This window comes from Pistacia vera, unplaced genomic scaffold, assembly GCF_008641045.1.
Source record: "Pistacia vera cultivar Batoury unplaced genomic scaffold, PisVer_v2 Contig196, whole genome shotgun sequence".
Taxonomy (NCBI): Eukaryota; Viridiplantae; Streptophyta; class Magnoliopsida; order Sapindales; family Anacardiaceae; genus Pistacia; species Pistacia vera.
In genome coordinates, this window is record NW_022195997.1 from 1,211,438 (window position 1) to 1,348,058 (window position 136,621).

The 136,621-nt window shown below is 36.5% G+C and overlaps 15 protein-coding genes and 1 pseudogene across 17 annotated transcripts; 5 read left to right on the plus strand and 11 right to left on the minus strand.

Moving 5' to 3' along the window:
* Nucleotides 1-7,155: 7,155 nt before the first annotated feature.
* On the minus strand, nt 7,156-9,361 carry LOC116127963 (60S ribosomal protein L24-like). The gene is made up of 5 exons (XM_031413624.1): nt 9,245-9,361; nt 8,157-8,232; nt 7,929-8,030; nt 7,631-7,779; nt 7,156-7,544 (listed from the first exon to the last, which is right to left on the minus strand). The coding sequence occupies exons 1-5, from the start codon at nt 9,253-9,255 to the stop codon at nt 7,388-7,390; spliced, it is 495 nt and encodes a 164-aa protein (XP_031269484.1). The 5' UTR covers nt 9,256-9,361; the 3' UTR covers nt 7,156-7,387.
* Nucleotides 9,362-18,976: 9,615 nt separating this feature from the next.
* LOC116127955 (homeobox-leucine zipper protein ANTHOCYANINLESS 2-like) lies at nt 18,977-41,471 on the plus strand. The gene is made up of 7 exons (XM_031413612.1): nt 18,977-19,753; nt 19,852-20,072; nt 20,186-20,303; nt 20,403-21,074; nt 21,232-21,333; nt 21,412-21,624; nt 41,307-41,471. The coding sequence occupies exons 1-7, from the start codon at nt 19,616-19,618 to the stop codon at nt 41,331-41,333; spliced, it is 1,491 nt and encodes a 496-aa protein (XP_031269472.1). The 5' UTR covers nt 18,977-19,615; the 3' UTR covers nt 41,334-41,471.
* A 2,259-nt stretch (nt 41,472-43,730) lies between these two features.
* Nucleotides 43,731-45,864, plus strand: LOC116127839 (protein ROOT PRIMORDIUM DEFECTIVE 1). Its single transcript, XM_031413496.1, has one exon. It carries the CDS (start codon nt 43,849-43,851, stop codon nt 45,277-45,279), a length of 1,431 nt encoding a protein of 476 aa, XP_031269356.1. The 5' UTR covers nt 43,731-43,848; the 3' UTR covers nt 45,280-45,864.
* A 5,454-nt stretch (nt 45,865-51,318) lies between these two features.
* LOC116127984 (E3 ubiquitin-protein ligase XBAT33) lies at nt 51,319-56,828 on the plus strand. Its single transcript, XM_031413646.1, has 10 exons — nt 51,319-51,674; nt 51,764-51,823; nt 52,250-52,321; nt 52,482-52,666; nt 53,045-53,205; nt 53,293-53,351; nt 53,440-53,486; nt 53,600-53,743; nt 54,337-54,428; nt 56,181-56,828. Exons 1-10 carry the CDS (start codon nt 51,498-51,500, stop codon nt 56,720-56,722), a joined length of 1,539 nt encoding a protein of 512 aa, XP_031269506.1. The 5' UTR covers nt 51,319-51,497; the 3' UTR covers nt 56,723-56,828.
* Nucleotides 56,829-58,846: 2,018 nt separating this feature from the next.
* LOC116127961 (CEN-like protein 1) lies at nt 58,847-60,176 on the minus strand. The gene is made up of 4 exons (XM_031413621.1): nt 59,941-60,176; nt 59,771-59,832; nt 59,629-59,669; nt 58,847-59,525 (listed from the first exon to the last, which is right to left on the minus strand). The coding sequence occupies exons 1-4, from the start codon at nt 60,139-60,141 to the stop codon at nt 59,308-59,310; spliced, it is 522 nt and encodes a 173-aa protein (XP_031269481.1). The 5' UTR covers nt 60,142-60,176; the 3' UTR covers nt 58,847-59,307.
* An 8,407-nt stretch (nt 60,177-68,583) lies between these two features.
* Nucleotides 68,584-68,962, plus strand: LOC116127833 (annotated as a pseudogene).
* Nucleotides 68,963-82,022: 13,060 nt separating this feature from the next.
* LOC116127979 (heat stress transcription factor B-2a-like) lies at nt 82,023-83,521 on the minus strand. Its single transcript, XM_031413642.1, has 2 exons — nt 83,098-83,521; nt 82,023-83,016 (listed from the first exon to the last, which is right to left on the minus strand). The coding sequence occupies exons 1-2, from the start codon at nt 83,359-83,361 to the stop codon at nt 82,348-82,350; spliced, it is 933 nt and encodes a 310-aa protein (XP_031269502.1). The 5' UTR covers nt 83,362-83,521; the 3' UTR covers nt 82,023-82,347.
* Nucleotides 83,522-83,736: 215 nt separating this feature from the next.
* Nucleotides 83,737-85,720, minus strand: LOC116127980 (heat stress transcription factor B-2a-like). The gene is made up of 2 exons (XM_031413643.1): nt 85,422-85,720; nt 83,737-85,340 (listed from the first exon to the last, which is right to left on the minus strand). The coding sequence occupies exons 1-2, from the start codon at nt 85,683-85,685 to the stop codon at nt 84,672-84,674; spliced, it is 933 nt and encodes a 310-aa protein (XP_031269503.1). The 5' UTR covers nt 85,686-85,720; the 3' UTR covers nt 83,737-84,671.
* A 3,301-nt stretch (nt 85,721-89,021) lies between these two features.
* Nucleotides 89,022-90,687, minus strand: LOC116127978. The gene has a single exon (XM_031413641.1). The coding sequence runs from the start codon at nt 90,554-90,556 to the stop codon at nt 89,141-89,143; it is 1,416 nt and encodes a 471-aa protein (XP_031269501.1). The 5' UTR covers nt 90,557-90,687; the 3' UTR covers nt 89,022-89,140.
* Nucleotides 90,688-99,233: 8,546 nt separating this feature from the next.
* On the minus strand, nt 99,234-100,609 carry LOC116128014 (3-hexulose-6-phosphate isomerase-like). Its single transcript, XM_031413685.1, has one exon. It carries the CDS (start codon nt 100,124-100,126, stop codon nt 99,515-99,517), a length of 612 nt encoding a protein of 203 aa, XP_031269545.1. The 5' UTR covers nt 100,127-100,609; the 3' UTR covers nt 99,234-99,514.
* Nucleotides 100,610-100,629: 20 nt separating this feature from the next.
* Nucleotides 100,630-102,987, minus strand: LOC116128016 (protein phosphatase inhibitor 2-like). Its single transcript, XM_031413686.1, has 3 exons — nt 102,106-102,987; nt 101,560-101,742; nt 100,630-100,970 (listed from the first exon to the last, which is right to left on the minus strand). The coding sequence occupies exons 2-3, from the start codon at nt 101,681-101,683 to the stop codon at nt 100,717-100,719; spliced, it is 378 nt and encodes a 125-aa protein (XP_031269546.1). The 5' UTR covers nt 101,684-101,742; nt 102,106-102,987; the 3' UTR covers nt 100,630-100,716.
* An 11,445-nt stretch (nt 102,988-114,432) lies between these two features.
* LOC116128020 (3-hexulose-6-phosphate isomerase-like) lies at nt 114,433-115,662 on the minus strand. Its single transcript, XM_031413691.1, has one exon. It carries the CDS (start codon nt 115,177-115,179, stop codon nt 114,568-114,570), a length of 612 nt encoding a protein of 203 aa, XP_031269551.1. The 5' UTR covers nt 115,180-115,662; the 3' UTR covers nt 114,433-114,567.
* Nucleotides 115,663-115,682: 20 nt separating this feature from the next.
* On the minus strand, nt 115,683-119,735 carry LOC116128021 (protein phosphatase inhibitor 2-like). 2 transcript variants are annotated; one of them, XM_031413693.1, is made up of 6 exons: nt 119,595-119,667; nt 119,267-119,320; nt 118,319-118,383; nt 117,159-117,274; nt 116,613-116,795; nt 115,683-116,023 (listed from the first exon to the last, which is right to left on the minus strand). In XM_031413693.1, the coding sequence occupies exons 3-6, from the start codon at nt 118,321-118,323 to the stop codon at nt 115,770-115,772; spliced, it is 558 nt and encodes a 185-aa protein (XP_031269553.1). In that variant the 5' UTR covers nt 118,324-118,383; nt 119,267-119,320; nt 119,595-119,667; the 3' UTR covers nt 115,683-115,769. The 2 variants fall into 2 exon arrangements, with proteins under 2 accessions (XP_031269553.1, XP_031269552.1); XM_031413692.1 differs by lacking the exon at nt 119,267-119,320 and having other exon boundaries at nt 119,595-119,735.
* A 574-nt stretch (nt 119,736-120,309) lies between these two features.
* Nucleotides 120,310-123,526, plus strand: LOC116127846 (ADP-ribosylation factor-related protein 1). The gene is made up of 7 exons (XM_031413505.1): nt 120,310-120,461; nt 121,147-121,345; nt 121,519-121,659; nt 122,473-122,581; nt 122,695-122,756; nt 122,870-122,973; nt 123,175-123,526. Exons 2-7 carry the CDS (start codon nt 121,253-121,255, stop codon nt 123,278-123,280), a joined length of 615 nt encoding a protein of 204 aa, XP_031269365.1. The 5' UTR covers nt 120,310-120,461; nt 121,147-121,252; the 3' UTR covers nt 123,281-123,526.
* Nucleotides 123,527-123,541: 15 nt separating this feature from the next.
* Nucleotides 123,542-125,658, minus strand: LOC116127847 (chromosome transmission fidelity protein 8 homolog). The gene is made up of 4 exons (XM_031413506.1): nt 125,585-125,658; nt 125,282-125,434; nt 124,973-125,177; nt 123,542-123,777 (listed from the first exon to the last, which is right to left on the minus strand). Exons 2-4 carry the CDS (start codon nt 125,429-125,431, stop codon nt 123,713-123,715), a joined length of 420 nt encoding a protein of 139 aa, XP_031269366.1. The 5' UTR covers nt 125,432-125,434; nt 125,585-125,658; the 3' UTR covers nt 123,542-123,712.
* A 1,042-nt stretch (nt 125,659-126,700) lies between these two features.
* Nucleotides 126,701-134,280, minus strand: LOC116127845 (methyl-CpG-binding domain-containing protein 13). 2 transcript variants are annotated; one of them, XM_031413504.1, is made up of 5 exons: nt 134,007-134,280; nt 132,679-132,774; nt 132,303-132,461; nt 128,997-129,279; nt 126,701-128,214 (listed from the first exon to the last, which is right to left on the minus strand). In XM_031413504.1, exons 1-5 carry the CDS (start codon nt 134,085-134,087, stop codon nt 127,055-127,057), a joined length of 1,779 nt encoding a protein of 592 aa, XP_031269364.1. In that variant the 5' UTR covers nt 134,088-134,280; the 3' UTR covers nt 126,701-127,054. The 2 variants fall into 2 exon arrangements, with proteins under 2 accessions (XP_031269364.1, XP_031269363.1); XM_031413503.1 differs by having other exon boundaries at nt 126,701-128,325.
* Nucleotides 134,281-136,621: the final 2,341 nt, after the last annotated feature.

Genomic DNA, 136,621 nt, shown 5'->3' on the forward strand with positions numbered 1-136,621 from the left:
GTTCCTTACACGTCAGAAAGATCGCTAAGGGTTTACGATCGTTCAGAGCACTTGTTCCGTTATTACATTTATATCAAAAAATAGTTCATTTACAGTCAGAAAGATCGCTTAAGGGTTTACGATCGTTCAGAGCACTGTTCCGTTATACATTTATATCAAACATATAGTTCCTTTACACGTCAGAAAGATCGCTTAAGGGTTTCGATTCGTTCAGAGCACTTGTTCCGTTATTACATTTATATCAAACATATAGTTCCTTTACACGTCAGTTCTAGTATTTTATATTTGTTTGCTTAATTATTTAGGAAATATCAGTATATTTTATAATTTTCGACCCATTAAGTGATTAATTTCATTAATACCAAGAAAAAGTTCAAAAATTAACAAAAAACACCCCCCACCCACCAACTTCCAGATTTGGCTACCGTCGACAGCAAACGAACGACCGGAAATGGCCGGTAATGGCAGTTGTGACCTTTTCCGGCCATATCCACCGTCGATGTGGCCGAAAAGGCCACCTCTTCGTCATGGACTTTCAATGAAATGTCGACTTGACAGTCAACGACGGCCAACATTTGGCCGTCGTTGACCGACAACGACGGCCTATATTTTGCCGTCACAGACAGCAACCTCTGGATTTTTCCGTTCGTACGGCCAGTTCTGGAGGATCGTGGGCCCTTTTCCGGCCAATCCGTGTCGATCTGGCGGAAAAGGCCATATAGAGGCCCTATCGGCCAGATCCGACCACTGTGCATCGAAACGCCCTTTCCCGGTCAGATTCCGGCTCCGGTGGCCGTGGGGTAGGTGGGGGTGTATCGTTAAATTTAAAACCATTTGCAGAAGAAATGCTAAGCGATACAATGGATCGCTTAAGCGATCATGTGATTGGTAGAAGCAAATCTGCCCAAGTCCATGATCGCTTAAGCGATCAGTGATATCGCTTAAGCGAATATTACCTTTTTCCCTGGTCGATTAAGCGATCGGGGATCGCTTAAGCGATCATGCACCTGGGCAGAATCAATCAGTCCAGGTGCAGGATCGCTTAAGCGACCTTCTGCGAAAACACTTTGTCGCTTAAGCGAACACTTGTCGCTTAAGCGATCGTGGGCAAATATACATTTGCATCTTTTCTCCTGAATTTTGACAACTAAAATTACCAACACGTATTAATTCCATACTTTTTCCTCAATTTGACAGCCTAATTCCAAACTAAAATCACCAACAAATATTTAGACCATGTAATAAGAATACACAATATAAAGGATATTTTATTAAAGGTAACAATAAAATTTAAAACATCAATAATTTCATCCTTCTTCGAATCGACCCTAATTACTTGGCAACTGCTTCTCTTGTGACCAGGTTGCTTGCAAATTGAGCACTTATTCATCTTCCGAGGAACCTCAAAGGCTGATGGAATACGCTTAACCCTTTTTCTCCCTTTGGTGTCTTCTTCAATGGCGGGGGAGGATAATGTCAGCCACCTCTAGCGGCACTACCCACTGTCTTCTGGAGGCACGGATATATCATTTCTGAATATTGCTAGCATGTAGTGATCTGTCATATAGAAAGGGGAGCAAAGTTCCATGTAAATTCTTGAACCAAAATCCGGCTTCTGTTGGTGTTTCAGTGCTGCTAGTGCATGAGGAAAGGTAAATGTTGAATGTCAAGCACTTTACAGCTACAAGTTTTTGTAACAAGGTTAACTAGGGCATCCGGACCATAGCCGCCACAGTAAACTCTTGAGCATTAAGAGGATAGGCAAACAGTGTTCCATATGTTCTCGCAATATTTTTTAGCTGACGGAACAAGGGTTGTAGTAAAATTATCTGACTCCATACGACGCTCATGGAACCACCGCAGTGTCCTTTGGATTGCATCAAAAGTGCAACTATTGGAAACTCTCTTTCTATTACACACTTCGATTATGGACTCAGCTATGTCGTGGTCATGACATCAAACCTTCTTCCAGGAAAGTAAGCTCTACTTCATCTCTCGAAACAACATCATGCTCAGATACTTAGCAACTCTAACATCCTTGATTCGGATTTGCTGGAAGTGTTTCTCGAACTCATCAACCCGATAAGCTTTTGCTGCCATGTAGTATGTCTGAAGGAGGCCAGCACACTTAAACTTTTGTTTATGTTCTCACCAAGGTGCCTCCTACAGAATCCGTGATGTGCTTGATGGAAATAGTGGCAATCCCCTTTTTATAGAGTTGTGCCTATCGGATATTATGCACAAATCGTCACTGTCAGGCACTATCGTACGTAACTGCTGAAAAAACCAAGTCCACGACTCGTCATCAGAGTCAACCACACACCATACAACAGGATATGTGTGATTCTCGCTGTCCTGTGCAGTGGCCACCAACAATGTACCTCCATACTTTCCCGTTAGAAAGCAACCATCACAGCAAACACCTTCTCATGTTTACAAACCCCTTATAGCAGCACCATAAGCAACAAAAAAATATTTAAACATCATATTCATGTCCCACTTCAAAGCCGCTTGCTACCTTGGTTGTCACTCAAGCATATAACGGTACGCTTCTAATACTGCGTACCCGCGCTCCAGCGTGCCCTCACAAAATCTTGGGCATGTTGTCTACCTTTCCAGCATTTCAGTACTAACAGACACTCCCAACTCTATGCGCACAAGTCTCTGAATGTCTTTAGGAGATGGACCTTCCCTTCGACGAATCGACTTTTGACAAATTGTCCAAAACATCAGCGGACGCTTGTCGATGCTCACCTGAAATATGTCCCAAACCACAGTGTGCTCACGGTAATGTGCTAAGAATAAACTTTTCCGACTGCGCACACTTCTACAATAAACCCGCCACTTGCAGTTTCGGTCACGACATGCAACCGTCACAGCAATGAATTTGACTTTTTGGTGATGAACTCAAAATTACCTTTACAGCAACAAGTTTTAGCTTCCTCACCACTTCCTCTTTGTGTCAAATAAATACCCTATGCGCAAGTCCGATCCATCCGTAAAGACATGAGCTGATCACTACCTCCAATTGCCCCTTTGAACCTGCATAAACGACCATAGTGTTCTCCCTCACAATCTACGCCTTCTGCATAATCTGTATTTAAAGGAATCTCTACATATGTGGGAACATCTAGGGGTCCTCCTCCTCAACATTTTCATTCTGCCCCCCATCACCAACCTCTTCTATAGTGTCCTCCCACCACCCAATTCACCGTCTACTCTTGATTTTTCAGCTAACAAATCAATGGCCTCGTAGTTCAAATTACAACAGACAAATCTCCGCTACATCCTCGTTATCCCTTCCTTGGAACCAACTTCCAACGGTTTTTCTACATAAGAAACCCTAAAATCGGCCTCGAACCACATCGGCCTATCAATCATAAATAAGTTCACATTTCATCCGACTTTAATACAGCAGGAGGTACCTTATAATTTTCAGGAGCTCTGCTAAAACATAACTTCACAACTATATCACTACGCGAGCAACTCAAATTACCTCTTCTAATTATTTATCAATCAACTATCAAAAAACAACTCTGTGCTCACAGCAATTGGTGTAACTTCTTGCTCTTCCCAACCACTTCCACCTACTTTCTTCCTCCACCCACTCACCAAATATCAACACAAAACAACTTTCCCATGTATAATAATAGCAACTACCTGTAATGCAAGAAAACAATATTCTTAAATGCTGTACTAAGGGTTCAAATGTTTAAAAAGAATCTACACATTCGTATATTTGGTCTGATGTATCGCTTGAACGATCAGGTTATTATACTGGATCACTTAAGCGATAAACTTGATCGCTTAAGTGATTCAGTATAAATAACCGTGATCGCTTAAGCGATCTTATCATTTACTGATCGCTTAAGCGATCTGCTCCCATACAACAGACTTTAACGGATGCTTAAGCGATCTTATGCCACATACCTGAGCGTAAGCGATCTATCTGCTGCATTACCAGACCTACGGATCGCTTAAGCGATACACCAGATCGCTTAAGCGATCCATCATGCCCAGAAAACATTTTTAGTCATCTCCACCTACAATCGATCCATCATACCCAGAATAAATACCCAGAACAAATTTTCAACAAATTTCACTCCTTTCAACCTACATTACATCAAACACAGCCAACAACCTAAACAACTAAATCAAAATCATAACCCAACACCCATCCATTATTAAATCTTTGTAAATCTAAATATAAAATGTAAAAGAGAGATACACATACTAGGCGAAGTCAGGAGGAGGAGGAGGGAGATCTTTGCGGAGAAGATGTTAATGGTGGAGGAAGAAGAAAGGGTTAATGGCGGGGAACAGAAGATGTAGAGGAATGAGGAAGAAGAAGATGTACAGGAAGGAGGAAGAAGAAGAAGATGCAGAGGAAGAAGAAGATGTTGACGACGCCAAGAAGAAGAGAAGAAGATGCAAGTAGAGATGCGTTAATGGCGGGAGGAAGAAGAAGGTTTTTGGGTTTATTTGCAACAATTTCGGGTTTGTGGAAATATAGATAATTTTGAAAAGATTACATTAATCATAATTAAGCACTAATTACCCTTAATCAATAATATGGCTATTTAGTTAACATTTCAAAACTTGATAGCCTTTTAATTAAATGTAAACTTCAAATGTCTTTTTAATAACCCCCCCCCCCCCCCTTTTTTAAGTTAATGGTAGCTACTGTATCAAAAATATCTTAATGGTAGCTACTGTATCAAAAATATCTTATGGCCATTCTCCAAGAGATCATCATGACTGATGGTGAATAATATAAATAGCACTTTATCTTTTTATTATCTATATTTTATTGATCTAACTTGTTAGTTATGTCTTGTATCCCATTTTATACCCAGTTTTAAAAACTGAATAATATGTTGGGTGATACATGCGATTTTAAAAAGGGTAAACGAACAACTTTTTTCTACTCAAATAATGGTTTAGCGGCACTTTTTTACTTAAAGATTTTTAAAATACTAATTTGCTATCCAAATTTATATTCCGTTTTTTATTCTGGTATCGTTACAACCATGCATTACTACCATTCTCTTCCCTGACTATTTCTTATCAAAACCCCTCAAATTCTTTTCTTACCGACCTTGTTAATAGTCAGTAATCAAGCGATTAAGGTTTGTGCAGCCGTCTTTCTCAAATCAAATTACGATCAATCCCAACCAGTAAAATTCAACCTTCTACCACTAAAAGACTCACCAGTCTCCTCTCTTCAAAAGCTTTAACAGTCTAGACCGAATTTACTCTCTGTTCACCATTAGAATATAAATTTATATAGTAAAATGGTATTTTAAAAATCTATGGATGAGAAAGTATTATTAAGCCATTATTTGAGTGGGAAAAAGTTCGTTAACTCTTTCAAAAATTGCATAAACAAATAGGCTTCGCTTGGTTCACATATTGGGAAAAATTTTCTAGTTTTCCCAAAAAAGTTAAGGCTGCGTTTGGTTCAGTATTTTTATTCATATTCTAGACCGGATTTAACAAATAACGTCTGGTGGTTTATTTTCACAATGCAATCTTCAAAATATTTTTCTGACTTTTTTTTTTACCGTTGAAGGTTTGCAGTCTACTTTTATTTTTCTCAGTTTTCTTCACTGCTTCTTCGCTAACATTTCCCACTTTCTCACTTCACCGTTTCACTTTCTCAGTTCACCATTACCAACGTGCTTCACCATTTATTAATATTATATTAATAAATCATTTATAAAAAAAATATATCAATCAAATATTCAATACAAATATCAAGGCCAAAATACTCTACGAAACACATATTCTTCAAATCATATTCTCGTAATTATAACCTTACTCAACTATCCAATATTATTCCCAAAATCCTATCCAAAATAATAAACCAAACGCACACTAAGTTTGTTTCACCTATTTTCCAAAATATAATTCTAAAATTTTCAATTTTCTTTAAACCCCCTAAATTTGTTAATTTAACTAAACAAACCCTTAAAAAAATTCAAAAAATTGACAAAAACACCCTAGCAACCCAAATTTACCAGATTCCGGCCACCACTGTCGGAAGCTGACCGGAATCTGGTGTAATGGCACATTACTGGCTGAATCTGGCCGGTAGTGCGCTGAACTGGCCGGAAAAGGTCAGATCTACGGCCAAAGATCTAGCCATCAATGGCTAAATCTTTGGCCGTAGACAGTTGTCAACAACGGCCAAGATATGGTTGTCGTTGACCATCAATGACATTGACGGTCATATCTTTGGCCGTCGTTGAAGATCAAATGCGGTCAGATCTGCTGCCGTCAATGGTCAGATCTAGTCGCAGATCTGGTCGAAAAAGGCATATTGGTGCACAATCGGCAAGATCGAGTCGATCATAAGCCCGATATGGCAACTCCGACCACCCTCCGGCGGTGGTAGTCGGCTGTCCGTATTTATGAGTGGATTGGGGGTGTTTTTGTTAATTTTGAATATTTTATTATAGGGGTGTTTAGTAAATAAATAAACATAGAGGGTATTTATGTTAATTTTCAAAATTCTACATCGTATTACCTACTTAATTTAACTTTTTTCAAAAGATTATTCTAAAAACTATCCAATAATGAACCAAACGGAGCATCTTCCCTGTCTTCCTTACAACTACTTTACTTTTGAGTTTGGAATGATCTAGTGATTCAAATCCTCATTTCACAATCATAAAATCCCTGAGGAAAGTAATAAGCGAAATGGGGTGCAAAAGGAAAGCTTGTAGATGTGTGAAGAGGCATTGACAGTAACACGCCATGGTGGGCTAAAGTAGCCTGATAAATGGGGGAAAAAACAAAATATTGCGTAAACGTGTGTATCTCCGCTTCTTCTTTATTGCTGTGTGTAGTAGTTGGTTGAAACAGTTGAAGTGGTGTTGTTACTTCCAATCCACGGTACTCTCACATCTTTCCCCTTCTTGTTGGTTGTTTGCTTCACAACCACAACTTCTTGTCATTATCTTTTGGCCTAAAATTTCTCTATGGCCACCGCTACATCATTTCTCATTTTTAAAAGCCACATTAAAGTTTTGATCATTCAACAGATTTTAATATGAAAACCTCATTGATGTGATGTTAAGAAATTTGATTAGGATGTTCCCTTCATTTTACTTCACCTACACCCACTTGTACCCAAACGTTATGTGTTAAAAGTAATGAAAATCAATAATGTTCGACCACAAATACTTCTAAAAAATACCCATTTTCCTTAGTACATGGATGTAGTGATAAATTACACTTCATCTTTTTCACCATTGCAGCCATAGTTTAAGAAACAATATCAAAATCGTAACTCAAAACAAAAGGAAAATCAAATGCAAACCAAGATTTATAATGATCACCGAAGTGTAAGTGAAGAAAATCTCTGCCGTCAGGAATAATGTTTTCAGCGCTTTCCTCCTCCACCCCCAAGCTTTGGGCCCTTCGATGTGCCACCCTTAGGCAAGTTACCCTTGCTCTGAGTCTTTTGTGACTTGGCCATTACCTCTGACTTTTTGGCCTTCTTCTCATCCTTGGTTTTCTTAATTCTCTCCTTAATTTCACTGCATAAAAGTTCATGAATATCAGGGAAAGATTTGTCTTCATGCCAATAACATAGTTTTCATTTTAAAACAGGATGAAGATATACCGCAGGGCAGCCTCCCTTGCAGCATCTCGAACTTCAGCTTTTTCACTTCTTTTCTTCTGTATAACCTCTATAGTAGCACCAACTATTGACCTTGAGTAAGGTTTTTTTGTGGTGCGACGCCTCTTCTTGACAGTTTCAGCAGCTATGTCCTTTTAAGAGTATAGGGAAAGAGAAAAAAGTTATAAACAGTAAATATGCGGAGCTGTCCAGATGAGTTGCCTCCTATTCCCTTCAATTGAGAAAGGCTTCATTGCCAAAAAAAAAAAAAAAAAAAAATATTGGAATAGGGCATAATCACCTTCTTATGTTGCTTTCTGTACATGGCTGTCCAGGTAAGCTTAGATGGCTTTAATCGGTTGTGGAAGTACCTCTTGCATTTAGAATTGGCAAAGAGGAAAACCTTAATGGATCAACAAAATTTTATTTAGTCAATAAATTGGTCAAGCAAGTACCACAGGCAGCCCAAAAAAAGAAAATGAAACATGCACTTCAAACAAAACAGAGTGACAGTATTGTTACACATTACCTGGGAATCAGAGCGAACAAATCTGATACCCTTACCCGGGTATATCTTCGCCCCACTAAAGCGACATAGCTCAGTTCTGCAATTACCAAAATACAAACAACAATTACAGGGGTCTCCCCGGAATGATAGCAAATTTGCATTGGATTTAAAACCATTCAAACTGGAATATTGCATAGTATAATCAATACATGTAGATGATTCATTTCCCCAAAATTTCAGGCAATGATTATGTGACATGATTCATTCATCATACTAAAGTAATCTCATATAACAATTAAAATGTCATGACAGTGGCAGATTGTCATGACAGTGGCAGATTTCCAATTTCCATCAAACCATGATATCTCTCCCCATGACATCAACTGCGCTCTCACACGTAATTTCAGAAATCAAAGCTATTTTAATTGTATATCAAATCTTCAACTACAAGTACAAGTTTGAAGTTATCGCCATTGAGACATCTCATTTTTTTTTTTTTTTTCCCAATTGATTAGGTTTAGGGGGAAAAAAGTTGTCCTAGCACAATATGCTTAAAGTTTTATAGCTGCACTACAAAAGTTCTCTCAGAGATTGTTAATAACACTAGACTCAATCAACCAGAAGCTTAACCACTAAAGTTCTGTAAATTGAATTCACTAAAGTGGAGAAAATACTAAAAATTAAAATTACCACAAATCAAAATCAAGTTCCCCACCCGACCAAAAGTAAAATGACATCACAATAACACATACACCCATCTAATTCCGCAAATGTAAATAACTTGCAATACTAAACCCAAAAAAATAAAAATAAAGGAAACAACAGACAAACAGATCGCATACTCTTCAAATAAGCAACATTATAAATTATAAAAGCCGGGAATTTACAAAAGAAAAAAAAGAAAAAAACCAAATGCACCAAACCCATATGTCTATTTGATTGATGGCCGCTAAACGCGTGATGAAAAGAACGAAATCATGAGTTCAAAACATACATATCTAATATCTTTACAACTAAACCATGAACCAAATGCCTCAACCCCGGCATAAGAATATAAAATGGGCATAAAAATAGAAAATAATGTAAAAAAGAACTGGAGAGGAGCATACTTGAGAACCATTGGGGCAGCAGCTTCTCTTCCTGTGGCTCCTTCAAAGTTTCAAGCAAAACAGAAAACCCTAACTTGTTCATTTTGGATTCTTATATAATGTTATACGGGCCGTCTTCTTAAAAGGGTATATGGCCATTACGGCCCAGTTTTGACATGGTCAAAAATATGTCTTAAACAAACTTTCGATATTTATTAAAATGGTAACAGCCTAAATTGAGGTTATGCTTCAGTAATCGGTATAGACTAGAGAAATATTCTTAGTGGATGTAAAATCAATATCATTCAATAAGTTACTTTAGTGATTTAATAGTTATTATTATCCTATAGTTGGTGGATTTAATTGAAGAACATTATGTAATTAATTAACTCATATGATTATCTTACTTAATGAATTGTTAAAAAAGAAAATTACATACTTGTATTTATAATTTTGAAATATAAATGGGACAGGTTTACTGTTTAGTTGCAGAAATTTTAAAAAATACTATTGTTCCGTTTGGTTCACTTTTTTGCATTTTTTAGAAAGGTTTTTTGAAAAAAGATAAAAAAAGTTGAATTGAATGGGTATTACGATGGAGGATTTAGAAATTAATAAAAATACCCCTTATGTTTATTTATTTACTAAACACCCCTATAATAAAACTTTGAAAGTTAACAAAAACACCTCCAACCCACCCATTGAATAATCACAGCTGCCCACCACCATCAGAGGGTGGCCGAAGTCGCCGTATCGGCGCATGACCGGCTGGATCTTGCCGGTCGTGCGCCGATATGGCCTTTGTCGGCCAGATCCACAGTGGATCTGGCCGGCAAAGGCTAGATCTGGCCGCATTTGCTCGTCAACGACGGTTAAAGATACGACCGTCGTTGATGGTCAACGACGACCATATGTTGGCCGTTGTTGACGTCTGATTACGGCCAAAGATCTGGCCTTTTTCAGCCAGATCCACTGTGGATCTGGCCGGAAAAGGCTAGATCGGCGCACTACCGGCCAAATTTAGCCAGGAGTGCGCCATTATATCAGATTCCAGCCAACTTTCGACAGTGGTGGCCGGAATCTGATATAATATGGGTTTTAGGAGTGTTTTTGCAATTTTGAAAAAAAAATATTTAGGGGTATTTAATTAAATTAACAAATTTAGGGGGTTTAAAAAAAGTTGAATAATATTGGATAATATTGTGAGTTTTTGTAATTTTACTATTTAACTTTTTTGGGAACACTAATAATAGTATTCCCAGAGACGAAACAAACAGAGCCTAGTTTGATCAAGATTCCATGTGACTTTAAAAATAAATTCATATTAATAATTACATGTTAGCTTTAATTTTAATTTAAAATCTAATAAATTGTATTAAAATATGTGTAAATATATCGGGTTCTTGACCCTTTTCACACTTGTTTATAAAAAGATTAGACACTTCAATAATAGTTTTGAGTCTTTTGACACAAGTTTTAATCACTAAATCTATGAATTTCAAGTTTTCATAATTGAGATTAGTGTCATTTTCAAAGTTAAATTAATTTACTTTTAACCTAATTTGTTTTTTTATTATTAAAAAAAGTGCTTGAATATTCTACCCACTTTATAAAAACAATTTAAGAGCCTCTCTTTTTCATTGAAGTTTTGAAACAAATTTTAAACTAATATGATTAATATATTTAAATTGTTAAAATTTGTTGATGTGAAAATCTGCACCGACCAAGATATCAATGCAAGGATCCACATCAGCTAGAGATACTCGGTTGACTGCGATGGAACCGCACAAGATGGGTGTGTGACTTCGGGGGGTCAGTGAAGTATGTCCATGCATGACGAAGGATGAGATAGAGACAAGTATCCTAGAAAAATGAGGCAAGAATAGGACCTTTTGAAGTGGTTCGGCCGGAAAACAAACAAAGCCTACATCCACTGGTCTTCCATTCATATATGAACACAAATTGAACAACAATGGATTGAATTTTCTCACTCGGTCTAGAGGATCTTTCAAAGCATTTCCATGACTTATTTCTTCGTCACTCTCCTTTCCTTGTTATCTATCTCTATTTATTTGGCCAGCCTTTCTATTTATACGACGCTTTGAGGGTGTGGTGATGACAATTACGTCAATTAGGTCGATACGATCTAAACGGCAGCCAAAGGCTCGCATGCACCATAACGGCAAAATGATGGTGATGATGGGTATTCCCCCCTAACATTAGGGGCTTGACAAGCTTTATGTTGACTTCGCTACATAAAAGGCACGTAAAGCTTGCTTGGTTGTTTGCCACCGATCAAGGTAGGCATCATACACATGGTAAAGTGGTCTTGCTGAGCGAAAGGATGATTCATATAATGGGCCTCCTTGCCTAGTTCGCCAGATATTATGTCCACGGACATTCGTCGATTGCTCATGCTTTCTTGGCCTATTTCCATTCCCGGGCTCAATATCATCCATATGTGGAGACGTTCTCTAAGCTCTTTAACCAATTTCTGGTTGGCGATCTTTTCCGCACAACAAAATCATATTTAAATTGTGTTATTTTTTTTATGTATATAAATTATATGAGATACATTGATCTTGAAAAATAAAATTATGTTAATCAAATCTCTAAAATAGTATTTAAAATTTTGTATAAGAAAAAAAGATAAAAATAATAACTTCATTGAATGAACAGTATGTTCGCATGTGTGGAGTAAAAGAAAACCCATTTAATTAAAACTTATGGGGAAAAAATGTAATGACATGCAAGCTCTTTTTAACGATATCACTCCTACAATGTGGAAAATATATTCATGATGCATAGGAAATAATAAAAGAAAAGGCCAATAACTTGGACCTCCCCAATATTTTACAAAAAGACATCTACACCCATAGACTAGAACAATAACAATGAACATTAAATGGTTTAGAATAATTTAAAAATAATATGTAAATTGATATACGAGATTCCATAATTGCCCTATAAATAAATTAAGGAAAAAAAAAAGGAAATTGAAGAACCTTGGGAGGAGATGCTTGTAGTTGACATTAAAAAGAAAAATAAGTGCATGGTTAATGATAAAGCGTGCTTCATTGAATCAATTTTTCGCGAGTCCAGAAATGGTGATGGTGTTGATAACGTACTAATGTTAAGCAAAAATGGGTATAGTGATATTGATCAATGTTTTAATAACTAACCCATGGTGAAACCCGACAAAGTGGTCAAGTTATGGGTTGATCGATTGAACCGGTTTGACAGATGGGTCAAATCTATGTCCAAAGATTTGAAATTCAACAAAAATACCTCGAAAAATTATTATAAGTCCTTACAAGTTTGAAATCTTGCAAAAACACCCTAAACACCACCGTCAGTGTCGACAAACCATGCCAAATAGGGCCTATATCTAACAACGACAATACTCTCCATCACCATGAAAACATGCCCCTCAACCTCCAGACCAAAACCCGTCCACCCCTCTCCTGTTTGTTCTGCCAATTGTTGGCAACAGGCCACTATTTTGGCCGATTGATTTTTGCGTTTTTTAGTCAATTCACTCACCAGAAATCACTCCCTTCACCACCTTTGGACTCACCGAAACTCCCTCTCCAAAAGCTCCTACAAAATTGTCATCATATGTTCGCTGATCGTCGTCCATAATTCTAGGATTAGGGTGAATAGTTGAAAGTGATAACCCCACCCGACGAAGGGCCCAAGTAGAGTCTCGGCTCAACCGGTTTAACAGGCCAGGCTGGGTAGGGTATCAAAACACTGATATTGATATTCGACAAGTTAAATAGTTGTATCAATGTTATGTTAATCTCATCGTGAATGCCATAAAGTCTTGGGTATTGTAATTTTATTTTTTTTTAAATTCCAAATGACATGACTTTATGTAAAATTTTGTAGGTTGGTCACAAATTATTATAATGAAATGAAAATATGTGACAAAAACTTCCTTATATTCTAGTTCCCCTTGAATGATCATAATGACAAATATTTAATGAATTTAAATTATCTGTAATTTATTGTAGATTTAAATCATAAATGTTGTGTGTGATTTTTCCACCAAACTTGGAGAATCGCGAGGATATAATTCGATCCAAAACTAGCTCAACTCTACTGATTGTTCGACCCAACATAACTCGTCGAGATATAGCTCGACCTAGCACAAGCTAGCCGCGAATAATCCGAATGATCATTCAACCAATTCCCAGATAACTTCAGATCCTAGATATATCAGGGATGATCATATTGACAACAATCTTTGCACAATCACAACGCCCAATCGCGAGAATATCGGAGTTGCATTTTAATTTAATTGTAATCTCTTTAATTTCGCTTTTTTCCTTTGTACAAACTTTGTATATAAACCCCCCCAAATGATGAGGAAAATATTCCTAGAATTACTACTGTAACCTCTCAGAGCAAATACAAATAACAATGGACATAGACTCAAGTTCTAACTTATCGAACCACTTTAAAAATTATCTTGTGTTCTTATTTATGACTCTTTCCTTTTTGTTCATTGCTGATTTTCATTAAATCACGTGCACATCATTTCGGTTCCAGCAGGGTCAATCGGAATTATCTAGTTGGTGCAGATTTCTATATCAATAATGACGTAAGTGTTTTGTTGTGAAATTTTGTAGTTAAAAATATAATCATGTGATGTTCTGTTCCAAATCTCTAATTTAAATTCATGAATATACTATGACATCAGAGTACATATACAGTGACGTTAGAGTGTACGTCACAGTATATACAATAATGTTAATGTTAGAGTCTCTATACTTGTTATTTCAATTACTATCATGCCAAAACAAAGTTGATATGTTCAAGACTTTAAGAATCTTCCATCTTTTATTATGAATAATTGTATATACAAATTTTGAGGTCCCAAAAATTTCAACCAACATAGAGACAATTTTATGAAAATGAGTTAAACCATATATATATATATATATATTCACCAACAATAATTACAAGGTTTTCTTAATATTAATCGTTAACACAGATATTTACCCTTTTACACTTCATTAGTAATCACAATGCTTAATGGTATGTTGATTCAATTGTTGGGGGTAAAAAGGGAAAAAACCAAAACAAGTATACTCCAAATGAATTTTTTATAAGTTACAGAGAGGACCTCGTTGTTTCATTACATACCAAAAAATCAGACAAAATAAAATTAGCAGGAGTAATATATATTTAAAATCTAAAAAAATTACATAAAAGTAAATTCATATTAATAAGTAAATTCTAGATTTAATTTTAATTTAAAATCTAAAAAATTGTATCAAACTATTTGTAAACTATGTTGGGTTCTTGATCCTTTTTACAGTTCTTTATAAAAAGATCAGATATTTTAATAATAATTTTGACAGAAGTTTTAACCACTAAATCTATGAATTTTATGTTTTGACACTGCTTATAAGTTGTGCCATTTTCAAAGTTAAATTAATTTTACTTTTAGCCTAATTTTTTTTTTTAAATAAAAAAAGTGCTTGAATCTACCCTCTTTATAGAAACAATTTAAGGGCCTATCTTTTTTCATAGAAGTTTTGAAACAAATTTTAAACTAGTATATGATTAATATATTTAAATAGTTAAAATTTGTTGATGCGAAAATCTACATCGACCAAGATATCGATGCAAGGATCCGCATCAATCAGAGATATTCGGTTGACTGCGATAGAACCTAGAAAGATGGGTGCGTAACTCCGGGGGGTCAATGAAGAAAAATATGTCTATGCATGACGGTGGATGAGATAGAGACAGATGTCCCAGAAAATGAGGTAAGAACAAGACCTTTTAAAGTGGTTTGGCCGGAAAACAAACAAAGCCTACATCCATTAGTATTCCATTCATATATGAACACAGATTGAACAAAAATGGATTGAATTTTCTCACTAGGTCTAAAGGGTTCTCCTAAGCGTTTCCATGCCTTCTTTCCTCTTCACTCTCCCTTCCTTCTTGTCTAACTTTTTTTAATTCGGCCAGCCTTTCTATTTATATGACACTCTGAGGGTGTGATGATGATAGGTAAACCAATCGGGTCGTCATGGTCTAAATGGCGGCCACAGGCTCACATGCACCTCAACGGCAAAATGATGGTGATGATAGGCTTTTCCCTTGACATTAGGTGCTTGACAGGGTTTTTGTTGACTTCACTACATGAAAGGCAAGTGGAGCTTGCTTGGTTGTTTACCACCGATCGGCGTAGGCAGCATACACATGGTAAAATGGTCTTGCTGAGCGAAGGGATGATTCATATAATGGGCTTCCTTGCCCAGCTCACCAAACGTTGTGTCCAGAGACATTCGTTGATTGTTCGTGCTTTCTTGGTCTATTTCCGTTCCTGAGCTCAATACATCCATATGTGGAGACATACTCTAAGCTCTTTAACCAATTTCTGGCTAGCGATCTTTTTCGCACAACAAAATTATATTTAAATTGTGCTTTTTTTTAATGTATATAAATTATATGAGTTACATTGATCTCGACCAATAAAATATGTTAATCAATTCACTAAAATATTATTTTAAATATTTATATAAGAAAAAAAGAGAAAAATAATTACTTCATTGAATGAACATTATGTTTGCATGTGTGGAGTAAAAGAATTTAATTAAAACAATACAAACTTATGGGGAAAAAAATGTAATGACATGCAAGCTCTTTTTAACCATATTACCTCTACATTGTGGAAAATGTGTTCATGATGCATAGGAAATAATAAAAGAAATGGCCAATTACTTGTACCTCCTCTATATTTTACAAAAAGACATCTACACCCATAGACTAGAACAATAACAATGAACATTAAATGGTTTAGAATAATTTAAAAATAATATGTAAATTGATATACGAGATTCCATAATTGCCCTATAAATAAATTAAGGGGGAAAAAAGGAAATTGAAGAACCTTGGGAGGAGGAGATGTATTTGACATTAAAAAGAAAAATAACTTGTGCATGGTTAATGGTAAAGCATTCTTCATTGAATCATATATCAATTTTTCGTGAATCCATAAATGGTGGTAGTGTTGATAACGTATTAATATTAAGCGGAAATTGATATAGAGATATTGATCAATGTTTTAATAATTGACTCGAGATGAAACCCAACAAAGTGGACGGGTCCCGGGTTAACGGTGGGTCAAACTAGTGTTCAAAGGTTTGAAATTCTAAAAATTACTATAAGTCTTTATAAGTTTTAAATCTTGCAAAAACACCCCAAACACCACTGCTAACGTCAACAACTCAGGCAAAATATGGCATATTTCTGACGACGACAACACTCCCCATCACCTCGAAAACATTCCCCTCAGCTTCTTGATCAAAACCCATCACAACCCTATCTTGTTCGTCCTGCCAATTGCCTACAACATGTCGTTGTTTTGACCGATTGATTTTTGTCTTTCTGGTTCATTCACTCACCAGAAATCACTCCCTTCACTACCTTTGGACTCACTGGCAATCCCTCTTCAAAAGCCCCAACATAAATTTTGTCGTATGCTCGCTGATCGCAATCCATAATTCTAAGGTTTAAGGTGAATAGTTAAAAGTGATAACCTGACCGACAAAGGCCTCGAGTCCTGATTCAACCTTCTGGGTCAGCTTGGGTATCAAAACATTGTCATTGATATTTGACAAGTTAAATAGTTGTTTCAGTGTTATGTTAATCTCATCGTGAATGCCATGAAGCCTTGGGTACCGTAATTTTATTTTATTTTATTTTTCAAATTCCAAATGATATGACTTTATGTAAAGTTTTGTAGTTCAGTATGATTATAATGAAATGAAAATATTTGAAAGAGACTTCCTTATATTCTAGTTCCCTTTGAATGATCATAATGACAAATATTGAATGAATTTAAATTATTTGTAATTTATTGTAGATTTAAATTCATAAATACTTGATGACGTAAGTGTTTTGTTATGAAATTTTGTAGTTAAAAGTATAATCATATGATGTTTTGTTTCAAATCTCTAATTTAAATTCATGAATATATTATGACCTCAGAATACATATGCAATGACGTTAGAGTGTACGTCACAGTATATACAATAATGTTAATGTTAGAGTCTCTATACTTGTTATTTAAATTACTATCATGCCAAAACAAAGTTGATATGTTCAAGATTTTAAGAATCTTCCATCTTTTATTACGAATAACTAACTGTATATACAAATTTTGAGATCCGAAAAATTTGGACCAAAATAGAGACAATTTTATGAAAGTGAGTTAAACCATATATATATATATAATTTTTTTTTTCACCAACAATAATTACAAGGTTTTCTTAGTATTAACATCGATATTTTTTTATAAATTAGTAATCACAATGCTTAATGGTTTGTTAATTCCATTTTGGGGGTAAAAAGAGGAAAAACCAAAACAAGTATACTTCAAAAGTTTTTTAAAAATTACAAAGAGGACCCTCGTTGTTTCATTACGTGCTACAAAATCAGACAAAATAAAATTAGCAGGAGTAATATATTTATATTTAAAAAAAAAAAAATGAAATGTAACTGCAGCATAATAGTTGAACATCTGTGGGGAATCCATATCAAATAAAATGATGAAAATTTAATGGAAGTTCAGAGAAACTTTAAATAAATATTAAAAAGACTAAATAACAATTAATTTTAAATTTAGATAAGTGATAGGGACACGAGGGCGTGACAGAATCAAGATTCAAGAGTCAACCCACTTTTGTAAGGAAAAAAACAAGAGTGATGTCCCTTTTTACTTTCTACGGGAGATTACAACAAACTTTAAATTACCTTTTTAACCCTGGCTGGCTTCCTAAGTCCTAACTGTGGTTTCCTTACAAGAAATTAGTTGTGTTTGTATTGTAAGAATAAAATTATTTTTTAAAATTAATTATTCATATTATATAATTACCTATTAAATATAATATTGGTAGTTTCATTTATGAAATTGTTTCCTAAAAAGAAAATTATAAAATTTTACCAAAAACAAGCGTGTACCATAATTGGATGAGTTGAGTGTACTTATTGGTAATAACAACATGGCGCAACCAACTAAAGTAATGAGAAGAACAGGCACGCGCCAGTACTCGCGTGGGCGGACATCACGAAACCTTATTTTAGAAGAGAAAGTGGACCCCACATATATTTTCTCTCTCTATATAACTCTTCTTATACCATAATTGATATTTCATTCAGATTTCAAAGGAAAAAAAAAATATTATTACATAGTTTTGATGGTACATGCAATGGAGAATTTAGAAGAAGGAAGCCATTGAAGAAGACAGTGATAGAGAAAAGAGATCATTTTCATTACAGTAGGTTTAATTTTTTTTAATAAAGTTTAAGTAACAAGAACCCATTTGACTGATAGATTTTTTATTTTATTTTTGAGTTTCCCATTTATTTGAAGTCAGCTCCAGTCTAAACCATATTTTATTTGTTTATATATTTCATCACACACATTTATGCCTAATAATAATAATATAATTTCTGTCCTTTACTCTTCTACAGATCCCAACAGTAAGAGTGAAGATCTTATCTGTATCTATTTCTCCGTGTACTGAATATACAGAAAGACCCCTGCCTTCTGTCAAATTATAAAGGTACACCTTTTTCTCCGTACTGGGTTTGGTTTTGTTTTGATTATTACCATCCAACTTTCTTTCTTACTTCTCCTTCTTTCTCTCTGATATTTCAAGGGAGAGTGAAAGTGAGAGAAAGACTGAGAGAGGTCAACTGGGTCTTTTTGGCGATTTGGTTGGTGTTACATTTTAAAAGTCTTTAAGTGCACAGTGTGAATGGGGAGAGAGAGAGAGATATAAAGTTTCAGCTTTTTGTTTGTTTGGTTTGCTTTTTCCATGCATCCTTTTAAGCCCTTTCCGTTTTCTCCTTTTTGGACCCTTTTTTCTCAAAACTGACAAACGATTGGTCAAGCTTGTTGTCTGTCTAGATAATAGGTTGATGGAAGATTAGGGTTTCTTTCTTATTCGGTGTTTTAAGAGGTTTTATCTCGTTCTGGGTTGAGAAAGAGATGTGTAAGCTGTGAATTGAAAAGGCTATTTCTTGGCATGTTTCCTCGTATCGTTCTCTGTATCTGAAACTGATTTTTCAAGAGTCCGATAGAGTTTTCTAGGGTGAGAGAGTGTGTTCGGTTGTGCATGGGCGTTGACAATGAGACAGCTTTTTCATTTTGGCGCTATTGAAAAAAATATATATAAAACTTTGTATTCTTTGCGCAATCTGGGAAGAACTTAAAGGTCAAAACTTGATAGACCAGAAAGAGCAACAAAATCTAATCGTTTTTTTAATTTATTTATTTGAAAGTGATAGTGGCCAACTTCAAAGAACCTAGACAAAGCACTCTGTCAGGGAGAGATAAAAAAGTTGTAATCTATCTTTTCCATTTTCATGAGTTTTGGGGGTTTAATCAACAGTCCTAGAGGTAGTAGTGATGATATGGGTGCAAAGACTGGGGCTGAATTTCTTCCACACGGTCACAACATGCCAACTGATGCCATTGCTCAATTTCCCCTTTCTCTCTCCGTTGTATGCTTTTTTTTTTTTTTTTAATTGGTGTTGTTACTTTTTGATCTTGTTTTTTTTTTCTTCTAACATCCGTGTTGTTTTTTATGGGTTTGGTGCAGAAAAATAGAATGGGTGGTGTTGCTGAGATGGATCTGATGGGGGAACATTTTGATCCTAGTATAGTGGGAAGGATTAGGGAGGATGAGTACGAGAGCAGGTCTGGAAGTGATAATATTGAAGGTGGTGCATCTGGTGATGATCAAGAAGCCAATGAAGAGGGACCGCCAAGGAAGAAAAAGTATCACAGGCACACTCCATATCAAATACAAGAGCTTGAAGCGTACGCCTTTTTGTCATCTTCTTTTATATTTTTTGTATATATTCCGTTCTCTAATTGACGGGTTAATTTGTTGATTGGAGTTATTCGTTTTCTCCTTTTTGGTTGTGTTTCAGTTTCTTTAAGGAGTGTCCTCACCCCGATGAGAAACAAAGGTTGGAACTCAGTAGAAGGCTTAACTTAGAGACCAAGCAAATCAAGTTCTGGTTTCAGAATAGGAGAACCCAGATGAAGGTAAAATGGATGAAGATGTTTCACTCTTTGATCTTTTATTTGAACTTTTTCATCATAAATTGATTACAATCATTATTGATTTTTATTTTATTTTATCAGACCCAAATGGAAAGGCATGAGAATGTAATGCTTCGGCAAGAACATGATAAGCTTAGAGCTGAGAATGATATGTTGAAGGAAGCAGTGAAAAATCCAGTATGCAACAATTGTGGTGGTCCGGCTGTGCCTGGTAATGTGTCCAATTATGAGCTGCAGCAACTTAGGATTGAGAATGCTCGATTACGGGACGAATTGGGTCGGATTTGCATCTTGGCTAACAAGTTCCTGGGCAGGCCTCTTACATCCTCGGCCAATCCTGTCCCTCAATTCTTAAACTCCAGTTTGGAACTTGCCGTGGGAAGAAATGGTTTAGGTGGCTTGCCAAGTATTCCAGGTTCCCCGATGTTAACAGGACATGAGTTTTTTGAAGGGCCTTTTATGAAACCACCAATAGCAGGCATGATGGGAAATGAAATGCCATATGAGAGAAATATGCTTGTTGATCTTGCATTGGCAGCTATGGATGAATTGATTAAGATGGCTCAGGCAGATAGTCCTATTTGGGTCAAAAGTGTGGATGGGGGAAGGGATGTCCTGAACCAGGAGGAGTATATGAGAACATTTCCATCTAGTATGGGCCTGAAACCAAATGGCTTTGTGACTGAGGCTTCAAGGGAAACTGGTATTGTAATTGTCAATAGCTTGGCTCTTGTAGAGACTTTAATGGACGCGGTATGCTATCTGAACCCCTTGTACCATTGTAAATAATATTTGTTTTTTCTTTAGACACTGCTTTTAGTCACAGCAAATTGTTTCTATTTGTTGATTTGTTGTGTTTAGCTTGAAGTTCAGTATATAGATGATTGATTGATCACTTTTCTTTGTGTAGAATCGATGGGTAGATACGTTCCCATGTATGATTTCTGGAGCTGTCACCACTGATATGATTTCCAGCGGTGTGGCTGGAACCAAAAATGGTGCTCTGCAAGTGGTTTGTTCCTAAGCAATCTTTTCCGTTTCTTTAGCTACTAATTTTGATGAACCTAAGGATGAATTTCATACTTTGTAGATGCTTGCTGAGTTCCAAGTACTTTCACCTCTAGTTCCTGTCCGCCAAGTGAAGTTTCTCCGGTTCTGCAAGCAGCATGCTGAGGGTGTTTGGGCTGTGGTTGATGTGTCTATCAACACAAACCAAGACGGTCCAAACGGGGATCCATATTTGACCTGCCGAAGGCTTCCTTCTGGCTGTGTTGTGCAAGATATGCCGAATAATTATTCCAAGGTAATGGCTATTTTGAATGCTTTAGTTGTTTGCGTAATTTATTGAGCTTTCATTTCTATTGTTGATATATCTGTAATTATTGAGTTTGGTTGAGATTATATCAATGTGAAGTTACATTCTTGTGGACTCCTAGTCCAAACCTGCATTGACTTGTGCTTCATATAATTTAATTTGCTTACACTACTCGACAGACACTTTCTTTAAAATGATTTCTCTTGTTAAAAAATAGTAAGACTTTACCTAAGAATCTGAAGCTTTATTATTATTTTACTGAAGAAGATGCTTCCTTGATTTAAATATTAGATAGTCTTCAGTTTCAACACTAAGGTTGCTTCTTGTCTGTATCTATTTACACATTTTATTGAGAAAATCAAGGGTAATCAGATTTTGAAATTTGCATAAAGCTACACATGTATTCTTGCATTGTGAATGTACTATTTTCGTAACCTTTATATGAAGTTTTAACTTTGGAATTCTCAAATCTTTTCTGAATATTTTATATATTTGATCTTTCTATTCCTATCTCGTCTTCTCACATAAGCTTTCTTTATTGCCCCCGAGACTTAATGACCTGGATCCAGTCATTATGTTGTAACTCTTCAACCCATGTCGTATGGTACTTTGTTTATTTTGATGTGTCACCCTTTTATATATCTTAAAACTGTTAAAAATATTCTTTTCAAATCTTAAGAATGACCCTACTTTATATCTTGCTCACCTGAACTCCCTGATTTTTTACTTCACTTTGGTTCCCTTCCATAGAATAATAATAATATTTAGAATGCTTCTATTTCACTATTGTGTATATCAAGAGTTCTCTTCTATCTTGTGAGCATGGCTTGCCGATACTTTGACTTCGCATTTTGTCCTTTCCTTATACCTCTATATAGCACTACTAATCTACAAGGGCTTTGAGTTTTATGTGATTGTTAAGTTAAAACTCTTTAATAAGTAGTACAAATTTGATTCAAGTTTTGTAGTTAGATATATATCCTTCCATTCCTGTCTCTTGTGGCAGTTTTTGTGCCTTCAGTTGGACATAACTTTTTCCACATGATACTGGATAATGTTTTGATGATGAAGAAATTTCCTAACCACTGTCTGATTATTATCTATATTATAGTAGCTTAGCAATGCTCCGAGCAATAAGCTGGGCTACTTTTGGCTGGCAGATAATGGGGTATAATTGTGGATTTAATTATCCTTGCCTAGGTTTAAGCTCTTTAATGAACTTGAGTACTATCTTTGCCTTCCTACCTTCTCTCTTGATTACCAATCAAAAATATTTTATGTAGCCTTTTCAAAGATAATTGAGGAGGCAATAGATATTTCTTGACTTATCATATAACCCTTTTTTTTTTTTATTAAATCACGCGCACATCATTTCGGTTCCGACAGGGTCAATCGGATTATCTGTTGTGCAGATTTATATATCAATAATGACGTAAGTGTTTGTTGTGAAATTTTGTAGTTAAAATAATCAGTTGATGTTCTGTTCTTCCAAATCTCTAATTTAAATCAGAATATACTATGACATCAGAGTACATATGCAGTGACGTTAGAGTGTACGTCACAGTATATACAATAATGTTAGAGTCTCTAACTTGTTATTTCAATTACTATCATGCCAAAACAAGTTGATATGTTCAAGATTTTAAGAATCTTCCATCTTTTATTATGAATAATTGTATATACAAATTTTGAGGTCCAAAAATTTAACCAAATAGAGACAATTTTATGAAAATGATTTAACCATATATATATATATATATATATTCACCAACAATAATTACAAGGTTTTCTTATATACTCGTTAACACAGATATTTACCCTTTTACACTTCATTAGTAATCACAATGCTTAATGGTATGTTGATTCAATTGTTGGGGGTAAAAAGGGAAAAAACCAAAACAAGTATACTCCAAATGATTTTTTATAATATACAGAGGACCTCGTTGTTTCATTACATACAAAAAATCAGACAAAATAAATTAGCAGGAGAATATATATTTAAAATCTAAAAAAATTACATAAAAGTAAATTCTATTATAAGTAAATTCTAGATTTATTTATTTAAAATCTAAAAAATTGTATCAAACTATTTGTAAATATGTTGGGTTCTTGATCCTTTTACATTCTTTATAAAAAGATCAGATATTTTAATAATAATTTTGACAGAATTTTAACCCACTAAATCTATGAATTTTATGTTTTGACACTCTTTAATTTGTGCCATTTTCAAAGTTAATTAATTTTACTTTTAGCCAATTTTTTTAAAATAAAAAAATGGTTGAATCTACCCTTTTATAGAAACAATTTAAGGGCCATCTTTTTTATAGAAGTTTTGAAACAAATTTTAAACTAGTATATGATTAATATATTTAAATAGTTAAAATTTGTTGATGCAAAATCTACACCGACCAGAATATCGATGACGATCCCATCAATCGAAGATATTCGGTTGACTCGATAGAACCTAGAAGATGGGTGCGTAACTCCGGGGTCAATGAAGAAAAATATGTCTATGCATGAGTGGGTGAGATAGAGACAGATGTCCCGAAAATAGGAAGAACAAACCTTTTAAAGTGGTTTGGCCGGAAAACAAACAAGCTACATCCATTAATTCCATTCATATATGAACACAGATTGAACAAAAATGGATTGAATTTTCTCACTAGGTCTAAAGGTTCTCCTAAGCGTTTCCATGCTTCTTTCCTCTTCACTCTCCCTTCTTCTTGTCTAACTTTTTTTAATTCGGCAGCCTTCTATTTTATATGACACTCTGGGGGTGTGTTGATGATAGGTAAACCAATCGGTCGTCATGGTCTAAATGGCGCCAAGGCTCACATGCACCTCAACGGCAAAATGATGGGGATGATAGGCTTTTCCCTTGACATTAGTGCTTGACAGGGTTTTTGTTGACTTCACTGCATGAAAGGCAAGTGGAGCTTGCTTGGTGGTTTACCACCGTCGGGTAGGCACGTACACTGGTAAAATGGTCTTGCTACGAAGGGATGATTCATATAATGGGCTTCCTTCCCAGTTCACAAACGTTGTGTCCAAGGACATTCGTTGATTGTTCGTGCTTTCTGGCCTATTTCCGTTCCAGAGCTCAATACATAATATGTGGAGACATACTCTAAGCTCTTTAACCAATTTGGCTAGCGATCTTTTCCGCACAACAAAATTATATTTAAATTGTGCTTTTTTTATGTATTAAATTATATGAGTTACATTGATCTCGACAAATAAATATTTAATCAATTCATAAAATATATTTTAAATTTATATAAGAAAAAGAGAAAAATAATTACTTCATTGAATGAACATTATGTTTGCATGTGTGGAGTAAAAGAATTTAATTAACAATACAAACATGGGGAAAAAAATGTAATGACATGCAAGCTCTTTTTAACCATATTACCCTACATCGTGGAAAATGTGTCCATGATGCATAGGAAATAATAAAAGAAAGGTCAATTACTTTTACCTCCCATATTTTACAAAAAGACATCTACACCCATAGACAGAACAATAACAATGAACATTAAATGGTTTAGAAATTTAAAAATAATATGTAAATTGATATACGAGATTCCATAATTGCCCTATAAATAATTAAGGGGGAAAAAAGGAAATTGAAGAACCTTGGGAGGAGATGTTGTATTTGACATTAAAAGAAAAACTTGTGCATGGTTAATGGTAAAGCATTCTTCATTGAATCTATATCAATTTCTTGAATCTAAATGGTGGGTGTGTTGATAACGTATTAATAAGGGAAATTGTATAGAGATATTGATCAATGTTTTAATAATGACTCGAGATAAACCCACAAGGACGGGTCCGGGTTACGGTCAGTCAAACTAGTGTCAAAGGTTTGAAATTCTAAAAATTACTATAAGTCTATAAGTTTTAAATCTTGCAAAAACACCCCAAACACCACTGCTAACGTCACAACTCAGGCAAAAATGGCTATTTCTGACGACGACAACACTCCCATCACTCGAAACATTCCCTCAGCTCTTGACCAAACCCATCACAACCCTATCTGTTCGCTCTGCCAATTGCCAACAACATGTCGTTGTTTTGACCGAATTTTTTTGTCTTTCGTTGATTCACTCTCCAGAAATCACTCCCTTCACTACTTTTGGACTCACTGGCACTTCCTCTTCAAAAGCCCCAACATATTTGTCTATGCTCGCTGATCGCATCCATAATTCTAAGGTTTAAGGTAATAGTTAAAGTGATAATGCCCGACGAAGGCCCCGAGTCCTGTTCAACCTTCTGTAGCCTGGGTATCAAAACATTGTCATTGATATTGAAAGTTAAATAGTTGTTTCAGTGTATGTTAATCTCGTCGTGAATGCCATGAGCCTGGGTCCCGTAATTTGATTTTTGTTTTTTCAAATTCCAAATGATATGACTTTATGTAAAGTTTTGTAGTCATATGATTATAATGAAATGAAATATTTGAAAGACTTCTATATCTAGTTCCTTTGAATGATCATATTGAAAGAGACTTCCTTATATTCTAGTTCCTTTGAATGATCATAATGACATGAATGATTTAAATTATTTGTAATTTATTGTAATTTTAAATTCATAATACTTGATGACGTAAGTGTTTTTTTATGATTTTGTAGTTAAAAGATATCATATGATGTTTTTGTTCAAATCTCTAATTTAAATTCAGAATATATTATGATTCAAAATACTATACAATGACGTTAGAGTGTACGTCAAGTATATACAATAATGTAGAGTCTCTATACTTGTTATTTAAATTACTATCATCCAAAACAAAGTTGATATGTTTAAGATTTTAAGAATCTTCCATCTTTTATTACGAACTAACTGATATACAAATTTTGAGATCCGAAAATTTGGACCAAAATAGAGACAATTTTATAAAGTGAGTTAAACCATATATATATATATTTTCACCAACAATAATTACAAGGTTTTCTTAGTATTACATCGATATTTTTTTATAAATTAGTAACACAATGCTTAGGTTTGTTAATTCATTTTGGGGTAAAAAAGAAAAACCAAAACAATTATACTCAAAAGTTTTTAAAATTACAAAGAGGACCCTCGTTGTTCATTACGTGCTCAAACAGACAAATAAAATTAGCAGGAGTAATATATTTATATTTAAAAAAAAAAAAATGAAATGTACTGCAGCATATAGTTGTAACATCTGTGGGGAATCCATATCAAATAAATGATGAAAATTTAATGGAAGTTCAGAGAAACTTTAAATAAATATTAAAAAGACTAAATACAATTATTTTAAATTTAGATAAGTGATAGGGACACGAGGCGTGACAGAATCAAGATTCAAGAGTCAACCCACTTTTGTAAGGAAAAAAACAAGAGTGATGTCCCTTTTCTTTCTACGGGATTACAACAAACTTTAATTACCTTTTTAACCCTGGCTGGCTTCTGTCAACTGGGTTTCCTTACAAGAAATTAGTTGTTTTTTGTATTGTAAGAATAAAATTATTTTTAAAATTAATTATTCATATTATATAATTACCTATTAAATAAATAGTGTAGTTTTATTATGAATTGTTTCCTAAAAAGAAAATTATAAAATTTTACCAAAAACAAGCGTGTACCATAATTGGATGAGTTGAGTGTACTTATTGGTAATAACAACATGCCACAACCAACTAAAGTATGAGAAAAGGCACGCGCCAGTACTCGCGTGGGCGGACATCACGAAACCTTATTTTAGAAGAGAAAGTGGACCCCATATATTTTCTCTCTCTATATAACTCTTCTTATACCATAATTGATATTTCATTCAGATTTCAAAGGAAAAAAAATATTATTACATTTTTTGATGGTACATGCATGGAGAATTAGAAGAAGGAAGCCATTGAAGAAGACAGTGATAGAGAAAAGAGATCATTTTCATTACAGTAGGTTTATTTTTTTTAATAAAGTTTAAGTAACAAGAACCCATTTGACGATAGATTTTTTATTTTATTTTGAGTTTCCCATTATTTGAAGTCAGCTCCAGTCTAAACCATATTTTATTTGTTTATAATTTCATCACACACATTTATGCATAATAATATATATATTCTGTCCTTTACTCTTCTACAGATCCCAACAGTAGAGTGAAGATCTTATCTGTATCTATTTCTCCGTGTACTGAATATACGAAAGACCCCTGCCTTCGGTCAAATTATAAAGGTACACCTTTTTCTCCGTACTGGTTTGGTTTTGTTTTGATTATACCATCCAACTTTCTTTCTTACTTCTCCTTCTTTCTCTCTGAATTTCAAGGGAGAGTGAAAGTGAGAGAAAGACTAGAGAGAGTCAACTGGGTCTTTTTGGCGATTTGGTTGGTGTTACTTTTAAAAGTCTTTAAGTGCACAGTGTGAATGGGAGAGAGAGAGATAAGTTTCAGCTTTTGTTTGTTGGTTGCTTTTTCCATGCATCCTTTTAAGCCCTTTCCGTTTTCTCCTTTTTGGACCCTTTTTTCTCAAAACTGACAAACGATTGGTCAAGCTTGTTGTCTTCTAGATAATAGGTTGATGGAAGATTAGGGTTTCTTTCTTATTCGTTGTTTTAAGAGGTTTTATCTCGTTCTGGGTTGAGAAAGAGATGTGTAAGCTGTGAATTGAAAAGGCTATTTCTTGGCATGTTTCCTCTATCGTTCTCTGTATCTGAAACTGATTTTTCAAGAGTCGATAGAGTTTTTAGTGAGAGATGTGTTCGGTTGTGCATGGGCGTTGACAATGAGACAGCTTTTTCATTTTGGCGCTATTGAAAAAAATATATATAAAACTTTTGTTCTTTCGCAATCTGGGAAGAACTTAAGTCAAACTTGATAGACCAGAAAGAGCAACAAAATCTAACGTTTTTTTATTTATTTATTTGAAAGTGATAGTGGCCAACTTCAAAGAACCTAGACAAAGCACCTGTCAGGAGAGATAAAAAAGTTGTATCTATCTTTCTTTCATTTTCATGAGTTTTGGGGTTTAATCAACAGTCCTAGAGGTAGTAGTGATGATATGGGTAAAAGACTGGGCTGAATTTCTTCCACACGGTCACAACATGCCAACTGATGCCATTGCTCAATTTCCCCTTTCTCTCTCCTTGTATGCTTTTTTTTTTTTTTTCAATTGTGTTGTTACTTTTGATCTGTTTTTTTTTCTTCTAACATCCGTGTTGTTTTTTATGGGTTTGGTGCAGAAAAATAGAATGGGTGGTGTTGCTGAGATGGATCTGATGGGGGAACATTTTGATCCTAGTATAGTGGGAAGGATTAGGGAGGATGAGTACGAGAGCAGGTCTGGAAGTGATAATATTGAAGGTGGTGCATCTGGTGATGATCAAGAAGCCAATGAAGAGGACCGCCAAGGAAGAAAATTATCACAGGCACACTCCAATCAAATACAGAGCTTGAAGCGTACGCCTTTTTTCATCTCTTCTTTATATTTTTTATATATTCCGTTCCTAATTGACGGGTTATTTGTTGATTGGAGTTTCGTTTTCTCCTTTTTGGTTGTGTTTCAGTTTCTTTAAGGAGTGTCCCCACCCCGATGAGAAACAAAGGTTGGAACTCAGTAGAAGGCTAACTTAGAGACCAAGCAAATCAAGTTCTGTTTTCAGATAGAGAAACCCAGATGAAGGTAAAATGGATGAAGATGTTTCACTCTTTGTCTTTTATTTGAACTTTTTCATCATAAATTGATTACAATCATATTATTTTTATTTTATTTTATCAGACCCAAATGGAAAGGCATGGAATGTAATGCTTCGGCAAGAACATGATAAGCTTAGAGCTGAAATGATATGTTGAAGGAAGCAGTGACAAATTGAACAACAATGGATTGAATTTTCTCACTCGGTCTAGAGGATCTTTCAAAGCATTTCCATGACTTATTTCTTCGTCACTCTCCTTTCCTTGTTATCTATCTCTATTTATTTGGCCAGCCTTTCTATTTATACGACGCTTTGAGGGTGTGGTGATGACAATTACGTCAATTAGGTCGATACGATCTAAACGGCAGCCAAAGGCTCGCATGCACCATAACGGCAAAATGATGGTGATGATGGGTATTCCCCCCTAACATTAGGGGCTTGACAAGCTTTATGTTGACTTCGCTACATAAAAGGCACGTAAAGCTTGCTTGGTTGTTTGCCACCGATCGGGGTAGGCATCATACACATGGTAAAGTGGTCTTGCTGAGCGAAAGGATGATTCATATAATGGGCCTCCTTGCCCAGTTCGCCAAATATTATGTCCACAGACATTCGTCGATTGCTCGTGCTTTCTTGGCCTATTTCCATTCCCGGGATCAATACCATCCATATGTGGAGACGTACTCTGAGCTCTTTAACCAGTTTCTGGTTGGTGATCTTTTCCGCACAACAAAATCATATTTAAATTGTGTTATTTTTTTATGTATATAAATTATATGAGTTACATTGATCTTGACAAATAAAATTATGTTAATCAAATCACGAAAATATTATTTAAAAATTTGTATAAGAGAAAAAGAGAAAAATAATAACTTCATTGAATGAACATTATGTTCGCATGTGTGGAGTAAAAGAAAACCCATTTAATTAAAACAATACAAACTTATGGGGAAAAAATGTAATGACATGCAATCTCTTTTTAACGATATTACTCCTACAATGTGGAAAATATATTCATGATGCACATGAAATAATAAAAGAAAAGGTCAATTACTTTTACCTCCCCAATATTTTACAAAAAGACATCTACACCCTTAGACTATAAAAATAACAACAAACATTAAATGGTTTAGATAATTTAAAAATAACATGTAAATTGATATACGAGACTCCATAATTGCCCTATAAATAAATTAAGATAAAAAAAAAGGAAATTGAAGAACCTTGGGAGGACATGCTTGTATTTGACATTAAAAAGAAAAATAAGTGCATGGTTAATGATAAAGCGTGCTTCATTGAATCATATATCAATTTTTTGCGAGTCCAGAAATGGTGGTGGCGTTGATAACGTACTAATGTTAAGCAAAAATGGGTATAGTGATATTGATCAATGTTTTAATAACCAATCCATGGTGAAACCCGGCAAAGTGGTCGAGTTCTGGGTTGATCGATTGAATCGGTTTGACAGACGGGTCAAACCTATATCCAAAGGTTTGAAATTCAACAAAAATATCTCTAACAATCATATAAGTCCCTACAAGTTTGAAATCTTGCAAAAATACCCCAAACACCACTGTTGGCATCTACAAACCATGCTAAATAGGGCCTATATCCGGCAATGACAACACTATCCATCGCCATGAAAACACGCCCCTTAACCTCTAGACCAATCACCCCTCTCCCGTTCATTCTACCAATTGTCGGCAGCAAGCCACTGTTTTGGCCAATTGATTTTTGCGTTTTTTGGTCAATTCACTCACTGGAAATCACTCCCTTCACCACCTTTGGACTCACCAAAACTCCCTCTCCAAAAGCTCCTACATAATTGTCGTCATATGTTCGCAAATCGCCGTCCATAATTCTAGGATTAGGGTGAATAGATGAAAGTGATAACCCACCCGACGAAGGTCCCAGGTCGAGTCTCGACTCAACTGGTTTAATCGGCCAGGCTAGGTCGGGTATCAAAACACTGATATTGATATTCGACAAGTTAAATAGTTGTATCAATGTTATTTTAATCTCATCGTGAATGCCATAAAGCCTTGGGTACCGTAATTTGATTTTTTTTTCAATTCCAAATGACATGACTTTATGTTAAATTTTGTAGGACGGTCACAAATGATTATAATGAAATGAAAATATTTGAAAAAAACTTCCTTATATTCTAGTTCCCTTTGAATGATCATAATGACAAATATTTAATGAATTTAAATTATTTGTAATTTATTGTGGATTTAAATCATAAATGTTATGTGTGATTTTTGCACCAAGCTCGTCGAGATATAGCTCGACCCAACACAAGCTAGCCGTGAACAATCCGAATGATTATTCAACCAATTTCCAGATAACTTCAGATCCTAGATATCTCGAGAATGATCAGATTGACAGCAATCTTTGCGCAATCACAACGCCCAATCGCGAGAATATCGGAATTGCATTTCAATTTAATTGTAATCTCTTTAATTTTGCTTTTTCCTTTGTACAAACTTTGTATATAAACCCCCTCAAATGATGAGGAAGATATTCCTAGAATTACTATTATAAGCTCTCAGAGCAAATACAAAGAACAGTGGACGTAGACTCAAGTTGTAACTTGTCGAACCACTTTAAAAATTGTCTTGTGTTCTTATTTATGACTCTTTCCTTTTTGTTCATTGCTGATTTTTATTAAATCACGCGCACATCATTTCGGTTCCGACAGGGTCAATCGGAGTTATCTGGTTGGTGCAGATTTATATATCAATAATGACGTAAGTGTTTTGTTGTGAAATTTTGTAGTTAAAAACATAATCATGTGATGTTCTGTTCTTTTTCCAAATCTCTAATTTAAATTCATGAATATACTATGACATCAGAGTACATATGCAGTGACGTTAGAGTGTACGTCACAGTATATACAATAATGTTAGAGTCTCTATACTTGTTATTTCAATTACTATCATGCCAAAACAAAGTTGATATGTTGCAAGATTTAAGAATCTCCATCTTTTATATGAATAATTGTATATACAAATTTTGAGGTCCCAAAAATTAAACCAATAGAGACAATTTATGAAAATGATTAAACCATATATATATATATATATATATATTCACCAACAATAATTACAAGGTTTTCTTAATTAACGTTAACACAGATTTTACCCTTAACACTTCATTGTAATCCCAATGCTTAATGGTATGTTGATTCAATTGTTGGGGGTAAAAGGAAAAAACCAAAACAAGTATACTCCAAATATTTTTTATAATTACAAGAGGACCTCGTTGTTTCATTACATACAAAAATCAGACAAAATAAAATTAGCAGGAGTAATTATATTTAAAATCTAAAAAATTACATAAAAGTAAATTCATATAAAAGTAATTCTAGATTTAATTTTAATTTAAAATCTAAAAAATTGTATCAAACTTTTGTAATATGTTGGGTTCTTGATCCTTTTACATTCTTTATAAAAGATCAGATATTTTAATAATAATTTTGACAGAAGTTTTAACCACTAAATCTATGAATTTTATTTTTGACATCTTATAAGTTGTGCCATTTTCAAAGTTAAATTAATTTTACTTTAACTTTTTTTTTAAAATAAAAAAAGGTTGAATCTACCCTCTTTAAGAAACAATTTAAGGGCCCATCTTTTTTCATAGAAGTTTTGAAACAAATTTTAAACTAGTATTGATTAATATTTTAAATATTTTAAATTTGTTGATGCGAAAATCTACACCGACCAAATTCGATGCAAGATCCACATCATCGAGATTTCGGTTGACTCGATAGAACCTAGAATGGGTGCGTAACTCCGGGTGCAATGAAGAAAATTGTCTATGCATGAGTGGGTGAGATAGAGACAGATGTCCCGAAAATAGGAAGAACAAGACCTTTTAAAGTGGTTTGGCCGGAAAACAAACAAAGCCTACTCCATTACATCCATTCATATATGACACAGATGAACAAAAATGGATTGATTTTCTCACTAGGTCTAAAGGTTCTCCTAAGCGTTTCCATGCCTTCTTTCCTCTTCACTCTCCCTTCTTTCTTGTCTAACTTTTTTTTAATTCGGCAGCCTTCTATTTATATGACACTCGGGGTGTGTTGATGATAGTGTAACCAATCGGTCGTCATGGTCTAATGGCCCAAGGCTCACATGCACCTCACGGCAAAATGATGGTGATGATAGGCTTTTCCCTTGACATTAGTGCTTGACAGGGTTTTTGTTGACTTCACTCATGAAAGCAAGTGGAGCTTGCTTGGTGTTTTACCACCGATCGGGTAGGCAGCTACACATGGTAAAATGGTCTTGCTAGCGAAGGGATGATTCATTAATGGCTTCCTTCCCATTCACCAAACGTTGTGTCCAGAGACATTCGTTGATTGTTCGTGCTTTCTTGGTCTATTTCCGTTCCAGAGCTCAATACATCCATATGTGGAGACATACTCTAAGCTCTTTAACCAATTTTGGCTAGCGATCTTTTTCGCAAACAAAATTATATTTAAATTGTGCTTTTTTTAATGTTTATATAATGAGTTACATTGATCTCGACAATAAATATGTTTAATCAATTCATAAAATATTATTTTAAAATTTTATAAGAAAAAAAGAAAAATTTACTTCATTGAATGAACATTATGTTGCATGTGTGAGTAAAAATTTAATTAAAACAATACAACTTATGGGAAAAAAATGTAATGACATGCAAGCTCTTTTTAACCATATTACCCTCTACATGTGGAAAATGTGTCATGATGCATAGGAAATATAAAAGAAAGGCAATTACTTTTACCTCCCATATTTTACAAAAAGACATCTACACCCATAGACAGAACAATAACAATGAACATTAAATGGTTTAGAATAATTTAAAAATATATGTAAATTGATAACGGATTCCATAATGGCCCTATATAATTAAGGGGGAAAAAGGAAATTGAAGAACCTTGGGAGGAGAGATGTATTTGACATTAAAAAGAAAAATACTTGTGCATGGTTAATGGTAAAGCATTCTTCATTGAATCATATATCAATTTTCGTGAATCCATAAATGGTGGTAGTGTTGATAACTATTAATATTAATGGAAATTGATATAGAGATATTGATCATGTTTTAATTAGATGAACCCACAAATACGGCACCGGGTGACAGTGGGGTCAGTCAAACTGTGTTCAAAGGTTTGAAATTCTAAAAATTACTATATGTCTATAAGTTTTAAATCTTGCAAAAACACCCCAAACACCACTGCTAACTTCACAACTCAGCAAAATATGGCTATTTCTGACGACGACAACACTCCCATCAACTCGAAAACATTCCCCTCAGCTCTTGACCAAAACCCATCACACCCCCTATCTTGTTCGCTCCCAATTGCCAACACATGTCGTTGTTTTGCCGATTGATTTTTGTCTTTTCGTTATTCACTCCCAGAAATCACTCCCTTCACTACTTTGGACTCACTGGCATCCTCTTCAAAAGCCCCAACATAATTTTGTCTATGCCGCTGATCGCAATCCATAATTCTAAGGTTTAAGGTAATAGTTAAAGTGATAACTGCCCGACAAGGCCCCGAGTCCTGTTCAACCTTCTGGTAGCTGGGTATCAAAACATTGTCATTGATATTGAAAGTTAAATAGTTGTTTCAGTGTATGTTAATCTCGTCGTGAATGCCATGAAGCCGTGGTACCGTAATTTATTTTTTTTATTTTTCAAATTCCAAATGATATGCCTTTATGTAAAGTTTTGTAGGTCTATGATTATGAAATGAAATATTTGAAGAGACTTCTTATATTCTATCCTTGAATGATCATAATTGAAAGAGACTTCCTTATATTCTAGTTCCTTTGAATGATCATAATGCAAATATTGAATGAATTTAAATTATTTGTAATTTATTGTAGATTTAATTCAAATACTTGATGACGTAAGTGTTTTGTATGAATTTTGTAGTTAAAAGATAATCATATGATGTTTTGTTCCAAATCTCTAATTTAAATTCATGAATATATTATGATTCAGAATACATATCAATGACGTTAGAGTGTACGTCAAGATATACAATATGTTAGAGTCTCTATACTTGTTTTATTAAATTACTATCATGCCAAAACAAAGTTGATATGTTAAGATTTTAAGAATCTTCCATCTTTTATTACGAATAACTATGTATATACAAATTTTGAGACCGAAAATTTGGACCAAAATAGAGACATTTTATAAAGTGAGTTAACCATATATATATATATTTTCACCAACAATAATTACAAGGTTTTCTTAGTATTAACATCGATATTTTTTTATAAATTAGTAATCACAATGCTTAAGTTTTGTTAATTCATTTTGGGGGTAAAAAGGAAAAACCAAAACAAGTATACTCAAAAGGTTTTTAAAATTACAAAGAGGACCCTCGTTGTTTCATTACGGCTACAAAACAAACAAAATAAATTAGCAGGATAATATATTTATATTAAAAAAAAAAAATGAAATGTAACTGCAGCATAATGTTGAACATCTGGGGAATCCATATCAAATAAATGTGAATTTAATGGAAGTTCAAAACTTTAAATAATATTAAAAGACTAAATAACAATTAATTTTAATTTAGATAGTGATAGGACCAGAGGGCGTGACAGAATCAAGATTCAAGAGTCAACCCACTTTTGTAAGGAAAAAACAAGAGTGATGTCCCTTTTTACTTTCTACGGGAGATTACAACAAACTTAAATTACCTTTTTAACCCTGGCTGGCTTCTAAGTCCTAACTGGGGTTTCCTTACAAGAAATTAGTTGTTTTGTATTGTAAGAATAAAATTATTTTTAAAATTATTATTCATATTATATAATTACCTATTAAATATAATTTGTAGTTTATTTATGAAATTTTTTTCCTAAAAAGAAAATTATAAAATTTTACAAAAACAAGCGGTACCATAATTGGATGAGTTGAGTGTACTTATTGGTAATAACAACATGCCACAACCAACTAAAGTAATGAGAAAAGGCACGCGCCAGTACTCGCGTGGGCGACATCACGAAACCTATTTTAGAAGAGAAAGTGGACCCCCATATATTTTCTCTCTCTATATAACCTTCTTATACCATAATTGATATTTCATTCAGATTTCAAAGGAAAAAAATATTATTACATGTTTTGTGGTACATGCAATGGAGAATTTAGAAGAAAGCCATTGAAGAAGACGTGATAGAGAAAGAGATCATTTTCATTACAGTAGGTTTAATTTTTTTAATAAGTTTAAGTAACGAACCCTTTGACTGATAGATTTTTTTTTATTTTTGATTTCCCATTATTTGAAGTCAGCTCCAGTCTAAACCATATTTTATTTGTTTATATATTTCATCACACACATTTATGCTAATAATAATAATATATTTTCTGTCCTTTACTCTTCTACAGATCCCAACAGTAAGAGTGAAGATCTTATCTGTTCTATTTCTCCGTGTACTGAATATACAGAAAGACCCCTGCCTTCTGTCAAATATAAGGTACACCTTTTTCTCCGTACTGGGTTTGGTTTTGTTTTGATTATTACCATCCAACTTTCTTTCTTACTTCTCCTTCTTTCTCTCTGATATTTCAAGGGAGAGTGAAAGTGAGAGAAAGACTAGAGAGGTCAACTGGTCTTTTTGCGATTTGGTTGTGTTACATTTTAAAAGTCTTAAGTGCACGTGTGAATGGGAGAGAGAAGATTTTTCACTTTTTGTTTGTTTGGTTTGCTTTTTCCATGCATCCTTTTAGCCCTTTCCGTTTTCTCCTTTTTGGACCCTTTTTTCTCAAAACTGACAAACGATTGGTCAAGCTTGTTGTCTTCTAGATAATAGGTTGATGGAAATTAGGGTTTCTTTCTTATTCGGTGTTTTAAGAGGTTTTATCTCGTTCTGGGTTGAGAAGAGATGTGTAAGCTTGATTGAAAAGGCTATTTCTGGCATGTTTCCTCTATCGTTCTCTGTATCTGAAACTGATTTTTCAAGAGTCCGATAGAGTTTTCTAGGTGAGAGATGTGTTCGGTTGTGCATGGCGTTGACAATGAGACAGCTTTTTCATTTTGGCGCTATTGAAAAAATAATATATAAACTTTGTTTCTTTGCCAATCTGGGAAGAACTTAAAGGTCAAAACTTGATAGACCAAGAAAGCAACAAATCTAACGTTTTTTTATTTATTTATTTGAAAGTGATAGTGGCCAACTTCAAAGAACCTAGACAAAGCACCTGTCAGGAGAGATAAAAAGTTGTATCTACTTTTCCATTTTCATGGTTTTGGGGGTTTAATCAACAGTCCTAGAGGTAGTAGTGATGATATGGGTGCAAAGACTGAGGCTGAATTTCTTCCACACGGTCACACATGCCACTGATGCCATTGCTCAATTTCCCCTTTCCTTCTCCTTGTAGCTTTTTTTTTTTTTTTCAATTGGTGTTGTTACTTTTTGATCTTGTTTTTTTTTCTTCTAACATCCGTGTTGTTTTTATGGTTTGTGCAGAAAAATAATGGGTGGTTTGCTGAATGGATCTGATGGGGAACATTTGATCCTAGTATATGGAAGGATTAGGAGGATGAGTCGAGAGCAGGTCTGGAGTAATATTGAAGGTGGTGCTCTGGTGATGATCAGAGCCAATGAAGAGGACCGCCAGGAAGAAAAAGTTCACGGACCACTCCATCATCAATACAGACTTGAAGCGTACGCCTTCTTTTCATCTTCTTTTATATTTTTTATATATTCCGTTCTCTAATTGACGGGTTATTTGTTGATTGGAGTTATTCGTTTTCTCTTGTTTGGTTGTGTTTCAGTTTCTTTAAGGAGTGTCCTCACCCCGATGAGAAACAAAGTTGGAACTCAGTAGAAGGCTTAACTTAGAGACCAGCAAATCAAGTTCTGGTTTCAGAATAGGAGAACCCAGTGAAGGTAAAATGATGAAGAGTTTTCACTCTTTGATCTTTTATTTGAACTTTTTCATCATATTGATTACAATCTTTTTGATTTTTATTTTATTTTATCAGACCCAAATGGAAGGCATGAGAATGTAATGCTTCGGCAAGAACATATAAGCTTAGAGCTGAGAATGATATGTTGAAGGAAGCAGTGAAAAATCCAGTAGTCAACAATTGTGGTGGTCCGGCTGTGCCGTAATGTTGCCAATTATGAGCTCAGCAACTTAGGATGAGAATGCTCGATTACGGGACGAATTGAGTCGGATTTGCATCTTGGCTACAAGTTCCTGGGCAGGCCTCTTACATCCTCGGCCAATCCTGTCCCCAATTCTTAAACTCCAGTTTGGAACTTGCCGTGGGAAGAAATGGTTTAGGTGGCTTGCCAAGTATCCAGGTTCCCCATGTTAACGGACATGAGTTTTTGAGGGCCTTTTATGAAACCACCAATAGCAGGCATGATGGGAAATGAAATGCCATATGAGAGAATATGCTTGTTGATCTTGCATTGGCAGCTATGTGTTGATTAGATGGCTCAGGCAGATAGTCCTATTTGGGTCAAATGTGGTGGGAGGGATGTCCTGAACCAGGAGAGTATATGAGAACATTTCCATCTAGTATGGGCCTGAACCAAATGGCTTTGTGACTGAGGCTTCAAGGGAAACTGGTATTGTAATTGTCAATAGCTTGGCTCTTGTAGAGACTTTAATGGACCGGTATCTATCTGAACCCCTTGTACCATTGTAAATATATTTGTTTTTCTTTAGACACTGCTTTTAGTCACAGCAAATTGTTTCTATTTGTTGATTTTTGTGTTTAGCTTGAAGTTCAGTATAGATGATTGATTGATCACTTTTCTTTGTGTAGAATCGATGGGTAGATACGTTCCCATGTATGTTCTGGAGCTGTCACCACTGATATGATTCCACGGTGTGGCTGAACCAAAATGGTGCTCTGCAAGTGGTTTGTTCCTAAGCATCTTTTCCGTTTCTTTAGCTACTAATTTTGATGAACCTAAGGATGAATTTCATACTTTGTAGATGCTCTGAGTTCCAAGTACTTTCACCTCTAGTTCCTGTCCCCAAGTGAAGTTTCTCCGGTCTGCAAGCAGCATGCTGAGGGTGTTTGGGCTTGTTGATGTGTCTATCAACACAAACCAAGACGTCCAAACGGGGATCCATATTTGACCGCCGAAGGCTTCCTTCTGCTGTGTTTGCAAGATATGCCGAATAATTATTCCAAGGTAATGGCTATTTTGAATGCTTTAGTGTTTTTGCGTAATTTATTGACTTTCATTTCTATTGTTGATATATCTGTAATTATTGATTTGGTTGAGATTATATCAATGTGAAGTTACATCTGGTGGACTCCTAGTCCAAACCTGCATTGACTTTTCTTCATATAATTTAATTTGCTACACTACTCGACAGACACTTTCTTTAAAATGATTCTCTTGTTAAAAAATAGTAAGACTTTACCTAAGAATCTGAAGCTTTATTATTATTTACTGAAGAAGTCTTCCTTGATTTAAAATTTAGTAGTCTTCAGTTTCAACACTAAGGTTGCTTTTGTCTGTTACTATTTCACATTTTATTGAGAAAATCAAGGGTAATCAATTTTGAAATTTGCATAAAGCTACACATGTATTCTTGCATTGTGAATGTACTATTTTCGTAACCTTTATTGAAGTTTTAACTTTGGAATTCTCAAATCTTTTCTGAATATTTTATATATTTGATCTTTCATTCCTATCTCGTCTTCTCACATAAGCTTTCTTTATTGCCCCCGAACTTAATGACCTGGATCCAGTCATTATGTTGAACTCTTCAACCCATGTCGTAGGGTACTTTGTTTATTTTGATGTGTCACCCTTTTATATATCTTAAAACTGTTAAAAATATATTTTTCAAATCTTAAGAATGACCCTACTTTATATCTTGCTACGAACTCCCTGATTTTTTCTTCACTTTGGTTCCCTTCCATAGAATAATATAATATTTAGAATGCTTCTATTTCACTATTGTGTATATCAAGAGTTCTCTTCTATCTTGTGAGCATGGCATGCCGATACTGACTTTGCATTTGTCCTTTCCTTATACCTCTATAGCACTACTAATCTACAGGAGGCTTTGAGTTTTATGTGATTTTAAGTTACAACTCTTTAATAAGTAGTACAAATTTGATTCAAGTTTTGTAGTTAGATATATATCCTTCCATCCGTCTCTTGTGGCAGTTTTTGTGCCTTCAGTTGGACATAACTTTTTCCACATGATACTGGATAATGTTTTGATGATGAAGAAATTTCCTAACCATGTCTGATTATTATCTATATTATAGTAGCTTACAAAATGCTCCGAGCAATAGCTGGGCTACTTTTGGCTGGCAGATAATGGGTATATTGTGGATTTATTATCTGCCTAGGTTTAAGCCTTTAATGAACTTGATACTATCTTTGCCTTCCAACCTTCTCTCTTATTACCAACAAAAATATTTTATGTAGCCTTTTCAAAGATTGAGGAGGCAATAGTATTTCTTGACTTATCATATAACCCTTTTTTTTTTTTTCGATAATGGATCACAATAAGAATTAGCTATTTTCATTTTAGATGACTGATGCTCAGATGACCTTAATTTGAATGATTGCATTATAGGCGAATATGAAAAAAGAAGAAAAGGAGGAGGGTGAAATGAGGTAGTGAAAAAAAAGAGGAACAAGATGGAAACTAGAGAAAAACTCAAAGATATAGGAGAAAATTTTGTGAGGAGGGAAGAAAACAATTCAATGATTTCCATTCTTTGTCTTATCTAATTATGTTCTCCAAAATTTAAAACCTAGTTATAGGAGCAAAGTTCAAACAAGATCCAAATTCAAACTTTGAATAAGTAATGAAGAAAACAAAACACAAAATAGCGATATCCTAACTTCCGGAAAGATAATTTTCTCTAATTAAAAAACACCCTAATAAAATACATTAGGTGTTCTTCATACTATGAAGAAATTCATGGTTGGTAGTTGTACGGTAGGAGATGTTTCTTCTTTTACTTTTTACTTTTAACTAGAAGCGACTTAGCTGTTAATATGTGGTATCAGGTTACTTGGATTGAGCATACTGAATAGATGAGAGTACATTCACCATCTCTCCAGCCATTACTTAGTTCCGGCATGGGCTTTGGTGCACAGAGGTGGCTTGCGACGCTACAAAGGCAATGTGAGGCTTTGCAATTCTCATGTCATCTATCCTACCTGGCCAAGATCATTCAGTTCATTTTAAGGCTAAGCCATTTTTCTTATACGACATTTGTGTAAATTTCAGTTTTCTAATATTTAATACTGCCACAGGGATAAATCCGATGGTAGGAAAAGCATGCTAGCTGGCGCATCGCATGACATATAACTTTTGTGCTGGGGTTTGTGCTTCAAGTGTACCAGGTGGGCACAGCTCTGTGTTGGAAATATCAGTGAGGATGGGTGTTGACTCGAAAAAATATCAACGATCCTGGTGAGCCACCTGGTGTTGTGCTGTGTGCTGCAACTTCTGTTTGGATTCCAGCAACAAGGCAGAGTTGTTTGATTTTATGCGCAATGAACGAATGAGGAGTGATGGGGACTTTTATCAATGGTGGGCCAATGCAAGAGATGGTCCATATTGCCAGGCAGACATGGCAACTGCGTTTCTCTCTTCGTGCTAGTGTGAGTGTCATTAAAAAAATTTGATAAATTGATAAACAATTATTATATATTCTTCTATTTTTTATGCTTAACATGTTTGGTCTTTGTTTGATTGGGTTTTTCAGTCCATGAATGTGTGAAAGCAACATGCTAATACTGCAAGAGACATGGAATGACGCCTCAGGCTCGCTTATAGTGTATGCACCGTCGATGTACCATCAATGGGTATGGTGAATGATGGTGGATTCGCATGCGTGGCACTTGCCATCAGGATTTGCCATTCTTCCCGATGTCGATTCGACATGCGGGTCAAGCAACTACAATGAGGGTAATAGTATTGGAAGTGGTGGATGCTTACTTACTGTAGGATTTCAAATTTTGGTGAACAGCCTTCCACCGCCAAACTCACTGTGATCATTGAGACGGTTAACAATCTAATCTCGTGCACAATTCAAAAGCAGAGCTGCCCTACAAAAATATAAACTTGGGGAAAATAGGTAACTGTGTGCACAGCTATATTACTGTTTTTTGTTTTTGTTTTTTTTTGTTTTTGAAAAAACAAAATCATATATGCTGAAAGTATAGGAATATATAGAATGATGGAAACGAAGAGCTGGAGATGAAATTTTCCAGAGAGAGGGGTTTCGAGTCAAGAACGACCGCCTGTGGGGGGAAGTTTTTGCTGGACTGTGCGGGTGAGTGGTTCGGTATTGACTCTGGACCAGGAGTTTGCTAGCTCGTAAAGGTGTTGTGATGTGTCGTCTGATAGAGGGAAGAACAAGACAGATAACTGTTAGAACTCTTTTTAAGTTTTTTCTAACTTTAATCGAATGTGGGTTATTTTATCTTGACTTTAATAATATATGCATGCCCTCTCTTTTGGTTTTTTCGTATAGCATTTTGCATAAAATTTGATTTATTAGTTTATTATAAATTCCACCTTTGAGATGGTGAACTGTGCATCTTACTTGAACATTCCATTCTTAAAAATCTTTTTTCCAACTTATTTTTTCAATGTTTAACATCTATAAAAACTGTTTTAGACTTGAAAAGGTTTTGGAAATATGTTTTTATAAGAATCCATTGTAATTGTACAAGTTGTAATTGAAACTGATATTGTCTTTGATCCCATGCAATAAAAGTCATAAGGAAAAACTGGTTGGTTTGGTACGGGATCAAAGACTACGGGTTATAGTTGATAATATGTAAATGTCTGTTGGCATTTCTTATAAATACATATTTCCATAAGTTAACACATTTTTTTTTTTTTCCCCAAATAATGGTTTAATAATTATTTTCACCTATAAATTTTTAAATTACTATTTTATACCTAAATTTATATTTAATGCAAATAGTATTCGATTAAGTTATTGGAGTTTTTAGAGGGGAGCGATATCTTTTGATGGTAGATATTGATTTGGGATTGGGATTAATCATATTTGACTTAAGAGGATACTGCGTAAATTTAATTCGTCGATTTTTGACAATTGTGGTCGGCGGGAGTAAGGTTTGAGAGGTTTTAGTGAGTGATGATAAGAAAAGAAATGGTTGTATGTCGTGGTTGTAACGAAAATAAATTAAATATAAATTTAAGTAATAAGTATTTTAAAAGTAATAGTGAGAAAATGTATTGTTTACTCTCCTACCTTTCAAGTCTAAAACAGTTTTTTAATGTTCAAATCAAATTTCTTAATTATTGAATATTAAATAAAATTGTTTTGGGCCGATGGGTTGAAGCTAAAGCAGCCCAAACTAAAACCTCTACAAAGTCCAATCTAAAAGCAGCTAAAAAGTTACAATTTCCTGACGGCCCCTATATTTTATTTAATTTAAAAGCCCCGTACTTCTTTAATCATGTCTACCAATTTCCCCAGGCAAACACACTCTTCCGTCTTCTCCTCTCCGATCAAGAATCAATCAGTTCAAAACCCTAAACGCCCACCACCCAGCACAAGCTCACAAAATGCCCGTCTTCTTGTCTTTCACTGCCAAACTTTTGAAACTTAAAACTACATCAACAACAACACTGAACACAGTTATCTCATTCACAGGTTACCACAACTTAATATTCCCAAAACACATGTCCCAGAAATGCACTTCAATCCCTAAAAAACAAGAGAGAGTCCGCGACCACGCTTACGATGACTACATGGAAATCGAAAAGAAGACGCGCAAAGTCCTCAAATTTCAGCCTTTAATCATGTCCCAATACAACGAAACACTGCCTATCTTTCGCTTAGACATGCTCTCTCGCCGCATTGGCTTCAAAAACCATGAAGCTGGGAAGTTTCTCCTCAAGTTCCCACACGTTTTTGAAATCTACGAGCACCCAGTTAAACGAATTTTGTACTGTCGTTTAACACGAAAAGCTATTCTCCAAATTGAACAAGAAAAACAAGCTTTGGATGCCCAAATACCGGATGCTGTGACCCGTTTGAGGAAGCTTCTTATGATGTCCAATACGGGTCGGTTACGGCTTGAACATATTCGGATTGCGAGGTCTGAATTCGGGTTGCCTGAGGATTTTGAGTGCTCGGTAATTCTTAAGAACCCACATTATTTTAGATTGTTTGATGCTGATGACACTAGAAATAAATATATAGAGCTTGTTGAGAGAGATAATAGTTTAGCTGTTTGTGCTATTGAGAAAGTTAGAGAAAGAGATTATAGAGAGAAAGGTATTGATGAAGAAGATATTAGGTTTTCGTTTATTGTGAATTTTCCACCTGGATTCAAGATTGGGAAATATTACAGAATTGCAGTGTGGAAATGGCAACGGGTTCCTTATTGGTCCCCCTATGAGGATGTATCAGGGTATGACTTGAGATCACTTGAGGCGCAAAAGAGAATGGAGAAGAGGGCAGTGGCAACTATTCATGAAATGTTGTCGTTGACTGTGGAGAAGAAGTTGACATTGGAAAGGATTGCACATTTTAGGTTGGCAATGAACTTGCCGAAGAAGTTGAAGGAGTTTGTGCTTCAGCATCAGGGAATATTTTATATGTCAACAAGGGGGAATCATGGGAAACTTCATACACTGTTTCTTAGGGAGGCGTATAGGAAAGGGGAGTTGATAGAGCCAAATGATTTATATTTGGCAAGGAGGAAGTTGGCCGAGTTGGTTTTGTTGAGTCCTAGGAAGATGATGATGGATAGGGCGTTGGTTAGCTTTGGGCGAGATAGAGAAGATGACAGGATGCAGCGTGTTAGAAGGGTTTATGAAGGGAATGATTTTGACAAATATGGGGTTGAGGAAAATGCTGGAGGAGTTGGAAATGGGGAGGATGATTTGAATTCAGATTTGGGTTCTGATGTTGAGTCAGATAGTTCAGATGACGATGATGATTGTGATGAAATTATTGGTGCAGAGCAGGGTGCCTGTGTAAGCGAGTGATTTGGAACTTAGATCCATTGGACACTATGGTCAGAAACATCAAAGATATCTTTAAATGATCAGAATTTGTGAATTGAGAATGATGAATGACTGGCATGGGTGATAGATTTCTCATCCAAGGTTGAAGAAGCACCTCATATTGGGTTTCAGTTCTTAAAGAAACTTATATTTGAGAGGAAAAACATTTTATACAGGAAGTGCACTTTTGCAATTTTCTTCCCTAAAGTGGAGTGCTTCAACTTTGAAGTATGGCAAACTTTTTTGAGCCCTGGTGAACAGATTTTGGGATTCTAATTTGTGCCATGTCTTTTTCCTTGTACTGATTTGGCTAAGTAGTTGAAGAAGAAACTTTCAGCCGTCAAAGTAATTAATGTATTTGAGTTTGAAAGTTGAAGTTGCGAGAGCTTTGGCACCAAGATGCTGATCTTGCCATCATGAAGTCCAGCTGGATAACTGTTTCTGAGGTTTTGGTGCTGTTGGGCGTTGTCAGAAATATCACTAATAAGTTGGTGCAATGAAATAGATTTTTCCTTAATGTATGTACACACAATGGATCAAAGTCAGTAAAGATTTAGCTTATCCTGATGTTTTTCGATGTAGTAATTTTCTGTAGTCTTCCTGAGGTATAAACTTGAGCAATCTGTGACTTGTGACTGAAATCACCGGTAATGTAATTTGGAATTTAATCGAATATATCAAGTTATGCCCTTGCCTTGCTTCAGTCATGCTATAGACTAAGGCGGACTAAGCAATAGAATTACCTATGCAATCAATCATTACTTAATATGTACTGTTGATAAGAATCGATGACAGTAAATATCCTCCTCCGTCGGAGTTTGTATTCCTGATCTTTTTTAAGTTTCTGTTGTGAAGTTGAAGTTCAAAAAACACTGCCCTCAACTCAAGTTTTTTAAATCTATAAGACTGTATGCGTTTTTTGGAAAACACATGGTAGAATTGGTGCTTGTGCATGTATTCAGCTGATAAGACTCTGTAATCTCTGATATAGTTATAGAGCGAGTCTCGACTACTGCTCTACTTATATTTATTGTTTATACAATTTATTCACTTGGATCGTAGTCTTTACTAATTGCAGAGTTAAAGAGAACTGATCGACTCTAAGCCATGGTCCAGCAAGAGTCATTGAGTCTCTTGCCTTCTAATTCAACCTATCTCCTTTTGTTATTCCCAGAACTTCATCAAATTCCCTGATAGACGTGTTAACACTTAAACAGGCACGATGAAAAACCCAATTACAGAAATGGCTTGATACCGTAAAAGGGTTTGCTTTGGTCTAATCAAATTTTTGGGCCTCTGGCAGCTGAATTTCCATGGGCTTGGATCAGAATTCAGTAGCCATGAGTCCATGACATGAGTTCCTGCTTGGTCATTTGCAAATGGTCCAAAGGCGTGTAAGTTGGTTCAAGTTAGGTGGGTTTAACATCGAACTTGATCAATTTAAAAAGATTTTATGTCCACATCTAAAACAAGGTTGTTCGATTGATGATTCCATTTTAAACGTTGGATAGACCCAAATGGTATCCACTAACCACTGAAAACAACACAAACCCAATTTAGGCTTCATAAAATATGCACTCCCTTCAACATTCCTCATTACATAGAGTCATAGGTTTTGAATTATAAGGCCACCTACAATCATTAACACTATTATTTAATACACTAATCTCAATCTCACATCATTAATCATACCAAATTCGAAACAACACACATTTCAATACTAAACCCATTTCCCATATAATTGGTTTTAGGTATTTAACAACTAATAGAAGTTAAATTAGATTTTAAGATAACTCAAAATTGAAAGAAACATGTACAGTATTGTGAAAACGATAGTTTCAAGTTGGAAGAGTCAATGAAAACATATTTTTAGTTATAATAATCAAATTTTTGTCCTTAAGTATTTGTTGACTATACTGTGCTTGATATAATATTAATTACGTGAAAGCAAAGAAAAATAGAGAATTACGCCAAGAATCTTAGATGTTTTGCCATTGTATTGAAGCTTTACGTAATGGTTATATGTGTAGTATGATTCTCTTATAAAATTGGTATCAAATATTCAGAAAATGACATAATTTATATAAATAAATATTGAGTGATGCCTGCAGCCGAATCCAACTTGTGGAGAAGTAATCGAAATTTTATAATGCAACTACGTTAATATAAGCTTTCAACAATTGTAATTTTATCCCTTGTCTCAAACCAAACCTTCCAAACCCACTATAAATAATAAATAACCCTAAATTTTAAAACAATTCTTGGCCAAACATCATCAATCAATATACAATTATCACTACTCTTGTGTTTGTAAACACGTTAAGTGACATAATATTTGCAATCTTCTTGTTAGAGGCAAGCTCCGAAAATCTTCTTAATAGTCAATTCATACTTGAATTTTAATTGAGATTTTTATTGAATTTTCCTAACTTCTCCCATACAAATTGGTTGAGAGAAGTCAGAACTATAGTATTGAAATGAACACATTCTAAGATATTGTGTACTACTTGACTACTTGTAATATCAACCAAAAGATCTCTAGGATTGGGATTATTCTAATTAATGTATCCTTTATATGACTTTAAGCACAAAAATTCTGGTAACACAACATCCAGTTGACGTTAAACTATTATTCTTCATATGAAACTTGTAACACAAATAAAATGTCAACATGTATGTCCTCTGATTATTAAATTAATGTACCGAAAGTTGATGCCAAAATCATCAACCAAGAAAATAACCCAATTGTAATTGCACTCAACCAATCTTTAACCTTCCACTCTTATACACACAACAACGTCTTGCCCTATTTCTTAAAAATGGCACCAATTTTCTTTTATTTTTATACCTTTTTTTTTTTTTTTAATTATGGGAGGTATCTGAGTCAGCTTGCATACATCTTAACTAATCTTTCGAGACTTTGAAATTGTCGGTAGAGTAAAAGTCTTAGTGGCCATTCCTATTAGTGTTTGAGATGATTCGAACTCAGAAACTTATAAAACTTCATTTTTTTTTTTTAATTAGTATCAGATCACCCCATGACTTTTTTTTTCCTTTTTATACCATTTGTTACATCAACGATACGATATATTATTTGAACCAATTTGAAATATTAGGGATGATTAAATATTTCTCTACATATTTCAATGTGAAGTAAAAAATGGGTCTAAACAGTTGTTGAATTGTTATTAATTAATAATATTTTTGGAAGTATTTTTTCTAAATTATTGGATGTATTTTAACTTTATTTATGAAAAAAGAAAAATCATTTATTGGATTATTAATGAGGTGCCGCTTTGGTGCTTTCAGGCATCAGAAATCTACGGTCCACATTCCTCACCAAACAAACGTAATCCATGGCGTACGTCCCGAGGTGAAACTCTTTAAAATAATCTTCTGTCTGACTACTCACAACTTTTCACGTCAACCACCCACCGAATTATCATCTCTCAACCGTCAGATCAACGATCGTGATTCTCTTCTACAGATTTCGCTACTTCTTCACCCTGTATAAATGCCCCCACGTGTAAAGTGTCAGCAGTTCAATCTATCATTTCTTATGCTAGACTAGATCTGCATTGCGCTTTTATCGTTCGAGCGGTGGGCTCGCACACATTATTATCGTGATTTGTGTAGCACCTGATATTTTTCTTTCGTACAGGCACAGAGCGCGCACGCGTTTTGACTACCACTTAATGCAGTTCTGCCAAGTGGGCCTATCAGGAGCTGTTTGGAGAGCCTAATCGTGCGGTTTGTCCTGGAAAAGTCTGGTATACACTATACAGTTCTCTACTATTACCAATAGAATTAGGACACGTTAGCTATCAAATCTATCAAATCCGTTCTTAATATAAATTCAAATAAGGGTCAAGTTATTACAAAAAAAATTATAATATGAATTTTTAGCTTTAGATCCATGTAATCTTATTATTTAGAAGCTGCATAGTTGAGATTTAAAGTAATTATCTCAAGATACATTAATTCATATATTTTTTTTTAAATAATAGTTTTCACACAATTTCTAAAATATGTATTTTATAGTTTGAAATTTGAATGATTGAGATTATATTTAAATTGTGTCAATTTTCAAGATTTACAATTTACCTTAAATTCCAACCATGTACGATGTCTTAATCCAATAATTAAAAAAGTATATCATATCGTGAATAAATTATTTAAAAATATTGATTACTATAACATAATTCTTTAAATATATTAATAATAATTCATTTAAAATATGCATTTATGCCACATTTTCTTATTGATTATTCCTTCCACATGCATTCTTAATTAAGTCTTTAACCAATTAACAACTATAGTCTTGGACAAATGATTTTATTTTATTTTTTATCTTCTCATACTTAATTACCTTAAAGAGAAATAATAATAGCACTTATTTGTTATGAAGAAAAATCTTATGCACTCATTAACGATGAAAAGAAGGGAATACTTTAATAAAGAAATGAACAAACTGCATGGAGTGTAACCGTAAAGAAATCCAAGGTGGCAAATAGAAACACATAGAGAAGCTCAAGTTGAGCTGTTGAGGCAAGAGGTGATATTTGTAATACGTTTGTCATAACCCAAAAGGCCGACACGGGTCTGCTCCCTACTCAATTTGTTTCGAGGGAGAACAAATTTGCCAACCCAAGGTTTGGCCCAACTCATTTCCCACCCGAAAAGTTTCAAAAACACACTTTCTCACCCACCATTAAGGTCTATTAGTGAAATATGTTAACTGACATAGTATAATTAGTGTAAAGATGAAATTACCTTTTATTATTTGAATCCAAATCCAAATCCAAATCCAAATCCATGCCCAAACTGAAAAAAATTTATAAAAGTTTGGAAAAAAAAGTTGTTGGAATCACTAGGTGTGATTCTAACCGATTCACACCTAATCGAATGTAATTTCGATTGAATTGTACTTGGTCGGGTGCGAATCAGTCGAAATTGCACCCAATCAGGTGCAAATATGGCATTTAAAAATCTTCACTTGCTTCCTAAAAAAAAAAAAAAAAAAAATCCTCAAATCATTCCTCAACTTAAATTAAAATGAAAACTCAGATTTGCTTCACATTTAAACAACTTAGGAACACATAAAAAAAAACCTCTTGTAATCCCACCAAATCCATAAGCTCAATTTATGTTTTCTTCACATTCGACAACCTACAAGCGAAAAAGGCAAAGATCATTGAGATTGTCGGAGAGTACAAGGAATATGATCTCCACCACCTCTCTCCTCCATCAAGCCATACTTGGTCAGATGCGATTCAGGTTGAATCGCACTTGGCCTAAATCGCACCAGGCTGGGTGTGATTCTAGCTAAATTGCATTAGAGTTCCCCTCGTTTGATTGTGGTAATGACATCACCACCAGGTACCCATTTTGGCTCCAAGCTCACCAATTGGCCAGAATTGCACCCGATTGAGTGCGAACATGTCGAATCGCACCTAACTAGATGTGATTCCAACCAAATCGTTGCGAATTTGGTTTGATTATGTTTTCACCATCCCTTCTCCTATCCCATTAATTTTCCCAACAATTCAATACACAAAACACAACCCATTATCCCAAATAATAACAATATAACAAAACAAAGGATGTAAATTAATTACTACTTGATTTTGGTATGAAAGAAAATTCGGGGAAGCGGAATTTGAGGCAATAGGGTTGGGAAAGAAAGGTAAACTATTTTTTTCCCCCAAATTTATATATAAGGGATAAAATGATATGATTACCCATTGATTGTTTTTTTGAATTTATCATTATGTTATTCTTCAGTTAAAGTTAACGATGGATCTTAACAGCGGGTAAAAAAGTGTCTTTTTGAAACTTTTCGGGTGGGAAATAACTTAGGCCAAACCTTGGGTTGGAAAATGTTGCTCTCCCTTGTTTCTAAAAGCAAAAGCCCAACAACATATGCATAAAAACACAGCACCAACCCATTTGCACCCATCACTAACTCAGTTTTTATTATATTTACAGAAATTGCCACGTCACACAATTTATATTTAGAGCTCTGTGTAAACTTTTTATTTTGGTTATTTCTTTATGTTATGTTCCATTTGACATCTCTAATTTATAATTCTATGCTCTTTGATTGGGTATAAGATATGGATTTCTTCTGCGACAGTTGACCTAATATTCATTTCCATTGAAAACACACACCCACAGTCACACAGAGAAAAAGGAAAAAAATGGGGAATTCTTTTGGATGTTCAGCTTCTGGAGAAAGATTAGTTTCGGCAGCGAGGGATGGTGATTTGGTTGAAGCCAAGATGCTGTTAGATTGTAACCCATGTCTCGCTAAATATTCCACTTTTGGTGGCTTAAATTCACCTCTTCATTTCGCTGCTGCTAAGGGCCACAATGAGGTTGGTTATGGCTTTTCTTTTTCCTTTCTTGTAATGGGTATTTTGTTCTTTTCTACTTCTTGTGTTTAATTTTGGTGGGTTTTTGTTAGATTGTTGCTTTGTTGCTTGAAAATGGAGCTGATGTTAATTCCCGGAATTATTGTGGTCAGGTATGAGATTTGTTGCTTTTTTTTTTTCCCCTCTGGATTTTGTTCTTTTAAGCTGTCTTTTTTGTTGTTGAAGATTTTAGAGAATTAAGGTTGATTTGATCATTTGTGTGAGGGGTCTTTTTCTGTTTTGTTATATACATAGATTTTTGTATCTAGATTTTTTAAGGTTTATTTACATGGTATGGAATTGGAAGCCTCTGAAAGATTGGGACGGCATTCTGATTCTCTGGTTCCAGCAGACTCTGAAAAAGATCCTCATTGTGAAAGATAGGATTAAAATTTTGCTAATATGGTTTTCAAAACAAACATGATCTGCTTTTTTAATAAGCATAGCTAAAAACCTGTTCCCTTAATTAGCGACAAGCTGATGGATCTGCTTTGAAACTTACTGTTGACTTACTCAATTTTTCTAATTTATGTTTGAAGACCGCATTGATGCAAGCGTGTAGATATGGGCACTGGGAAGTTGTACAAACTCTTCTGCTCTTCAGATGCAATGTAAGTTCAATTTCCAGTAATCTTTGCCTTTTTTTTTTTTTTTCTCCCCGCAAATTATAGAATATTAAATAAATGAAATCTGTCTTTGATAAAGAGGCGGTTTGATGCTTTTATGTCATTGTTTTGCTTTAAGTTAATCATAGCTATTTTCTTCCTATAGGTCATAAGAGCAGATTACCTCAGTGGGAGGACAGCTCTACATTTTGCAGCTGTAAATGGGCATGTTAGATGTATTAGACTAGTTGTGGCTGATTTTGTTCCTAGTGCTCCTTTTGAAGTTGTGAATATTCATGTTGAAGGTAATAGAGGGGACAGTTCCACTTTGAAGAACAAGTATGATCAAAGGTGTGGAATTTGTTTATGTTGCTCGTGTGTATTTACTTTCTCAATTAACTCTCATGTTGCTGGCGAGATTGGGGTGGGAATGGAGATATATTAAGGGCTCAGATTAGTCAATTCATTTTTTGGATTGTTTCTAAAGAACTAATTGCAAAATGCTTTTGTTTGATGTAAATGTTGATTGCAAACTATGGCACTTTGTGTCTTGTTTCTGGTGGCATTATTTCAATATTTCTGATAGACTATTTCTTCAAAGGAGATGTTTCTACTTGCTTTATCATGTGGTTTGATGATATCAATGCAAACGAATCATTCTATTTTTATATGCCAAAGATATCGAGCATTATTTTTCTTGTTGTTTATCTGGCTAATTCTATAATGCAGTGCCCTGTCCAAGTTTGTAAATAAGGCAGCTGATGGCGGGATCACTGCTCTCCATATGGCTGCATTGAATGGATATTTTGATTGTGTACAGCTTTTGCTTGATCTTCATGCAAATGTATCTGCGGTGACATTTCATTACGGAACATCAATGGATTTAATAGGTTTGCTCTTGTATTTGATTCTTGACCCTTTTGTGCATAATCTCTATGTAGTCAGTGCTTGAAATGACATATCCTATTTATTTCTAGGAGCTGGAAGCACACCTTTACATTATGCTGCTTGTGGAGGAAATTTAAAATGCTGTCAGGTAAGAATTCTAATATCCTTTAAAGATTTTCATAAATGACCTTTAGTTCCCTTTAACTTTTGAGATGACAATCGTACTATTTCTGCAGATCCTCCTTGCAAGGGGTGCCAGTCGTATGTCTTTGAACTGCAATGGGTAATTAATTGCCAATAGTTTCTCTTGCCATGTTCACTCTTTGGCTTGTTGGTATGATTTCGTTTTTGGGCCTGTATATCACATGGCTAAAAGAAGTTTGTGTATTTCTTCAGGTGGCTGCCTCTTGATGTTGCTAGAATGTGGGGACGTCATTGGCTTGAACCTTTGCTGACACCCAATTCTGACTCTCTCATACCAAGATTTTCTCCTTCCAATTACTTATCCTTGCCTCTTTTGAGTGTACTTAATGTAGCAAGGTAATTTTTCAACCACTATGTGAACAGATAAGTATTTTGCTGTCCTTAAATTACTAACAGATGGTCATCAGATTAGTGCTTCTGCGGGCATCTTTGTTACATATTTAAGGTATAAGTGATGATATAATACTGGTTTGGACTTGGAGGGAAAGGTTTGTCACGACAGATAAAGTTGCAAGGTTAAAACTGAATTTCTTGACCTAACTTAGGAGAAATTATATTTCATATCGTGAAAGTAAAACCGAGGAAAAAGATCAGGAAGCTAGAGAAGGGCATATGATGTGAAAGATGAAAAAATATTAGAATCTTCTAAGTGAATAAATATGCAGTCAATTGTGGTTGGAGCAATTCGATCTTTTATACCTGTAACTTTTCAGTGATCTCTTTCATTGAGTTACATGAGGTTATAAATTTTCAGCTTTATGCTAGCGTTATTTTCTTTCATATAAAGTTTGGGGTGGGGATGTGTGCTGTATAGAATTCAAACATTGGTTGTGCCTGTTGATTTTGTATATGATTGGGAGGTAATAAATAATATATTCCTGTTTGTGCAATTAAACCCGAATATGACATGTTGCAAGTAATCTTTGCAGAGAGTGTGGCTTGCAATCCTCAACAACCTCCTCAGATGATGCTGATACTTGTGCTGTCTGCCTGGAGAGAGCATGCACTGTAGCTGCTGAAGGTTCGTTCTTTCTTTGACTGTTTTTGTTTTTATTTTTCAAATGTTGTGTATTATCTGATTAAGATATCTTTATTAGCTTGTGATGGAGTAGCTCTAAAACAAGGAATATTACTTCCATTATTAATTCCTTCATAGTTGTTAATACCAGCATCCTTTCTGTTAGGTTTTCAGCATCTTATCCCGTCATCCAGTCCTTCGTTTGGTTCATTCAGTCTAGTATTGTGTGCTGTTCTCTAAAAAAATAATTTTGTGAAAAACTCTAAATTGAAATCTCAAAAAAATTATTCTAGACAAACATAATATAGAGAAACCATAAACTTTAATTTGCCTATTTTGTCTTTAACTTTAAGACAATCAGGTGAGTATATCGATCATTTAAAATGCAATTGGCTGGTGCTAAAAACCAAAGAAAATGAAAATAACAATTGATCTAGATGTTAGATTTGTTCAAATATTGGGAAGCTTTAACCAGAGAGGGCTTAAGTGAACAATTTATGCGTTGGTTGCACTTTTTGTTTTTGTGTTTGTTTTTTAACAGCCAACTTATCAGAGTAATGCTGTGTACATTTAACATGATATTCGGAATGTTCTCTTCAACTCTGTACTAATCTGCTGGAGTTTCAGCCGTTTCAGTGATCAAAGACATGTACTTTTGACGAAATCTCAAAGTAGAAAATAAATAATGTAGGTGAGTTTAGGTGACAACCCTGAGTATGTAATATTTTGGGGAAGGAAAAGGAATTAGCAGAGATTCTCTGCATGAAGCTGCTCGTTTACTGCTGAGAGAACCTATTGATAACATTGAGTTTGATCTTTTGTTAGCTATGAAAGCAATATCTTCAGCTATGTGGATACTTTTTCTATCCTATAATTAAGGTCAAATCTTTTGTTATTAGATCAAAGCTCACCATGTCCCATACTTTTGTCTCTTAATATTATAAATTTCCATTCAGCACCCACTGGTTTTTGTTGCTTATGGCCGCACTTCTTGGTCTTCTTGTCATCAATTTATTCCGCCATACCCTTATAGGAAGGTCTACGCTTGCTCTTTCCATTCGCTTTCCTTAATCTTCTTCACAACCTTAATGCAGCTACTCTCATCTGATGGGCATTGTCCTTGTGCTAGCTCCTTGAACCCTAATTAATAGTCATTTTCATGACTGTCTATTTTTTCTTTTATTCCTTAGTTGTCTGTTCAGTGCACAACATATTGAAAGATTTTACCTTAGCAAAGTATCTATAATTTAATGGCAAGCTTGTTATATTCAGTTAAATTAATGATTTATCTAAACATTGACCGCTTTCCTGTGTCACTTGGCCATCATTGTGCTTCATTTCATTATTTTACTCTGGTTTTTCTAAAGTGCCATATGGTGGTGAGGAGTTAAAGGCCCACCCTTTGCATAGTCCTATTATGAATCAATTTAATCTGTCAATCCTTCATCCTTTTTCATGCTAAAACATAATCTCTTATCAGTTTATCAGCCTTATAACATTTTACTTTGCAGATGTTTGGTTTTTTAAATAACATGTGCAGGCTAACATGTTTATGCACGTTCTGAGCTACCTGTTTAGTCATTGAATCATCAAAGTTCTTCTCTTTTAAGTTTATACATCATAATATTAAGCTATTGAGACATTCCATGTAGTAAACATCTAGGTTGTTAACAGTCTATTGTTTTTTGTGGATTATCATTTTCGTGCTCACATTATGCTTAGACTTCACTAATGAGAATTGCTTTATACTGTTAGGGTGTCGGCATGAACTTTGTGTAAGATGTGCACTCTATCTTTGCTCCACAAGTAACATCCCCTCAGAGATGGTCGGTCCTGCTGGCGCCATTCCGTGCCCTCTTTGTAGACATGGAATTGTCTCATTTGTCAAATTGCCTGGTTCCCCTGTAAAAGAAATTAAGCAACCCCTGTCCCTTGGCCTCTGTACCCCATGCATGCTTCACCCTCGTGATGCTGAACGCCAATCACCAGCTTGTGCCCCGGAGATTCGAAAGAATCGTGTAGCTTCAGTTTCCTCAGACATGTTCTGTCCAGTCACTTGTAGCCCATTTCCTTCTGTTGCCATCCCTTTATGCACCTGCAATGATGGACCATGCCCATCGTTCGAACCTAGAGAGATAGAAACTCAAGATGAATCTCCCCGACGTGCTCAAGGAACATCAATAGAACAGGATAAAATGGAAGGGCCAAGACTTGAGAGAACAAGCTGTTCAAGCATGTTTTGGGGCAGGAGAAGCTGCACTAGAGAGCATCAGTGCAATTCAGAGATAAATGCTTGATTAGTAATGGCTTGTAAAATTGGTGGTCCAAACAGAATTTTTGATAACGCCAGCCCCAAGTCACAAAAGAGTTTTGAAATCCATGTTTGCTTCTGCTTTTTGTTCAGCTGCTACATGGTAATGGATCTGGGTTTGAATCATGGCATTTTGATTAGCATCTAGATTGGTTTTGATTATAAATATATATATATTTAGAAGGGGTTGTAAAGTTTGTATGTGGGAAAAGGAAAAGAAATTGATTGTAATTTGTAATTGGTCATTTAAGAACGTCTACTTTGTCTCATTAACCATTCTGGTGTGATTGTTTATGATAGTCAAAAGTCTCTGTTCATTGCTTCTAACAAATGGTATAGTACTTTGTTATTTTGTATATTATTATTATTATTATAATGTTACAAAAAGGTTGTAGAGGTAGACGTTATAGGAGAAAAGAAAAGATGCAAAAAGATAATATTAATTCATTTTGGGTCCCTGCAAGAGAAGTAATTCATTTTGTTATAGGAGTAGATAATATTAATTTTTTCAAGGTGTTGGAAGTTGTGTTCAGAAGATGAAAAGAATTCTGGACCCTAAAGAGCTGGATGATGTTGGCGATAAACTTGTCCATTTTATATGACCCTCACTGCCTTCCTCAATCGAGAGATCAACACCTAAACCTTAAATAATTTGAGGTCCGCTCACTATCAGTCTGTTATAAAGGTAGACATAGGAATTCTATGTGTTGAGGATCTTATCAAACTTTACGTTAAGATTTGTAAAATAGAAAAACCTATTGTTGAAAATGATATTGAATGAGTTTTTAAACCTTGTTCAGCTTCAAACACCATCCATGATACAGTATTTACTATTTAGATGTAAATCAACAACATTGTTATGAGTTTATGACAAAAATTCTATAACAATATTTCACATATAAAAGAAAAAACATTGTTCTTCTCTAGCAAAATCTTCTTAATTCAACATAGTAATTTGTTGATGCGTGATTCTAACACCAACTAATCGACACGTGCGTAACATTGATTGATCAAGAGACACACGTGATTATGGAAAGGAAAAATGTGAAATAAATGCTATGGGAGCTTTTTAAAGTGGTTCGGATGCTAAGGTAGCAAGTCCTACGTTCACTGATTTGTATTAGTATTGTGGGTCAAGTCGCAACAGCGGATTGACTTACAAATGATTAGGAAAAGTAAATACAAAGTTTGCAAGAGAGAGAGAGTTCAAGTGTAAAAAATGGCCGAATCCCCTTAATGAAGGGGTCTTCTCCCTTTTATAACCAAATGAGGGCGTGTAATCATCATTAAATCCATAGGTTGGTGTGAGTGTCAGGACATAATCCGGCTTTACGTCCTATTACCCACTTCCCAAGCTGATTTCACGCGATTTATTGCAGGGAAATGGACACATGAGAGCTCCAAAGCGTTTGTTAGGCCTGACATGTACTTACCGTTCTGACAGGAGCAGGTCACACTGCATCACGTGACTTTCCACGTCAGCCCTTGTTTTCCCAGGTATAACATAATTAAAAGAAAAATAGTTTGGCAATAGTAATTGAATTAGTTATGAAACTACAAATTTTGAAACTAAGAACAAAAACCACCACCAGGTGACCCAGGGGTCAACTAAGACTCTTTGGTGTATTACTCGAGAGGTTATAAGTTTGATCCACATGAGTTACTAAGGTGGCCTAGCGGTCAACTAAGATTCTTGGGTGTATTACTTAAGAGGTCATGAGCTCGATCCACTTGGGTCGCTAATAAGGGTGACTCAACGGTCAACTAGGACTCTTGGGTGTATTATTCAAGAGGTCATAAGTTCAATCTACCTGGGTTGCTATTAAGGGTAGCCATTGATTAAGGGGATTTACCCGGTTGTCAACTTCAGGGCCTTAAAGGATTAGTTGAGAGTCAACTAAGACTCTTGAGTGTATTATCTAATAGGTTATGAGTTCGATCCACTTGGGTTGCTAATAAGGATGACCACTGACTGAGGAAATTTATCTGACTGTTAACTTTAGGGTCCTAGAAGATTAGTTGAGATACATGTAAATTGAGATCTCCAGCCAACCCAAAAAAAAAAAAAACAAAAAAAAACCAAAACTAAGAACAGAAAAAGAAATGTTAATAATCAAACACCAAGTTTTAATGTTATTTTGTATTAGAAATAGGAAGGGCAGATACTCAACGAGAACATAGTACAGAACATGATCTTTGCATAGCGTGCCACGTGCCTGGTGAAAGGCATGTAGCTTATCTATGATGCAATGACGTACGTCCTATCATGATTCTATTTACAGTAGATCGATCTGATCCGATCGTACGGTACATATAATCAAAATAAACCCTATAAAGTATATGGTCCCACACCAAACCAAACCAAAACCTAGTTTTTCAGTAAACAAAACATAATCTGTAATAAACTAATCGAAAACATTAAGCAAAATACAACTTCAAGTTGAATCCAAAACCCTAAAACATGAACCAGAGGATAATGCTGCCAACTTCAAGTTGAAGATGAGCAGTTTTCTTTTATTTCGAGTGAAATAGTATTAAACTGATCTTTCTTCTATATCTTCATCTTCATCTTCATCTTCTTCTTGCAGCGGTTTCTCTCTGGGCATTGAAGTAGACTGCAGCCACTGGCAGGCCGAGGCCGTTCTCTTGTGCGAACCGCCTTGTGTTGAAATGGTCCCTTGAAGTTGGTGCCTTCACAGTTTGTCTTCCTCTTTGCTTGAACAATATGAATACATATCTATGGATGCCCACCACCGGCTTTGGAATCTCATAGCTAACCACTTCTTTTCCTGTTTTACGTTAATCATTTAAATCAAAACCCATTTAAGTTCATGACATCACTTTAATTAAATCATATTGTATCAAATATCAATTGAAGTTTCAAAAACTCACCAAAGGAAACATCAGTGGTTCCAGGAATGTCCGTAACCATCCTGAAATTGAAAGGTTTTGTGAGAAAATTTACAACGACATTAATGTACAATGAAATGTTAATTAAACAACATATAATAAGGGTTAGTCTGATAATACAAACCAGTGGAGATGCTCTCTCAGGTGTGGATCACTAGGGCTTGGAGCATCAGGATCAGTCATGATCTATTCAATGAAAGAGAAGGCACGAAGAAGAAGCAACAAGTTGTTAGTACTAGAATTAGCATTATAATTATGTACTCAAAGTAGTAAAATATAAAAACTAAGATTTACCAATGTGTAGGCGGCTCTCATGTCCTCGCCACCAATCTCAACCCGAGGTTTAGCAGCAATGACAGCAGGCATAAGCTCATAACCATTAGCAACTTGCTTATTGGAGTTATAAGTTACAGTCATCTTCACAGTTGGGGTGAAAATGTCCACAACATCACCCACCACTCTCCCCACAGCCAGTGGTTCCGACGTTCTTGACATTATATATAAAACAGAACTCTTAAGGAGAAAGCTAGAGAGATTTCTGATACAGAACTGAGATGATTAAGTGTTTGCGACAATGAAGAGCTTTTATAGACACAATGAAAGAAACACAAATTATAGAGAAAGAGCTTGGGTTAGAAGCTCAAAGATTCGAAAATTCTTCACATACCTATTTATGGAAAGGACACGTGTGATAAGTTTTGAAAACGGAGTTGTCTTTTTCCAAATATAAACGTTGAAAGAAGGCACTAGGGGAGATGGGTGTTGCTGAGTTTGTGTCTAAGAGATCCCTCTAAAATGCTCAAAGCATTATAAAAATAAACATATCGCTGTGTGTAATCCAACACGTCTTCACGTTATTGGCAGAATGAGAATGAAGAATACAACTTTTTTCTGCTTTTATATAATATCCCTGGACAAATGGAATTCAGCTTTTGAGGTGCTTCTCTCCATACACATGCTTTCTTACATTTTGAAAACGAAAATTAAAGAAAAGAAAAAAAATCTTATCACTAAGCTTGGAAACCAGTAGTTTATTACTAAGAGGCAAAAAGGAATCGCTATTTGTTATCTTATTGGTCTATGGGCTGTAAATGGAATCGTCTGGCATATTGTTTATGACTTAGATTCGTTTTATTAATGTCAAATTGTTCAATCTTTCCTTTTATGTAATTAGATCATGTGGGCATGACTGAAACTTTCTGGAAATAAAACTAACGAATTTATCTAAGATTTTGAAGCAAACCTATTCTATTACCATTCATTCATTGCTATATTGTTCATGAACAGCGATACATCGTAAAGTTAGAATGGAAGAGTCAAATATGTGGATCGAATTATATTGTTGAAATTGCCAGAAATTAATTAGTTAATTTATTCTTCATTAAGGGTAATAGAATCTCCAGTTAATTAGATCAATCAGAGAGAAAAAAGCAAATTCAAATCTAGAAAAATATTGTTCCTAAGTCGGCAAATAAAGACAGGTTGCCTAATTTAACTGTTGCCTTTGCTGATTCATAAACGTTCTGTATTTCTTTTGACAAGTATGCACGGCACCAAATATAGTAGCTAGACACTTAAAAGCCTAAGCCCTTGCGTGCATATAGAACCAAAAAAAAATAACAAAAAAAAAAAAAAAAGCTAATTGGGACTGGATGTAGTCACCTATATTCATTCGTGCAGTGTGATTTATGATTGATTTCTTGGTTCACCGAGGAACGCAATCACTATTGGATGGTTTGATAGTAAAGAGTAAAACGAAAAAGTTTTATGAACTTTTAAGTTCAAGTCTTCTCAAATAGTAATAAGAGTGATCGTTAAGATTCTTATATAACTGACAGTTTTAAGACCCAAAAATTAAGATACACACAAATTTATCCAAACACCTGTCGTGATAAAAAAATAATAATAATTGCACCTTTTTTGTTTCTTTCCATCAACCTTTTCAACCGGAAAAGTTTACATAGGAACATTTCCTTGATGTAACATAGGTTTATTGTTCATAGAAAGTTATCATCAGAAACGGTGCCACGCACGTGTATCTATATAAGAGAAGTTCCGTGAGGTAATTAACATTCAATATTTTTAATTATTCTTCCTGATCGATCATTCGAGATTATACATGCTTCAATTTAATTGATCAAGACGTCCAATATTGTTCTATGATAGAAACTTTACTGATGTTAAAATCAGAAATATTGTTCTAAGATAGAAACTTTACTGATGGAAAAATCAGAAATATAACATAAATGCACAGACACCTAATTCGATGCTTCACTTTAAAGCTTGGGTGAATAAGCTCATTTACAGTCATTTCTCCTGCCACCTTATCGAGTATTCATGCCAAAAAAAAAAAAAAAAAGGAGAAAGAAAAAGCCTTGCTAGCTGTTGCGTCCCAATTTATCATCGGAAAAATAATAATAATAATAATAATAAATAAACGAAAAAGAAAAGTATTACATTACTGTACCTTCAGCAAAGTTATAATACCGACTTTGACTATTAGAAACCTTTGTGAAAAAAATTATGTAAAAACATGGGAATAAATGTTCATGCATGGCTGGATGACTAAGATTCTACATGAACAAACTTGGTATGAGAGGTGTTCATGAGTATTGTATACTCCAAAGAAAAAATGTTATTCTTTTTGTATATATTTTCTGTTTTTGCTAAGGATGGAGTAAGAAATTAAAGCAATGAAACGCTAATGATTAAAATATAAAATTGATATGATACGCCTTAATATATATATATATATATATATACGCCTTTATAAAATTGATATGATACGCGTTTATATATATATATATATATATATCTAAAAATATAAAATGCTTTTTTCATTAAAAAACAAAAAATTCTCCAACGAACCTTAAAATATACTAAGAGACGTCGACCCACTTCAGGGAATCGATGGCCGCCACATAAATTATGAAAATCTTCAGCATCTTCAATAGCCAATTAATATGAATATTGAGAAATAAATCTCTCCAGAAAAGATACTTTGGAAGGATGGCATCAGTTCAGTTGTATACAAATACAGTAGACATGGGTGGCAGATTTTAAAAACACTTTATTCATTCATCAGGTAAAGAGAAGGACCCGAGGAATTTGAAGAAATATGGCCAATTGTTTAATGGTGTATCGTGGAATAAACCACTTTGAATTTGACACCTACTTGATAGTGAAAGAATAACTTGTCTTGATGAAATAAAATTAGTCAATTACAAGGAAAACTTTTTCGATATTCTTTGACTGATATAGCTCATTTTCTTTCGCTTCTTCTTTATTCCATCATCAGCATAAAATTAAGCCAAAATCTGGTTTCCATTCATTTCTGCAGTCGACACGTTTCATGATCCTTGGAAGAAGCTCTAATTTTAGTCAAAATTCTCCAAGTGTCCTTTGTGTAGCGCCTGTGACCTTGCTCCCACGATTAGGAAGAAATTCTAAGTAAAGAAGCTATACCATGATTCTCTTATTATACAAATATAGAACTTTAAAGTCAATTTGCTCTCTTTAAACAGTAGACCCATTTCACTGCTTATTTGTCAATTGCTTAACGATCGTGGATTACGTATATAGTGATACGAACCTTAATTGTGCTGGTAAGTAAGGTTAATGCATTCATGCAAAAATTAATTTGGTATAAATTCCTGAATGGACTAAACCAATAATTAGGTACTCTTACAATCTATTTCAATGAAGTTTTAGTCTACTTTCGCATATGAATATTTAAAGAAACTTCCCTTTCTCCTTTTCCTCAAGAGACAATGCAAAATTATTAAAGGTAGTTTTTGCAACATAATGTTAGGCAACAACAAAGTGCTGAGATACGAGATATGCCCAGAAAGATAAGGTCAACGCGTGAGAAGAAGCCTCCAGCTTGGATCAAGGATTATAATTAGCATCCGCATATGTTTAGGCTTATGATTAGCTTTATTTATGTTATGAGTATTAACTGTATTTCCAATAAGTTTTCGACATGGTGTAAATGACAGACTATAAATATTGAGCTCGAAATAGTTTGAAAGGTAGGAAAATAATCAATCAAATTCTCTTCTCAATTCTCTAATTCCCTAAGGAGGTGTTGTTCCCTCATATAGAGCAGTTATGTTAAATCCAATTTGATTCCTATCATTTGGTGCTTTCGTTCATTTCCATGGAGGAGTGTACCCGATTTAAGATTCTTGATGACCAAATGGCCAAATAGGGAGCCCAAATTGAGGCTCAGGCAGCAGAGTTGACTGAATTTAGTGAACTCCTTTGTTAGGGCCAAAAATCGTCATTGGCCCAAATAAGAAAATAGGACCACCAGTGAGGAAGAGGCCAGGCCCAAGCCCAAAGATGCCCAAGCCAGATTAGTCCTATTTGATACGAGATACGGCCTGCCCAAACCATCTGAGCATGGGCCTCCCAGTTCCAGTTCACTTCCTAGGCCCATAGGCGAGTTCAGAGCCCACAGCCCCCATTAATAACTTTCCCGTTCCTGATCAATCTCCTATTCGAAGTCACTTTCCTGTTCCTGATCACTTTCCTACTCAAAGTGGTTTTCCTGTTCAAATCACCTTCCTATTCGGACGCAGGTAAGACAGCTCACCACCGCCCTAACTCTTCTTGGGTTTGTATCAGAGTTATACTAGGACTCCTGCTCCCACCAAGATTGGGAGACTAGACAGTCGCTATATAAACAGAGGCCAACCCTCTCACAAGGGACAAATTACACCTTCACACCCGAAGCTCCTACTTGAGAGCTTCACATCACCGCCGTAGTCATAGTCTCCGACTAGACTTCCGGTAACCTCTCTACTCCCTAGCTCTCACTATACTAGCCTCTTTCAGCCTTGTTGACTTGAGCGTCGGAGTGCCTATGGCAAACACCACCCCGGTGTTTCCCGTTTGCTTCACGCGTTTGTTTCTCTACGTGTGCAGGTGCAGCGGATCGCTAGTGGCCTCAACCTCACGGGATCAGCCCCCCTTCCGTACAAGTAGATTTTTATGTCTACAGTTTGGCGCTCACCGTGGGGCCTCTAGCAATCATGCGGCTCAACGAACCTTACTACGTAGAGGAACTTTCCATGGCTAACAACTCTGACAACACAAACCCCAGCCTCCAGACCAAACTGAAGGCTCTGACCGCTCTCATGCAACAAAACTCGGATAAGGTAGCTGCACTGGAAGCCGAGCATAATGCAATCCGGACCGAAAACGCATCCATCAGGGCAGAAAACCAGTCTCTTAAGGAGAAGGTGAGTCAATTCTATGATCTGGAGTTTCTGCCTGGCCAGGCACCCCCCAATCGGTTCCGCGCCCCTGTTCCATCCATGCAACCTCTCTACACACCAGAGCACCGACCCTCAGTCTCCGGAAAAAGGCCACGTAAGTTAAACTCATCGGTGGTCGACGATTCTGTCCTGACACATGGAGATAAAGATACACCAACAGAACACCATTCAGCCAACCCATCCCAGCCTCAAGATCAAGACAGTCCAGTGACAGAAAGCCCAAACCTGCAAGACCAACTCATCCTTACCGTCCCACCATATGTCCAGTTAACCTTCCCAACACAAACCCAATTCGGCTTGGCTCGGCTCACCCCCATGGGTTGAATGGCCAAACCCAACAAACCACACACTCGAGACCATCCATCCTGACGGACCGAGTGACTACCAGACGACTCCATTGACCATTCATGTAGGGCGAAACACCAGAACTGTTACCATGGGAGTCATCCAACTAGAAGAAATGAACGAAGATCTAGGCTACCAGGGTGTGCACGAAGTAATGAATCACCAAATCACACCACGTGAGATAGTCCAACGGAATGTGTCGAACACAATTGCAAAGGTCGACCCGGTCAACCGGGATGACCTAGTGGCGTCCCCTTCTCCTATGGAACAGGTATTAGCCAAGAGATTGATCGATGTGGAAGTAATGATGAGACGCATCCCAGGAATGTCGGTCCCAACCAAGAAGAGCAGACCCCACTGTTACACGGATTCACCCTTCATGGATGAGATTGCCCTAGCCAACATGCCTCAAAAGTTTACCATCCCTAACATGAAAATGTACGACGACACAACCGACTAGGACGATCACATAACCTCGTACAAGCAGCGGATGTTCACCGTTTCAATACCCCGATCACTGAGGGAAGCCTGCATGTGTAAAAGTTTCAGTTCGAGCTTATTCGGCTCGACACTCCAATGGTACACGAATCTCCCGAACGGATCCATCGACTCATTCGCCCAACTCACTGACACCTTTGTGGAATAGTTTGCCAGCAGCAAAAAACTCGAGAAGTTGTTGGTCGACCTATACAGAGTATACAAGCGAAGGGGCGAGCCACTGAGAGAGTATGTCAGTAGGTTCAATAAAGAGAAGATCTCCATCCCTGCATGTAACCCTAAGACACCCGTAGATGCCTTCAGGAAAGGTCTCCTCCCGAACGGAGAACTATACAAAGAACTTACAAAGCTGGGTTGCACCACAATGGAAAACGCTTTGGCCCGGGCAGTGATCCAGATAAGATAAGAGGAGGATGAGATAAACTGAATGATTCACTCCAAATACGATTCAAGGCGGAATGACAGGAAGCCAGAGCACAGGCCAGCGGAGCACCACTACCAACCCCCAGCATGCAGTTCGAGCAGAGTCAAAAAATCGTATGATCGCCAGCCAATGAGAACCGAGAGCAAACAGTTCGGATTGAACCGGTAGAAAATACTGGAGTACAGCCTCAATGTCGAACCAACCCAAGTCGTCGCGATTATGAAATGAATGGGATCCACCGTTAAGTGGTCAGGCAAGCTCAACCCCGAGGCAAGGAGAGACAAGACTAAATGGTGCGAGTTCCATGGCGATCATGGGCACAACACCGCAGACTGCATTGCCTTGTGCCTAGAGGTCGTTGCACTTCTAAAGAGGGGACATCTCCGAGATTTGCTAACTGATAAGGGGAAGAACACCATTAGCCACAAAAGTTCAAAAGAACCATCACCACCTTCAGGAGAACCCACACCAAAAGGATTATGTTTGCTCATCTCTGGAGGATCAGAGATTAGTGGGGTAAGTTATTCATCAGCCAAGCGATATGCCAGAACCAACCACCACCATGAAGTCCAATCCATCCATCCGGTCTCACGGTCACACACCCATCAGGTAATTCAATTTGAAGATGACGAGCTAGTCACCTTGGCCGCTCCTCATCACGATGCTCTAGTCATCTCCCTGCAGATCGCCAACATCCTAGTGAAAAGAGTATTCATAGATGGAGGTTTTTCAGCAAACATCCTATTCCTCGAAGCAGTGAAGGCTATGGGACTGGAAGAGGCAAACATCAATAGGCGGCCGACACTACTAGTTGGTTTCAGCTCTGAGCAGAAGTATACTATCGGGGAGATCATCCTCCCTATCTACGACGACGGAGTGAACAAACATACTGTTTTTCTAGTAATCGACTGCCCCTCACCCTACAACATCATCTTGGGCCAACCTTGGATCCACGACATGTGGGCAGTCTCATCTACCTTCCACCAGACGATCAGGTTTCCAACCAAGTGGGGGGTACGAGAGATCAAGGGCGACCCCAAAACTTCCAGAGATTGCTACAAGAATGCCTTCAAAGGCAAGGGTAACTCTTCATAGCAATTACAGTCTCATCCAACCCCTCCGACCGAGCCGGCTCAACCATCTATGGAAGAGTTGGATGAAGTATAGATACATCCGGACGACCTCGAGAGAAAGACACATATAGGGTCCCGCTTCAAGCCCGAGACAAGAGAGAAACTGATAGAATTCCTCAAACAGAACCAAGACTGTTTCGCCTGGTCTCACGCTGACATGACCGGAGTCAGTCTACAAAACCTTACCCTTCATAACCCCTCATCACTTGCCGATCACCAGCCACGATAGCCGCTACATGCGACTGGTTTTTGTCGATCTCAACCGGAGAACAACGACTAAATAGTTGCTGCGGACATAGGGGTTTTGTAGAGTTGGAAACACTGGTTGCAGTGGTGATGTCCAATTGGATTTTTGTCATCGGAATCCAGCAAATAACAGCGAAACCCTAAGCCTAATGGCGCCAGCGATCATTGGGGCTAATGAGTCGAGAACCAAAAGGTTTTAGACGACGGACAATGGGGAAGGTGATGGAGGTGACCAGGGGGTTCAACGCCGTTGAAAACAGTCCAAATCCAGCGAAAACCGAGAGGTTGCACAGTCACTGAGAGTGTTATTGAAGTAATTTGAAAATAAGATGGTTAATTTTATAATTTTAGTAATTTAGGGGTTAAAACATAATTTATTAATTTATTTGTTAAGGGCATTATGGTAATAGAACCCTCTATAACTTAAAAATTACTAACAGTGTTATTTTAAGGGTGAGAATCTACAATAAATGAAACTAGGGATACCAACTTAGGATTTTGTCAAACCTTGGGTGGGAATATGTCGGTTACTCAAGTAATAAAGATGAAAGACACCAAAATTACACTCCTCTCTTAACCCAAAGCACTTTTATAAATTGCACATAATAAAACAAATTGCAGGGTTGTGAAAACATCACATGATAATATGTACATCGTTAATCAATTATATGCATCATCACATCAAGATGCCCCCACTTATTCCAACATTAATGAAAATCTTTTAATTTTCTGAATAGGAATTCCCCACAAATAAAATATTTTCGTCTTCTCAGATTAAAAGAAGAATAGATTTCTGTATATAAGAAGAAGAAATAAACTAATTTGAGAATTCTCAAACTGATTATATCATTAAGACAAGGAAACTCTTGGAGGCTCATCCAGCTTAGATACGATGATAGAAAGGTTTGACCAGTAGCTTCATTTTCTTCCTTGAATAACATAACTGCATCACCCCCAATAGAGCACTTGTTGGTTGGTTGAATCAGAGTCGCGGAGAATAGAAGCAAAAATGAGTCGTGGAGCAGCAGCAGGAGCCAAGGGAAACAAGAAGGGAGCGACGTTCGTGATAGACTGCGCGCGCTAAGCCTGTGGAGGATAAAATCATGGACACCGCCTCTCTCGAAAAGTTCCTCCAGGAGCGGATCAAGGTCGATGGCAAGGCTGGTGCTCTTGGTGACTCCGTGACCTTTACACATGAGAAGACAAAGATCACTGTCATATCTGACACCAGCTTCTCTAAAAGTTATTTGAAGTACTTGACTAAGAAGTACTTGAAGAAACACAACGTGCGAGATTGGCTTCGGGTGATTGAATCAAGCAAGGACCGAAGTGTGTATGAGTTGCGGTACTTCAATATTGCCGAGAATTAGGGAGAGGATAAAGACTAAAGATTTGCATAGCCATGGCGGTGGACGGCCAAGCTGAAGAACTGATATGTGTTAAACAATCTGCCATCACTCATCTTGAGCCAGGATCGAACTCTCCTTTGCTTTTTTGAGCCCTTTGGTGTTCCCTCTTATTGTTAATTTTTGTTGTATTTATGTGAAACGTTTTTCTTTTTCTGAAATGATATTATTGAACCCCCTCAACGTTTCGGAAATAACAAAAACAAACCCCTGATATTAGCAATACTTACTTTCATAATTAAATCCACCTTATTATTATTAATTTAGAAAATAAAACACACACACAACTCCAATTTTGTAGTCTTTAATTAACGATTAACACTCCATAATTAAAATAAAATAAAAATGGTGGATTTTCCGATAGAGAGAAAGCTTTTTGATTCCATCAGTTTGAAGAATCTTTTAATAGCTTAATTAGCTAGCTGTCAACAAAGAAATTAAAATTAATTAGTTAATTAATTAATCAATCAATTATTATTTAATTTAAATCATAATTATACAAACCTCAAAGTAAGTATCAAGCCTAGCCTTCATAATCTAAATCTCAATATTCTCACTCAATTGATTCATACCCTCTTTTGCCCTGTTAATTAATATTCTTAATTAACAATAAATAATAATAAAAATTAAGAATTAACTAAGCATCTTAATTATCTTGATTAATGAGACCTTAACAGTTCCTCTCTCTTGCAATATTCCGCTGTTTCCATGACTTAAGCTTGCAATATTTTGGCCCCAACACTGCAAAATTATTAATTATTTTCTTAATAATTCAATTAAAATCTCAATTAATTAATTATAATTAGAAATATATTTATCAAAAAATAATATTTATTTTCCTTTTAATATATACCTGACACCGCTGCCTGTAAGCCTGTAAAACAAAAGCTTCAACTTATCGTGATCAATCCTGATTTTTCCCTGGACATTGTTAATTAATTAGTTAGTTAAATTCAACTAATCATCAGTAATTAGATATAATTAAGCTTAATCTATAAATTTATAATTAATTATACTTACAACTCTTCGTGAACGGTAGCCAGTGATCTGTTTGATTCTTGGTAAAATTCATTCACAATATTCTCGAGAAAATTTGATTGATCATTGTCAAAAAGCTTTTCAAGTTTAGCAAATTATTCTCTGAGAAAATTTGATTGATCACCGTCAATAAGCTTTTCAAGTTCAAAAAATTGTTCATCAACAATCCACTAAATTATAATTAAAAATGTAATTAAGTTTATAATCAAACTGTTAATTAATTAATTAATACATAATTAAAAATAAAACCTCATCAAACAAGTTTTGCCCGGTGGTGATAATCTGTTGGAGCAAGTGATTGTTGGCCATTGAAATTTCAATTTCTTCACTAAATCGATTAATTAACTTAATAAATAAATATTGAAAAAAAATGTGTTATGCCTGGGAAACCGAGGGCTGACGTGGAGTCGCGTGGCGAAACGTGGCCTGCTCCCGTCAGAACAGTAAGCACACGTCAAGCCTGCCAAGCGCCCTGGAGCTCCCACGTGTCCGCTCCCCTGCTCCAAATCACGTGAAATCAGCTTGGGAAATGGGCAATGGGACGTAAAATCAGATTAGGTCCTGACATTCACACCAACCCAAGGATTTAATGATGATTACACGCATTCAACTGGGTATAAGAGGAGGAAGACCCCTTCATTAGGGGGATTCGATCATTTTTATATTCGAATTCTCCCTCCCTAAAAGCTTGGTAATTACTGTTCAATCATTTGTAAGTCAGTCCGCTTTAGCGACCTGACCCACCATATCAATATACATCAGTGGACGTAGGACTTGCTACCTTAGCATCCGAACCACTTTAAAAGCTTTCATTGCATTTATTCCATATTCACGTGTGTTCCTTGTCCAAACAACGCTGCACACATGTCGATTAGTTGGTGCCTAAATCTTGCATCAACAGTTTGGCGCTAGAAGGAGGGCCTGATTTAATGTCTACCCTTCATCAGGAGAATCTTTGACCTACTGGTCCTACAGCAGCAAATGGCCCGCCAATCTGAGCTAGAGCAAACTAATCAACGCGCTGAAGGAGTTCCCTTGACCCAAGGGGATACCCCCTCGAGGGTACCTCCAGTTTCGCAAAATGCGGCAGGGGATATCCCGGCAGCTTCACAACTCGACCCCGCCATCAGAGGTTGCCTGGAAAGGTTCGACAATACTCTCCAGACGGTCAACCAAAGGTTGGACCGTTTGGACCAAGGCATGTCATCTACAACAGCTAGGGCGGTGCAACCACCAAAGACGCCTGCAGGTGGCGCGAAAGCGCGGCAAAGGGCAATAGCCCGTGCCGCGAGCACTGTATCGCGTAGACGTAAGGGCAAGCAAGTGGCAAAAGGTCAGCCTACGGGCTCCCAGGGACCAGCGAGCACAAATCGTGCCTCGAGCAGGGTGCCGGTAAAGCTGAGACTCGGCGAAAAAGTGAATCCCGAGCAGTCCCATGCCACGTCGCAGGCGAACCCAAGCAAAAATGCCGCGCGCGATGATTCTTATCGCCGCCAGCAGAACAATCCCAATCATTATCATGCGGGTGGTCCCCACACCTCGCGGGGCGGTTCGTACCACCGCGAGGGTCGTGAAAATGCCCCACACAATCCGTCGCCTTCACACACCTCTAGCCAGCATGTGTCGAGTGCGGCCGAAAATGCTGGCCGAGGCGAAGAGGAATCCGACCTCCGGACTCTCCTGAACCGTAATCGCAAAGGATGGACTCGCATGGGTGAAAGCAACCCCCAATTGGCTCCATTACCACAAATTGAGGAGCTACAGCGAGCTCTGGACAGGTTAAGGGAGTAGCAAAATGAACAGGCGCAGGTCACCTCTGCATCCCCTTTCTCTCCCGAAGTGCTAGCTGCTCCACTCCCACCGGGGTTCAGAATGCCTGATATGCAGCCGTTTGATGGGAACCATGATCCGCAGGATCATTTGTATGAGTTCAACGACCTGATGGAGCTCCACCAGGTTTCGGATCTTGTAAAATGTCGTTGTTTGGCCGTGACGCTGACTTCTCACGCCAAGCGGTGGTTGAGGTCACTCCCAGCGGGATTGATCAGTTCGTGGCCTCAGATGAGCACGACGTTCCTACGGCACTTCCAAGCTAATCGGAATTTTTCGATGCCTTTGAGCTACCTCAGCAACATAAGGCAAGAAAGAGACGAATCCCTGCAATCTTACATCGACCGTTTCCACAGGGAACTCAACAAGTTCGCTCACGCTCCAGAAGAGTCCATCCGAACACTCATAATAGCTGGAGTTTGGCCACAAACCGACCTGTGGAAAGAACTGCAGGCTGAGGACGATGTTTCCCTCACCGGATTTTACAACCTTACAGAAAAGTATCTCTGAATAGAGAATTCGTTGGCGGCACTTCGCCGTCGCGATCACGGCACTTCCAGCAGTGTGTCTAGTCAGGGAGAAAATAGGAGAACTGATCGCAAAGGAGACATTGATAATCAGCGAAAAGGGAAGAAACCCCGCTACGAGCACAAAAAGTCCTATGCTCCCGTTCTTCATCGCGACCGCGACAGAGCTCAATACACTCCGTTGAATGTGTCCATATCTGTCATTCTTGACAAATCCGAGGAGGCCAGCCTGCTTGTGAGCCGGAACCCATGAAAACTCCTGCTACGGCCAGAAACAGCAAAAAATACTGCCGTTACCATCGGGATAACGGGCATCACGCTGATGAATGCCGAGCTCTAAAGCAGGCTATCGAAGAGCTCATCAAGAAAGGGCATTTCAAGGAGTACATTGATAACTCTCCAAAACAGAACCAAGGGGAGAAAAAGAAAAAGCGTCGTGATCGCAGCGGATACAGCAGTGTTAACATAATCTTCGGAGGACCGCACCTCGCTGGAAACACGCGAGAAGCGCAGGAAAGGTACGCTCGTGAAGCATATCACGACCCGATCAGGGTAATGAACACTTCGCAGCGACCTCAAAAAGCTAGAAAGGAGGAACCGATCACCTTCTGCGAGAAGGAAGCATCTCGCTTGCACCATCCTCATGAGGATGCTCTGGTGATTACGCCCCTAATAGGGTGCTATAATGTCTGCAGAATGCTTGTAGACAACGGAAGCGCGTGAACATCCTGTTCAAGACCGCTTTCGATAGAATGAACCTAGACGAGGCCGACCTGAAGCCAGCCTCGATGCCTCTTTATGGTTTTACGGGGGATCATCTGATCCCCAAAGGAACGATCCAGCTACCAGTCACGCTCGGCGACTACGATGAGGTGACTAGGGTTACCGAATTTTTGGTCGTGGACTGCCCATCGGCCTTTAATGGAATCTTGGGGTGACCTCTATTGAGAACCTTCAAGGCAATCACTTCCATTTATCACCTCAAGATGAAGTTCCCCACTCCAACGGGGATAGGGGAAGTAAGCGGATCGCATAGCGCATCTCGCGAATGCTATGTAAAAGCGGTGCAGATGGCAGACAAGGGAAAGGGCATTTCGCGATGTGTTCCCTGCCAGGCTAGGACGATCAGTCGGATCGAGCCACAGCCTGGTCCAGCGGAGGATAACATAGTTCCGCGAATCCAAGAAATCCCCCCTAGCAGCCCGGTTGAGGATCTGTCTGAAATTTCGGTTGATCCAAAAGAGTCGAGCTGAGTGTTAAGGATTGGAAGCTGTCTCAACCCTCAGCTCGCTTCCGAACTGGTAAGCTTCTTAAAGGAAAACATTGACGTGTTTGCCTGGTCGCACGCAGATATGGTCGGGATCAGCCCGGACATTATTTGCCATGCATTAAACGTCAGCAGTGAAGCCAAACTTGTTTGCCAGAAAAGAAGAGCGATGGATCCGGAGCGGTACGTCGCACTAAAATCAGAAGTGGAGAACCTTCTCCGAAATGGATCCATTTGTGAGGCTCTCTACCCGACCTGGGTTACCAACCCGGTCCTGGTAAAGAAGTCAAATGGTAAGTGGCGGACCTGCGTTGACTTCAGCGACCTCAATAAGGCTTGCCCGAAAGACAGCTTCCCTTTGCTGAGAATCGATCAGCTCGTTGATGCCACCTCGGGGCACGAGCTGTTAAGCTTTATGGATGCATACTCGGGATACAATCAAATCCCGATGTATAGGCCAGACAAGGAGCATACGTCCTTCATTACGGACCAGAGGCTATACTGTTACAAAGTCATGCCTTTCGGCCTCAAGAATGCGGGCGCGACCTATCAGGCTAGTCAACCGAATGTTCTCCAACCAGATCGGGAAGACAATGGAGGTCTATGTGGACGATATGCTGGTCAAATCCCAGGTCGCCTCAGAACACGTTGCACATCTCGCTGAGATGTTTGACATCCTCTGACTGTACAGAATGAAGTTAAACCCTCTCAAGTGTTCTTTCGGGGTGTCATCAGGAAAGTTTCTGGGGTATATGGTTAATCAGCGGGGCATTGAAATAAACCCCGAGAAGATTCAAGCTCTGCTCGATATGGAGAGCCCGACCAGCAAAAAGCAGGTCATGAGTCCAAATGGGCGGACAGCGGCACTTAGTCGCTTCATATCGAGATTAACCGATTGCTGCTTGCCATTTTTCAATGTCCTGAAGGCCAATAAAAAATTCGAATGGACTCCCGAATGCGAACAGACATTCCAGAGTATAAAAGAACACCTTGGGAAGCCACCTCTCCTCTCTAAGCCTCTTCCACAGGAAATCCTGCTCATCTACCTGTCCGTATCTCCGTTCATGGTCAGTGCAGCTTTGGTACGGGAAGAGGAAAAGGTGCAATGGCCAGTGTACTATGCGAGCAAGCGCCTGTCGGATGCCGAGATGCGGTACCCGAAAATGGAGCGATTAGCCCTTGCTTTGTTGATCGCGTCCAGAAAGCTGCGACCTTACTTCCATGCCCATACAATCAACATAATGACTAATTACCCCCTCAGGCAGGTTCTCCAGAAACCAGAAGCCTCGGGCAAACTGCTCAAATGGGCCATGGAATTAAGCCAGTTCGACCTGAAGTACAAGCCTAGGTCGACTATTAAAGGGCAGGCTGTTGCAGACTTCATCTCGAAATTTTCCTATTTCCCAAGCGAGCAACAGTCTAGCGAGGTCGTGCAAGAAAGTATTCAGAACCTGTCGACCTGGAACCTCTACGTCGATGGGTCATCAAACAGGAAAAGAGCCGGTGCAGGTCTCCTCCTTGTAAGCCCCGAGGGGCCTCAAATTCATGGTATTTTGCGGTTCGGGTTTGAGGCGACCAACAATGAGGCAGAGTATGAAGCCCTACTCGCCGGGTTGCGGCTTGCCAAAGAAATGGGTGCAACCGCGATCAGCATTTACAGCGACTCTATGCTGGTCGTCAACCAAATTCTAGGGGAATACCAAGCCAAGGAAGAGAACATGGTCCGCTACCTGAAAGAGGCTAAGACCGCTTTGGGGTCGTTTAAGCACTTTGAAATCACTCAGATCCCCAGAGATAGCAACTTTATAGCAGACGCCTTGGCAAAGATAGCCTCGTCGTTGGACTCAGAGGCTCCAGACAACATTCCTGTTCGTTTCGTCGATGCTCCAACTATCAGCTTGACCGAACAGGCCGTAAACGTGACTCAACCAGATTCCTGGATGACTCCCATTATCCAGTACCTCAAGGATGGGACCTTGCCAAGCGACAAGGTCGAGGCAAGGGTCCTGCGAGCAAGATCTGATCGTTACACACTCATCGGGGACCAGCTATACAAGAGAGGATTCAGTGCTCCTCTCCTCCGATGCGTAACCAGTGAAGAAGCAGACTACATCATGAGGGAAATTCATGAAGGGATCTGCGGTAACCATACAGCTGTTCGATCTCTTGTGAACAAGGTTGTTCGTCAAGGATATTATTGGCCCTGGATCCAAGAAGATACGCACAGTTTTGTAAAGAAATGCGACAAGTGCAAGCGGTTCGCGAACATTCTGCGAGCCCCCTCGCACGAGCTGATAACAAGGTCTAGCCCCTGGCCATTTTCTATATGGGGGATCGACCTTATCGGTCCCATGCCAGTTGGAAAGGAAGGAGTCAAGTATGTCGTGGTCGCGGTGGATTATTTCACGAAATGGGTGGAAGCTGAACCGCTAGCCGTGATCACGACCAGAAAGCTGAAAGACTTCGTTTTCAAGAACATAGTGTGCCGCTATGGAATTCCTCACACCCTTATCTCGGATAACGGGAAGCAATTCGATAACGAGGAGTTCAAGCAGTTCTGTGACGAGCTGGGCATCCATAAAAAATTCTCCTCAGTCGCCAGACCGCAAGCGAATGGCCAAGTTGAAGCAGTCAACAAGACCATCAAGCACACTCTAAAGGCCAAACTTGGGGCAGCCAAAGGAAATTGGGCTGACGATCTCCCCGAAGTCTTATGGGCGTACAAGACAACCCCAAGAACCTCCACCTCGGAAACCCCTTTTTCGCTAGCCTATGGCTGCGAAGCAATGATCCCTCTAGAGGTGGGAACTGGTTCTCTTCGGAGAGACTTGTACAATGAGGTCGAAAACGAAGCACTTATAAGGGCAAGTTTGGATCTCGTTGAGGAGCACCGCAACAAGGCTTCGCTAAGGATAGCAGCCTATCAGCAGCGTGCAAAGAGGTTTTTCGACTCAAAGGTCAAGCGAAGAGACTTCCAGGTCGGGGACCTTGTGCTAAAGGAAGTCCTCCTTGGGACCAGAGAGCCAAGTGCGGGGGTACTAGGACCTAACTGGGAAGGTCCGTACCGGGTTGACAAGGTGATCAGACCGGGGACTTACCATCTCAAAAGACTGAACGGTTCCAAAGTACCCCGAGCATGGAATGCCGAGCACCTTCGGCCATACTATCAGTAATCCCGAACTCAGCTCAGTTTTTGTTAGTTTTCTTTAATGTAAAAGTATTACTTTGTCCGCTTGAAACTGTTCGCATGTTTACTGTTCGCGTGTAAGAATTTGCATGTAATTGCCTATGTAAATCTGAATTGTAAATTGTACTCGTGTATAAAAAAGCGAACATCAATTGAAAGAAAAATGTATTTTTATTTATATACAAACAAAAATTAAGACCCAATCTCATATGGAGTCAAAGACTCATTACACTATGGCTGGTCGGGGGGATCCTTTGAAGCAGGACCAGAACTCCCTGCCTGGTCAGATTGTCGGGTGGCCGCTGCCGCTTGGTCATCTTCCTCCGCCAGAACCCGCAAGGTTTCTTGCCACCCCTCTGGGAGGTCGGAAATATCCAGATTTGGGTTCTTTGATCAAAGGGAATAGATGGACCCGATTGCCCAGTCGACGGCCTTGTCCTCGGTCTCCTCTGCCTGGATTCGCATTTCTTCAGACAGTGAAGCGATCCTTTCCAGACTCTCCTGGAGCTCGACCTCGAGAGCTAGCCTTTCCTTCTCGGAAGCCTCCCTTTCTTGTTCAGCTCACCGAGCCCATGAGGAGGTCGTTTGGAGCTGCTGGTCCTTCTTTCCGACCTCCTTGGAGAGCCTAGCAGTTGTCCTCTGAAGCTCCCTCACTTCCTCCACGCGTCGCTCAAGCTCCGTCTTTTGGAAGTCCACTGTTCGCAAAACAGCATCCTTCTGGTTCAGATACTTGTTCGCCGCTTCGAATGCTTGTGTTCTTTCCGCTTCGACGGACTCCAGGCTCTGCTTCAGCTTCGCGACCTCCTCCTTTAGGTCGCTTTCCCCCTTTGCGGCCCCCAGCCGAGTCTTCTCCATAGACATCCTCATCGCAAGCAAAGCCTGCGAGCAAGAAGTGAAGTTAGAATAAAGTAAAATAGACAGCAAACTTTAAGAGCAGCTCGTTTACCTTGCTTAGATGCTGGAACAACGTGGTCATCAAGTCGTCGCCCGTATCGATGAACTCGTCATACGACTCCGATAGCCCACATTCGAGAAAACCATAGACTATCGACTGTAGATATTCGGGCAGACTCCCCAATGAGTCCAACACTGGTGCGTCCTTTGCCTTGTCGGCAGCGATCGCCTCGCTCGCGGGTTCCTTTCCCGACCTCCTTGATTCTTGCCGCGACCTCAAAGGTTCTTCCTCAGATTCGGTCTCTGACTCGTCGACCTGAATCTGCTTCCTCTTCTTTGACCTTTGGGCTGGAGCCTTCCGCCATGGGCGAGCAGATGGTGCCTGAGCGATCTATTTTGTCCTGGTCGCTTCTGGCACAGGACGGGACTGGGAAGGCGCGGCTGTTCGCACCGGCTGTGCCGGAATGGGACGAGTAGCTTCGGCCGCTCTCTCCCTCCTCAATCGAGGGAAGACGAACGGTGCTCGGCAAGGCTGCTCGGACTCCTTCGGAGGCATAGTTGTTGCATGCAAGTACGTTAGTAAACAAAATTATTCTGCGACCAGAAGGAAATTAATATGACTTACCTTCCAAGGGTTCTAAAGACGCGTTGTTGCTGATAAAACCGTACTTCCGCAAGTTCGCGGTTGTCACGAGCTTCCTTGCGTCCCGGCTTTCCTCGTCTAGCACTCCAAAAGACACGAGCCTATCCGGGTCATCGAGCAGGTCTTGGCTGGTTGTTCTATTAACTGCAAAAGAAAGCAGGCCGTTATTATCAAGCGTGCAAACAGACAATAAACCTAGCGAAGAAGAACCTACTTGGTTTCTGAAAGCGGCAGTGGCCGTCGTAGCAGAAAAAGAAGAATTTTGTTTCGTAGGCCCCCGCATTGCTGGGATAGCTATATATCCCCTCGGCGATGGTAGGTCGCCGGGACAAGTAATATGAATCCTTGTCCCTACTCTTTTTAAGATAATAGGCGATACCGAGCTCCACCGCCGTTGGCTCGCCCAGGCTATTCTCGCAGCACGTGATGTACATCGCGACGGCAATGACATACGCGTTTGGCGTCAATTGCATCGATGTGATCCCGAAGTGATCCAGGACCGACCTGATGAAAGGATGGAAGGGAATCATCCCTCCACCTTTGAAGATCTCTTCGGAGATCGCAGCGAGGCCATCGGAAGGACGCCGTGACGGCCTGGTGTGGTCGAGGAACACCTCTACGCGGACGTCAAACTGCTTTTTTATCCTATCAAACTCCTCACGGGTGAGAACCGAGAAGACATCAAGGGATGCGTCCTCGGAAACATCCCGCGAGGACGAGCTGGCCGCTTCCTTGGGTCTAGACGTTGACGGTTCCATTCCAGAGTCTGCAACACTGACAGACACGGTCATTTTAGCCTTCGCATTTTGTCCCGTGTGGCGGCATGGGACAAATCCCTTAAACCCTAACAGTAACTCGAGCCGCCACCCACGGCTCGAGTCCGGCGACGACGGCGCGCCTCTAGTGAAACACTAGGAGACCCAACGCCGTTGCCCACCAGTCAAACAAACAAAAAAAAAAAAAAAGAGAAAGAGGAAGGAGAAAAAGGATTCTACCTTCTGGGACGCGTGACCAAGGCCGAATCTTGTCTCAGATGTCTAAGAAGCGCCAATCGGAAAAGAAGAACTTCCGGTTTGCAAAGGCTTGTCACTCGAAGCAAAAGGGATTTTGGTAGCCTCATCTGAAAAATGTGAGCTTTTATATGGACTGCGAATCGACAGTTACTACCTCTCGGAACCGAAACGACAGCCTTCTCTCTCTCCCCGCATTTAATGCGCCCCACGTCGCATTAAATGCCGTAATGAGGGTCGTCGTTTCATATGCGTCGCGCAGTTAAGGCTGTCAAAACGACATCTAGTCAGCACACCACGCATTTAATGCACCTGACACACTGCAGCACGTGCAGAGTGTCTGACAGCGTGTATGCAGGTTCATTGAATCTCTCCAAGGCACGGAAAAGAGCGTCCGACTAATCCAGGTCGCTAAAATGATGATTGCCAGGTTGTTTGGGTAAGACTTGTGCGAGGTCGTGTTCGCAAAAGGTCCTGTCCCGAGCTCCTTCCATTCAGATCGAAACTACTAGGACCTCAAATCGCGGCATGACTTAGTTTCCAAGGTTCGATCCTCAAACCTTAAAAACTAGGAGACTTCTGTTATGCCTGGGAAACCGAGGGCTGACGTGGGGTCGCGTGGCGAAATGTGGCCTGCTCCCGTCAGAACAGTAAGCGCACGTCAAGCCTGCCAAGCACCCTGGAGCTCCCACGTGTCCGCTCCTCTGCTCCAAATCGCGTGAAATCAACTTGGGAAATGGGCAATGGGACGTAAAATCAGATTAGGTCCTGACATTCACACCAACCCAAGGATTTAATGATGATTACACGCATTCAACTGGGTATAAGAGGAGGAAGACCCCTTCATTAGGGGAATTCGATCATTTTTATATTCGAATTCTCCCTCTCTAAAAGCTTGGTAATTACTGTTCAATCATTTGTAAGTCAGTCCGCTTTAGCGACCTGACCCACCATATCAATATACATCAGTGGACGTANGTCAAGACAACATTGACTTAATTTAAGTTTTGGTTGAATTTAGCTTAGGCTAGGCCTGATCAAAGTCATGAAAATTTATATTATAATATTTTAAAGAAAAAAAAAAAGAGGATAAATACAAAATTTGCGTAGAATTTTTTGGTGGATTGTGATTGTTATAAACTCTTTTAATTATATTGGATTTAAGTTGATCGCTAGATTACTGTGGTCTTTTGCTCTCTTTAATTGAAAAGGTTTTTCCACGTAAAAAATTTCTTGTGTTTCCTCATGAATTGAATGTTATTTTCAATATAATTTGCTCAAGGTTTTGTCTCTCATAGATTTATTCAAGTAGTAAAGTATTGTATTGTTGTATTATTTTCTTTCAAATTATTGATATTATATTATTTCTTTTGCTCAAGGTTTGGTGATTTTTTTAAATTCTTCACTAGTTGTTTGATAAACAATAGCGGAGCCACGGAGGCCTCCCCTGGGCAAAAATCCTGGGTTGCCACTGGTCATCAGTCCAGGACCAGGAAGTTCTGTTGCTTATTTTTTATATTATTCTGGAAATTATGATAGTTTCTCAATCCCTTTCTGATGATCTATATTTTTATTTTATATGTTATTAATGGTAAGAGTAGTGGAATCACTCTGTTAAAGCTCGCCACGCATCCCTGTTTTGCCCTGTGATCCCACTCCAATAATTGAACTACGACCATGGCTATTACCATGATTGCCCTTTTATGTTTTTTTCAATTTGAGTTAACTATCTAAAAGAGAAAATATTCCAAATTCTTATCCTAATTTATTTGACTTTTAAAAGATAGTAAGGTAGGTCATAAAAAAGGACTGACTAGTATTTTTATTTGACCAATAAGAAGAGTTGAGAATTCAGTTTCAAGTGTGTTGTGTTCTTAGTTCTTACTGATTGCTGATGGCGGGCTGGACTTGAATACAATCAAAATAAAACAAGCTTTGCCCATTTTTCTACTCCATTATCGAATGTTCAACAGTTTGGATGGCAACGACTATCACTCAGAGACAGACGCCACATAAGGAAAAGAAAGTGCCATTATTTTAGTAGCGTTAGCAAAGCAAATAAAAAATCTCTCTTTTAAAAATATCATCCTGCGTCCAGATTCCAGCCGCAAATCTTGACCTTTAACACGTTTTAACCAAGCAAACGCAACTTGGAACCTGCAATACATCATGTCTATCCTCACTTTATAGCTAAGCTTTTAACTTACATGCATTATTATATGTTGTTTTGTAAGAGGAAAGAAAGACTTTTAGCATGAGAAATCCATGAAAAACGATGAAACAAGACCGCCAGGTACTGCTAAACATGATAATGGTCAAAGAATAGACTAATCCCCTATTGCCATCCATTTAGAAAATTCTAAAGGGCGGAAAGTTCCACACTCTTCCTTTTCCAAAAACCCAAAATCAGCACTCTCTATACAATCATTGAGTTTGCACAGTTTATACCCAATTTCACACATTTTAAATGACATAATTTATCCACTTGAACATTAACATATGAAACTATGAAAGGAAAGGCCTAAGTTGGTACATGAACTTTGACAAACCTTCATACATTTCACCCAACTACTTTTTTCCCTTTTCTTCCAGAATTGAATTCCATCAAAATATCAACTCCTAACTTTCCTCTAATGTCACGTCATATTTGGATAAATAATTTAATTATATTTTGAAAAAGAAAAATAAAAATACACAAATGAAAGACGATTTTAATATCCTTCATTAGAACACGTGAATCAACTTAAGATTTCCATATTCTTTTTTTTTTCCCCCGCTAAAGTTCCTTGCCTAAATAAAAACCAAATATTAAAAAAAAAGAAAAAAAAAAAATGGTAGCTATTCCACAAATCACGTGACACAGCACCCACGAGTCTGTTCCTCTACAGATTACAGGCATAAGTTAACGCCGTTATCTGAATCCAATGATTCACTGATCAACGGATCAGCGTCTAGTGAAACCTAAAGATTATCAGTTACAGACCCTCTGATTAGGTCGGTGACTCTGCCTAAGCCACGGCGTGTCTTGATGATTACGGTGATCATCACCACTTCTCTGACAATCCAAGGGCTCAGATTTCACCACCTGACCCCCTGGCAGCTGCAACTTCAACAGCGTCTCATCCTCCTCCGTTCCCGCAACTTCACCTTCCCTTTCCCTCGAGCGTTTTACACCGATCGGCACACCGAACAACCTCGGACTCACCTCCTCGCCGGAAAACCGCTTCGTCGGTAACAAATCCATCGCCTGAAAACCGCTATCCGATTGAGCACTGGCGTAACTCGACATCATAGTAAATATATTATTGCAGAGACTCTTCATCTCTGTCAGCTGTTTATTTAACTGTACATTTTCCTTCTTCAATTTCTCATTTTCTTCGATTATTTCAGCATAGGCTTGTCCACACGTCTGAACGGTTCGCGCTTGTGATGAGTTGGACGAAGTGGCTTGTTCTTCCGCCGAATTCGACGGCGATACCATCGTTTTCACCACCTGAACCGCCGCTGCTTTAACTGGTGACTGTGTTGTCGTTGCTGTCGAAATCTTTCGTCGCTGAATTTCACGTAAAAGCTGTTTCTCGCCTCTGCGAAAGCATTCGTTCGTGAACTCCCACCGATCAGGTACAACTTTTTTGAATCCCTATCAATCGGACAGATAAACAAATCAGAATAACCGAAGCTTTGTCGAATTAAAAGAAAACAAAAATTGAACGAAACTTACGTAGGTGTTAAGTTGACGAACGAAACTAGAAAAATTGTTATGTTTAAAGCACTTAGGAAGCAAATCTCTAGCAAAAACGGTAGGGTTCCAAACGACGAAGGAAGATCCGTCGTCGTTCCAAGAAATAACATCATCAAGGGAATGATCATCAACTAAATGATAGGTTTTGGTCAAAAAGGGTGTCGGAATAGATCTTTGAGAGTCTCCTACGGTAGGCGTGTCACCATTTTGCTCGGTGGGTAGGGGAGCCCGAGCCCGAGCCATAGCATTAACTGTTAACCAACAAAAAATGGGAGATATTTGTTTTGATGGGTTTGGGTTCTGGTTATAATAATTCTGGAAAGTTCGTAACGAGGGAATTATTTATGGAGGAGACAAGATAAGAGAGAAGGAAAGGACGACGAAAACGAAGCAGTTTTAGAAAAAGGGANACAGACTAGTATTTTTATTTGACCAATAAGAAGAGTTGAGAATTCAGTTTCAAGTGTGTTGTGTTCTTAGTTCTTACTGATTGCTGATGGCGGGCTGGACTTGAATACAATCAAATTAAAACAAGCTTCTACCCATTTTTCTACTCCATTATCGAATGTTCAACAGTTTGGATAGAAACGACTCTCACACAGAGACAGACGCCACATGAGGAAAAAAAAGTGCCATTATTTTAGTAGCGCAAATAAAAAATCTCTCTTTTAAAAATATCATCCTGTCCAGATTCCAGCCGCAAATCTTGACCTTTAACACGTTTTAACCAAGCAAACGCAACTTGAAACCTGCAATACATCATGTCTATCCTTACTTTATAGCTAAACTTTAACTTACATGCATTATTATATGCTCTTTTGTAAGAGGAAAGAAAAGACTTTAGCATGAGAAATCCATGAAAAACGATGAAACAAGACCGCCAGGTAATGCTAAACATGATAATGGCCAAAGAATAGACTAATCCCCCATTGCTTTGTATTTAGAAAATTCTAAAACGGCGGAAAGTTCGACACTCTTCCTTTTACAAAAACCCAAAATCAACACTCTATACAATCATTGAGTTTGCAAAGTTTATACCTAATTTCACACATTTAAAATGACATAATTTATCCACTTGAACATTAACATATGAAAGGAAAGGTCCAAGTTGGTTCATGAACTTTGACAAACCTTCATGCATTTCACCCAACTACTTTTTTCCCTTTTCTTCGAGAATTGAATTCCATCAAAATATCAACTCCCAACTTTCCTTTAATGTCACGTCATATTTGGATAAATAATTTAATTATATTTTGAAAAAGAAAAATAAAAATACACAAATGAAAGACGATTTTAATATCCTTCATTAGAACACGTGAATCAACTTAAGATTTCCATATTCTTTTTTTTTTCCCCCGCTAAAGTTCCTTGCCTAAATAAAAACCAAATATTAAAAAAAAAGAAAAAAAAAAAATGGTAGCTATTCCACAAATCACGTGACACAGCACCCACGAGTCTGTTCCTCTACAGATTACAGGCATAAGTTAACGCCGTTATCTGAATCCAATGATTCACTGATCAACGGATCAGCGTCTAGTGAAACCTAAAGATTATCAGTTACAGACCCTCTGATTAGGTCGGTGACTCTGCCTAAGCCACGGCGTGTCTTGATGATTACGGTGATCATCACCACTTCTCTGACAATCCAAGGGCTCAGATTTCACCACCTGACCCCCTGGCAGCTGCAACTTCAACAGCGTCTCATCCTCCTCCGTTCCCGCAACTTCACCTTCCCTTTCCCTCGAGCGTTTTACACCGATCGGCACACCGAACAACCTCGGACTCACCTCCTCGCCGGAAAACCGCTTCGTCGGTAACAAATCCATCGCCTGAAAACCGCTATCCGATTGAGCACTGGCGTAACTCGACATCATAGTAAATATATTATTGCAGAGACTCTTCATCTCTGTCAGCTGTTTATTTAACTGTACATTTTCCTTCTTCAATTTCTCATTTTCTTCGATTATTTCAGCATAGGCTTGTCCACACGTCTGAACGGTTCGCGCTTGTGATGAGTTGGACGAAGTGGCTTGTTCTTCCGCCGAATTCGACGGCGATACCATCGTTTTCACCACCTGAACCGCCGCTGCTTTAACTGGTGACTGTGTTGTCGTTGCTGTCGAAATCTTTCGTCGCTGAATTTCACGTAAAAGCTGTTTCTCGCCTCTGCGAAAGCATTCGTTCGTGAACTCCCACCGATCAGGTACAACTTTTTTGAATCCCTATCAATCGGACAGATAAACAAATCAGAATAACCGAAGCTTTGTCGAATTAAAAGAAAACAAAAATTGAACGAAACTTACGTAGGTGTTAAGTTGACGAACGAAACTAGAAAAATTGTTATGTTTAAAGCACTTAGGAAGCAAATCTCTAGCAAAAACGGTAGGGTTCCAAACGACGAAGGAAGATCCGTCGTCGTTCCAAGAAATAACATCATCAATGGAATGATCATCAACTAAATGATAGGTTTTGGTCAAAAATGGTGTCGGAATAGATCTTTGAGAGTCTCCTACGGTAGGCGTGTCACCATTTTGCTCGGTGGGTAGGGGAGCCCGAGCCCGAGCCATAGCATTAACTGTTAACCAACAAAAAATGGGAGATATTTGTTAATTCTGGAAAGTTCGTATTGAGGGAGTTATTTATGGAGGAGAGAAGATAAGAGTGAGAAGGAAAGGACGACGAAAACGAAGCAGTTTTAGAAAAAGGGAATTGATTATTGTTAGTATGAGAGAGAAGAGAGAATGGAATGGAAGTAGCGAGAAACTAAGGTACGTCTTTTCGAGAAACTTCCTCGTTTACTTGTTTCTTCTTTCTATTTCTAATTTACGTGGCAACCGATGACTCACCTCCCTCTCTTCATCTTTAATAAGTGAATATCTTATCTGTACCCATTCAAATGTTTTTTTATTTATTTATTTATATTACTAAGACTTTAATTAATTTTTTGAAATTCTGAAATTATCAAGAAATAAGATTTTCTTCATAAAAATAATTTTATTTTTATGAAATTAAGAAAAAAGAAAATGGAATTGTTATTCACAAAAAAAGGCTGAACAATGGGGCAGGCTGCAGCCTGAGTAGTGGGACTTTTTTGGTTTCTTTTAATAATTTAATTTGAAACAGAGCATGATGAATTGATGATGTTAAATGATTACATTTGGAAGACATTTTTCTTGGTATATTTCCTCATGTATTTCGATTTCCTTTTTTTGACTTGTAAAATAAAGATTATAATTACTTGTAGCTTGTAGAATATTCAACATAGAATGATGTGAATAATGACATATCATATTGAAACGTCTAGGAAAATCCTAAACATTATATTAATAATTTAATATATAAAAATTTTAGTGTTAGATTAGATCAGCCAACTAACAGTTGTATATGACTTGTTTGTATATTTCCCTAATTAAACTCAACGGTCCTAGCAAGGAATTGGTCATTTTCAAGCCATCTCCACCTTGACTTTCCCACTAATCTAAACGTTTATCCATGACAGAACAAGATTGATGTTTGATTCTATTTGCATTAAACGATAATTTTATTTTGTTGAGTAATTGTTCTTCACATTGGGTCCAATTTTGCCTTATAATAGCCAGAGATGTTGAAATATTTTATCTAGTTTTATTTTACATAAACAACAACAACAACAAAGAAAACGACCCTTTTATCTTGTTATGAGAAGAAGTCTTCTAAATGCTATAAATATAAGTTGTCGTTCATGAACAAACTGCCAATTCTCTTTGACCCCATCGGTTTATTTTGTCCGGTATTGATTCTATCATTCAAAAATATTTTTAAAACTCATAAATGTATTGTGAAAGAGTTAATAATCTGAATGATATGAACTACCACATCCTAAATGAAAGTTTTATAAGCTCCTGAATTTGAGTCTTCCAAGGCACTAATGGGATAGTCATTGGAATTTTTACCTAATTTGACAGTTCTAAGGCCCCAAAGGATTAACTGTAATTAATTAAAGTATACGCAAACTGGCCTAAACATCCAAAAGAATTTCTATTACTTCAAAGCTTAAAGGGGATTTTTGTTATTTTATCATTTTTGAGGGACTAAAGTTGTTAACTCATTTTAAAATAAAAAGACTAATTTGCGTTCAATCTTACATAAAACTAACCTTTACAACGGTAAAGGTTTACAATTTACATCAAATTTTACAAATCTAAGTAAACATGCTTTGAATTTGCTTCCTCTTCTCAGTAGCAGAGCTTTAATGTATTAGTCTTCGAAAATCATTTGTTAAAACCATGGATCAGTTTAGAAAATATATATTTCTCTTTTTGACAGAATACAATTTACTGAATTTATCATAACTAAAAAAGATTTGGATTCAACGCAATAAATTTTTAGTAAAAACTAGTTGATTCCTATTAACTGTTACAAACCAATTTATTACTCAATTAGGGCCGACTATACCAGAGTAACTGTCCTCATTAACAGATTCTCCTGGGAATGTAGGTGGAAAATCTTTCAAGATCCAATCACGCAAAAGCTATATCATTAATCGTTCACAACCAAACATAATCACTCTACAGCAACCACACATGGACTTTAAGCCATAAAAATTTATGATGCCGTTTGCAGAACTCCATTATGCCTTAAATCTTATGCAACCTCAACTGCATGAATAAATGTTAATGGTTGTGTACCTTTCCTCTATAGTAAAACTTGTTGAAGATGCATTCATGATTCTGAAGACGATAATGTAAAATGTCATGTCATTTGGAATCGCAAATTTATTGGTTCGAATGAAAAATGGTTCTTGTATCCACTAGAATGAAACTATGTACTTATCCAAGAAAATTCGATAGAAAGAAAGAATCTGATGGCAGATTGGAAACTGAAATATGATCTTAAGGAGAAATGGAATGAGAAACAAAGAAAGATAGTAAGTTATGGAACCCACCTCAAACTTAGAATGCAGTAGAGGTAAGGAGATTTAATTCTGTTCTTTCAGTTATCTACAGTTACAGGGACTCGAGTTATCTCTGAAGTGGAGATCGGTTACTAATTCTTCTTAGAAATTAAAGAGCAGAAATTAGAAATGTTTCTAGCAAAAAGTCCAAACTTCAAAGCATATAGAAAAAGTTTACTAATAGGCTAAGGGAGCAGGAGTAGGGTTCAGATGGCCTGCGGACACTAGAGAACTAATAATCAGATTCTTAATGTTCAATAACTTATCCTTATTTTCTACTGTGATGAAAAATGACATTCACTTGGCAATCAAGCAGCAAGAGGATGATAATAAAAAAGAAGGAATCAGCAACAATATAATAGATGATAAATTAGAATCCTGTCTCTGAAAAGTGGCAAATGACCACATTCAAACAAGATCGACTAGCAAAACTCTAGCAAGCTCTTAACTGTAGTACCTGGAGAGCAACAATTCTTTATTGTGTAATTGTGAACTTGTCCAAAGCCTCTGCATGACTATACTAAATTTAATAGGGTATATATCCTGCAAATCAAGTGAACTCTTCCAGGTAGAAAAACAAGGACTTACTTCATGAGATAATTCAAGTTGTGCTTTGGCAGAAGGGAAAGTCTTCCACTGATTTTTCAAGATGGACGGAAACTAACTTTTCTGAAACTTCATATCATGATAAAATGCTAAAAGCTCATATCTTGAGAAAAGTTCAATGATCTTTTCATCTCCAAACCACATAAAAAATACTCAACTCAAATGACAGAAGAAATATAATTCAGTAATGCTAAGCATGAAACTTCAATATAGGAACTAACCAAGTTAATGTTGTAACTCCAAAATATTTAAAATGCAAATGAACTTCATTGTTGATTCAGATCTAAGTATAAAGTATAACAAACTAAATGTAGGAGGGCCATCATATCCAAAAGTAAATTGTGTTGCCCTACTGCTCTGCTTGCAGCGCATCAATTAAAAATATAGGAATCCACAAGAATTTAGAAGCACAAACACGGTTTCTCAAAATTTGACAAAAATACAATGGCCAAATATTTAGGCAAATACAAAAAGTCAAATTCGTTAAGAAACATATGAAATGCCATGACGATACAACAAAAGGCTTATTGAAGTGTAAATAGCCCAAACAAAGACAACCCACCAAGCCATAAATAAACCTACTTCTTTAACAAATGCGGAGCAAGAAATTAAATCACAAACCCATCTGAAATTTTTTAATGAGCTACCATCAATTACAGACATGCCAAGAAAGAGAAGTACCATGATTGCTGGTGCGAAAAACTGCAGAACCACAAGACACAAGTAGTGATTGTGCAGGAAAACCTTAGCCCTACTGAAATCCAAATCTGGGACCTTGCTAGCATGCAATCTTTGGTACCAAGACAAAACGGCTTCATTCAAATACATCTGCAAGTTTGGACGTAAAGCTACAATTTGAATGATACCCGAAAACAACAACAACCAATTCCTAAGCTTGTTAAAATCTTCCTGAGAAAAACCAACATTCCCAACCAAATTCTCCGCATCTCTGATATTACTAGTTGCATTTGCTCCTTTACTATCATTAATCCTCTTCTTGACAAGAATTTCAGCCAATGGATTAATCCAAAGCAAAGCCGTAGAAACAATCAACAAATAGTTAGCATATAGAATCATTCTAGCAAACCACCCACAATAAATTATAGGCAAATTGCACCGAAGCTGATCAGTTCCGAGCCAAAATGACCTAGCACTCTTTCCTGCAGGCATATAAAGAACACCCGCAATGCAACCCATTAAAACGGCAACAAAGATCTTCCCAAACCCATCAATGGAACCAAAATCAAAATCCAAAACTTTAGGAACAATCCCAGAACAAATCATGAGACCTAAAACAAACCCCAGAAACCCAACAATCAAACTCAGTTGCCTCTCTGACCTCTTCGATGCAGATTTCTCAAACGACAATTTTAATAACGATGTAAACACTTTGGAGAAACTAACAAACCCCAGAAAAATAACGACTAAAACTCCATTACCCAAAACCCCAGAATCTTGATTCCCATCCAAATATAAGTAAAGCAACAAACAAGACAATCCAACAAATGAGTAAATAAACGAACTATTATACTCCTTAAAATAAATCCGAGTTTGAAGATGACCTTCATCGAGTTTCAATCTAAAGATCTGAGCATTATTTTCATCGAATTCAAACTTTTCTTTGGCTTTACTCCTCTTCTTGAGCTCAGCATTTGTTTTAGACGATAACGTCTGGAACCCATCAAGGCCAGAACCTGAATCGGAGCTTGAGGGTCTTCGAATGGCAGCTCTAACACCCTGTTGAGTATTGTTATTACCAACATGATCAGGGTGAACATATGTGAAAAGACCTTGCAAGAAAAGAACCGGGATTTTGAGGTAAGTGAGAAGTAAAGTAAGGGAAAGAGAAAGTACAGCTTGTAGAATTAAATTGTTGTAAGTTTGAAAGATTGTGAACATGTTTTTCTGTGTGCCTGTAACGTGTTTGTGTAAATGTTGCTTAGAGTTATAGACAGTAGCGTTATCTGTTGCGTTGAGAATCTCGATCTCAACGTTTTGCGGGTTTTGGTACAGAGACTACAAACGTAAGTACAAAGTAAGAAATGCTTTAGCTAGAGGTTGATGGGTCCTCTTACTATTATTGGATCACATCATCACTGGGCCCCTTCCTTGGAGTGTTCAACACTCTTAATTGATCAGGCTTCGGGGAGTTTGTGCATATAATATAATCCTACACGAAAAATAAAAATGTTCTATGTTTTACATTTTATAATTTGATTAATATTTTAATTTAGGTTAACTAAATTTCTTTACACTGAGGGACTGTTTGGATCGGTTTGATATTATATAACGAGGATAATATATTTTAAATTGGATAGATAACCATGTTTGGTTGTTTTGGAAAAAAACATTTTCAGAAAAAAAAATGTCAAACAGTGTCAAATTAGGGATAAATTACCGGGAATAATATTACCTAGGGGAGGGTGATATTAAAATATTACTTCGGTAATCCAAATTTATGTCCAATGTTATCCCAAAACAGTGGATAATATGGACGAAAATATCCTATGCTTTGTTAATAATTACAAAACACCCAATTTACATAAGAAGACGAATTTGTCTTCGATTTTTTTATTTTTCAGACAAAATTGCCTTACTTATTATCAATATTTTCATAAATGCCACGAATTAATAGTCATCAAGCAAATCAATGGTTTTTGAAATGGCAAAATAGTAAATAAGTGAACAATTGCCTTCAATTTCCAAATAATAATTAGTGTACTAAATTAATTTTAAAATTTAAATTATTACAGACTAACCCTTTTTAAGTAAAGATATATATTATCAATAACGAACACTAGTTTCATAAATGATAAACAAGGGATACTTACTTATAAACAATTACATAATGACATAAATAGCTTCAAAAATATTTAAAAAAAATATAAAATGTAAATATATTAGGAAAATAAAAACCAAAAAAAATTAAAATTAAAAAAAATGGCCTAAGGTTTTTCATTTTTTTTTTTTTTTTAGTTTAAAATTTTCCTTTTGAGTAAATTACATTAATAACACCTCAGTTTGACCATGTATTATAGCGCATTGTCTCTTATTTGTTGTTTTTGAAACTTGCATCCTTTAAGGTGAAATTTAAGAAACTTGTTTCATCTAAATGAGAATAACCTTCTAGTAAAGAGGGAGGGAGGTCTAACCTGGAGGGCTAGGATTGTTTAGTTGGGTTGGGGTATATGGGTAGAAGGAGGTTGGCCCATTATGATTGGTATATTTGTGTTACTTTTTGGGCTTTAGATATGTTTTCTCTCTTTCAATTATAAGTACAAGTCACATCCACCAGTCAGTCTTCGAAAGCTCCACCGAAATTGAAAGACAAAGATATGTCTACTCTAGGTACGGACCTAGTTAATAAATACGGTGCGATAAGAAAGGGTATGAAAATTTGATAGATATGATATAATAAATGGTAAAAAATATATTTATAAAGATTATGTCATAAAATTCATATATGAATAAAATATGGTATGAGTATATATGGTATATTGTTAATAATACGTTTTAAAGGATACGATAATATCAATCTTAGTTTTAGCACTTTTTATGGGTCATTTGGTTAAAATCTATATAGCATTTCAAATATACAGGTACGACAAAAAAAAGTATAGAAATTTTATGGGTATAATATGATAAACGGTGAAAAATATATTTGTAAAAATTTGATAAAAATTCAGATACGAGAATAATACGATTGGGCTGATAAAATACGGTAGTTCGCGAATAATATGCGAATTATACAGTTGGACGTATAATTCATGAATAATGCGCGGAATTTACTAAGTAGGGGTAGAGACCAATTTATCTATTTTTTTTTTTTTTTTTTAAGATAAAGTGTTCAAAAAGCGCCTCATTGGTTTTTTGAAACTATTGACATAGTAAAAACTCCAATAACCATTTTAATTAGTAGTAGTAGAAATTCAAATTCAAAAAACCATATCAATTATATAAGTCATAAACAAATTGTATTTAATAAGTTGATGCCCATTTCATCTAATTTCATCTCACTCCAAGTTTTATACGTGCATAAATGACACGTATCAATTATATAAGTCATAAACAGATTGTATTTTGAACCGTACAATTATGCATACTATTGAATGCGTTTGGTTTATTATTTTGGATAAGATTTTGAGAATAATATTGGATAGTTGGATAAGGGAGTATTAGGAGGTAAAATTTAAAAATTTATGAAAAAACCCCTAGGTTTGCTAATTTAATTAAATACCCTAATATATAAAATGACAAAAACACTTCCACCAGTTGCAGTGCCAAATTCCGGCCACCACCGCTAGAATCTGACCGAAAAATCGTGTTACGATACAGACCGGTCGAATCTGTGTCATAACTAGAGGTGTTCAAAAGCGATTAACCGAACCGATTAACCGCTTTTCTAAACCGAACCGGATTTTCGGTTCGGGGAAATTCTCGAACCGAAACCGAACCGGTTTTAGGGAAAACCGGTTTTTTGGTTAACCGAAAAACCGGTTAACCGTTTAAAAAAAAGCGGTTAACCAGTTTTGGACCGGTTTTCCCTTTTTTTTTTTATAAAACTTTTTTTTGTCCTAAATTAAATTGTAAATATAGACAATACATTGGAAACTAAGAAAAACAATTTGGGTCGGGATTTTAGATTGAGTGAATTAGGGATTTATTTTAGTTTAGGTTATTATTTATATATATATATATTTGAAAAACTGGTTTAGAAAACCGGTTTTAGGGAAAACCGGTTTTTTGGTTAACCGAAAAACCGGTTAACCGTTTAAAAAAAAGCGGTTAACCAGTTTTGGACAGGTTTTCCCTTTTTTTTTTGATAAAACTTTTTTTTTTGTCCTAAATTAAATTGTAAATATAGACAATACATTGGAAACTAAGAAAAAAAATTTGGGTCGGGATTTTAGATTGAGTGAATTAGGGATTTATTTTAGTTTAGGTTATTATTTATATATATATATATATTTGAAAAACTGGTTTAGAAAACCGGTTTTAGGGAAAACCGGTTTTTTGATTAACCGAAAAACCGGTTAACCGTTTAAAAAAAAGCGGTTAACCAGTTTTGGACCGGTTTTCCCTTTTTTTTTTGATAAAACTTTTTTTTTTTGTCCTAAATTAAATTGTAAATATAGACAATACATTGGAAACTAAGACAAAAAATTTGGGTTGGGATTTTAGATTGAGTGAATTAGGGATTTATTTTAGTTTAGGTTATTATTTATTTATTTAATATATATATAGTTGAAAAACTGGTTTAAAAAACCGGTTTTCGGTTAACCGTTTCTAATTTTTCCCAAACCGGTAACCAAACCGAAAATTCGATTTTTTGAATTTTTTGAACCGTAACCGAACCGTTTTTTTGGTTAACCGGTTTTTCGGTTCGGTTCGGTTTTTGCATTTTTTTGAACACCCCTAGTCATGATGCGTCGTTATGGTCTTTTCCGACCAGATCCACCACGGATCTGGCCGGAAAAGGTTAGATCTACGGCCTATTGTGGCCGCGACGACCAGAAAAGGCCAAAACGACAGCCATCTTTGGCCGTCAGCTATGGCTACAAATATTGCTGTTGTTGACTTCAACGACGGCCATTTCTTTGACCGTTGTTCACGATCAGTGAGCTTCTGACTATTTCTGGTCGGCAAGTAAGCCGTTGTACAGACGATGGTTGCCGGAATCTGACAAGTATGGGTCACGAGAGTATTTTTGATAATTTTTAAACTTTTTTTCAGGATGTATTTGATGAAATTAATAATCTTATGAGGTCTAAAAATAATTAAAAAAATAAGATAATATTTCTAAAATAATATGCTAAATATTATTTGGAGAATAAGATTGGAAATATGGATAAAAATAATAAGCCAAACATGGCCATTACTATTTTACATCTACCCACCCATTAAAGCCCATGGTAGAGAAAATAATATTTAATACATGATTTGATGGATCTAAGTTGTGTACATTATTAGAATGATCAAGAAAATCAACTCTTTTAGGTCATATAGTTTAAATTAATCCACGTGGTTTTTCCTAAATATCCAATATAAAAAGTTATCCTAACATGTTACATGTCCACTGAACTCCGAAACATTTCATGCATGAAATGAAATTACCAACTGTTTATGAACACAGAACTACAGAACTCTTCCTCACGCTGGTTGTACTAAATATGGTATGTATGCATGCATGCATGACTGATGACCCCCATGCATGAAAAGATAAATTAATTAAGCCTTATTAAAAGATAAGGTTTGCTGAGCTGGCAAAGAGAGGAAGACTGAAATGAAATCAACCTTTCTTTGTCCCTGTCTCCGTTCCACCCCAACCATTTCCTCTTTATATCTCAATCCATCATTCATCCTATTCCTATCATCTTTCGTTTTTATTATGAATGGCAATCAACATTGCAAGTACTGTAACAAACCACATAAAATATCTCAATCAAGCAATAAAAACTAACGAAACAAGTTTTAAGTACATCTCTTAATCTTCACTTGATTTACTACAACTGCTACTACTGTACTTACACCATAACCACACTCAAAAGCAAAGACAAAGCAAAAGAATAAAGAAATGAATCCATCCTCCACCACCACCACCACCACCACCACCACCATCATCATCATCATCAGAACCCTAGATAATCTTTCTCAGTTTGAAGGCGCCACGTGTACATTAGAGGCCCCACTCTCGTCTTCGTCATCTCTTCTGTTCCCAAGCTGTGGGACCACCTGAGGGGATGTACACATCTTTAGTTTCTTCATCAAACATCGATCCAGGTAGCTACTTACTTTCTATTTACTTGGACGGTCAATAAAGAAAACAATAATGTTACAAACTATATGATAGAAAATAAACAAAAGAGTAAATATTATGAGTTTGACTTTTTATATCTACTTTTTTATTCATTTTCTAGAACATCAGTTTATACATATAAGAGTTGTTTATATACGTAACAGTACTGTATAAAAGACATTCTACTTTCATTCATTCAATACAACTACTCGAGATATTAATTGAGTTCTGATGTAAAAAATGGGTCTTGAAGTTAGCTGCAGTCATTTCTTTATCCCAAGGATAAAAATCGTCATGAAATAATATATATATATATACGCGGGAAGTTTGGGCCAACTTACGCGTATCTCGACTAGTGTTTCGACCTCGAACAAGGCTTCCGAAACAAGGTAAATCCTGCAGTCTAGGACCGACAATATTAGCAGTCATTCTTGTGATTCGAACTTGATCTTGTGATTCGAACTTGAGATCAGAGAGAGAGCAAACCCACCACTCAGTCAACCCATTGTTGGTTATGAAATAATATTTTGAAACTGAGAAAATAGAATATAAGTCTCCTATATATGTTTGTTTGAAAATAATATTTTAAAATGATTATAATAATATTTTATTTTATTTTGTAGTTTTTTTATTTGATGATTAATTAAATAAAATTAGAGAAAGTCAATTATGTAAGTTAATTAATTTTAAAATTAAATATGGAGAAGTCATTTATGGAAGCTGTTTGGCATATTTTATTTTGGGATTAAAGCCATTTTCCTCTCATGAAATATCTAATATTCCATTTGGTCCAAAACTATCCCATATTACACAAACACCTCCCCTACAGTCAATTTCCACCATNATCTTCGGATTTTTTTTAAATAGAAAATACTTCAATTAATTGAGATTTTTAAATATAAATTTTAAAATATGACACACAAAAACCCATTTAATAAATGTACTCTTGTCTTAGTCAACACCGTTTTATTCCCATTATTAAAGGGGAAAAAAAAAAGAATATAAGCTTCAAGAGTTGAATATAGAAAAGAAAACATTAAAAAAAAAATTGTATGAGCAATAAATCTAAAAAAGAACCAAAAAATAAGAAAAATAAAAAGTAAAATTGAAGGCAAATAATCCGTAACTGTTAATAAGGGTGGTCATTAAAATTTTTATTAGATCGATAATCATAAAATTTTTAAATATTAATTAAGATGTATATAAATTTAATCAATCACTCTAATCAGAAAAAAATTATATATATTTGCACCCGCATCATATTCTTCACAGCGAGTACATAAATTCTCCCATACTCGTGCGGGTATAGATTCTAGATAAAGCGGGTGAAAATATCTGGGTTCTTATAGACTAAATTTTGAAGGTTGGTTAGATATTTTTTGGGACCTCTCTTTAAAATGACGATTAAATTAAATACCAATTAAATTAAAAAAAAAAAAAAAGAACAAAAAATCTGTCCGAGATTTATGAGATGCTGACTGTTTTGTTATCCTATATTCCTGTTACCGGTTTGATCTTTTTTTGTTGGTGATCTGTAATTACTTTTCTATCCATGTCATTTTCAGATTGTGCTTTCTTGGATAAGTTGGATGAGCTTGCCCACAAGAATTCTGAGACAGGAGGGGTCAAATACAGTTTTATCCTTGAGGTTTGATAAAAATATTTAGTGGACCCAAAAGTATTAAAGAGTTTCTTGAACATTTCCATCCTTAAATTGGCGTCATTATTTTTTTCTTAAAATAACCTCTATATCTCAAATTTCTCTCAAATAACCCTCATAGGATCCTGGCCAAGCCAAGAATCCAGCCTGATTCTGACACCATTGAATCTCCACAACACTAGCATCAACATCCCCTCATCCCCTTCACCAAAACCCCTAACTTTTCCACCCGATTGCACGTCGGCGAGGTGCCAAATTTTGGCTGGAAACGGGTGAAAAAATGCAAAAACCTAAGGGAGAGGCAATGACGATCGGGGGGCAATTGCAATCGACAATGTTACAGGTTTTGGTGGGGGGAAGCCAACGATGCTATTGGTGGTCTTGGAGGTGGTTTTCGGTGTCGGGACTTGCCAGAATTTTGATGAAATGTCGATTGACACTAAAAATGACGGCTGAAGATTAGGGGGTTCAATCAGGCGGGAAGGTTAGGGTTTTTGATGTGGGGGTTGAGGGGATTATAATGGTGGTGTTAGGAGGGGTCGATTGTGTCGAAAACATGCCGAATGACCTGAAATCGTCGGTAAGGTGAATTAGATAAGCGAAAGGTTATTTTAAAATTTTCCAGTGAGATGAATTTGAGAAGTGAAGGATTATTTTGAAATTTTCATCTTTAAAATGATCATTTTACCCTTTTAACTGTTAGATTAAAAAATTATTTATTAATTTAAGGGTGGGAATCTGTAATTTATGAAACTAGGGGTGGACACTTGTAGATTCGTCAAACTTGGGTGGGAAAAGTTGTTTACTCTAAATATTTTATGAAACATGTGATATATATTACGACTTTTAGTCACATCAAGAAACACTGATTTTAATTGACATTTAATGCTATGGGATATTATTTGATTCCATTGAGGATATGGTCAATAATTTCTGTAATTTTTAATTTACATTGTCTTGAAAGTGCCTAAAAAAATTAATTTAATTTTGGTGTGAGAATGCTATGGATACTCCACAATTTAGCTTCACCTGGTTTGGGCGATTTGGGGGCAATTGCAGTTGGCAATGTTGGAGGTTTTGGTGACGGGAAGCTGGCGATGCTATTGATGGCCTTGGGGTGGTTTTTAGTGTCGAGACTTGCAAAATTTGGATGAAATACCAATTGACACTAAAAGCGACGGCCAGTGATTAGAGGGTTCAATCAGGCAGGGAGGTTAGGGTTTTATATGTGAGGGTTGAGGGGATTGTAATGGTGGTGTCAGGAGGGGTCGACTATGCCAAAAACAAGCCAGAATGGTCTGAAATTGTCGGTGAGGTGAATTAGAGAAGCGAAGGTGATGCAAAAAATATATTGTTAAAATTCTTTAGGAAATAAATTTTATTATTTCCTTATATTTAGGTTTTTCTATTTTATAATAGTCCTAATTAAATTAAATTTCTTGTTTTAGGTATTTTCCATATTAGTATAAGGTTTGTTTCCAATTAGGTTTATTCATTTCTTAGTGAGTTAAGGATAATTATAGTATAAATAAGAGTCTTTGTAACCTTGAAAAGGGAGTTGATTATATTATTTGAATGAATGATTGAGAACCTTTTGTGGTTGTATAATCCAATCCAGTATCCGAATCTTGATACAATTCGGTAGTGGTTTATCGAATTCTTGTTTTTTCTACGTTTAGTTATCTCTCTCTTGGTTTTTTTAGCATCAGAAGGGTTATTTTAAAATTTTTCAGTGGGGTTGAGTTGGAGAAGTGAAGGGTTATTTTGAAATGATAATTTTACCCTATTAACTGTTAGATTAAATAGTTATCTATTAATTTAAGGGTGGGAATATGCAATTTATGAAACCAAGGGTGGAAACTTGGAGATTCGCCAAACCTTGGGTGGGAAAAAGATTTACTCTAAATATTTTATGAAGCATGTGATATATATATTACGACTTTTAGTCACATTAAGAAACACTTATTTTAATTGACATTTAATGCTATGGGATATTATTTGATTCCATTGAGAATACGGTCAATAATTTCTGTAATTTTTAATTTACATTGTTTTGAAAGTGCCTAAAAAAATTAATTTAATTTTGGTGTGAGAATGCTATGGATACTCCACAATTTAGCTTCACCTGGGTCTGGGCTTATCACTCATGGTTGTGTTTTGATGGACCCACGGTCCAGCCGTCGAGTTAGCCATTGGGACTGCTACTCCTACTGACATTGTTTATTGTTTGCCAAAAAGACTATCCTGAATATTACTACTTCCAAGAGCCAATGAGGAGATATAAAGCATGCATTACAATGAAAGGAAATTACAGTAGAAAACTTGGTGAAAAAGCCAAGCACAAACTGGACAACTATCAAACTATCAGTACAGCGACGGTGATTAACTATGGATAACACGCTCATTCCAGATTGGTATGGCGAGATCGGACGGTCTCTGGGCTTTGTCCCAACACTTCACCCAACTTATAAACCACCATCTCAAACAACACAAACATGGCTCCTTCATACACACTCCCCATCGGCATCAAAGGCCGAGATTTCTCTCTTTCTTCTTCACCACCATCATCTGCCATTGTTTGCGCAGCCACATAACCCACAACACTAGCATGCTTCACACAAGATCCACTCTCAGGCTGAGCTGTCAGCAGCAAAACTCTGGCACCATGGGTTCGTGCCACGGAGCATATGGCATCAACGGTGGAGAATCCTCCGGGCCCAGCAGAGGCGATAAGGAGGTCGGAAGCGGAGATAGGGGGAGTAGTCATGTCGAAAACGAAGTGGGCAGAGAGACCCAGGTGAGCTAAGCGCATGCATAGTGCCTTAAGCATGAGGCCTTCCCGACCTACTCCGTAGAGGAAGACACGGCCGTTTTGGGTGGCTATGTTGGTCAGTTCGGCCACCATGAGATCTAGTGGTGGAGGGTGTAGGCCGGTGGGCTTGGAGAAGATTAACGCTATTTGGTTGCATATTTGGGAGGCCAGAGCCGACATTGATGTGTTTTGTGTGGCCATTTGGAGACTTTCCTCTCTTCTGTTCGTGTTTGCAGTTTCTGGCTTTTAGTTTAATATATATCGACGGCTTTATCCTGAGTGATGAAATTGGAGGTTTTTGGTTCACAATTTATGTTTGACCCACAACCATACGGAACAAGGAAAAAAAAAATCAATCAAACAAACAAACAAAAATCTCATCTGGATGATTTACAAAGGATCCCTTTGTTTTAGCTATGGGAACTTTAGACGCAATAAGAATACCAAGTTATCGTACACCATTCTATTGTTACCCGTGAACAAACAAAGTTCAATCTTCCAGTGAAAAGATTCTTAAAGCAGCGAAGGAAACCCATCAGAGAAATCACCATGCAAGAATTTAAGATTAAATCTGCTTATTTGGTAGCTATAAGCAATCAATGTCCCGTGGTGGAGGATTTTACCACGACCCTGCCATAATATGAAAACACTATTTCCAAGCAAAATACAGGGAAACACGAAGATGAAAAGGAGTCACGTACTTCATTGTTAGTAAACATACACGGAGATATGTTGTAAGCAAAGATGCCAAAATAGTCACTTTACATCTCACATTGGCCAGATGGCGGCTACTAAGCTCCATTAGTTGGTGGTGCTGAAGATTGTTGGGGCAGATTTGCAGTCTCCCCCTCGATGTCTATACACTTAACACCAGCACTTACTGATGAAGTTGAAGCAGATCTTCCATCATTTTGCTTCTCACCCTCATCCTCGTCTACATCATCAAGCACAGAACCATTACGCCGGAGTTCTTTTACTGTCAGATATTCGTCATAGTGTGCTTTTCTGTGCTCCTTAAAACTCAAACTCCTACCCATTTCAGAATCTAACACAGCAAGCAATAAGACATGTCAGGCATACCTTACAAACAGAGTCACAAAGTGCAAAACAGTTGAAATAACAAAGCAAATGAGAGAAAAGGAAAAGGTGGTCTCCCTTTGAAAGCCAATACAAATTGTCATTTAAAAATTTCAAACAAACAAATATTTTTGAAGAAAACTTTAGGAAAAATAGCTTTATTATTCACTGTTGAAAACATTCATAAGTGTTCAACACTAAATGTCTACCAGACAAATAATAAATAAACAATATAGGAACCAAATTAAGTTTTCCAGCCATATATAACTTCACCCCTAATGCAACTGATATTAGCTGACAGCCAATTTTTACATTCATTGAACATGGAATTTACTTCTGTAATCAAACTAAAACACAATACAGCAGCTAAATGTAATGATATCTCATTTGGATGTGGTTATCTTCACTTAATTTATTTCAGAGATTAATCTTATAAATGAAACCATGAAAAAAAACAAAGAAGTCAGTTGCAGCAATTACCTAATGCAATCAAAATCAATGTTCAATATGCTAAAGAACAAGGCTAACTTAAAATGCAACAGTAAATGTGGAAAAACCTTCTTCATCTTGTTCCATAGGATCTGCCTCATCCTCTGATGATGACCAGCCGGATGGGCCACTGGTTTGTTTACTAGAAGAAGCAACATCATTCAAAGCAGTCCGTAATTCTTCAGCATCCATTGCATCAGTAACAGAGTCAATACATTCATTAAAGCTGCCCCGAATAGGCGACAGAGAACCTATAGTAATCAACAAAATTCAGATAATTGATGAGAAATACTACTCAGTTTTCATAACAACATTCAATAAATTGGGCCTAACAATGGAATAACCAGCTATCTATATCAAACCACCAAGACAAAAAATTAAGTGAAAGGTATTACCCAGTAACAAGTACGATAACAATTGATTTTTGTACCAAATTTTGGAAGTAATAAATGAAACAAAACCCGACAACTCCCTTCTCAACCAATACACATTTTAGCAAGTAATAAGTAGACAAACAAATTTCTCTTTTAATAGTTACAAACACATACAATTAGATTGGCTTCTGCAAAATAAAAATTAAAAAATAATATAAAATAGAAACAGAATTATCATACCATCATCATTAATCCTGGGGTGATATGGTGTCTTGGGTTCAGTAATTTTCTGCCTTACGGGTTTATTTGCTTCAATTTCCCCCAGATTATCCTCATCCCATCTCACACGACCACCCCTGTTACCCCAATAAACTTCAGATATTAAATCACATGAAGTCGTGCAACAGTTTGCAAGATTAGTTCACTTAAGAAGCATTAAAAAAGAAAAGCGTGAGACATACAAAGAGATAACAAAGGAACCTTCAGTAAGATCCTACAGTATCTAAAAATTATAACTGTTATTTGTAAACTTCTGAATTTTTCCTCGTAAGATAAAATTTTACAATCAGACCTTACAGTCTAATGCCGGTGCTTTATAAGTTACAAGATAAATGTACCTGTCAAAACGGAAAAGAGAAGAGGGTCCCACAAACATTTGGATTGGTTCATGCAAAATATTTTTCTAGAACAGAGAGACTGAAATTGCGTGATCTTATTTAAAAAAGATACAAAAGTACCTTCAAAATGTTATATAACTTTTTTTCTCATGTGAAACATTGAAATTATGTTAAACAAAAAAAGAGATACTGCAAGTTAATCAGAGGTCTATGAGAACATAAACAAATGTCTCAGTGAAGGGAGACAAAGACTATACAGGTCATTCAACCATAAATCTGCACCACACTCCAGCCCAAATAACTTAAAAAATCACAACCCTGAAAAAACTAGCCAAGACTCACCCAATTCAAGTTGATGAAGAAGAAATTAGTAAATCATTAAACCATTTGATTTTTCAGCAACATTGAACAATTTCTTAAGAAAGCAAGGTTCTCTTCATCAATCTACTTAAAATGTCTAAAATCAACTAGCTGTGCTAATTCTTAGTCCACCCAGTTTCTTCCAGAACACAATTCTAACATCTATTCTTCACAATCTTAGATANTTGTGTGAATTTTTTTTTTTTTAAAATCGAGGATGCTCGGGCCAGTTTACACGCACCTCAACTACTTTCCTAAGAACCTGAAACTATCAATTGTATAAAAGTTCTGGTAATTGCCCTTATTGGCAACCGAAGAGGACATTTTGAGTGATACACCTAAGAGTTCCTATCAAACCACTCCCACCCAAAGTAGTTGTTTTGTTTTTATTCTTTCCTAAAGTTTGAGACACATAAATTTGGATGTAGGGCAATTAATATAATGATTAGTAAGTGTATGGGCCAAAAAACGTCACTAAAATATCTACCACTTGGCCCAATACCATAGCCAATTCCAATTGGGCCTACTCTAAAGATACAAGCCATGGGCTAACCATTGTTTTAAAAACCGGACTGGTGGGCAACCCGCTCTGATGGCCGGATAACGGTTGGACCGTCGGTTGGACCGATGATGTCATCACACATCATGTAAAAATGTAAAGGGATTATAAGCTATTCTTCACATTCTTAGATAGGACCAGATGTTCAACTAAGCTACTGATAGCCATAAAGTAACATACATGTAAAAATTTGTAGCTACAGTTGATAACTGGTAGTTCTTGAAAGTAACATATTGCATTACTATATTAACTCTAACTAGTAAGATACAAAAATAAGTAATTAATGAAAACTACAGATGAAGAACAGAGAACAAGATAAATAAATTAAAAAAAACATTGATAGAATTTTCTGCAGATTACTTCAGTTTGCAAAACTGGTTATCTCCTTGAAGACCAACAGCATACCAGGAGCAGGAAGTCACTCAATTAACCTGATATCAAGGAAACATCAAAAGAAACCACTTTTTAATTTTTTTATCCCAAAAAGGAGAGGAACCCGATGCCATGTGATAATACATATGATAAATAGCAGGGTAAAAAATTCAACATGAGCTATAATCAAGACAATCGTCACTGTGATAATGCATATGATAAATAGCAGGGTAAAAAATTCAACATGAGCTTAAAACATCCCTACACATATAACGCAAAATGCCACTTGAATGTGTTAAAATAAATATTCCAGATACCAGTTGACAAATAATGCTACACTCATTTGATACCACATTATGTATTAATCATCAGAGGCATATATGATGCATAAAAATCAAAAGGATGAAGTACACGGTCCATAGACTGCTCGTTTGTTCACAGATCCTATATAGGACCTCCTGAATATTTGTAGGATGACATTGCTACAAAAATGAAATTGAAATTATTGATTATTGAAGCTGGATCGAAGAATGGCGTGTTTATTACTTGGATTGAAGAATGGAGTTGTCGTCAACGAATGGAGCTGTCGCCGTCAATTTCCAGCGAAGAACGGAGTTGTCATCGTCGATTTCCAGGGAGGGAGGAAGACGTCGTCGATTTCCGACGAGGGAGGAAGACGTCGTTAATTTCCGGCAAGAGAGGAAGATTTCGTCGTCGATTTCAGATAGTTCAGATGCGATTTGGGTGGGATTTCAGAGAGAAATCTTCACAGAGAACAGACAACAGAGACGAAGCTAATAAATTTTTGTAGAGAAGAGAGAAGAAGCTAAGAAATTTTTGTAAGAAACTGAGAAACACTGAAAGAGATGAACTGAACGCGATGAGAAGGCTACGTGTATTAGGTTTAGGGATTTTTAATTGGACCGGTTTATCAGTTGGTCCGGTTGGACTGGCGGTTCGCTAAAAGTATCCAGTTTTTAAACGGTTTTACGCGGTCCATTGCATTATAACGGTTTTAGGGGCCAACCCATCATATCGACCAAGCTTCTCATGGGTTGGATCACCAAGATTGGGCCTCATCATTAGCCCACTTAGGCTTAGGCCCATTGTCCTATGACAAATTTAAAGGGTCCTACTTAAATCCTAAATCATCTACTTCATGTTTCATCACTATCCTAAATTCTCCCTAGAATTCTACCTTCATACTAATTCATCCAAGATCTCAAGTCTCATATGAATTAAGACTCTTACTCCAGGACTTTCCTATTTACTGGAACTCTGCCACTATGAACTTAGAGTTTTACTAGGATTCAAAGATCCTATATTCACTATATAAACAGAGTCCTGACCTCTCATTAGGAGAGATTATTCAATACCACCTACTAGTTCCTAAAAGTTCTTATTCCTAAGAATTAGCACCTTCGCTATAGCTCTAATCTCCTATTAGACTCTAGTGACCCTTCCTCCCCTTAGCCCTCACTAAATAGCATCTTTCAGCCTTACTAACTTGAACGCCGGAGTGCCTACGCAGACACTACACCGTTGTAGCTTTGGGCTTGTTTCTTTATGCATGCAGATTCAGTAGATCGTCAGTGAAATCAACCTTATAGGATCATTCCGTTCCATAACTGTAAATATTTACCGTCTACAGTAAGGTTGAAGGTAAAAGAATTGTCTCCCTTAAGCTTGAAGATAAAATTCCAACCTTCTCCACAGCTTGACTTAAAAAATTATGGAACTCAATTCTACAACTTGCTGACTCTCTCCAATTTGCCTTTGAAAAACAAATGAAGATGTGGTTTGTACTAAATTTGATCAACGAATCAATAGTAAATTTGTTTGAGTGATGTTAAACTGCATACCAACTTATACATGTTTGTTAAATCATACGGTATACAACATGTTGGGTGGCTTGATGATATGGTAAAAGAACAAAGGGGTCTAACATGGATNTGGTTTTTCATTTTTTTTTTAGTTTTAAAATTTTCCTTTTGAGTAAATTACATTAATAACACCTTAGTTTGACCATGTATTATAGCGCATTGTCTCTTATTTGTTGTTTTTGAAACTTGCATCCTTTAAGGGTAAATTTAAGAAACTTGTTTCATCTAAATGACAATAACCATTTTGTAAAGAGGGAGGGAGGTCTAACCCGGAGGGCCAAGATTGTTTAGTTGGGTTGGGGTATATGGGTCGACGGAGGTTAGCCCATTAAGATTGGTGTATTTGTGTTACTTTTTGGGCTTTAGATATGTTTTCTTTCTTTCAATTATAAGTCACATCCACTAAGTCAGTCTTCGAAAGCTTCACCGAAGTTGAAAGACAAAGATATGTCCACTGTAGGTACGGTCCACTTAGTAAATACTTGTACGACAAAAAATGGTATGAAAATGAAAATTTTATGGACATGATAATAAAAAATATGTTTGTAAAAATTACATCATAAAATTCAGATACGGAAAAAATATGATATGGATATATAAGAGTTTAATATGGTATATTTTAATAATACGTTTTGAAAAATACAGTAATATTAATCTTAGTTTTAGTACTTTTCATTGGCCATTTGGTTAAAATCTATATAGTATTTCAAATATATGGGTACGGTAAAAAAAAAAGTACAGAAATTTTATTGGTATGATACGGTAACAGTGAAAAATATATTTGTAAAAATTTGAATACGGGAATAATTCTCGAATAATATGATTGGGCTGATAAAATACAATAATACGCGAATTTATAACTAGTGTATGGACCAATTTATCTTTTTTTTTTTTTTTTTTTTAAGACAAGGTGTTCAGACAACGCCTTATTGGCTTTATGAAACTATTGGCGTAGTAAAAACTCCAATGACCATTTTTATTAGTAGTTGTAGAAATTCAAACTCAGAAAGACTATATCAATTATATAAGTCATAAACAAATTGTATTTAATAAGTTGATGCCCATTTCATCTAATTTGATTTTGGTTAATTCATTTTTAATTTTCATTCATCTCACTCCAAGTTTTATACATGTATAAATGATACATATCAATTAAGGCTCCCTTTGGTTCACATATGGGGAAAATTATTCTAGTTTTCCAAAAAAGGTTAACTTTATTTCACCTATTTTGAAAATAGTTTTCTAAATTATTTAATTTCTTTTAATCCCCCTATATTTGTTAATTTAATTAAACAACCCCTAAATTTTTTTTAAAAAATTGACAAAAACACCCCAATTTACCAGATTCCGGCCACCACTATCGAAGGCTGGCCGGAATCTGGTGTAATAGCCGGTAGTGCGCCGATCTAATCTTTTCCGGCCAGATCTACAGCTAAAGATCTGGACATAGACAGTCAATGATGACCGTATCTTTGATCGTCGTTGACGACCAAATGCAACCAGATTTTGCCGTCAATGACCAGATCTAACCGCAGATCTAGCTTTTTTTGGCCAGATCCACCTATCGGCGCACGACCAGCGAGATCAAGCTAGTCATGCGCTGATAAGGCAACTCCAACCACCCTCCGACAGTGGTGACCGATTATCCGTATTTATGAGTAAATTGGAGGTGTTTTTGCTAACTTTGAATATTTTATTATAGGAGTGTTTAATAAATAAATAAATATATGGCTATTTATGTTACTTTTAAAAATTCTATATTGTAATACCCACCAATTTAACTTTTTTTTTAAAAATTATTCTAAAAACTTCCCAATAATAAACCAAACGGAGCCATAAGTCATAAACAGGTTGTATTTTGAACGGTACAATTATGCATACTATTACTATTTTACGTCTACAAACCCATTAAAGTCCATGGTAGAGAAAACTTTTTGTTATAGAAAATAATATTTAATACATGATTTGATGGATCTAAGATGTAATGTACATTATTAGAATCATCAAGAAAATCAACTCTTTTAGGTCATATAGTTTAAATTAATCCACGTGTTTTTTCTAAATATCCAATATAAAAAATTATCCTAACATGTTACATGTCCACTTAACTCCGAAACATTTCATGCATGAAATGACATTACCAACTGTTTATGAACACAGAACTACAGAACTCTTCCTCACGCTGGTTGTACTAAATATGGTATGTATGCATGCATGCATGACTGATGACCCCCATGCATGAAAAGATAAATTAATTAAGCCTTATTAAAAGATAAGGTTTGCTGAGCTGGCAAAGAGAGGAAGACTGAAATGAAATCAACCTTTCTTTGTCCCTGTCTCCGTTCCACCCCAACCATTTCCTCTTTATATCTCAATCCATCATTCATCCTATTCCTATCATCTTTCGTTTTTATTATGAATGGCAATCAACATTGCAAGTACTGTAACAAACCACATAAAATATCTCAATCAAGCAATAAAAACTAACGAAACAAGTTTTAAGTACATCTCTTAATCTTCACTTGATTTACTACAACTGCTACTACTGTACTTACACCATAACCACACTCAAAAGCAAAGACAAAGCAAAAGAATAAAGAAATGAATCCATCCTCCACCACCACCACCACCACCACCACCACCATCATCATCATCATCAGAACCCTAGATAATCTTTCTCAGTTTGAAGGCGCCACGTGTACATTAGAGGCCCCACTCTCGTCTTCGTCATCTCTTCTGTTCCCAAGCTGTGGGACCACCTGAGGGGATGTACACATCTTTAGTTTCTTCATCAAACATCGATCCAGGTAGCTACTTACTTTCTATTTACTTGGACGGTCAATAAAGAAAACAATAATGTTACAAACTACTACTTGAGATATTAATTGAGTCTGATGTTAAAAATGGGTCTTCGAAGTTAGCTGCAGTCATTTCTTTATCCCAAGGTTAAAAATCGTCATGTAATACTGTATATATATTATATATATTATATTATAGATATAGCTATATATATATGATATAGCAAGTTCAATATTTAGTATCCCAACCTGATCTTCAGAAGAAGTGTGAGATTGATATGAATGTCTCCTTGTTCTCTTGTAAATTCTGCTGTGCTGCGATCCTGCTACTGCTCTTGGACCAATAATATTATCCACTGATATGAACCAATATATATCAGAAAACCCCAAAGTGTAATAATAGAATGAAATGACTAAATAATAAAGCTGAAGTTAGGATGAAAGTGAAAAGAACAATAAAGTGAAGAACCTCTTCCACTTCTACAAAATATCTCAAGCCAGATTCGGCATTTTACATATTTTTTTAACTCTAGTTTTGGACGCCAGCTCTTAAACATGTGCTATACGTTTCTTCTTTTAACATTTAACATTACAGATAACTGGTAAAAAAAAAATTTAATACCCTCCTTTGAAAATGCTGCTTAAGTTTCACAAATTCATTTTCAGTTCTTTAAACAAAAAATTTTGATGTCTTATCAAAAGAAGTGAACAAATTAAGAGATAATTTTTCATGAGTTCAATTAATCTCTCTAGCTAAGAGTGATTAGGGTTAACTAAACAAAATTTTAGATCCCTAAAACTTGTTAACAACTTCAAATTAGAAACTTAAAATCCAACAGTGAAGAGCTGCATAAGAAAAATTAATGACGATCGATCAAAATCTATATTGATCATTAATCATATGGGGAGTTGTGTAAAGCTAAAGAACAACCCATTTTGGAAGAAGAAAAAGAGATCAAACTAGAAGCATTAATACCTGTTGTGACCTGCTTTTTTCTGGGATGCTTTTTCAAATCTAGGGTTGAGTCTGAGGTATCTGGCAAGTAGCGATCGAGACGGAGAAAATGAGTGTTATTTTCAAACATTGTGCGAACGAAAGAAGCTTCCATTGAGTTCAAGAAGTTGACGTGTTTCTCATTCGTCCACGGCCCAGAACGGATATCACTTGGCACGTCTGTTTTATCCATGCCTCTCGAATACGCCTGCTCTGGGTCGTCGGAAAGCAGCCCGGGGCGGGATTATCAGTGCTCTCGTTGTGATTCTCGTTTGGTGTTTTATGACATTCCAGGGTTTTTCTTTATAGAATTGTAATAACGTGGTTTCTCTTTCATAAGTTTTGCTTGAGGCACTTTTGGGGTAGACTTTAAACGTACTCGCTCACTTCTCTTCGCCACGTGGTATGGTCCATATCTTCGGATTTTTTTTAAATAGAAAATACTTCAATTAATTGAGATTTTTAAATATAAATTTTAAAATATGACACACAAAAACCCATTTAATAAATGTACTCTTGTCTTAGTCAACACCGTTTTATTCCCATTATTAAAGGAAGAAAAAAAAGAATATAAGCTTCAAGAGTTGAATATAGAAAAGAAAACATTAAAAAAAAAATTGTATGAGCAATAAATCTAAAAAAGAACCAAAAAATAAGAAAAATAAAAAGTAAAATTGAAGGCAAATAATCCGTAACTGTTAATAAGGGTGGTCATTAAAATTTTTATTAGATCGATAATCATAAAATTTTTAAATATTAATTAAGATGTATATAAATTTAATCAATCACTCTAATCAGAAAAAAATTATATATATTTGCACCCGCATCATATTCTTCACAGCGAGTACATAAATTCTCCCATACTCGTGCGGGTATAGATTCTAGATAAAGCGGGTGAAAATATCTGGGTTCTTATAGACTAAATTTTGAAGGTTGGTTAGATATTTTTTGGGACCTCTCTTTAAAATGACGATTAAATTAAATACCAATTAAATTAAAAAAAAAAAAGAACAAAAAATCTGTCCGAGATTTATGAGATGCTGACTGTTTTGTTATCCTGTATTCCTGTTACCGGTTTGATCTTTTTTTGTTGGTGATCTGTAATTACTTTTCTATCCATGTCATTTTCAGATTGTGCTTTCTTGGATAAGTTGGATGAGCTCACCCACAAGAATTCTGAGACAGGAGGGGTCAAATACAGTTTTATCCTTGAGGTTTGATAAAAGTCTTTAGTGGACCCAAAAGTATTAAAGAGTTTCTTGAAGATTCCCACTCTTAAATTAGCGCAATTATTTTTTTCTCAAAATAACCCCTATATCTCAAATTTCTCTCAAATAACCCCCAAAGAATCCTAGCCAAGCCAAGAATCTAGCCTGATTCTAGCACCATTGAACCTCCCCGACACCACCATCAATATCCCTTTATCCTCCTCACCAAAACCCCTAACTTTTTCACCCGATTGCACATCGGCGAGGTGCCAGAATTTGGTTGGAAAAGGGTTAAAAAATGCAAAAACCTAAGGGAGAGGCCAGCGATCGGGGGGCAATTGCAGTCCACAATGTTGGAGGTTTTGGTGGGGGGAAGCCGACGATGCTATTGGTGGTCTTGGGGGTGTTTTTTGGTGTCGGGACTTGCCGGAATTTGGATGAAATTCCAATTGACGCTAAAAGCAATGGTCGACGATTAGGGGGTTCAATTAGGTGGGGAGGTTAGGGTTTTTGATGTGGGGGTTGAAGGGATTGTAATGGTGGTGTCAGGAGGGGTTGATTGTGCTGGAATCAAGCTAGAATTGCCTAAAATCGTCGGTAGGATGAATTAGAGAAGCGAAAGGTTATTTTAAAAATTTTCCAGTGGGGTGAATTTGAGAAGTGATGAGTTATTTTGAAATTTTTATCTTTGAAATGACCATTTTACCCTTTTACCTGTTAGATTAAACAATTATATATTAATTTAACGGTGGGAATATGCAATTTATGAAACCAAGGGTGGGAACTTGTAGATTCACCAAACCTTGGGTGGGAAAAGTCGTCTACTCTAAATATTTTATGAAACATGTGATATATATTACGACTTTTAGTCACATTAAGAAACACTGATTTTAATTGACATTTAATGCTATGGGATATTATTTGATTCCATTGAGGATATGGTCAATAATTTCTGTAATTTTTAATCTACATTGTTTTGAAAGTGCCTAAAAAAATTAATTTAATTTTGGTGTGAGAATGCTATGGATGCTCCACAATTTAGCTTCACCTAGGCCTGGGCGATCGGGGCGCAATTGTAGTCGGCAATGTTGGAGGTTTTGGTGCGGGGAAGCCGGCGATGCTATTGGTGGTCTTGGTGATGGTTTTAATTGCCGAAATTTGGATGAAATGCCGATTGACACTAAAAGCGACGGCTGGTGATTAAGGAGTTCAATCAGGCGGGGAGGTTAGGGTTTTATATGTGGGGGTTGAAGGTATTATAATGGTGGTATCAAGAGGTGTCGATTGTGCCGGAAACAGGCCAGAATGGTTTGAAATCGCCGGTGGGGTGAATTAGAGAAGCGAAGGTGATGCAGAAAATATATTGTTAAAATTCTTTAGGAAAGAAATTTTATTATTTCCTTATATTTAGGTTTTCCTATTTTATAATAGTCCTAATTAAATTCAACTTCTTGTTTTAGGTATTTTCCATATTAGAATAAGGTTTGTTTCCAATTTAGGTTCCTTTCTTAGTGAGTTAAGGATAATTATAGTATAAATAAGAGTCTTTGTAACCTTGAAAAGGGAGTTGATTATATTATTTGAATGAATGATTGAGAACTTTTTGTGGTTATCTTAAATAATCAAAGTTTTGTGGTTGTATTATCCAATCCAGTATCCGAATCTTGATACAATTCGGTGGTAGTTTATCAAATCCTTGTTTTTTCTATGTTTAGTTATCTCTCTCTTGGTTTTTTTGGCATTAGAAGGGTTATTTTGAAATTTTATAGTGGGGTGAATTTGAGAAGTGATGAGTTATTTTGAAATTTTCATCTTTGAAATGACTATTTTATCCTTTTAACTGTTAGATTAAACAATTATATATTAATTTAAGGGTGGGAATCTGCAATTTATGAATCTAGGGGTGGAAACTTGTAGATTTACCAAACCTTGGGTGGGAAAAGGTATTTACTCTAAATATTTTATGAAACATGTGATATATATTACGACTTTTAGTCACATTAAGAAACACCGATTTTAATTGACATTTAATGCTATGGGATATTATTTGATTCCATTGAGGATATGGTCAATAATTTCTGTAATTTTTAATTTACATTGTTTTGAAAGTGCCTAAAAAAATTAATTTAACTTTGGTGTGAGAATGCTATGGATACTCCACAATTTAGCTTCACCTAGGCCTGGACGATGGATGGGCAATTGCAGTCGGTAATGTTGGAGGTTTTGGTGGGGGGAAGCTGGCGATGCTATTGGTGGTCTTGGGGGTGGTTTTTAGTGTTGGGACTTGTCAGAATTTGGATGAAATGTCGATTGACAGTAAAATCGATGGCCGACAATAAGAGGGTTCAATTAGGTGAGGAGGTTAGGGTTTTTTATGTGGGGGTTGAGGGGATTGTAATGGTGGTGTCAGGAGGGGTCAATTGTGCCGAAGTGGCTTGAAATCGCCGGTGGGGTGAATTAGAGAAGCGAAGGGTTATTTTAAAATTTTTCAGTGGGGTGAATCTGAGAAGTGAAGTGTTATTTTGAAATTTTTATCTTTGAAATGACCATTTTATCCTTTTAACTGTTAGATTAAACAATTATCTACTAATTGAAGGGTGGGAATCTGTAATTTATGAAACCAGGTGAGAACTTGCAGATTTGCCAAACCTTGGTGGGAAAAGTCGTTTACTTTAAATATTTTATGAAACATATCTCAAGTTTGGGAATACTACTTTTAGTATTCCCAATAAAGTTAAACAGTAAAATTGCAAAAACTCACAATATTATTCAACTTTTTTTAAACCCCCTAAATTTGTTAATTTAATTAAATACCCTTAAATATTTTTTTAAAAAATTGCAAAAACACCCCAGCAATCTACATTTACCAGATTTCGGCCACCACTGTCAGAAGATGGCCAGAATCTGGTATAATGACGCACTACCTGCTGAATCTGGCCGGTAGTGCACCGATCTAGCCTTTTCCGGCCAGATCCACCGGAAAAGGCCAGATCTAAGGCCAAAGTCTTTGGCCGTAACCAGTTGTCAACGACGGCCAACATATGGTCGTCGTTGACCATCAACAATGGCCGTATCTTTGGCCGTCGTTGACGAAGATCTACGGCCAGATTTGGCCATCAATGGCCAGATTTAGTTGTAGATCTGGTCGAAAAAGGCCATATCGGCGCATGACCGGCAAGATCCAGCCGGTTATGCACCGATACGGCAACTTTGGCCACCCTCCGGCGGTGGTGGTCGGCTGTGATTATTCAATGGGTGGGTTGGGGGTATTTTTGTTAACTTTTAAAGTTTTATTATAGGGGTGTTTAGTAAAAAAATAAACATAAGGGGTATTTTATTAATTTTTAAATCCTATATCGTAATACCCGTTCAATTCAATTTTTTTTTAACTTTTCTCAAAAACGTAAAAATATGAACCAAACGGAACCGTGATATATATTACGACTTTTAGTCACATTAAGAAACACCGAGTTTAATTGCTATTTAATGCTATGGGATATTATTTGATTCCATTGAGGATATGGTCAATAATTTCTGTAATTTTTAATTTTTGAAAGTGCCTAAAAAAATTAATTTAATTTTGGTGTGAGAATGCTATGGATACTCCACAATTTAGCTTCAACTGGGTCTGGGCTTATCACTTATGGTTGTGTTTTGACGGGCCCACGGTCCAGCCGTCGAGTTAGCCATTGGGACTGCTACTCCTACTCCCACTGACATTGTTTGTTGTTTGCCAAAAAGACTATCCTGAACATTACTATTTACTACTTCCAGGAGCCAAGGAGGAGATATAAAGCATGCATTACAATGAAAGGAAATTACAGTAGAAAACTTGGTGAAAAAGCCAAGCACAAACTGGACAACTATCAAACTATCAGTACAGCGACGGTGATTAACTATGGATAACACGTTCATTCCAGATTGGTATGGCGAGATCGGACGGTCTCTGGGCTTTGTCCCAACACTTCACCCAACTTATAAACCACCATCTCAAACAACACAAACATGGCTCCTTCATACACACTCCCCATCGGCATCAAAGGCCGAGATTTCTCTCCTTCTTCTTCACCACCATCATCTGCCATTGTTTGCGCAGCCACATAACCCACAACACTAGCATGCTTCACACAAGATCCACTCTCAGGCTGAGCTGTCAGCAGCAAAACTCTGGCACCATGGGATCGTGCCACGGAGCATATGGCATCAACGGTGGAGAATCCTCCGGGCCCAGCAGAGGCGATAAGGAGGTCGGAAGCGGAGATAGGGGGAGTAGTCATGTCGAAAACGAAGTGGGCAGAGAGACCCAGGTGAGCTAAGCGCATGCATAGTGCCTTAAGCATGAGGCCTTCCCGACCTACTCCGTAGAGGAAGACACGGCCGTTTTGGGTGGCTATGTTGGTCAGTTCGGCCACCATGAGATCTAGTGGTGGAGGGTGTAGGCCGGTGGGCTTGGAGAAGATTAACGCTATTTGGTTGCATATTTGGGAGGCCAGAGCCGACATTGATGTGTTTTGTGTGGCCATTTGGAGACTTTCCTCTCTTCTGTTCGTGTTTGCAGTTTCTGGCTTTTAGTTTAATATATATCGACGGCTTTATCCTGAGTGATGAAATTGGAGGTTTTTGGTTCACAATTTATGTTTGACCCACAACCATACGGAACAAGGAAAAAAAAAATCAATCAAACAAACAAACAAAAATCTCATCTGGATGATTTACAAAGGATCCCTTTGTTTTAGCTATGGGAACTTTAGACGCAATAAGAATACCAAGTTATCGTACACCATTCTATTGTTACCCGTGAACAAACAAAGTTCAATCTTCCAGTGAAAAGATTCTTAAAGCAGCGAAGGAAACCCATCAGAGAAATCACCATGCAAGAATTTAAGATTAAATCTGCTTATTTGGTAGCTATAAGCAATCAATGTCCCGTGGTGGAGGATTTTACCACGACCCTGCCATAATATGAAAACACTATTTCCAAGCAAAATACAGGGAAACACGAAGATGAAAAGGAGTCACGTACTTCATTGTTAGTAAACATACACGGAGATATGTTGTAAGCAAAGATGCCAAAATAGTCACTTTACATCTCACATTGGCCAGATGGCGGCTACTAAGCTCCATTAGTTGGTGGTGCTGAAGATTGTTGGGGCAGATTTGCAGTCTCCCCCTCGATGTCTATACACTTAACACCAGCACTTACTGATGAAGTTGAAGCAGATCTTCCATCATTTTGCTTCTCACCCTCATCCTCGTCTACATCATCAAGCACAGAACCATTACGCCGGAGTTCTTTTACTGTCAGATATTCGTCATAGTGTGCTTTTCTGTGCTCCTTAAAACTCAAACTCCTACCCATTTCAGAATCTAACACAGCAAGCAATAAGACATGTCAGGCATACCTTACAAACAGAGTCACAAAGTGCAAAACAGTTGAAATAACAAAGCAAATGAGAGAAAAGGAAAAGGTGGTCTCCCTTTGAAAGCCAATACAAATTGTCATTTAAAAATTTCAAACAAACAAATATTTTTGAAGAAAACTTTAGGAAAAATAGCTTTATTATTCACTGTTGAAAACATTCATAAGTGTTCAACACTAAATGTCTACCAGACAAATAATAAATAAACAATATAGGAACCAAATTAAGTTTTCCAGCCATATATAACTTCACCCCTAATGCAACTGATATTAGCTGACAGCCAATTTTTACATTCATTGAACATGGAATTTACTTCTGTAATCAAACTAAAACACAATACAGCAGCTAAATGTAATGATATCTCATTTGGATGTGGTTATCTTCACTTAATTTATTTCAGAGATTAATCTTATAAATGAAACCATGAAAAAAAACAAAGAAGTCAGTTGCAGCAATTACCTAATGCAATCAAAATCAATGTTCAATATGCTAAAGAACAAGGCTAACTTAAAATGCAACAGTAAATGTGGAAAAACCTTCTTCATCTTGTTCCATAGGATCTGCCTCATCCTCTGATGATGACCAGCCGGATGGGCCACTGGTTTGTTTACTAGAAGAAGCAACATCATTCAAAGCAGTCCGTAATTCTTCAGCATCCATTGCATCAGTAACAGAGTCAATACATTCATTAAAGCTGCCCCGAATAGGCGACAGAGAACCTATAGTAATCAACAAAATTCAGATAATTGATGAGAAATACTACTCAGTTTTCATAACAACATTCAATAAATTGGGCCTAACAATGGAATAACCAGCTATCTATATCAAACCACCAAGACAAAAAATTAAGTGAAAGGTATTACCCAGTAACAAGTACGATAACAATTGATTTTTGTACCAAATTTTGGAAGTAATAAATGAAACAAAACCCGACAACTCCCTTCTCAACCAATACACATTTTAGCAAGTAATAAGTAGACAAACAAATTTCTCTTTTAATAGTTACAAACACATACAATTAGATTGGCTTCTGCAAAATAAAAATTAAAAAATAATATAAAATAGAAACAGAATTATCATACCATCATCATTAATCCTGGGGTGATATGGTGTCTTGGGTTCAGTAATTTTCTGCCTTACGGGTTTATTTGCTTCAATTTCCCCCAGATTATCCTCATCCCATCTCACACGACCACCCCTGTTACCCCAATAAACTTCAGATATTAAATCACATGAAGTCGTGCAACAGTTTGCAAGATTAGTTCACTTAAGAAGCATTAAAAAAGAAAAGCGTGAGACATACAAAGAGATAACAAAGGAACCTTCAGTAAGATCCTACAGTATCTAAAAATTATAACTGTTATTTGTAAACTTCTGAATTTTTCCTCGTAAGATAAAATTTTACAATCAGACCTTACAGTCTAATGCCGGTGCTTTATAAGTTACAAGATAAATGTACCTGTCAAAACGGAAAAGAGAAGAGGGTCCCACAAACATTTGGATTGGTTCATGCAAAATATTTTTCTAGAACAGAGAGACTGAAATTGCGTGATCTTATTTAAAAAAGATACAAAAGTACCTTCAAAATGTTATATAACTTTTTTTCTCATGTGAAACATTGAAATTATGTTAAACAAAAAAAGAGATACTGCAAGTTAATCAGAGGTCTATGAGAACATAAACAAATGTCTCAGTGAAGGGAGACAAAGACTATACAGGTCATTCAACCATAAATCTGCACCACACTCCAGCCCAAATAACTTAAAAAATTACAACCCTGAAAAAACTAGCCAAGACTCACCCAATTCAAGTTGATGAAGAAGAAATTAGTAAATCATTAAACCATTTGATTTTTCAGCAACACTGAACAATTTCTAAAGACAGCAAGGTTCGCTTCATCAATCTACTTAAAATGTCTAAAATCAACTAGCTGTGCTAATTCTTAGTCCACCCAGTTTCTTCCAGAACATAATTCTAACATCTATTCTTCACAATCTTAGATAGGACCAGATGTTCAACTAAGCTACTGATAGCCATAAAATAACATACATGTAAAAATTTGTAGCTACGGTTGATAACTGATTAACTGGTAGTTCTTGAAAGTAACATATTGCATTACTATATTAACTCTAGATAGTAAGATACTAAAATAAGTAATTAATGAAAACTAGAAATGAAGAACAGAGAACAAAATAAATAAATAAATAAAAATAAAAAATTGATAGAATTTTCTGCAGATTACTTCATTCCGCAAAACTGGTTATCTCCTTGAAGACCAACAGCACACCAGGAAGTCACTCAATTAACCTGGTATCAAGGAAACATCAAAAGAAACCACTTCTTAATTTTTTTATGCCAAAAAAGAGAGGAACCTGATGCCATGTGATAATACATATGATAAATAGCAGGATAACAAATTCAACATGAGCTATAATCAGGGCAGTCTTCACTGTGTATTCGGAGATGAGAGAGGTAAAAGGGAAATCAAAGTGTGTTTTAAGAATTGGAATATAGTGAATGCCAAATTAGACAACAATGAAGCATCATAGAGGAGTCATCTACAGTTTTATAATAAAAAAAAGGAAACAACCATAAAGGAGTAAATAAATATAAGTCATCCTGTAATAAAGATAAGGGTGAAAATCGCTCTTTCGAAAAAAATAAGGTGGACAAGAGTACCGTAATTTTCAAGGCAGTAGTTACCAGCAGGTCTGACTACCATTGTTAAGTCATTAAGCTCTCACCACTCAATCACCAAGCCTTAGACATACATAACTTAATGACCACCAATATTTGAGAATTAGGGCTCCTTTGTATGCTCTAAACAAAGATATTCAATGGGACAACTACATAATGCATGCATTTCCCCAAACATCAGTTAAAGGTAATTACAGAGATGCGACAAGAAGATAAAATTTAGATATTAATTGTCAAAGTAGAGTTACAGCTACTTAAATAATCCCTACACATATAACGCAAAGTTGTATCTGGATACCTGAATACATATATAAATTTCAATTTCTAAACGTTTAAAAAAAAAAAAAACCCAAACTCAAATATATGTATTATATGTTTATAACAAAAAAGAACAAATACTACTCAACAAACAAACTAACTCAAAAATAAACACAAGCATCGCGAATTAAATCCCTCGAGCCACAGCCAAGCCTACACAGAATACTACGATTACAGTCAAAAGTTTTTTGAAGAACAAATGACTAAAGCCATGGCGCAATATCCAGCCCTAAAATTTTTCAAGAAAATATAACGAAAATTCAATCAAATGCCACCCATATAAGACCAATAGCAACATAAATCTGAGACCAAAGAACAAAAATCACAAAAACCGTTATTCTATAACTGAACGACGAATTTCAACAAAAATAAGATAAAACTATCAAATGACAAACAGACCAATAGTTGCTGAGAACATGCAAAAAAGTAAGGGGAAAAAAACTAGAAAAAGTTGGATCGAAGGATTAAAAAGTTAATTAAAAGGAAATTAAAAAAAAATTGACCTCTCAATCGCTCGTCTTGCCTGCGAATTCTTCCAAATGTTTTGTTCGCTTGTCTCCTTGTTTTTGCTTCCCGACTATTTTTTATATTTCCAAACCATGCCCCTATCAGATACAGATGGGATAACCGCTCATTTATTTGACTTTTCTTTTCAGGTTTCAGCTTTTTTACCAGCTATTGTAATAATTTAATAACTGTAATATTTGAGACATATAAACTTTAGATTTTAATTTTATAAGCATAATATTATTTATATGTACAAGATATAATTGTAATATTCTTGTTACCAATACGTATCATTTCTCAAGCTAGAGTGCATTGTTTATTTGAAATTTAAATTGTTACTTTTTCTTTTATATACTATATTAAATTCAAATATGGGCTTCTTCTAAGTAGCATAAATTAAAATACATAAATATATTATGTTATTTATATTCTATGCTAATAACTGTATGCATTATTGCATTACCCTTAATTTTCAATTATTATATAATTAATAATTTCAAAATATTATTTATATCGAACAGATAATGATTAAAATTATACGCTTGATGTACAGTAGAGACATGGGTTCCACGAAGTGGTAATATGGTTGGCAAGTACGGGAATATGAGATACAAGGACATAAACATTGAATCCAGGGACAAAATGGGCATTCAGAACTCAAGTCTACAGAAACTCGGGTAGAAGAAGAGAACACCAATGACCTAACAAAAATAAATTATAAACTAATTAAAAATTAGAAGAAGAAAAAAAAAAAAAAAAAAAAAACCGACGCTTCGATTAGTTATTAGGAGCTCTCCTTTAAAAATTACAAGAAACAAGAAGAGGGCTGGCGAGAGGCGAGAGCTCTCTTCATTCTGTCAACAGTACGTATCTCTTTTCATATTGCTGTCAATTCAAGCTATCGTTAATACCATTAAAATTTTTTACACTTGGATCCAAAATTTGGCCTCAGTTCGTAACAACTATTCATGATCTGGATTTTTTATTTTAGTTTTCATTGCTGAAAGTGTTACTGGTTTGGTTTTAAAATTTCAATTTTTGAATATTCTGTGAAGTGTTTTCAGATGCGATCTCATTTAATTGAATGGAATTTTTATTGTTAATTGTTAGATCTAATTTATTTATTCTTTTGATCTTGCTTTGGTTATCGTTGTGAAGAAACTTTCAATTATCTAATTGTGGTTTGTATGTATATGTGTATGTGTATGATAATTTTTTAATTGGATTTGGATGTTTCATGCTGGGTAATTCGATTTGGATGGTTTTTAATTGGATTTTTTTGCATTACTTCTACTGATTTAATTTGAAAAACTGAATTTTTTATGTTCGGTAGCTTTTAAGTTAGAGTGAACATCCAGATCAATTGGACCTTATTCAATCTTGTAGAGATGTTATAATCATATTTTAATATAAAGACATTCAGTGAAATAGAAACACTAGATTGAGCTTACATGAAATTTTATTTCCTTTACCCTGGATTTTTGCCATTTGTATGTTTTGTTAGAGTTGTAATTTTGTTCATTTCTTGTATTTTTTTTTTTTTTTCAGGACGTTCAGTGATGTGCATGAGCGAGTTAAGTGTTATGAAGTCCTGTTCTTCTTATCTTGAAGATTAGAGAGAATAAATCATAGATTTAGGTTAAACAAGTCAGAGATGTTCTCACTTTTCTATGGATTTTGGAAGTATATGTTCAGTAAGACAGAGTTTCATGTACTCATTCTTGGAATCGACAAGGCTGGGAAAACGGTAAGGGTTTAGGTTACTTCTTTTTTTTAATTATTAAATTCTTATGTGGTTTTTGCACCTCTCGTCGCCTGAACTCCATAGACAGTTAATGACTATTCTCTTCTTTATCTGTGGCCAATGCTGGATGTAGGTGCCAAATTTTTTCTTATAATCTAGTTTCTATGTATTTGTAGACTTTGTTGGAGAAGTTGAAGTCTCAATACTCAAACGTGGAAGGGCTTCCACCCGATCGAATTGTTCCAACCGTGGGACTCAATATTGGACGTATTGAAGTGTCAAATTCAAAGCTCGTGTTCTGGGATCTGGGTGGTCAGGTATGTGAAATATACGTGTAACAATTCATCAACTTATTAATTTACTTTTGCCATAATACACTAAAAGAAGTTTCTTGTGCAGTTCTCTCACGCCTTAGTGGTTAGGCTATCTAGCATATTAGTCTGATCATAACTAAAACTAGTTGTATTATTCTGTAATATTTTAACTTTTGTAAAAATTCTGGCTGAAACATAGCTTTTATGTTTATTGTTCACTACAAGTAATTTAAGTGTTTCTACAAGTAATTTAAGTTTTTGTGATAATGTTATGAAAATTATTTAAGTGGCTAAAAAACAGCTAAAAGAATGGTCATTTATTATTAACTACTAGTCTAAACAAAAACTACCACTAATAATAATGGTTATTAGTTATTCCCAAGTGATTGGTGTTATATTATCTGTACTATTACAGTATTTGTTGCTAGAACCATGGGTTTTCAGGATGTTCACAACTGTTCTTGGAAATGGTACTTTTAGGTTTTTTTTTTAAGGCTTTTAAGCTAGGATCCTCTGAAATCAGCAGCTGTCTTCTGGCCAGTTGTGCGTCAATTTTTGTTTTATGAAAATATAACATTGGAATTTAGAAACCTGAAATATTGGTTTGGATTAGGTAGAATGTTTTCTTCCTCTGTAGAGGCTAATTGCTTATGTTTTTCAATGTTTGTCTTGTGTGATGGGCTAGATCAGGTATCAGCAACATCTAAGTAGTTATGTTCTTAATGTGTATTTTTTGTGAATGTGATCCATGACACTGTAATATCCCCTGCAAAATTTAAGTTTGGTTGTTGATGTAAGAATTTTTTCTTTTTTCAGCCTGGTCTTCGCTCAATTTGGGAGAAATATTATGAAGAGGCACATGCTGTGGTATATGTAATCGATGCTGCTTGCACTTCACGATTTGAAGACTCAAAATCTGCACTAGGTAAGTGGATAAATAACTGTTTAATTGTATGGAATTGCAATGTTGTAATTCTAGCTAGGAAATTTGGAATTTGCAAGATCATGATGCACTGGTATCTAAAATTTGTTTATCAGAAAAAGTTCTTCGGCATGAAGACTTACAAGGAGCGCCTCTTTTGATATTAGCAAACAAGCAGGTAAGATTAATTATTGATTCTTTCTTTCTTCTTGTTCCAATTCATTTTCTTTTTTCCTTTTATGCTCTTGATTCTACTGTGTTGTCACTTCATTGTTTTCTTTTAATTGGCAGGATCTTCCTGATGCTGTATCAGCTGAGGAACTTGCTCGATATCTAGATCTTAAGAAGTTAGATGAAAGGGTTTACATGTTTGAAGCTGTGTCAGGTTATGATGGGTAAGTTAGATGATTCATGAACATTCCACTTTTATGCCCCACTAGTTTCCATATATGCCGAGGTATTACCAAAGAAATTATATATAGATTCTGATAATCCAAATTGTAATAAGGTGGTAGTTTCAATAGTTGAATCATCTATGTTCTAGTTTAACTATCTTTTCAGCAGGACATCACCTGATTTTGAAATTTTGATTGCAGCATGGGGATCAAAGAAAGTTTAGAGTGGCTGATAGAGGTAATGGAAAGGAGCAAGAGAACTGAAATGTTGAGAGCTCGCGCAGGTGCAGCCCCTGCTTCTGCTTAGAAGAAACTATTCTTAATCATGCCTATTTTCCTCTGATTTTTGTAGGTCTGTAAATAAATCAGGGTTGACATTAATTTCTTTATGTTTAAAAGTTGATTCCATCCACTGGTGGTTTTTGATTGTTTCAGCTGGTTTGAAATTCAAATAGTGTTTGTACTATTGTTAACACTCCTCGAAGAAGGAAATAGAAGGGAACTGCTTCCACCGTCCTGCTCAAGCTACTAAGAAATATTTGTTAGTTTGCGGTTGCTACTCATTAAATTAGGCTTCCAAATCTAATATTACATGCACTGAAATATAGCCTCTGAGGAATTCCTCAAACTATGATAAACATAGGAGTGCTATAAAATAACATTCAAATAAGCTAAACAATAAAAATTTGAAATCACTAGTTTTAAATCCTTGCATTTGCAGATGCAAATTGATCTCTCACTAGGTTTGTACAGAAGAACTTGCGGCGGCGGCACTAGCTCTATCCTTCACTACTGGCTGTGGTTCTGGATCAAAACAACAAAATTAAGACGGGATTAGGGGTTGAAATATCAAAACTTTAGTGTTAATCTAATTTCACTTAACAAGGTCTGCCTAAATGTGGATTTAAATAAATGGATCATAAATCAAATGAATTTCAAGCATACAGAAGTCTATACAGAAAGTAGAGAAAAAAAAAAAAGTCAGAAAGAGTTATATGAGCAGCATTATAAAATGAATTGATTTCTCCTTGAGCAGGGCGAAAAGCACGACAGATTCATCAATAGACTTAATCCAACCCAACCCATACATATACCATCTCTGCCAGATGCTAAACAGTAATAAAATTAATTGAGTAACGTTAGGTTTACAACCCAATCTCATAATCTCCGACGTGACAACTTGCAACTGGTTAGCTTGCAAATGAATCATGTCTACCCATTTGTGAGCTGTCACGTTAGAGGTTGTGAGATTGGATTCTGAATTTAACATTACTTAAATTAATTAAATTACCTCTCCACATATGGTAACAAGATCAGCCATTCAAATAACAGAACGCTAAAACTTGGAACAAAACCTATTATATACACACTCGAATTGAATGAGATGGAAACTGTTTTTCATGATAATATCAAAACATTACCCCGCGCGCACACACAGAAAGTCATAAGAAAGGGGGAAGAGAATACTGTAAACAAACAAGAGATTTGGAGAAGATTCTACTTCCTCAAAGTAAACACAATGCAGCCTACAAGAATGTGTATTAGAGCCCCAGCAATCCAGAAAAGATGAATATGATTATAAGGGTGCCTCTATAAGCTCTGTTTATCCCTGAAACAGATGTTCTCATAATCACATACATAAAGGAAACCTGCAATGGTTGATTATGGATGCAATCTTTTCACCTCCCCCAATTTTCATCTTCAATAATTCACAACCTCACATGGCATGAACATTCAACTGTAATCATTTCACATAAAGACTTTACCTTATCATGAACCTTATTTTTCGATGAACCCAGAAAATTAATAAACAAGCACTAGCCCATTCTTTTATGCTACCAATATAAACTGGACATTGTATACTCTACATGTCCTATTCTAAAGCAAAATCCATAAACGTCTCGACATTTATTATGGCAATCTTGTCACGTTTTAAGGCCAATGTTAGCGGAACTGAATTTAGATAGATATAATTCAAGTTAAAGAAGGTACAGCTTACTGGATATTAGGGCCTTCGGTCTGGTTTTGAACAAAATTCGATGCCGAATGATTCCAACAACCTCTAATTCAGTTCCAGGAGATTGATTGTCACTGCTTTGGTCAATGTCCATACACTTCACTTTTTTTAACACCAACATTGGCTTCTTCAAGGCCACTTTTGACCCTGTTAGTTCGTGGTATCCAATTGTAAAAGTATAATTCTCCTAAACAAACAAAAGAAGAAGAAAACCCAGAAACAAATGTCTTAGAATCGTTGTTCATACCTTGCATTTATGACCAAAAAAATCAATCCATTACAATCTCAAACCTGAGAAGAAGGTCGACAGAGTTGACCAATTTCGAGGTTTTGAAGACGATCCTGAAAGGAGGGTTGGACTTCAACCACGCCTTGTACTTCAATAATCGCCCATTCTGGACAGCTTCCTTCTCCACAGCTACACTTGATTTGAATCTGCATTTTCTTGTTTTCTCGGCAAATGGATCAACTTTCTCCTTTTATTCTTGAGAAAAACTCAACAGCGAAAACAAAATCGAAAACTAGAGAAGGGTAAACTAAAACAAATCGATTGAGATTGTTTTTAAGATTAAAGGAATTTTGAGACAAAGTTACCTGACTAAGAGGAGATGTTGATTTGTGAAATTTGGCGGCAAAGTTTATGGCTTTGGCGCCTTTGCTGTTGTTGGTCTTTCTAATGGAGTTAGATTATTTATTTACATACTTATTTTTAATTTTCTGTATTAGGATAATTATCACCCACCAATATTAACATACTAAATCACCCTGGATAGTAGAGGGTCGTTTGGTTCTTTATTTCCTGCCCTATTTCCAAAATAACTGTTTATTTTAATATTTAGGAAATACTATTATATTATATTTAATTATTTGTAGACCCCTTAAGTTTATTAATTTAATTAAACACTTTTAGAAAAAAAGTTTAAAAATTAACAAAAACACCCCCACCCACCCATAGTTGCCAAATTCTGACAACCATCTTTGGTGGTGGCCGGAGTCTGTCACAACGGCATAAAAACGATTGAAACTAGTCGACAATTAGCCGATCTGGCCTTTTGCGGCCATCGACGGCCATATCTGACATTTTCCGACCATATTTGTGGTGGATCTGGGCGAAAAAGGTCAGATCGACGAGCAATCGATCAAATTCGACTGGTCTTTGTAGTAACACCGGATTCCAATGGTGGTGACCGGAATCTGGCACTGTGGGTAGGTGGGAGTGTTTTTGTCATTTTACAAAATTTTTATATATTCGGGTGTTTAGTTAAATTAGCAAACCTAATGGGTTTTTTTGTTAATTTTTAAATTTTACCTCGTAATAATCCCCAACCAACTATCCAATACTATTCAAAATCTCATTCAAAAAAAACAAACCAAATGAACCCGAGTAATTGAATAAAGACTTTGGAGTTACTTAAGAGGTTTGAATTAATTTACCTTAGTTGTCATATAGGTGATCACTGAAGGTTTACTTGATCGTTCATTTCAAAACCTTGAGCATAATTAAAATACACGCAAACTGGTCGAACACTCTGAGCACCAAAAGAAAAAAAAAAAAAAAAAAAAAAAATATATATATATATATATATATATTTTAACATACTAATCATACTTCATATTCTTAATATGACATTTATATTCAATTATTTTTATTTATTTAAATCCTATTCCTATCTATCTCACAGCCATAATGCTATATATAACAAATTTATTGTATTAATGTCATCATCGACGAATCTATGATTTGTGTTTTCTAACAAAAACCAACGACACAGCCAAACCCAATAATTTAGTAAATAGGAGCAGAATAAAATTTCTAAAGCACAAGTTTAGATAGTGAGCACCAGCACTACCAGCCTCAAACTATCTGATTGATTACAAATTGGACTGCCAAGCTACAACTACTGAGCTCACTACGGAAGCTCATTCTGAAAAGTGCCATAGTCCAATATGAAAATTTTTGATACACAACCGTAGTGGGAAACAGCACGAAAGGTTAGAAGCACTGTTCTGTTCTACAGAAGCCTTATACCTATACAATTGAAGTTAGTACCAGAAGATGGCCTATCAGTGGCATTCATTACAACGCTTTTCGCCATGTTGGCGAAGACCTTTTTCACCTGAGCTTTGTATCCTTACGTTTCCATTACGACCTTGTTCTCTTGACACCTGCTTCTCTAGGACGTCGTATTGCTGGCATAAGAACTCGGTTTGGCAGAAGTTATTGCTTGCTTGGGTTTGTGATGTGTTATGTTGCTGCTGGAAGTAGTCCTGAATATCCAGATCACACCCAACTGGGTTTGAACTGGTAAGGGTTTTTATTGCAAATTCAATGCATGGGTCTCTCCAGATATCTGCAAAAGGCAAATCAAGGGGAAGTCCTGGATTCTCATCAGTTTCATAGCTGCTTTTAACCTTTACTGCTTGTTCTTTTGGAATAGCGACGTTGTTCTGCTTCTCGACTCCTTCAGACTCTGTCTTTATCTTTCCAGAATGCTCTTCTGAAGTACTAAAGCCCTCAAATATGCTATTGTTTGATCCCAGTGACACTTCAGTGGTGTTCGAAGTGTCAAAAGTTGCTCCTGTGAGAGTTTTAATTGCAAAAGCAATGCAAGGGTCTGATAATAATTCCCCAAAAGGAAGGTCAAGAAGGGGACCTGGCTTCACATCAGCCTTACTGTCAGTTTCGGCTTTATCTTGGTTCGTCCCAAAAGGAAGGTCAAGAAGGGGGCCTGGCTTCACATCAGCCTTACTGTCAGTTTCAGCTTTATCTTGGTTCGTCTGAGGCAAAACAACATCGCATCCTAGCTTCTTGTCACTGTTATAGTCTGTTTCTGTCTTCTCAGCATGTTCATTTGAATCCTGAGTCAGATGCCAGCTCTTACCTGATTTGAGTGAATCGTCTGAGCTTTTAGTAGTATCAGAGGCATGATTTGATTCAGGCTCGTCCTTGAGTTCATTAGGTTGTTGGGATACCTGAGGAGCCAAACCCTCAACTGTAGACGCTACCATCTCATCTGACTGTTTATCTACAGCTCGACGGCCTCTGGTTATAGGTTTTAGTTCTGGTGTTGGATCAAGTGCAACTCCAGCAAGTCGTTTTGATGCCCGACGCGGCAAGTTAAGCACTTTTTTTTTCCTGGATCCGCACTTTCCAGGTCCAGTGTTCTTACTTTCATCCCCTGTGTCCCCACCTTCAGATGACTTCCTATCTGGGAGTACCCCAACTGCAGGGGTGGAAAGAGATGCACTTTTATCAGAATCCTTCTCCCCATCCATTTTATTGGAATCCTTAGCTTCTGGAACGTTAGAACTGCTCAATACAATTCCCGCCCCATCTGCAGTATCCAGTAAATTCACATCAAACACAAAATCTCATTTTGGTCCAGAATTTGGAAAACCAACGGAATTAAAATTTTGTATCCTAATATTAGTAGTTTCTGTATATTAACCAAAGTTATTCTCTTTTCTTTTATTTATTTATTTGTTATTATTATTTATTACTAATATTCATTATAACCTAACACTCCAAACATCTTTAGCTATCTAGAGTTTTTTTCTTCATTTTTTGGTTTCACTCGACAGTTACTGAAAAGAAAAAACAATATAAGATCACCTAGATAGCGGAAGTGGGAAGGCGAAGAGTTTTTCTCCTTACAAGAAAATCTTGAGATAGGAGACAAAAGCATTGAGAAACAAGAAATTAGCAAACTTGAGTTTGAAACTAGGGCCCATGCTGAATCCTATAATCTTTTGGGAAGCAAGAATCAGGGAGTGTTTGGACATACAGAAAAATTGAATGGCCTTGTTTCCTTTTCAATTTTCTATCCTTTATAAGTTCCATAAATGTTAATTGGTAATTAGTAGTGTCACATGTCATATTCCTATAATAGCAAAATATTTCCAAAGTCCTCACTCCTTTCTCAACAACAAATGGGAAAGTAGAAGAGATAAATGGATTATACAATAAATGACTGTTTAAAGCTGAGATGAAAATTAAGGACTTTACTCTGATTAGAAGCACGTTCAGTGAGGCATATGCGTTCTCCGGTACTGTCTGAATTGAGTGCATCTTCATTCTCAGTCTGTTCTCCTGTACCGGCTGAATTGAGTGCATCTTCATTCTCTGCTATGTCACTCGCCTTTGTGCTCCAATCTACAACCGGTGTTTTTGTTCCAGGGGTTTCTAACTTCTGTTTCTTGGCCACAGCAGGAGACGTTGTGCTCTGATCTACAACCGGTGTTTCTGCTCCAGGGACTTCTAACTTCTGTTTCTTGGCCACGGTAGGTGACTAATATAAGACACGAAGAAAAATTACAAAAAATGAAAAGACAACGATCGATAATTTTTAACCAAACAATTATTTCTCCTAGTATCACATAGAACAAGGGGAATTATCTCAAAGCAGTAAGTAATGTAAGCTGACACAAGTACCAATGTTCTGAATGATCAAGCCATTTACATGTTAGTTCAAACCCTATATATATATTATATGTATTAAGCATAGCCTATCAACTTAGGAGGTAGAAAATGAATAAGCTACACTTTCTTAAGAATTTACTTATTTGAGTGCGGACAAACTTAAGGGCCAAAAGACACAAAGCATCTAATGACGAAGCTCAAAGTCTATCATAATTTAATAGTTCAAACTTGTACGATTTAGCAACCACCAAAAAAAAAAAAAAAAAAAAAAAGAAACCTTCGAACTTGTATGAAATCAATGTCTAACAGTCATTATGGTCACACAGATACTAGGTGCCATAAATGCATCTAAAGTTGGTAGTTTCATCAACATTGTTGAAAATCAGCCATGTATTCTATTAAAACATCATAAAAGGTTCAATTCGCATCTTATTCATGCAGTTGTAAGAATTACATTTAGCTGCATATAGTAAAACAATCTTCTCAAGCCCGAGACATATTGTCAGTTTTACAACTTGCACAACTTAAATGAAGCATTCTGGATTAAATACCCATATAAGCATTCATGATCAAGTAAAATAAAGCCCGAAGTTAAAATCACTTTCAACCTTGTAGAGGGGAGATCCAGGTGCTCTTAGAAATCCTTCAAAATAGTAAACATCGGAGCTGCTAACCAAATAGGCCACTCCTTTAACAAATTATAACTTAGTAGCAATCCAAAATCTCTCTAATAACAAACACAAAACCTCCCAATCCTCAAAAATAAATAAATAAATAAATAAATGTTGGTCCTAAAGGATGCAAATAGAGTCCAATTAGATTTGAGCACTCACAGTTTGGGAATATTAGTAGTGACATTATTAGGCACATTGCAGAAGCTGCATGGTTGTGGTTGAAGATGAGATTGCTTGGGAGCTATGGTAGCTATTAAAATAGACTAGAATATGGCAAATAGAAAATCTTAAAAAAGATCTTGAGAGAATACAAGGCTCCTTTCTTAGTTTGAGCGTTTCAATTCTTAGTATCCCAGTATGTTGCAAATGAAGACACAGTCTTTTAATAGTCGTACAAAGATGGTTTATACAATAAGAATTTTAATCATGTCTAGGTGAGCAACAAGAGCGACTGCATCATTACAGTCAACTCCAAATTGTTGTGCATATCCTTTTGCGATTAGCAGTGCCTTGGACTTTTGCATTGAGCGGTCAGAGTTGAAGTTATTCTTAAAGACATATTTGAATCTATTGAGCTCTTTATATTTTGGATAATCCACCAACTATGAGGTATCATTTTTTCTCAATCATTTTAGTCTCTTCTTGCATAGCCTTTATTCATACCTCTTGCTTTGAAGTTGTTTTATGACTTTTAGGTCCTAAGATTTTGAAGCCTTCTCATATATATCAATTACAGATCACACTTTCCTTCAGTGTCTCAAAAAGGAGACCTCCCGTTGAGATGCATCTTCCTGTCGAGAAGTAAGAGTGTCATATGGAGTCCTTGGATCAAGTTTTGATTCTTCAACTACCTCTTGATCTTGATTTGGAATTGTTGCTTTTGTTGGACACCTATTTAGCAAGTAGATTACAATGTAGAATGCTTCTACCCAAAACGTCTTTGCCATACCCTTTTCTTTTAGCACTGTCCTTGTAATCTCCTTCACTATTTTATTCTTTCTTTCTGATTTACTTTTTCTTCCGAAGCATACCCAACTATTAGCTGCTGTTCAACTCCATCTTCAAAATTTTCAAATTGTGTAGAGTTGTATTTTTTCCATTACCACTACATAAAATTATAACACATGATACAGATCCTAAGTTGCCTAAGTTATCAAATCTACAATTTGCATGGCAAATGTTGCTTCACAACACAATCACGCTTCCAGCTACATTTTAACTAAACAAGTGCAACCAACACTTCAGCCAATAAGGAGCAAATATTGAGTTAGGTGTACACCCTTTTTATAGCTCAAATAGCTATGTAAATGCCAGGTGGTTCAGCCAATGAAACACCTTTGGCCAACTCAGTCAACCAATCAAAATTGAAATGTCACGCAAACTGAATTTTAAAAACATTTTTTTTTAAAGTATATTGTATAAATCGCCTTTGTACAATTATAAATAGGCTTTACACCATACAAAGACATAAGCAATTAAGAAGCTCTGACTACAGTGAAGAAGTAAATTAGCTCCTTGTATTTTTTCAAAACATTAGTAAAATTTTCTGTCTTCTATATTCTAGTCTACTTGAAATTCTATACAACAAAAAATTTAGTTCAAATGAACACGGCGATGTTAATTGGTGCTACATGTGTAAAAGAGAAGGACAGACTGTAGATCATAGGCTCTAGCATTACTCAAAGGCTAGAGAGTCTCAGTATTTAATTCTATCTCATTTTGGGTTATGTTGAGTGATGCCACACAAAGGTTGTATTTGGATGGTGTATAACGAGAACAAGATGGCATTTGACCTTTTGTGAAGGTGGAGATATCCTTAAGGTGCTTTTAATACTGCTCTTGGGGACATTTTTCGCAAGGCTTTTGTTACCATCTACATTTTCAAATTCTTTTTTCTTTAAGGAATTTATTGATGTTCTACATTTACAAGAAGTATTAATTCTCTTTATTATTAGGTGCTTGTCTTCTATGATGCTAGTGTATTAAGGGCTCCACTTTCACCTCTTATGGTGTTCATTAATTTACATTTTTTTTTTCTAATAACCTATTAATAAAAAAGGAAAGACATAAGAGATAAGAGCAGTTAATGAATAGATTTTGATGAATTATGACAAGAAACAACAGAGACTCGGGAATCCAAAATTGATGCTCTGGCACATTTAATTACTTGAAGAAACAAAGATATCAAATTAGAGAATCCAATCATGAGCAGACTTACATCGCATTTATCATTTTCCAATTCCTCATCATGCCCGCCATCATTGCTGCCTTTGTCCTTCGGTTTGTAAGCCAACCTTCCTATCTTACCAGTTTCAAGATAGCGAGATGCATCCCTCATAGAGCGGAAAAAATATCCACTTACAGGATCAATGTAAACCTGCAGCAGTTAATTATCAACCAGCAAATACAAGAGTGGCTGAGCTGTCAGATCAACTCATTAACTCTAGAAACAGCCAAGCAAAACTATAATGTTGAGAGGATTGACAACAAAGACAAAGTATGAACTACAGATAGAAAAAGGACCAAGAGACTGAAACTACTAGAAAGCACAACAAATCAAAAAATGCTAAAAGTGCAAAGTGGCGGTTGATTACCGGATCTTTTCTGACTTTATTTGCTGTCTTCGTTACCCTAATTTCCTTAATCCATCCTGGAGGTAGCCCTTCTGCTTCAACCTTCTCAATATAGACCTAGATTGCTCAAATAATCAAAACTTTCTCCTTGAAAGAGAAAAAGGATAAGAAAGATAAAAATGAAAGCATAATGGGCAGATCATGTAAAGACACTTTTGTTTTCCAATTGCTTGCTAGGTACCTTTATCGATCTCTTCAGATCTAATATTAAGATAACAAAGCATCCATACCTTAGAATTGAATTTTAGTCCATTTGCGGGAGCAAAGTAATGCTGCAATGAGCCCCTCCCTCCACAATCAAAGGATTGAGCATAAAACTTAATAGATTTTAAAACTGTGGTCAAGAAAGCTATCCAAATAATGGCTTACATTAATCTCAAAAAGCTCCAAACTTCAATCTTTTAAGTAAAATGATCTAAATCTTGGTTCCCAAAAAGACTAAATAATATAAAATATTCTCCCCGTTCAAAAATGAATTTCAGTTTGAGATCAAGAGAAAGGGAAAACAAAAAAAACATTTGAAACTCTCCAAACATTTTCTCAGAACCCCCCTCCTCAAAACCCCTCAAGGCAGCATTTGGGAAGAAAACATGTTCTTTTATTAGAACTATTACCGAAAAATAAAAACTTTCCTTCCATGCATCTTATAGATCAACAGTACTGGTTTTGGAAATTACTCTGCTAATCTAGAGGATTACAATCACCACAAACAGCACCCAACTGATTTAATTTATCAGCAACGCTAAGACAGTCTTAATCTCCAATATTTCAACAATCAAAATATCGAAAAACAGCCTTGATAATTACATGCAAACCATATTTTTCTCACACTGTAACCATGCTCTAATTGTACAGAGTAGTTTATTCAAATTAACATACATGAATAAACTGTTTCCAAAAACAAAAACAAAAATAAAATAAAATTCAATTTACTACCAAATCTTGTTACAACTGCAACTACAACACACCGGAAAATCCAAGTTAAAAAGTCAATTCCAACAGTAAAAAAACAAGTAAAATGAAAACGTTCACAAAGATCTCACCTTTCTAAAGCTGTAACCTTACGATAACCCAACAATAACAGAAGTACAAACCATAAAAATAAAAAAATAAAAAAAGCTAAAAACTTACAGTTCCAGCAGTAAAATTAAACACAACCCATCAAAAGAAATTAAGTAAAAATCTCTGTAACATTCATGAAGCTACAGCTAGCTTTTTCATAAAAAAAAAAAATTAACAAAGAACAAAATAACCAATACCTGTAAAAATTACCAAACAAATTAAATTACCTTATCTTTTCTACCATTCTTTCTGACTCTCATCTCCACCCTCCACCCATCAGGTAAAACCTCATTTTCCATGTCTCCCATTCACGTAAATCTCAAGCTCTCCGTTAACAACAAGATTTTCCCAGAAATTTTTTTTAAAAAAAGATTAACAAAGAAAAAACTGTTTCTTTCCCCTGTGAAGAGTCAAGGCCTTGAAGATGGAGTGTTCGGACAAAACAAAAGTGGGGTTCTCTTCAGAAACCACGTGTTGCCAAATTTCCTCAGTTGCTATTGGTGCCATCAAAACGTGCACCGTTGTTATTTGTTATAAATGTACCCACTGCGGTCCTCCTTTTCACAGTTCTTCAATTTTGCTATTAAAACTTGTATCTTCTGGACAAAAAAGTCCATTCCTATCATCTTAATTCCTCATTTACCCTAATGCCCAATGCTTTAATTGAAGTTTGTGGATAACGGGACCACACTAGATTAATTTCGCTTGTTTAAAATATTCAGTTCTCTCTCGAGTTTATGGAGATTCCACTGTTGCTGCAACGAGTCAAGAGATAACTATGAAGTAAAGATATGCTGAAGGAAGGTGCAGGGAAGTAAGTGTACAGTGCCCACTACTAGTGGCTGACGGCTTTGACCATTTTTATCGGTCTAGAACGTCACTCATATTTAAAATTTTAAAATTAAATTTTTGCTGACATGTAAATATGCTTCACTGGGAGTTCGTACTGTAGAAGATTTTTTTCTGGCATGATGCTTGCGGACCGTTCATGCTTAGATTCTGCTCTGAGCATCACGCCATGGATTCGAATGGGCCTCCGGGCCAACTGGGATTAATTGGGACCAACTTAACGAGATGGCCCAATTGGGGTGAATCACTGTGTATTTGGGTCTACTTTTAAAATAAAAAATAAAAAAGGACTCTCCTAACTTTCACAATCCACAGTCATTCTTTGTCACGTGGGTCGTCTGAGTCTCACGTGCCTCTTTAGTAGATTTCCGTTTACTGTTTGTGGGGTTATATTTTTGGGGATTTAAGACCTTTTCAATGTTATGGTATCGTCTTCTTTTAGTTTATATTAAGCGTGCACCAATTTATGAAGGTAGTTGATATGTGCCACTTTACCTACACCAGACCAGTCCACGAAGTGTAGTGGCAAGATAGAAGACTTGGTCTAATTTGTTTATTAGTCATTGTTTGTTGAGTCTATTACGTGGGTGCTATTCTTTAGCATTTGGTTGTTTGTTGAGTCCTTTACGTGGGTGCTATTCTTTAGCATTGTTGTTATTTTCCCTACTAGTTGTATGGCTATATATAGCCTGAATGAGTCAATAAAGATATGCAGTTTATTCTCAAATAGTCTCTTCCTTCTTCTATTCCTTTCTTATTCTAAATTCCTTCGTATCAATGGTATCAGAGCGAGGTTTCGACCATGGACACTCGTGGCAAAACGAATGCAGAATTCCGCAACGAAGTCAACGAAACATTAGCACGACATGAATCAAGGTTCGATCAAGTGAACGCTGCCTTACAAGCGGTGTTAACTGAGCTTCAAGCTCTTCGAACCTCACGTACCTCAAACACTAGCTCTTCCGAAACCAACTCATTAGCACATGAAGAATCTTCACATCCACATACTTCTCGTCCTAATCCCATCAATCACCACCATCACCAACACCTTAAATTGTCCTTTCCTAAGTTTAATGGAGATGACCCCACATGCTGGATTTACAAGGCAGAACAATACTTTGATTTCAAAAATGTGGGACCAAATCAACAAGTTCAGCTGCCCTCCTTCCATTTAGAAGGCATCGCTCTACAATGGCACAGATGGTTGACGAAATTTCGTGGACCACTCACATGGGATGAATTTACCACGACTGTACAACTTCGATTTGGTCTAATCAACTATAAGGACCCGTCGGAAGCTCTGACTCGCCTCAAACAAACCATACCTGTGGCCGCTTATCAAGAAGCTTTTGAAAAACTCTCCTACCGAGTTGACGGCCTACCCGAAAATTTTCTAATTGGTTGTTTATTACAGGACTTCGAGATGAATTCGCATCGACGTAAAAATCAAACAACCCAGAACCTTGGCAGATACGATAGGAGTGGCTTGACTAATTGAGGAACGAAACCATTTGCAAAGGAAACAAGTCCAGCAAATTCCTTCCCAACCAGCCTTAGTGACACCAAGAGCAACACCCAACCCAGCAGCTGGTATACTAGGACCTCCACCAACCCAGCGCATAAACCAAAGTTCCAATACTCAACCAGCAACCTTCCGCCGAATCACCAATCAAGAGGCACGAGAACGTTGAGAGAAAGGGTTATGCTATTATTGTGACAAGAAGTTCGTTCCAGGCCATCGTTGCGAACAACTGCAATTGTTTATGATCGAGGATTCACCCCATATGAGCATCAAGGATGTTAAGGGCGATCAACTAGAACTTGAACCTCATGAAGCTCTACCTGAAATTTCTTTTCATGCAATTGCAGGTACCAAACACCCACAAACCATACGTGTCCTTGGCAAGTTGAAAAACAAGCATGTAATGGTGCTAATTGACAGTGGCAGCACTCACAACTTCATTGATCAGGCTATTGTCTCTAAGTTCGGGTT

What these genes read in the sequence shown, in the direction of transcription:
- LOC116127980 (XM_031413643.1), bottom strand. Translation starts at nt 85,685, where the DNA reads ATGGCTCGGGCTCGGGCTCCCCTACCCACCGAGCAAAATGGTGACACG. An exon ending in TTCGTCAACTTAACACCTAC is followed by an intron (nt 85,341 to 85,421) that starts GTAAGTTTCGTT and finishes TCCGATTGATAG; the next exon opens with GGATTCAAAAAAGTTGTACC.
- LOC116128021 (XM_031413692.1), bottom strand. An exon ending in CCCCAGGATTAATGATGATG is followed by an intron (nt 116,796 to 117,158) that starts GTATGATAATTC and finishes TGATTACTATAG; the next exon opens with GTTCTCTGTCGCCTATTCGG. An exon ending in TATGGAACAAGATGAAGAAG is followed by an intron (nt 116,024 to 116,612) that starts GTTTTTCCACAT and finishes TTGCTGTGTTAG; the next exon opens with ATTCTGAAATGGGTAGGAGT.
- LOC116127839 (XM_031413496.1), top strand. Translation starts at nt 43,849, where the DNA reads ATGCCCGTCTTCTTGTCTTTCACTGCCAAACTTTTGAAACTTAAAACT.
- LOC116127963 (XM_031413624.1), bottom strand. An exon ending in ACAGAAAGCAACATAAGAAG is followed by an intron (nt 7,780 to 7,928) that starts GTGATTATGCCC and finishes TACTCTTAAAAG; the next exon opens with GACATAGCTGCTGAAACTGT. An exon ending in GCAAGGGAGGCTGCCCTGCG is followed by an intron (nt 7,545 to 7,630) that starts GTATATCTTCAT and finishes ACTTTTATGCAG; the next exon opens with TGAAATTAAGGAGAGAATTA.
- LOC116128020 (XM_031413691.1), bottom strand. Translation starts at nt 115,179, where the DNA reads ATGGCCACACAAAACACATCAATGTCGGCTCTGGCCTCCCAAATATGC.
- LOC116127845 (XM_031413503.1), bottom strand. Translation starts at nt 134,087, where the DNA reads ATGGGAGACATGGAAAATGAGGTTTTACCTGATGGGTGGAGGGTGGAG. An exon ending in AGAATGGTAGAAAAGATAAG is followed by an intron (nt 132,775 to 134,006) that starts GTAATTTAATTT and finishes TGAGCAATCTAG; the next exon opens with GTCTATATTGAGAAGGTTGA. An exon ending in TGAACGTGCTTCTAATCAGA is followed by an intron (nt 128,326 to 128,996) that starts GTAAAGTCCTTA and finishes TGGATACTGCAG; the next exon opens with ATGGGGCGGGAATTGTATTG.
- LOC116127979 (XM_031413642.1), bottom strand. Translation starts at nt 83,361, where the DNA reads ATGGCTCGGGCTCGGGCTCCCCTACCCACCGAGCAAAATGGTGACACG. An exon ending in TTCGTCAACTTAACACCTAC is followed by an intron (nt 83,017 to 83,097) that starts GTAAGTTTCGTT and finishes TCCGATTGATAG; the next exon opens with GGATTCAAAAAAGTTGTACC.
- LOC116128014 (XM_031413685.1), bottom strand. Translation starts at nt 100,126, where the DNA reads ATGGCCACACAAAACACATCAATGTCGGCTCTGGCCTCCCAAATATGC.
- LOC116127847 (XM_031413506.1), bottom strand. Translation starts at nt 125,431, where the DNA reads ATGCAGATTCAAATCAAGTGTAGCTGTGGAGAAGGAAGCTGTCCAGAA. An exon ending in TCTGTCGACCTTCTTCTCAG is followed by an intron (nt 125,178 to 125,281) that starts GTTTGAGATTGT and finishes TTGTTTGTTTAG; the next exon opens with GAGAATTATACTTTTACAAT. An exon ending in ACCGAAGGCCCTAATATCCA is followed by an intron (nt 123,778 to 124,972) that starts GTAAGCTGTACC and finishes GTTTTGATCCAG; the next exon opens with AACCACAGCCAGTAGTGAAG.
- LOC116127961 (XM_031413621.1), bottom strand. Translation starts at nt 60,141, where the DNA reads ATGTCAAGAACGTCGGAACCACTGGCTGTGGGGAGAGTGGTGGGTGAT. An exon ending in CTGAGAGAGCATCTCCACTG is followed by an intron (nt 59,670 to 59,770) that starts GTTTGTATTATC and finishes TTTCAATTTCAG; the next exon opens with GATGGTTACGGACATTCCTG. An exon ending in AACCACTGATGTTTCCTTTG is followed by an intron (nt 59,526 to 59,628) that starts GTGAGTTTTTGA and finishes AACGTAAAACAG; the next exon opens with GAAAAGAAGTGGTTAGCTAT.
- LOC116127984 (XM_031413646.1), top strand. Translation starts at nt 51,498, where the DNA reads ATGGGGAATTCTTTTGGATGTTCAGCTTCTGGAGAAAGATTAGTTTCG. An exon ending in CTGCTAAGGGCCACAATGAG is followed by an intron (nt 51,675 to 51,763) that starts GTTGGTTATGGC and finishes GGTTTTTGTTAG; the next exon opens with ATTGTTGCTTTGTTGCTTGA. An exon ending in AACATCAATGGATTTAATAG is followed by an intron (nt 53,206 to 53,292) that starts GTTTGCTCTTGT and finishes ATTTATTTCTAG; the next exon opens with GAGCTGGAAGCACACCTTTA.
- LOC116127846 (XM_031413505.1), top strand. Translation starts at nt 121,253, where the DNA reads ATGTTCTCACTTTTCTATGGATTTTGGAAGTATATGTTCAGTAAGACA. An exon ending in TCTGGGATCTGGGTGGTCAG is followed by an intron (nt 121,660 to 122,472) that starts GTATGTGAAATA and finishes TTCTTTTTTCAG; the next exon opens with CCTGGTCTTCGCTCAATTTG. An exon ending in AGACTCAAAATCTGCACTAG is followed by an intron (nt 122,582 to 122,694) that starts GTAAGTGGATAA and finishes TTTGTTTATCAG; the next exon opens with AAAAAGTTCTTCGGCATGAA.
- LOC116128016 (XM_031413686.1), bottom strand. Translation starts at nt 101,683, where the DNA reads ATGGATGCTGAAGAATTACGGACTGCTTTGAATGATGTTGCTTCTTCT. An exon ending in TATGGAACAAGATGAAGAAG is followed by an intron (nt 100,971 to 101,559) that starts GTTTTTCCACAT and finishes TTGCTGTGTTAG; the next exon opens with ATTCTGAAATGGGTAGGAGT.
- LOC116127955 (XM_031413612.1), top strand. Translation starts at nt 19,616, where the DNA reads ATGAGTTTTGGGGGTTTAATCAACAGTCCTAGAGGTAGTAGTGATGAT. An exon ending in CAAATACAAGAGCTTGAAGC is followed by an intron (nt 20,073 to 20,185) that starts GTACGCCTTTTT and finishes GTTGTGTTTCAG; the next exon opens with TTTCTTTAAGGAGTGTCCTC. An exon ending in TGCCGAATAATTATTCCAAG is followed by an intron (nt 21,625 to 41,306) that starts GTAATGGCTATT and finishes ATGTGGTATCAG; the next exon opens with GTTACTTGGATTGAGCATAC.
- LOC116127978 (XM_031413641.1), bottom strand. Translation starts at nt 90,556, where the DNA reads ATGTTCACAATCTTTCAAACTTACAACAATTTAATTCTACAAGCTGTA.